Genomic DNA, 142,186 nt, shown 5'->3' on the forward strand with positions numbered 1-142,186 from the left:
TAGCTGGGATCATTGGTTGGCTGCTGAATGGCAAGAATCTACTACCTAAAATTCCATATCATTTTCAATCATGAGACCTATTAGTTGACAGAATCCATGGCATTTAGTAAGCATAGTATTGAGATTTGAGACTACGTCACTACAAAACAGAATGCTGGCTGCTAGGTTAAACTCATACTAGTTGGCTCGCTCTTTAAAACATGAAATAGTGGGTCTCAGATTCGAAGTTCAAACATATACATGCACACTTTTGCCTAGAATTATATTCGCACCTAAGCCATAAGGCAGCGGCTGCGAGTTTTCCAATTACATTTACAAAAAAAAATGTAAGGTATATATAATGTGAGCAAAATATATACCTTGGCTAGCGGAAAGGAAATTTCCAGGGTTAACTGGAAGGGGTTCAGGTTGAGGCTTTCTTCTACGACGATTGTGTCCCTCGAGACGTTTTCTACAGCTTCGTTTCCCCTCATCGAATTCTCCCAAAGAGTGAAACCTAAACAATGTGTAATGAAGTGAATCTTCATCAAAGACAACAAACAAATTTGCTGGGCTGATATTTTGGGATTTGGATTAATCATAGAAGCGAACCGAGTGCTAAGATCCACAGCAAACATTAATTTAGATTAGATAGATAGAAGTCTAGAACAACACGCCTCTATCCTCTTCATAAGAATCAAAACAATAAAGCTACATAACTCATTACCTGCTGCATTGTTGACAGAAGCGTTGTTCATGACCTCCAATGGTAACCCTTGGGGTCTTGGAATGCATCTCACAAACTTTATGACGTCGATGGTAATCCCTGCACTTACTAAGGTCTGCCTTACACCCATCAACCAAGCATGAAACCACCTGTCCTGCGCTGCCTGGAGTTCGTGCTCTTTTCGATGATCCAGCTGACGATAAAAATGGATCCATGAAGGAAGTTGTTTGATCTCTGCAGCTTTGTGACAACCCTTTCCCAGAGTCACCTAACCTTCCTAGTTTCAAATCCACCAAGCTCTCTTCTTTTGCCTTCTCTCTTTCTAAGCTATTGAAAGCAAAAATCGTGGCTAATCCTCCCTTCTCCAACTCTGCCAAGTTACAGTAAACCGTGTTTGGATTATAGCCCATAAAACTCCTCCTTTCCAGATCCTTTACTCCCAATTCTTATCCTCCTATGATTTGAGTAACATAATTAGTGATCAGAGAAAGGAAAAAATTCATTAACATAGTTCTTTAATATTTCTATGCCTCATAGACATGGAAAAGAAAGACGGAGTAGTCAGCCGGTAACTGCAGAAGTGATATCCCGGGCAAAGCCATCCAACCCACTACTCTTACTCCTAATAGTAAAATATAAAAGATATACTTGGCAGAGATAAAAGATACTTAGATAAAAGATACGAGTACTAGTGTTAAACAAGCTTAAACTCTATCAACATAACTCAAGTTATAACAGTCATATTCCAAGTGTGTGTCTCAATTTTTTATTTTTTATTTTGAGAAACCACTGAAGACAAGAGGAAGACCCTTAATGTTGCAAGTTGCATGCACCCAATACAAAAGTTTGGGACACACTGACAACTAGAACTTTAAAGCACATTAATCTTCACACTGAAATAAATCAACGCAGCCATAAATACTGCTTCTTTTTTTTATATCCAATCCAAAATCATCCGGAAAAAATCAGCTGAGGCATCACGATCAAATGGAAATAATTCAACCTATTTACGACACTTTTATGCTGGACCACTGGCAGCTTACTCATAAATGCCGAAAGGGTCGCTTCAAGCAGTAATTTTTTTCCTGAAGAATAGTAAGCAGTAACATTGGTCTTCCTCCAAATAATGGTTTGGCTTGTTTTCTAAATCCTTTTTGTCAACAAAAAATCATCTATTCAAAAGAGCCTTTAGTTCAGTGTGAAACCGACTCGAAATAGGCAGGTTGAAATACATGAGTTCATTTTTGACAAGAATACGAAAGATCAGAGAATAATGTAGTACGAGTAATACAGTTAAGAGTATTAGATACATAAATTCAACAACAGCTGAAAATTTTGCGAAAATAGGTACCTGTAGTCTCTGAGGAACAAGCTGTACAGTGTAACTTTCACAGCTAATACTTATGTAATAATGAAGTTATTAGGGCAATAAAGGGTGCAGTAAAGAAAAAAAAGATAAAAACTCACATAAAAGTGTAGCAGAACAAGGACACTGATCTGAGGTTCTTAGCCATCTCTTGTTTGTCATTAACTCCATTACTAAACCAATAATAAATCCAAAATGTAAATCTAATTTGAGTATAATTTTACAAGGCTACAGTGTGGATCAGACAGTGAGAAAGAGAGAGAAAGGAAAACCAAATGATGGGGGTAAGCAGTTATAGAGCTATAGGCTTTGTTTGAGGAGAAGGACTGTGTTAAAAGAGAGGGCAGTAAATTATTGGTACAATGCTTGGAAATTTGAGTAAGAATCTTGAAACAAATGCTTTGGATTCCTTTGCAGTAAATAGAAGTTTGATGTGAGTTAAAAATAATGTGTGTTTATTACAAAGACCTTAAGAAAGAGGGTCAGGCTTCCTTTTAAAGGGTAGTAGCCTTGCAGTAAGTAGCACAAGAAAGTTGGTAAATTTGTGAATTTGGAAATGAAAACCGAAAAAACGAGTGGAAGGGAGAGGGACAGAGTGTTGTTGCTTTCAACTTTTTGGAGTGAAAAAAGATAAGTACACAAGAGGAAAGGTATGGTATGTTATTACTTTATTGTGTTTACTGTTCAGTGTGTCTCACATTGGGTTCTGTCTCCTTCCTTGGGCTTCCTCCCCCCTTTCCCCCACATCTTCACTTTCAATTTAGTATTTGGACCTTCAAATTACCTTAATGCAAGTTTTGCAATAATACAATAGCCTTCTTCACTTCATTGGTTCAACCCGGGAAATCGTACAAATCTGAGACTTGGCTTCCGAACATCCTACTCAAGATAGTGTATCCTTGTTTAAGATACCTGTGCTTCAACAATATCATTAACATTAATCCAATGCTGCAAAGACTCCTGCAAATTGCGAGGTAAAGGAAGGGTTAGATGTATGAAACTTTACCCGTGCGCAACCAACACAAGGGTAAGAATAACAAGAGACAAAAAATATCAACTATGAATAAAGTATTGTTATAGAGTACTTATTATTGTTATTAGGCAAGAACTAGCTATATAAGAATAATATTGAAAGCTCAACTAACAAGTTCATTAACCACTATTTTCTTTAGCACTTCGAATTGTTCACTATAACTATATTCCTTTGATACAATACTTTTACACTTCATTTTCTGCGATAGTATAGGAGATTTTGGTCGTTCACATGCAAACCCTATAACTCTATAAGTCTTTAACATCTATAAGTCAATGATTAAGAGAAATACAAGGACGAACTTGGCTGCCAATATTGATTATTGTGGAGGTGAAAACAAAAGAATAAAAACACATAACATCAGTAACCTTGTGAGTTCAACTGAATATGGTCCCAAAGAAGACAATGACATATGAATATGAAGCAACCAGCAAGAGACGGACCTCGCATAAATTCAAAAGATCGTGACCAACATAGAAATCATGAACACATATCAGGAAGGAAGAAAATTGCAAACACTTTTAGTTGATGACAAGGATCTACCATCTATGTCGTTGAATTGCATGTTGTATGTTATGGTTAAGATATAATCGTAGATTTGATGAAAAAGAGATTTGTAAAGTGATGAACGCCAGAAATCATACTCCTATGCTTCCTAATATGATACGGACCCTTTACACTAAGACCAAGTATATGTATCAAACTATCAACTCAAGTAAAAGTCCTTGGTACTTGCCTAGTTGGTACACAAACACAACAATGATTGTATAACAAACATTGGAGTTCTTATTTATCAATCTCTCTACAGAAATGTATTAACTAACTTGTAGTATTTCCTAATGAGATGTCTCTAAATGCAACAGCAGCAAGGCTTAAACGTACACAAATTTGGTGAAAGTTTATAACGTTAAGACTGTTACAGGGCCCCTGAAAACGCAAAGGACATAGATGCATTTGGATGGTTGTTGGATTGTAGTAGTGAGACTTGTTGTGTTTGCCTTTTCTCGCCAACTGTATTCATTCATCTTACAAGTTACAAGGCAGGCACAGAGGTATTAAAAGCGCCATTGGAAGCTACTGGTGTTGAGCAATAACAAAAGGTCCACCTCATTAAGACATGATGTTCTATCATTCAATACTTAAAAAAGCATATGTGCATATCTTACAACATCTACATCATTCTAATAACTCCAAACCTTCACTTCCTTCCGCCTACGTCACCCAACTTTACCACTGGAGGTAAAGAGTCAAACATTGTTAATTATACTTGTGTTAACAGGCTTTATCAATCAAAATTAAAAGTCTTGTACTCTTGTGTAATTCGAGCTATGAATCTAACTAGTTCACTTCTAACAGCACATATTAGATTCCTACGACTTGTTTGGTTGGGGGATTTTCATGGAAATTAAGGGAGGGAGAGTAATTAGTAATGGATAAATTGCTTGTTTAGTTAGCATAAAAGGGTCTTTATGTAATTTCAGGTAACTAGGAACAGTCTTGTCATGACTCATGAAGATCATAATTGCGGGTTGGGTCACTCATTCTCACCACTCACCTCTAAGACAAAAACAACATCATTTATTCTTAATGGAGACAATTTTCCGAATGAGTCAAGATGAAAACTACAATGAGAACCGCATAAAAGAACATCTACCGTAGTGAGTTATTTTGCTTTATTCCACCATAATTTGTGATATACAAGTCATCATTGGTCAATCTATTTTTATTTTATATGAAAAATCAATATCCATAACTAATACTCCCTCCATTCAACTTCTATCACCCCACTCCTTCAATATATGCCATGCAATCATGTTGCACAACCGTCAATTTTTTGAGGAATGTTGTGTTCAGCAACATTAAGACGAACTAAACACGCAGAATAAAATTATATACGGAGTACTTATTGTATATATTATCTATAAATAAAGATAACTATTAATAGTTTTTAAGATTAATTTTTAAGAGTAAAAATAATAAAAGAGTTAGATGAGAAGTATTTTTGTTTTGTTATTAATTGAAAATTAACCAAATCTGAGATATAATAAGATAGAGTATGATAAGGAAGTTAATGGCTCGTGCTTGGAGATGGTTTGAGTAATAATTAAATATTACTTTGCGACATGAACAAAGTCATTGACTTTATAACCTATGTTGGACAATCATGTCCATTATCCAACTCGTTCGAATAAGTTTGAAAGTCCATGACTTTAACTTAACTCGTTCATATAAAACGATGAAATAAGTTAGTCTTATCCTAAATGATGAATCTATCCCCAAGCCACCACAAAGAAGAAGAAATAGTTTTCAAGTGATGTTAATTGTGTTGTACATAAACAGTATATTGATGGGCTACTCTCGTGGAATTGAAAGGACCATTCATGTGTTAATACAAATCAAGCCAATAAAAAAACTGTACACCACCAATTTGAAAATAAGAGCTGTAATATATCGATGGGCAACAGTTGGAACTTTGGAAGGATGGCAAATGGATCATTTCCTAATAAATTAGAACAGTAAAATATGCTGGTACAGTGTACAGCAGTACAGGTAAGGGCAAGCTTGATTTCTCTACGTCACGACTCACGTAGTAGTAAGTTAAAATTCTCCTGAACACTTCCAACCTTAAAAATAGATGCAAACTTCAGGCAGAGGACTGACCGTATGAGTAATTTCTGAACGGAAATGGTAGAGAAAAAAGCTTTTAAACATTTTACCGCACAAGGCCTTTTTTTTCCCTCGGAAAAAAAAGTGCCAGGAGCGGCACGTTCTAATTGTACTCTACTATTCCATGGAAAATTTTTAATGCCTTAAAGAGGTAAGACCATCCCCAAGCAAGGTCACGTCACCGATTTGGTCGTGACCTTGTTGGGTCACCTTAATGACACTTTAAATTAGGATTAATGGCATGATTTTGGTGACCTTGAAGTACTCAGGGTCAATTGGTGACCTTCAGTTGAGTTGGTGACCCGGTAGGTGACACTCTCCCATTGGCCGGAAACAAAAAAAGGACAACCGTCAAAACAAAGGGAAGGTGACCTTTGCTTGAGTATGGTGATCCGGTAGGTGATACTCTCTCATTGGCTGGAAAGTGGAAAATAATTGGGTTGCTGACCTAGGTCGTGACCTTTTGCTTGGGAGGGTGAAAATGGGTTAAGATAATTAAAGTATGATTAAGAGAAAAAATATTGGTGACCCGATTAACTCGTAATTAAAGTGTGGAGCTTAAACATTATGTCATGTTGTCATGCCATGACATCTTGTGTCATATATAAGGGTATATAACGTGTCGATGTGGAAGACAAACAAAAAAAAAAGCAAAATGAAGAAAATAATCTCTCTCAATAGGTATCATTACATTAAAAATAATTACGAGTAATTAACATTATCTAAAGTGATAGCATGAGTATAATTCAATCCGCCATATTGGCTTTAAAATGTTTTTTCCCTACAATAGAAACTCTTCAAATAATTTCATATGCTCTCCATGAAAAAATGAACTCTCTTGGTGTTAATGTGGACATGTGGTAGAGCAGATGAAAGCTAGTTCGCCATTAAAATGGACTCTCATAAGTGGAATATAAGAGCACAACTTTGTTTTGCAATTTTTTAAAATATGAACCAAAAAAAAATGGATCCAATAATTGAGGTAGAGAGTAAGTACATAATATTATTATTGTGAAGGTAAAATCAAAATTTGCTCCAAAAATGAGAAAACGTAAATGAAAAGCAAAATAAGTGTTCTCCAAATTTTACTAATGTACATGGCCTTTGCTTCAGTCAAGCTGGCAAACCTACACCGTTTTAGAAGCAAGAAGATGAAAAGATTAGTTTAAAGTTCCCCGACCTGTCGCCATCTTTGTTCACTTTTCATAACAGCACATGCATAATATAATGCAGTAGTTATGCATTCACCAGAAAGCCCCACCCTAATTTTCCAAGTACCTACTAGAAAGAAAGGAACAAAAATAGAAAAGCAACCCTCAACTTGATGTACCGTCCAGGAAAATGTCCAAGAATATTACTCCTCCGTATCATTATGCTAAGACCCATTTGGGTCAGGTTTAACATTTTATAATATGCATTATTTTAAGGGAGGTTGATAAATACTCCCTCATATTCTCTAACATCTTCCATATTTTACCAAGATCTCCCACTTTCTTTATTTGTCTATTATTTGTGGTTATAGTAATTTGTGACTCCGCATTCTCTCTCTTACTTTCATTTATATCTATAAGAGTTTGGTTGAATATGATTGTTATTGATGATTATATGAATGATTTGTACAGCATATATATGAGTTGGTCTTGCTTAAGACGGGTCGAATATTGAAACGGGTATTTACACTCACAAAACAAATAGAGGGGACAAGGTGGGGACACCCCCATGTGCCTCCCACTATCCTCCAAATGGGCATTTTGTCTCACAAAATGGTATCCGTCTACAATTTCAGACGGATACTGCCGGTCTTAAGTAAGAATTTGTGCATATATATATAAGGGAGAAGGGAGGTTAAATAAGGCTAATAGTAGGAGCCTTTACAATAAGAATATACGGAGTACATAATAAAATCTTTGATTGCTTGATTTTAGGGACTGATTGATTGCCTTGTATCTTGAGTGATTGATTTTTGTGATTTGCTAATATTTGCAGGAATATTGTAAATAATATCCACATATCACCATACCAATAAATTTTACCCAAAACTAATGTGGAAGATCATAGTGAATAAGAGGGAGTATCACTCTATTAAAATTGTACTTTGCAATAATAAAGATAATTAAAAAAAAAAAAAAAAAAGACGGGGGACATTGGTGGAGCTTGGAGGTGCTTGTGTCGGCAAATGTGGAAAAAATGACAAGAGAGTAAAGCCTTGTTCTTTTCGGCTGAAAGGAACTAAACTGAATTTAAAAGAATTTAACTGAGATGAACGGAGTTGTGCTGAATGGAACTCAGAGAGAGCTGAAATAAGAGTTAAGTTGAGTTGACTGAACGAAACTAAACTGAATTGAATAGAGCTAAATTAAAAGTAAAGTTAGCTCAAATTAAGATGAAAAGAACAAGCAAGGTCTTCTTTAGATACGAGAAAGAACATAGGAAAGGAGAAGGGAGAGGAAGGAGGAAAAAGAAAGGAAGGGAAGGAGGCCTTGGTGAAATGGTATGTGACTCTCTTCTGTGGAAACGGTAACTTGACATAATCGAGTTTTTATCGATATGCACATCAAAATCTAAAATAATACGTAAATAAGATGCAAAGTCTTGAAGAAGGTTTGCAAAGCCAGGACACGAAAAAAGTCCCACATTAAATTTAACCATTATAACAAAATTAGCGTACCAAAAACTTACATTTTGACGTGGACAATCCTACGATGCCCCTAGCCTTCCAATGTCATATTTGCAGAACAAGAACATGGATCCAAATGTTGTAAGATTCCTACATGTATCAATAAATTTTTGAACTTGATGAATACAAATAATGAAAGTAGATTATGAACACTGAAGTGGGGACCGTTGTACCACTCACTTCTAGAGTCATATGTAAAACTAGTAAGTATGTACTTGGATTATACAGTACATCCTAAGAAGCTGATTAGGTGCCGTCATTCTCATTGTTGCTTGCGTATTATAATCTTAAACTTTGATTAGTTCATAGATACAAAATGCGCCCACTAAGAACAATTGTAAAGTGTTCACCTAAAAAGATGATCAAGGAAAGTTATGCAAGTCTTGTTTATATAAGGCTTCATTTAAAGGCTACCTAGGCTTTTCAATCGAATCAATCATCTAAAACTTCCGGATTTCTATTTTCCGGTTCAATAAACAGATCAGTTTCATGACAGAATATCAACCCCTACAGCTTGAGAAATATGATTGAATATAGGAGTAAGGCCTTTAGAAACATGGCCACATGCAACCAGACACATGGTTAACTTGTTTTACATCTGCCTAGGAGATAGAATTTTTAAAGGCTGATCTAAGGGTCAGCGCGTTATGGTATCATTGTTGCAGGAGACCCAAAACTGCAATCGTCAGCTTATTGTGGTCGAACATTCATCAGAATTAAACCACCAACAGCTTCATGTATCTAGATTTCAGTTTTAAGCAAACCAATAACAATATGGCCTAAACCAATCAACCTTTTGTCAGCCATTCAACCACAGAGGCAAGCAGCAAAGAAATAGGTACTGGAGATATATATAAGAATTTGTAACCACGTGAGAGCAGAAGAAACATTTTAAAGCAACAAGTTTTTAAAATCGGAAGTTTAATCTACCAGGCAACAACAATACCTGTTTTGAAGGGATAAGCTGAAGACGACTTCTAAGTTTATGATTCGACCAGGCAAAACATATTTGCATCAATACAAGCAGCCGTCAAACAGTTGGAAAAAAGGCGTACATGAATCCTGCCTCCTTATTTGAGGTGACAATCTTGCTGCCTTAGGTAAAACATGCAAGTCAGTATTATAAAACAAAGTGTCTTTTGAAGAGAAATACAGATTCAGATAAATTGACAAGGAAGACAATAATAAAGTCCATGAAAACTTTATATCTAACCTTTCTGAAAAGGTGTCGCGCGCAGTGGGTGGGAAGAAATGAACTGACTGCTACTTGATCTAGATCCCTCAGTGGTTTTGCACACAACACATCAACAAACACCAAAGGAACCTGTATCATTTTGTCCTGAAACAATAATTTTGCATCTAATTACCTCAAATTCAGCACTGTAACAGCTGAGGAAGTGAGATCAAATCCAGTCAACAAAAATGAAACATCACGGAGCTCATTTCAGTCGATTCAAGTCAAAATAAGTGAAACAACATACTCGGTAATTCTTTTTTTTTTTCACCGGAGGTTACCAATATGAATTTATAATTAGTCTAGACTCGAATCCTTTGAGCTTAAGAGTGTGTTTGAATCCGAAAATCTGGATGGAAAGAGACGCAAGTTGAACGATGCTTGTTAGGGAATCTAGGGTTTAGGAGTGACGGCTATACACAAACAAAAACAACGGAAATCACTAAGAAATTAAATCACATCACATATTCTCATGTATATTAATCTTGAACAAAGTCGGGGGATTGGACATGATAAATCTAGAACAAATTCAATATAAAGTGAATTATATAGTTAATCAACAAATTAACCTAGATCGATCAAAATCTTGATAAATTATCACACGAATTGAGTGAGTAATTATCCACAGAGTCTTATCCACATAATAAATTTGAAATTGATAAAAACCTGGAAATAATGAAGGAGGATGAAGCTGCGGATAGGAGCCGGGAGAACCGAAACGATGTCGTTGGCGACAGCGATAAAATTTGATCAGAGATTATCAGGACGGCGATATATTTTGTGGAATTACAGTAGTTTTGAGAAGATGGCGGGAATTCATGAAGACTAGTTTGAAAGCCCGTACTTCGTACGCGTTAATGACCTTAATTATTTTAAAACTAAGTTTTAGAACTTTATCGAATAGGTGTTTCGAAGTTCAAATCCGGGTGTCACATAATAATTCTATAAAAAAATGAACGTACTTGATTCTAAGCATTAAGTAGCCTCTAAAACTTTGTTATCTCGAATTCTAACAAAAATTATTAAATACTAATCATTATAAGTGTAAGTCAATCGAGGCGCTTTGATAACCCTTAGCCCCTTATGATTAATATAAAGATAGGTGTTTCGAAATTCAAATCCGGGTGTCACATAATTCTAAAAAAAATGAAATATCCTAATCCCTTATGATCTCTTGATACGTACTCGATTCTAAGCATTAAGTAGCCTCTAAAGCTTTGTTAGCTCGAATTCTAGCGAAATTTATTAAGTACTAATCATCATAAGTGTAAGCCAATGGAGGCGCTTTGATAACTCTTATGATTAATACAAAGACATGTGTGAAATTAATGAATAGTTTACATTTGCTATATTTTGGTGAGGAGAATAAAGCAAATGTAAACTATTGACTCAGACAGAGGGAGTATTTATTTTTTTTGAACCATATACCTACCCTTCAAATATGGACAATTTACTTACACATGTCATTCTTATAAGTTAGGCCATGTTCTTTTGGACTGAAACTTATAGGATCTCGAATCGAATCGAACTTATAGGATCTCGAATCGAATCGAATTTATAGGATCGAATCGAACTTATAGGATCTCGAATCGATCTGAACTTATAGGATCTCGAATCGAATCGAACTTATAGGATCGAATCGAACTTATAGGATCGAATCGAATCGAACTTATAAGATCTCGAATCGAATCGAATCGAATCAACTTATAAAATCGAACTTTTTTCGAATCGAACTTATAGGAGCCGAACTTAACTTAATTTTATTTTATTTTATTTTATTTAACTTAACTATTACTATTACTATTACTATTATTACTATTACTATTACTATTACTATTGTTCCGGGTGTAAATCCAGAGCAGATGTTTGATACCACTCGTAGCTAGTTGAATGATGTCCTTGCTAGAATCCTTCCTGCGGTCTCCTGAAATGATGAACAAACTGAGGGCTCGGCTTTGGCCAAGCGTACTCACTCCGACGCTCAAGTCAGTAAACTTAGAGAGATAAGTTTCACATTACTTGGCTAAGAACGTATTGTAGAGAGATAAGGAAGATATTACCAAGTGAATAGTGGTTATTAGGTCAATTTCTGGATCCTTTCCTCAATGGAGGTTGAGGAGTATTTATAGGCATTCACCTTTTGTCACGTAGTGGCAGGGTGGCCAAGTGGCTATCGGTGAAAAGACCGTTGTACCCTCGGCCGATGGACCTGTGGCAGGCTCGCCGAGGGCCTTGGATATGAGTACGCGGATTTGTGTCCCGGCTGGCTAGTTGTCTGGCCGGGACCCAGGTGAGAGGCCGATGGGCTCCATCGGCTAGACTGTTTAAGTCGTTGACTTTGCTGTGGATACCCTTGACCTTGCTCAATATGTTGACTTGGTCAGCGGTGCAGAATATGCCCCATCAATTTGCCCCAGCGTAGTAGTCTATCCGTGGCATGGGCTCCGATGTATGTTGAGTGTATATTCTGCGCAAGTGTTATGCAAAAATTTTCTGCGTCGGCTTCTTCTGATCGTCGGCTTCTTCTGATGCATCGGCTTAATCATTCGTAGGCCTACTATATCCCCCCTCCACATGGATGCGTAAAGGGTATCCGATGTGGGAAAGAATGTGATGGTGAGACCGGACCGAGAGTCCGGTTATTTCGATTGCCCCGGCCGTGCTCCTGGCTTGGTCGATCATGTGGCCGACGGAGAGCGGTGCCTAGGAATTTGTTGTGGAAGATGAACAGCGAAGAGATGTGAAAGGGCGTGTTGAATACGCTTGGTAATCGTAGCATTGATTGACATTCAAACTGTTGCAACGATTGACATTCCGTGGTTGCATGTCGACACGTGTCCGCTTGGCGATTGGTTGACGCTTCATGGGGTGTGCCCTGATTGGTCCCTCTTTGTGGGCTTTTCCCTATAAATAGGGAAGTTTATTCCGTGATTTTGGCCATTACTTTCATTTCTTCAAATTTTTCGAAAATTTTCTCCCAAAATCTTCATCTTTCTAAACTTTCAGGGGCTTTGTTTTCTTCCAATCTTCGGTTTTCGATCCGGCGAGTGTATTTCTTCAAGGTAATCAAACAATTTTCTTCTATTTCGTTAGTGATTTGTTGTGAACATGTCTTCTGCGATCTTTGGGACCGGTGCTAGCCTGCGCCGGGGGTTCCTCGCGCGCCTTGACGAGGAGGGGATGCTAGAGGCCGTCCCGTTAAGACATTTGGGGCCCTAGGTCTCCTTCTCCGTAGGTTGATTCGCCCCTCGTGGAGGGGTTGGAGGATGAGGATGATCTTGATGTAGTTAATGATGATGGTGATGGGAGGGCTGCCGTTGATGGTGGAAGGGGCACATTGTCTCGGATCATGGTGAGGCTTGCACGACCGGCCTCGACCGTGTATTTACAAACAAATTCGCAAGTAGCTCCGGAGAGACTCTTTTCGGAGATCACTTCTTCTTTGGTGAGGGGTATGAAATTGTTATCCCTAAGGAGGGTCGGGCGGTCTTTGTCCTCCCCGGGTCATATAGGCGTGCATATTAGGCATCCGGAGTATGGGCTCCGGTTTCCTCGAACGAACATGTCATGGCCATCATCAAAGCTATGAACGTCGCCGTGGCCCAATTGCATCCGTTGGCTATGAGGACGATAATCAGCTTTGTATGGATCTGTCTCTTTAGGGATGAGGTCCCATCGATTAATTTGTTTCGTCGCCTCCATAGTCTTGGCCGTCGAAATCGGCAAAGTGGGGTGGTACGGCGTACGAGACGGAGCCAGGCTATGTCTCCGTGAACAAGCTTACCTCTTGCAAGGACTGGCAGGGACGATGGGTGTACGTCCGAGTCTTGGGAGGACTACCCGTTGCCTCGGTCTTTCGAGCCCCGTTTACTTACGGTGCGAGACCGGGAAGAGTATGAGAGACACGTCACCCAGGGTAGCAAGGTTAAGATGGACGCCTCGTTTGTCCCTCTTACCTCGGATGAGGAGCGGGCAATGCGGCTATTTGACGCTGAGGAGGGATGGCTGCCCCAGGCTCGGATTATTCTTGAGGATGAGTTGCTATCCGCGTCGGCCTCATCTGGCCCTGTTTGGGGTGAGTGGGGTCGGTGTGAGGCCCACCTTTGCTTGTTGTGCTCCTTTTTCAGAGCCTTGTTTTCCTTCTTTTATGTAACCCTTGTTTGATTTCTTGCAGATCGGTTTGGGCGGGATCTGGCTGAGAAGGACTTGAAGAGGCTGGGGCTTGATAAAGACGGGAAGGTTGTTACCCGGCATCCTACGGCTGATTCGAAAGATCGCAGGCTAGCCCCCAACGAAATCATGGAGAAACAGACGAGGGGGTTAGATCGGGAGACAGCCAAGTCACGGGTTCTTGGAGGCGTGCCGAAGAGATCGAAGAAGGCAGCGCCCAAATCAGCGGCGGTATCAACACCAACCCCTTCTTCGACCCCGGTGGTCCAGGTTGATCTTGTGGAGGTGATCAACATTACTGAGGGGGAGGTGGCGGTTGCGAAGGTCCACTCTCCGAAGAAGAGGAAAGATCCACCGCCTGCTTCCACCGTTGCCGGGGATGAACCTGTCTCTACCAGCCCTCAAAATAAGAGGGTCCGAACTGGTACGGATCTAACTTGTGGTTCGGATTTAGCCGGTTCGTTGGGCGTTCCTGATGACAGACTTTCCGATGTATCAATGCATGGTGACATGGATGCTCTGTGTAAATTTTTTGTAGATCCACCATCGGCAGCCGGCGTTCTCACTGAACGGCAAGCAGGGAAGCAGCCTGAGGAGGCGACTGAGAAGGCGGGCGACATGAATGTCACCGTTGACTCCACACCCCAAAAGGCTACTCCTTCCGAGCTCGTGGCGGAGGGTGAGAGAATATACAAGAGGTTGGGGAAATGGAGTCGTCTAGCCGCCTCCCTCATTATGGAGCAGGAAAAAGCCGCGGCCCAATCTGGGCCACTGATTGCAAAGCTCAAGCTTGATATCTCTGCTGCGAAAGGGGAAGCCGGGAAGGCTAAGCGCGATCTCGTTGCTGCCGAGCAGCGTGTGGAGGAGGTTGAGAAGCTGCTGAAGGCCGAGAGGGCCAAAGTTGAGGAGGCTGATGGTGCCACGGCCAAGATGATGGCGGAGCGGGACAGGTATAAGGAAACCTACGATGCTGTGGTTGCCAAGAGGAATGAGTGGGAGGATATGTTCCGGAAGCAGGCGGAGGTGCTCAGGGACACTCAGGCTATCCTTGCTCAAAAGGAGAAGGATATTGACATGCTTCAAGATGATCTCCTCCCCACGATGTGCGGTCAATTCCGGGACCAGGCCGAGGAGGCGGGTAAGGAGGTAATCAGAAAGCTCGTTGAGGCAGGCTCTGTCCCCGATGGCTTCCCGTGGGATAAGTATGACCAGCTCCTTGATGAGATGGCTGAGGCTGCGGAAGCAACGGCTGCTGAGAAGGAGGAGACGGCGAAGGCGGCTCAGATAGCGTTGGCCAAGGCGGCTTATGAGGCAAAGGAGGTCGGAAAGGAGGCTGAGAATGTCGGGCCTTCTTTCGAGCCGGCCACCGTGGACGCTGCTGCCTCTGATGGAGGGCAGCATCAGGCATAGGGAGGCGGGCGGTCGTCACCAGACTCACCTGGCGTCTCGGATAGCCTTAGCTGTTCGGGGGCCAACTATTGAGCCTTTCCTCCCTGCCATCTTTTGGCGCTTCAAATGATATGTTTGTAATCTTTTGCTTTTCTTTTCCCTTGTTTGTAAAAAAACTTTCCTGGTAGGTTGTGCTTAGGCTTGCCCCTATGGGGACGGCCGTCGTCTGTACTCTTCTCTTAACTCTTTTAACAAAGTTTATCTTTTTGGCCTTTGGCTTGGCCGAGGCATTGATCAACCACCTTTGTTTGTTCTTTTGCGTTATTAATTTAGTGCCTTCGTTTTTACCTTTGGTAAATTGATGCACGTCTCAACTGGGTAACGTCTTTTATGTACTGACCGATGCATCCCTGTCGCCTTTGGCCAATTGCCGAGGTGACTGGGGTTATGGCTCGACAGCGATTCTTCTAGCGTACCGGTCATTGTGTCCCCGTCGCTCTCGGCCAATTGCCAAGGTAACGGGGTCATGGCTCGGCAGCAATTCTTCTAGCGTACCGGTCATTGTGTCCCCGTCGCTCTCGGCCAATTGCCAAGGTAACGGGGTCATGGCTCGGCAGCAATTCTTCTAGCGTACCGGTCATTGTGTCCCCGTCGCTCTCGGCCAATTTGCCAAGGTAACGGGGTCATGGCTCGGCAGCAATTCTTCTAGCGTACCGGTCATTGTGTCCCCGTCGCTCTCGGCCAATTGCCAAGGTAACGGGGTCATGGCTCGGCAGCAATTCTTCTAGCGTACCGGTCATTGTGTCCCCGTCGCTCTCGGCCAATTGCCAAGGTAACGGGGTCATGGCTCGGCAGCAATTCTTCTAGCGTCACGGTCATTGTGTCCCCCGTCGCTCTCGGCCAATTGCCAAGGTAACGGGGTCATGGCTCAAAGCAATTCTTCTAGCGTACGGTCATTGTGTCCCGTCGCTCTCGGCCAATTGCCAAGGTAACGGGGTCATGGCTCTCAAGAAGCAATTCTTCTAGCGTGCACGGTCATTGTGTCCCCGTCGCTCTCGCCAATGCCAAGGTAACGGGGTCATGGCTCGGCGCAAAGCAATTCTTCTAGCGCACGGTCATTGTGTCCCCGTCGCTCTCGGCCAATTGCCAAGGTAACGGGGTCATGGCTCGGCAGCAATTCTTCTAGCGTACCGGTCATTGTGTCCCCGTCGCTCTCGGCCAATTGCCAAGGTAACGGGGTCATGGCTCGGCAGCAATTCTTCTAGCGTACCGGTCATTGTGTCCCCGTCGCTCTCGGCCAATTGCCAAGGTAACGGGGTCATGGCTCGGCAGCAATTCTTCTAGCGTACCGGTCATTGTGTCCCCGTCGCTCTCGGCCAATTGCCAAGGTAACGGGGTCATGGCTCGGCAGCAATTCTTCTTTTTGGGTGGCAACTATGGAGGGGACAACCACTTGGATGAAAAACTTGTTTGTTTCTTTATTTACGATTACGCGTTGGGGTGTCCACATTAGGTTTTGACACCTCCGCCGCTACACAAAGTACTTTCTCAAGTTGTCGGTGTTCCAATGGCTCATCAAAGGCACACCCTCCATGTCTGTCAGCCGGTATGTACCCGGCCTCATTTCTTCAACCACTTTGTAGGGACCCTCCCAGTTGGCCGTCAGTTTACCGTGAATATTCCCTTTGTTGGTGGCGGCCGACTTTCTTAGGACTAGATCTCCTATTTTTAAGTCCCTTTTGTGGACTCTTCGGTTGTAGGCTCTTCTCATACGGTTTTGGTACACTGCCAAGTTGAGGCGTGCTGTATCTCGGCTTTCTTCAACCAGATCTAGGGAGGCTTTGAGGCCTTCCTCATTTTCGTCCGGATTAAAGGTAGCCGTCCTGAATGTTGGCACTGTCGCTTCAATTGGTAGGACTGCTTCAGATCCGTAGACTAAGTGGAAGGGGGTGTACCCCGTTGCTTCTTTCTCGGTTGTCCGTAGGGACCACAGAACGCCGGGCAGCTCATCGGCCCATCTTCCTTTAAGGTCTTCCACCGTCTTCTTCAAACCGTTGAGGATTGTTTTATTGGCTGCCTCCGCCTGTCCGTTGCTCTGTGGGTGGCAGACGGAGGAGTATGCGTACTTGATGCCAAGCTCTTCTAACCAGTTCATTATCAGGTCACTCCAAAACTCTCGGCCGTGGTCGAATACCATGACTTGGGGCAATCCGAAACGGGTTATAACATTTTCCCAGATTACCTTTCGACGCCGGCCATTGTGGTCTTCGCAAGATCGCTGCTACGACTTCAACCCATTTGGTGAAGTAATCAACGGCGACGATTAAGAACTTCCTTCCACCGGAGGCCGTTGGAAATGGCCCTAGCATGTCCATGCCCCATTGTGCGAAAGGGAGGGGGCTAAGCACCGGTTGCAGGTCTCGGGAAGGAGCGTGTATCACCGGGGCATGCATCTGGCAGTTTACGCATTTCTTGGTCTTCGTTCGAGGTCTGAAGCATGGTGGTGAAGTAGCCGGCTCGGAGAGCTTTGTGGGCTAGCGTTCTTGCCCCCATGTGGTGTCCGCATATGCCCTCGTGAATCTCTGTCAGTATTAGCTCTGCGTCGGTTGGACCGACACATTTCAAGAGTGGTCTTATTACGGATCTTCTGTATAGTTCTCCTTCGAATACCAAGTATCTGACGGCGATTCTTTTGAGCTTAGCCGAGAGATTGCGGTTATCCGGCAACTCACTTGTGAGTTTGTATTTCATTATCGGAGTCATCCATGTCGTCTCGGCTTCTACGTCTCCCACCATGCCGATGGTCTCAGTGATGCTTTTCGCGTTCCTGATGTCTACCAGCACGGTTCGGCTGACGTTCTTGACGGTTGAGCTGGCAAGTTTTGAGAGAGCGTCGGCTCGGTTGTTTTCGGACCTGGGGACACATTGGATTTGGAAAGATTTCAATTTGGCTATGTCAGCTTTTACCCTTTCCAGGTATCTTACCATCCCGTCATCCCGAGCCTCAAACTCTCCTCTGATTTGGTTAGTAACCAAAAGTGAGTCTGTCTTCAACACAATGTGTTCGCTCCGTGGCTCGGCCATCTCGACTCCGGTTATCACCGCCGTATTCGGACTCGTTGTTCGAGGCCGAGAAGGTAAATTTCAAGGCGTACTCAAACTCATCTCCGTTTGGGCTGATGATAAGGATGCCGGCTCCCGAGCTGTTCGTCGTGGAGGAGCCGTCGGTGTAAACCTCCCATACGCCTGGGTCTGGCTCTTCTTGATATGTGCATTCGGCCAGGAAATCTGCAAGTGCTTGCCCCTTTATCGAAGGTCTTGGTTTGTACTGAATGCCGAAGCCAGAGAGTTCTACCGCCCATTTGATAAGCCTACCGGATTTTTCGAATTTCTCCAAAGCTTTTTCCAAAGGCTGGTCGGTTAGGACCGTCACGGGATGAGCGTCGAAGTAGGGCTTTAACTTTCTCGCGGCAATGACGACGGCGAAAGCTGCTTTCTCAATTAGCGGGTAATTTCTCTCGGCGGGCAGCAGTGTATGACTGACAAAATAGATTGGGTGCTGCTGTTTGTCTTCTTCCCTTGACGATCACGGCGCTGACCGTGGCCGAGGTAACTGCTATGTACAGGTATAGCGTCTCCCCTAGTATCGGCCTGGACAAAGTCGGGAGAGTCTGAAGATGAGCTTTTAGCTGTTTGAAAGCCGCGCTCTGTTCCTCCCCCCAGCTGAAGTTTTTATTTCCTTTCAACACTTTGAAGAATGGGGTGCTTTTGTCGGCTGATCGAGAGATGAAACGGGCGAGAGCCGCCATTCTCCCGGTCAGTATCATAACCTCTTTTCGATTCCTTGGTTCCGGCAGATTTAAGATTGCTTGGACTTTATCTGGATTGGCATCGATGCCTCTGGCACTGACGAGTACACCGAGGAATTTACCTGCTCGGACACCGAAATTGCACTTCATTGGGTTTAGCTTCATCTTGTATTTCCTTAGTGAACAAAATGTTTCCCGTAAATCGGCCAGGTGCTCGCCGTCGGACTTGCTTTTTACAATAGCGTCGTCGACGTAAGCCTCGATGTTTCGCCCTTTTTGACCTTGGAACACTTTGTCCACCAGTCTGGTGTATGTTGCACCGGCGTTTTTTAAACCGAAAGGCATCATTTTGTACATGTACGTGCCGTTCGCGGTGATGAATGCGCATTTAGGCATGTCTTCCTCATCCATGAATACCTGATGATATCCCGAGAAGGCGTCTAGCAGGCTCAGCATGGTGTAGCCTGCCGTGGTGTCGATTAAGCTATCTATCCGGGGCAAAGGGTAACAATCCTTGGGGCATGCTTTATTAAGGTTGGTAAAATCTACGCACATTCTCCATGCCCCCGATGACTTCTTCACCATTACGACGTTGGCTAACCACTCAGGATAAGTACAAGGCATGATAAAGCCCGCCTTAAGTAGTTTTTCCACCTCGACCTTGATGGCGTCATCTTTCTCGGCGGAGGAGTTTCTCATCCTTTGCTTGACAGGGCGAGCGGTGGGGAGTACGTTTAGTTTGTGAATGATTACTTCTCGGCTTACGCCTGGCATCTCGGCCGCTGAGTAGGCGAAGACGTCTTTGTTTTCTCTCAGCAGATCTAGGAGAGCGGCTTTGAACTTTGGTTCTAGGTCGACCCCGATAGTCACGGTGCGGCCTGGGTCAAGTTCTACTTCCTCGGTCTCCGCTCCCTCTACCATGCCGATGGTGGTATCCGCGTGTTCGCCATCCTGTCGTAAGGATGGGCTCTTCCCCTTTTCTGATTCCTTCGCCGTTTTGAAGGATTGCAGGCTGCACCCTCTGGCGGATTCTTGGATATTCACCACCTCATCATTCTCGTTTTTCGAGACGAGTTTATGTGCTTCCCCCTGGTCCGAGACATACATCACTGTCAAAGCCCGGATGGATATCACCGCGTCAGCCTCACTCAGGGTGTTTCGGCCTATGAGGACGTTGTAGGCGGACGAACCGTCAATGACCACGAATTCCGACGTAACGTTCCTGGCTGCACCTCGCTCCCCGAACATTACCGGCAGCCTGATTGACCCCAGGGGTACCATGCCGGCCCCAGAGAAACTGTACAACGGGCTGGTGCAGGGGGTCAAATCTTCAACCTTCAGACCGAGGCCAAGAAAGCACTCCCCGTACATAATATTTGTGTAGGCACCCGTGTCAATTAGGCACCTCTTCACCAAGTGGTTGGCTATGTCTAAGTGGACTGTAAGTGGATCGCTGTGAGGAGCGACGACTCCTTCATAATCCTTCTTCCCGATGGTCATGTCGGGGGTGTTGGTAGCGGGGGCCGCTAAGTTGGGCACAAAATTGATGGCTTGATATAGCTCATTCAGGTGTCGTTTGTACCTACGAGTGGGCTCGCCGTTATCGTTGCCCCCGATGACGACATAAATTACTTCTCTCCGTTCCGAGACGGGTTTCTTGTTCGATCCGCCGGCATCTGGTCTTCGGCCTCCGGCAATATACTTGCCTAGGCTCCCCACCCGGATCAGTTCCTCGATGGCATTTCTCAGATGTCGGCAATCGTTTGTTAGGTGGCCGGTGGAGCCGTGATACTCGCGATATTGGCTTGTGTCACGTCGCCCCTCGGCCTAGGGGCCTTTCCCACTTCGGCCTTCGTTTTTGCTCATGGCGAAGACCTGCGGCGGATACGACTAGGGGGTATGATCGTTGTCTGCTTTCGGTAGTATGGTGTCGAACTCCCACCGGCGCCCGCCGAGTTCTGCTTCCTGGTGGATTTATCAGACCGTGACTTGTTAGTGTCGCGGCGTCTCTCATCCGGGCTGTCATCCGCGGCTTTTCTTCTACGAGGTCTCGGCCTCGGCTGGGGCTGCCCATGTCTTGTGGTAATCTTCCACCTTGATGGCCTGGTCGGCCAACTTCCGTGCGGCGTCCATGCCCAGGCCCCCGTGCTTGATAAGCTCGTCTTTTAAACTTCCCTCTGGGAGGCCCTTCATCAGTGCGAACGCCGCCAGTTCGGGGTTGATCTCCCGAATCTGCTGTACCCTGTCCTCGAACCTCTTCACGTAGCCTCGTAGGGACTCGCCCTCCTCCTGTTTGATAGTTAGGAGGTCCGATGTTTCCACGGCCCTCCTTTTGTTACAAGAGTCTTTGGGCTAAGAAGGCGTCCTTTAGGTCGGCGAAACAAGATATCGAGCCGTCGGGAAGACCCTTGTACCAACTACGAGCCATCCCAAGCAGTCGTTGGGAAGACCGGCACCGGACTTCATCGGGCTGCTCCCACATCGACATGTGTGACTCAAAGGCTTCAACGTGGTCGGTTGGGTCACTATCTCCTTTGTAAGTGAGCGCCGGCAACTTCAGCTTGGGTGGCACGGCGGTGTCTAGGACGTAGTCACTGAGGGGCTGTTTGACCACGTGTCGAATGACGCGCGGCGACCGACTCCTCGCATTCCTAGTCCGGCCTCTCTCCTCGTAGCGGGAAGGACTCCTTCTCCGGCTTGGGCTTCTTCTCCGACTCTCCTGAGTCGGGCTTCGCTGGTTTCCCCGGGGTGTGCCTCGTCGGTGTTGCGACGGCGGTGTCCTCTCCCGAGTCCGGGAAGGACTTATGTTCACCACGACCACCCTGGGCTCCTCCGGCGTCTTGGTAGGGTCTGCTTCTCCCAGGGCTTCGTTCAAGTTTCTTGGAGTCACGCCCTTGGCAATTGGCCGAGAGCGACGGGGACACAATGACCGGTACGCTAGAAGAATTGCTGCCGAGCCATGACCCCGTTACCTTGGCAATTGGCCGAGAGCGACGGGGACACAATGACCGGTACGCTAGAAGAATTGCTGCCGAGCCATGACCCCGTTACCTTGGCAATTGGCCGAGAGCGACGGGGACACAATGCCGTGTACGCTAGAAGAATTCTTTGCCGAGCCATGACCCCGTTACCTTGGCAATTGGCCGAGAGCGACGGGGACACAATGACCGTTACGCTAGAAGAATTCTTCTTAGAGCCATGACCCCGTTACCTTGGCAATTGGCCGAGAGCGACGGGGACACAATGACCCGTACGCTAGAAGAATTCTTTGCCGAGCCATGACCCCGTTACCTTGGCAATTGGGCGAGAGCGACGGGGACACAATGACCGGTACGCTAGAAGAATTCTTCTGCCGAGCCATGACCCGTTACCTTGGCAATTGGCCGAGAGCGACGGGGACACAATGACCGTTACGCTAGAAGAATTGCTGCCGAGCCATGACCCGTTACCTTGGCAATTGGCCGAGAGCGACGGGGACACAATGACCGGCACGCTAGAAGAATTCTTTGCCGAGCCATGACCCCGTTACCTTGGCAATTGGCCGAGAGCGACGGGGACACAATGACCGGTACGCTAGAAGAATTCTTTGCCGAGCCATGACCCCGTTACCTTGGCAAATTGGCCGAGAGCGACGGGGACACAATGACCGGTACACTAGAAGAATTGCTGCCGAGCCATGACCCCGTTACCTTGGCAATTGGCCGAGAGCGACGGGGACACAATGACCGTTACGCTAGAAGAATTCTTTGCCGAGCCATGACCCCGTTACCTTGGCAATTGGCCGAGAGCGACGGGGACACAATGACCGTTACGCTAGAAGAATCATTTGTCGAGCCATAACCCCGATCACCTCGGCAATTGGCCAAAGGCGACGGGGATGCATCGGTCGATACATAAAAGACGTTACCCGGTTGAGACGTGCATCAATTTACCAAAGGTAAAAACGAAGGCACTAAATTAATAACGCAAAAGAACAAACAAAGGTGGTTGATCAATGCCTCGGCCAAGCCAAAGGCCAAAAAGATAAACTTTGTTAAAAGAGTTAAGAGAAAATCTGGACGACGGCCGTCCCCATAGGGGCAAGCCTAAGCACAACCTACCAGGAAAGTTTTTTTACAAACAAGGGAAAAGAAAAGCAAAAGATTACAAACATATCATTTGAAGCGCCAAAAGATGGCAGGGAGGAAAGGCTCAATAGTTGGCCCCGACAGCTAAGGCTATCCGAGACGCCGGTGAGTCGTGACGACGACCGCCCGCCTCCCTATGCCGATCGCCCTCCATCGAGAGGCAGCGGCGTCCACGGTGGCCGGCTCGAAAGAAGGCCCGACATTCTCGGCCTCCTTTCGGCCTCCTTTGCCTCATAAGCCGCCTTCGCCAACGCTATCCGAGCCGCCTTCGCCGTCTCCTCCTTCTCGCGGCCGTTGCTTCCGCAGCCTCGGCCATCTCATCAAGGAGCTGGTCATACTTATCCCACGGGAAGCCATCGGGGACAGAGCACCGCTCAACGAGCTTTACGATTACCTCCTTACCCGCCTCCTCGGCCTGGTCCCGGAATTGACCGCACATCGTGGGGAGGAGATCATCTTGAAGCATGTCAATATCCTTCTCCTTTTGAGCAAGGATAGCCTGAGTGTCCCTGAGCACCTCCGCCTGCTTCCGGAACATATCCTCCCACTCATTCCTCTTGGCAACCACAGCATCGTAGGTTTCCTTATACCTGTCCCGCTCCGCCATCATCTTGGCCGTGGCACCATCGCCTCCTCAACTTTGGCCCTCTCGGCCTTGGCGACTTCTCAACCTCCTCCACACGCTGCTCGGCAGCAACGAGATCGCGCTTAGCCTTCCCGGCTTCCCCTTTCGCAGCAGAGATATCAAGCTTGAGCTTTGCAATCAGTGGCCCAGATTGGGCCGCGGCTTTTTCCTGCTCCATAATGAGGGAGGCGGCTAGACGACTCCATTTCCCCAACCTCTTGTATATTCTCTCACCCTCCGCCACGAGCTCGGAAGGAGTAGCCTTTTGGGGTGTGGAGTCAACGGTGACATTCATGTCGCCCGCCTTCTCAGTCGCCTCCTCAGGCTGCTTCCCTGCTTGCCGTTCAGTGAGAACGCCGGCTGCCGATGGTGGATCTACAAAAAATTTACACAGAGCATCCATGTCACCATGCATTGATACATCGGAAAGTCTGTCATCAGGAACGCCCAACGAACCGGCTAAATCCGAACCACAAGTTAGATCCGTACCAGTTCGGACCCTCTTATTTTGAGGGCTGGTAGAGACAGGTTCATCCCCGGCAACGGTGGAAGCAGGCGGTGGATCTTTCCTCTTCTTCGGAGAGTGGACCTTCGCAACCGCCACCTCCCCCTCAGTAATGTTGATCACCTCCACAAGATCAACCTGGACCACCGGGGTCGAAGAAGGGGTTGGTGTTGATACCGCCGCTGATTTGGGCGCTGCCTTCTTCGATCTCTTCGGCACGCCTCCAAGAACCCGTGACTTGGCTGTCTCCCGATCTAACCCCCTCGTCTGTTTCTCCATGATTTCGTTGGGGGCTAGCCTGCGATCTTTCGAATCAGCCGTAGGATGCCGGGTAACAACCTTCCCGTCTTTATCAAGCCCCAGCCTCTTCAAGTCCTTCTCAGCCAGATCCCGCCCAAACCGATCTGCAAGAAATCAAACAAGGGTTACATAAAAGAAGGAAAACAAGGCTCTGAAAAAGGAGCACAACAAGCAAAGGTGGGCCTCACACCGACCCCACTCACCCCAGCTGAGGGCCGGTATGAGGCCGACGCGGCATAGCAGCTCATCCTGAAGAATAATCTGAGTCGGGGGCAGCCATCCCTCCTCAGCGTCAAATAGCCGCATTGCCCGCTCCTCATCCGAGGTAAGAGGGACAAACGAGGCGTCCATCTTAACCTTGCTACCCTGGGTGACGTGTCTCTCATACTCTTCCCGGGTCTCGCACCGTAAGTAAACGGGGCTCTGGAAAGACCGAGGCAACGGGTAGTCCTCCGGCACTCGGACGTACACCCATCGTCCCTGCCAGTCCTTGCAAGAGGTAAGCTTGTTCACGGAGACATAGCCTGGCTCCGTCTGTACGCTGTACCACCCCACTTTGCCAGATTTCGACGGCCGAAGACTATGGAGGCGACGAAACAAATTAACTGATGGGACCTCATCCCTAAAGAGACAGATCCATACAAAGCTGATTATCGTCCTCATAGCCAACGGATGCAATTGGGCCACGGCGACGTTCATAGCTTTGATGATGGCCATGACATGTTCGTTCAGAGGAAACCGGAGCCCATACTCCAGATGCCTAATATGCACGCCTATATGACCCGGGGGAGGACAGCAGACCGCCTGACCCTCCTTAGGGATAACAATTTCATACCCCTCACCAAAGAAGAAGTGATCTCCGAAAAGAGTCTCTCCGGAGCTACTTGCGAATTTGTTTGTAAATACACGGTCGAGGCCAGTCGTGCAAGCCTCACCATGATCCGAGACAGCCGTCCTTCCACCATCAACGGCAGCCCTCCCATCACCATCATCATTAACTACATCAGCATCATCCTCATCCTCCAACCCCTCCACGAGGGGCGAATCAGCTACGGGAGAAGGAGACCTAGGGCCCCAGTGTCTTAACGGGACGGCCTCTAGCATCCCCTCCTCGTCAAGGCGCGGCGAGGAACCCCCCGGCGCAGAAGCACTGGTCCCAGCATCAGCAGAAGACATGTTCACAACAAATCACTAACGAAATAGAAGAAAATTGTTTGATTACCTTGAAGAAATACACTCGCCGGATCGAAAACCGAAGATTGGAAGAAAACAAAGCCCCTGAAAGTTTAGAAAGATGAAGATTTTGGGAGAAAATTTTCGAAAAATTTGAAGAAATGAAAGTAATGGCCAAAATCACGGAATAAACTTCCCTATTTATAGGGAAAAGCCCACAAAGAGGGACCAATCAGGGCACAGCCCATGAAGCGTCAACCAATCAGCAAGCAGACACGTGTCAGACATGCAACCACGGAATGTCAATCGTTGCAACAGTTGAATGTCAATCAATGCTACAGTTACCAAGCGTATTCAACACGCCCTTTCACATCTCTTCGCCTGTTCATCTTCCACAACAAATTCCTAGGCACCTGCTCTCCGTCGGCCACATGATCGACCAAGCCAGGGAGCACCGGCCGGGGGCAATCAGAAATAACCGGCACTCTCAGTCCTGGTCTCAGCCGGCATCACATTCTTTCCCACATCGGATACCCTTTACGCATCCATGTGGAGGGGGGATATAGTAGGCCTACGAATGATTAAGCCGATGCATCAGAAGAAGCCGACGATCAGAAGAAGCCGACGCAGAAAATTTTTGCATAACACTTGCGCAGAATATACACTCAACATACATCGGAGCCCATGCCACGGCATAGACTACGCTGGGGGCAAATTGATGGGGCATATTCTGCACCGCTGACCAAGTCAACATATTGAGCAAGGTCAAGGGTATCCACAGCAAAGTCAACGACTTAAACAGTCTAGCCGATGGAGCCCATCGGCCTCTCACCTGGGTCCCGGCCAGACAACTAGCCAGCCGGGACACAAATCCGCGTACTCATATCCAAGGCCCTCGGCGAGCCTGCCACAGGTCCATCGGCCGAGGGTACAACGGTCTTTTCACCTGATAGCCACTTGGCCACCTGGCCACTACGTGACAAAAGGTGAATGCCTATAAATACTCCTCAACCTCCATTGAGGAAAGGATCCAGAAATTGACCTAATAACCACTATTCACTTGGTAATATCTTCCTTATCTCTCTACAATACGTTCTTAGCCAAGTAACAGCAACTTATCTCTCTAAGTTTACTGACTTGAGCGTCGGAGTGAGTACGCTTGGCCAAAGCCGAGCCCTCAGTTTGTTCATCATTTCAGGAGACCGCAGGAAGGATTCTAGCAAGGACATCATTCAACTAGCTACGAGTGGTATCAAACATCTGCTCTGGATTCGGGAGATCAACCCCGAACTGGCGGCGTTCGCACTGATGAAGGGCCTCCCAGAGGGAAGTTTAAAAGACGAGCTTATCAAGCACGGGGGCCTGGGCATGGACGCCGCACGGAAGTTGGCCGACCAGGCCATCAAGGTGGAAGATTACCACAAGACATGGGCAGGCCCCAGCGAGGCCGAGACCTCAGAGAAGAAAAGCCGCCGGGATGACAGCCCGGATGAGAGACGCCGCGACACTAACAAGTCACGGTCTGATAAATCCACCAGGAAGCAGAACTCGGCGGGCGCCGGTGGGAGTTCGACACCATACTACCGAAAGCAGTACAACGATCATACCCCCCTAGTCGTATCCGCCGCAGAAGTCTTCGCCATGAGCAAAAACGAAGGCCAGAAGTGGGAAAGGCCCCCTAGGCCGAGGGGCGACGGTGACACAAGCCAATACTGCGAGTATCACGGCTCCACCGGCCACCTAACAAACGATTGCCGACATCTGAGAAATGCCATCGAGGAACTGATCCGGGTGGGGAGCCTAGGCAAGTATATTGCCGGAGGCCGAAGACCAGATGCCGGCGGATCGAACAAGAAACCCGTCTCGGAACGGAGAGGAGTAATTTATGTCGTCATCGGGGGCAACGATAACGGCGAGCCCACTCGTAGGTACAAACGACACCTGAATGAGCTATATCAAGCCATCAATTTTGTGCCCAACTTAGCGGCCCCCGCTACCAACACCCCCGACATGACCATCGGGAAGAAGGATTATGAAGGAGTCGTCGCTCCTCACAGCGATCCACTTACAGTCCACTTAGACATAGCCAACCACTTGGTGAAGAGGTGCCTAATTGACACGGGTGCCTACACAAATATTATGTACGGGGAGTGCTTTCTTGGCCTCGGTCTGAAGGTTGAAGATTTGACCCCCTGCACCAGCCCGTTGTACAGTTTCTCTGGGGCCGGCATGGTACCCCTGGGGTCAATCAGGCTGCCGGTAATGTTCGGGGAGCGAGGTGCAGCCAGGAACGTTACGTCGGAATTCGTGGTCATTGACGGTTCGTCCGCCTACAACGTCCTCATAGGCCGAAACACCCTGAGTGAGGCTGACGCGGTGATATCCATCCGGGCTTTGACAGTGATGTATGTCTCGGACCAGGGGGAAGCACATAAACTCGTCTCGAAAAACGAGAATGATGAGGTGGTGAATATCCAAGAATCCGCCGAGAGGGTGCGCCTGCAATCCTTCAAAACGGCGAAGGAATCAGAAAAGGGGAAGAGCCCATCCTTACGACAGGATGGCGAACACGCGGATACCACCATCGGCATGGTAGAGGGAGCGGAGACCGAGGAAGTAGAACTTGACCCAGGCCGCACCGTGACTATCGGGGTCGACCTAGAACCAAAGTTCAAAGCCGCTCTCCTAGATCTGCTGAGAGAAAACAAAGACGTCTTCGCCTACTCAGCGGCCGAGATGCCAGGCGTAAGCCGAGAAGTAATCATTCACAAACTAAACGTACTCCCCACCGCTCGCCCTGTCAAGCAAAGGATGAGAAACTCCTCCGCCGAGAAAGATGACGCCATCAAGGTCGAGGTGGAAAAACTACTTAAGGCGGGCTTTATCATGCCTTGTACTTATCCTGAGTGGTTAGCCAACGTCGTAATGGTGAAGAAGTCATCGGGGGCATGGAGAATGTGCGTAGATTTTACCAACCTTAATAAAGCATGCCCCAAGGATTGTTACCCTTTGCCCCGGATAGATAGCTTAATCGACGCCACGGCAGGCTACACCATGCTGAGCCTGCTAGACGCCTTCTCGAGATATCATCAGGTATTCATGGATGAGGAAGACATGCCTAAATGCGCATTCATCACCGCGAACGGCACGTACATGTACAAAATGATGCCTTTCGGTTTAAAAAACGCCGGTGCAACATACACCAGACTGGTGGACAAAGTGTTCCAAGGTCAAAAAGGGCGAAACATCGAGGCTTACGTCGACGACGCTATTGTAAAAAGCAAGTCCGACGGCGAGCACCTGGCCGATTTACGGGAAACATTTTGTTCACTAAGGAAATACAAGATGAAGCTAAACCCAATGAAGTGCAATTTCGGTGTCCGAGCAGGTAAATTCCTCGGTGTACTCGTCAGTGCCAGAGGCATCGATGCCAATCCAGATAAAGTCCAAGCAATCTTAAATCTGCCGGAACCAAGGAATCGAAAAGAGGTTATGATACTGACCGGGAGAATGGCGGCTCTCGCCCGTTTCATCTCTCGATCAGCCGACAAAAGCACCCCATTCTTCAAAGTGTTGAAAGGAAATAAAAACTTCAGCTGGGGGGAGGAACAGAGCGCGGCTTTCAAACAGCTAAAAGCTCATCTTCAGACTCTCCCGACTTTGTCCAGGCCGATACTAGGGGAGACGCTATACCTGTACATAGCAGTTACCTCGGCCACGGTCAGCGCCGTGATCGTCAGGGAAGAAGACAAACAGCAGCACCCAATCTATTTTGTCAGTCATACACTGCTGCCCGCCGAGAGAAATTACCCGCTAATTGAGAAAGCAGCTTTCGCCGTCGTCATTGCCGCGAGAAAGTTAAAGCCCTACTTCGACGCTCATCCCGTGACGGTCCTAACCGACCAGCCTTTGGAAAAAGCTTTGGAGAAATTCGAAAAATCCGGTAGGCTTATCAAATGGGCGGTAGAACTCTCTGGCTTCGGCATTCAGTACAAACCAAGACCTTCGATAAAGGGGCAAGCACTTGCAGATTTCCTGGCCGAATGCACATATCAAGAAGAGCCAGACCCAGGCGTATGGGAGGTTTACACCGACGGCTCCTCCACGACGAACAGCTCGGGAGCCGGCATCCTTATCATCAGCCCAAACGGAGATGAGTTTGAGTACGCCTTGAAATTTACCTTCTCGGCCTCGAACAACGAGTCCGAATACGAAGCGGTGATAACCGGAGTCGAGATGGCAGAGCGCACGGAGCAGAACACATTGTGTTGAAGACGGACTCACTTTTGGTTACTAACCAAATCAGAGGAGAGTTTGAGGCTCGGGATGACGGGATGGTAAGATACCTGGAAAGGGTAAAAGCTGACATAGCCAAATTGAAATCTTTCCAAATCCAATGTGTCCCCAGGTCCGAAAACAACCGAGCCGACGCTCTCTCAAAACTTGCCAGCTCAACCGTCAAGAACGTCAGCCGAACCGTGCTGGTAGACATCAGGAACGCGAAAAGCATCACTGAGACCATCGGCATGGTGGGAGACGTAGAAGCCGAGACGACATGGATGACTCCGATAATGAAATACAAACTCACAAGTGAGTTGCCGGATAACCGCAATCTCTCGGCTAAGCTCAAAAGAATCGCCGTCAGATACTTGGTATTCGAAGGAGAACTATACAGAAGATCCGTAATAAGACCACTCTTGAAATGTGTCGGTCCAACCGACGCAGAGCTAATACTGACAGAGATTCACGAGGGCATATGCGGACACCACATGGGGGCAAGAACGCTAGCCCACAAAGCTCTCCGAGCCGGCTACTTCTGGCCCACCATGCTTCAGGACTCCAGAACGAAGACCAAGAAATGCGTAAACTGCCAGATGCATGCCCCGGTGATACACGCTCCTTCCCGAGACCTGCAACCGGTGCTTAGCCCCCTCCCTTTCGCACAATGGGGCATGGACATGCTAGGGCCATTTCCAACGGCCTCCGGTGGAAGGAAGTTCTTAATCGTCGCCGTTGATTACTTCACCAAATGGGTTGAAGTCGTAGCATGGATCCGCGAAGAGACCGGCGGCCGTCGAAAGGTAATGGGAAAATGTTATAACCCGTTTCGGATTGCCCCAAGTCATGGTATTCGACCACGGCCGAGAGTTTTGGAGTGACACGATAATGAATCGGTTAGAAGAGCTTGGCATCAAGTACGCATACTCCTCCGTCCGCCACCCACGAGCAACGACAAAGCGGAGGCGACCAATAAAACAATCCTCAACGGTTTGAAGAAGACGGTGGAAGACCTTAAAGGAAGATGGGCCGATGAGCTGCCGGCGTTCGTGGTCCCTACGGACAACCGAGAAAGAAGCAACGGGGTACACCCCCTTCCACTTAGTCTACGGATCTGAAGCAGTCCTACCAATTGAAGCGACAGTGCCAACATTCAGGACGGCTACCTTTAATCCGGACGAAAATGAGGAAGGCCTCAAAGCCTCCCTAGATCTGGTTGAAGAAAGCCGAGATACAGCACGCCTCAACTTGGCAGTGTACCAAAACCGTATGAGAAGAGCCTACAACCGAAGAGTCCACAAAAGGGACTTAAAAATAGGAGATCTAGTCCTAAGAAAGTCGGCCGCCACCAACAAAGGGAATATTCACGGTAAACTGACGGCCAACTGGGAGGGTCCCTACAAAGTGGTTGAAGAAATGAGGCCGGGTACATACCGGCTGACAGACATGGAGGGTGTGCCTTTGATGAGCCATTGGAACACCGACAACTTGAGAAAATACTTTGTGTAGCGGCGGAGGTGTCAAAACCTAATGTGGACACCCCAACGCGTAATCGTAAATAAAGAAACAAACAAGTTTTTCATCCAAGTGGTTGTCCCCTCCATAGTTGCCACCCAAAAAGAAGAATTGCTGCCGAGCCATGACCCCGTTACCTTGGCAATTGGCCGAGAGCGACGGGGACACAATGACCGGTACGCTAGAAGAATTGCTGCCGAGCCATGACCCGATTACCTTGGCAATTGGCCGAGAGCGACGGGGACACAATGACCGTGCACGCTAGAAGAATTGCTGCCGAGCCATGACCCCGTTACCTTGGCACTTGGCCGAGAGCGACGGGGACACAATGACCGATACGCTAGAAGAATTCTTTGCCGAGCCATGACCCCGTTACCTTGGCAATTGGCCGAGAGCGACGGGGACACAATGACCGGTACGCTAGAAGAATTGCCGCCGAGCCATGACCCGTTACCTTGGCAATTGGCCGAGAGCGACGGGGACACAATGACCGTTACGCTAGAAGAATTGCTGCCGAGCCATGACCCCGTTACCTTGGCAATTGGCCGAGAGCGACGGGGACACAATGACCGTTACGCTAGAAGAATTGCTGCCGAGCCATGACCCCGATTACCTTGGCAATTGGCCGAGAGCGACGGGGACACAATGACCGTTACGCTAGAAGAATTCTTTTGCCGAGCCATGACCCCGTTACCTTGGCAATTGGCGAGAGCGACGGGGACACAATGACCGTGACGCTAGAAGAATTGCTTTGCCGAGCCATGAATTACCTTGGCAATTGGCCGAGAGCGACGGGGACACAATGACCGGTACGCTAGAAGAATTGCTGCCGAGCCATGACCCCGTTACCTTGGCAATTGGCCGAGAGCGACGGGGACACAATGACCGGTACGCTAGAAGAATTGCTTTGCCGAGCCATGACCCGTTACCTTGGCAATTGGCCGAGAGCGACGGGGACACAATGACCGGTACGCTAGAAGAATTGCTGCCGAGCCATGACCCCGTTACCTTGGCAAATTGGCCGAGAGCGACGGGGACACAATGACCGGTACGCTAGAAGAATTGCTGCCGAGCCATAACCCCGTTACCTTGGCAATTGGCCGAGAGCGACGGGGACACAATGACCGGTACGCTAGAAGAATTGCTTCGAGCCATGACCCGTTACCTTGGCAATTGGCCGAGAGCGACGGGGACACAATGACCGTTACGCTAGAAGAATCATTTGTCGAGCCATAACCCTTGATCACCTCGGCAATTGGCCAAAGGCGACGGGGATGCATCGGTCAGTACATAAAAGACGTTACCCAGTTGAGACGTGCATCAATTTACCAAAGGTAAAAACGAAGGCACTAAATTAATAACGCAAAAGAACAAACAAAGGTGGTTGATCAATGCCTCGGCCAAGCCAAAGGCCAAAAAGATAAACTTTGTTAAAAGAGTTAAGAGAAGAGTACAGACGACGGCCGTCCCCATAGGGGCAAGCCTAAGCACAACCTACCAGGAAAGTTTTTTTACAAACAAGGGAAAAGAAAAGCAAAAGATTACAAACATATCATTTGAAGCGCCAAAAGATGGCAGGGAGGAAAGGCTCAATAGTTGGCCCCCGAACAGCTAAGGCTATCCGAGACGCCAGGTGAGTCTGGTGACGACCGCCCGCCTCCCTATGCCTGATGCTGCCCTCCATCAGAGGCAGCAGCGTCCACGGTGGCCGGCTCGAAAGAAGGCCCGACATTCTCAGCCTCCTTTCCGGCCTCCTTTGCCTCATAAGCCGCCTTGGCCAACGCTATCTGAGCCGCCTTCGCCGTCTCCTCCTTCTCAGCAGCCGTTGCTTCCGCAGCCTCAGCCATCTCATCAAGGAGCTGGTCATACTTATCCCACGGGAAGCCATCGGGGACAGAGCCTGCCTCAACGAGCTTTCTGATTACCTCCTTACCCGCCTCCTCGGCCTGGTCCCGGAATTGACCGCACATCGTGGGGAGGAGATCATCTTGAAGCATGTCAATATCCTTCTCCTTTTGAGCAAGGATAGCCTGAGTGTCCCTGAGCACCTCCGCCTGCTTCCGGAACATATCCTCCCACTCATTCCTCTTGGCAACCACAGCATCGTAGGTTTCCTTATACCTGTCCCGCTCCGCCATCATCTTGGCCGTGGCACCATCGCCTCCTCAACTTTGGCCCTCTCGGCCTTCGGCAGCTTCTCAACCTCCCTCCACACGCTGCTCGGCAAAGAACGAGATCGCGCTTAGCCTTCCGGCTTCCCCTTTCGCAGCAGAGATATCAAGCTTGAGCTTTGCAATCAGTGGCCCAGATTGGGCCGCGGCTTTTTCCTGCTCCATAATGAGGGAGGCGGCTAGACGACTCCATTTCCCCAACCTCTTGTATATTCTCTCACCCTCCGCCACGAGCTCGGAAGGAGTAGCCTTTTGGGGTGTGGAGTCAACGGTGACATTCATGTCGCCCGCCTTCTCAGTCGCCTCCTCAGGCTGCTTCCCTGCTTGCCGTTCAGTGAGAACGCCGGCTGCCGATGGTGGATCTACAAAAAATTTACACAGAGCATCCATGTCACCATGCATTGATACATCGGAAAGTCTGTCATCAGGAACGCCAACGAACCCGGCTAAATCCGAACCACAAGTTAGATCCGTACCGATTCGGACCCTCTTATTTTGAGGGCTGGTAGAGACAGGTTCATCCCCGGCAACGGTGGAAGCAGGCGGTGGATCTTTCCTCTTCTTCGGAGAGTGGACCTTCGCAACCGCCACCTCCCCCTCAGTAATGTTGATCACCTCCACAAGATCAACCTGGACCACCGGGGTCGAAGAAGGGGTTGGTGTTGATACCGCCGCTGATTTGGGCGCTGCCTTCTTCGATCTCTTCGGCACGCCTCCAAGAACCCGTGACTTGGCTGTCTCCCGATCTAACCCCCTCGTCTGTTTCTCCATGATTTCGTTGGGGGCTAGCCTGCGATCTTTCGAATCAGCCGTAGGATGCCGGGTAACAACCTTCCCGTCTTTATCAAGCCCCAGCCTCTTCAAGTCCTTCTCAGCTAGATCCCGCCCAAACCGATCTGCAAGAAATCAAACAAGGGTTACATAAAAGAAGGAAAACAAGGCTCTGAAAAAGGAGCACAACAAGCAAAGGTGGGCCTCACACCGACCCCACTCACCCAACCGAGGGCCGGGATGAGGCCGACGCGGCATAGCGGCTCATCCTCTCGAAGAATAATCTGAGTCGGGGGCAGCCATCCCTCCTCAGCGTCAAATAGCCGCATTGCCCGCTCCTCATCCGAGGTAAGAGGGACAAACGAGGCGTCCATCTTAACCTTGCTACCCTGGGTGACGTGTCTCTCATACTCTTCCCGGGTCTCGCACCGTAAGTAAACGGGGCTCTGGAAAGACCGAGGCAACGGGTAGTCCTCCCAAGACTCGGACGTACACCCATCGTCCCCGCCCGGTCCTTGCAAGAGGTAAGCTTGTTCACGGAGACATAGCTGGCTCCGTCGACACGCCGTACCACCCCACTTTGCCGATTTCGACGGCCGAAGACTATGGAGGCGACGAAACAAATTAACTGATGGGACCTCATCCCTAAAGAGACAGATCCATACAAAGCTGATTATCGTCCTCATAGCCAACGGATGCAATTGGGCCACGGCGACGTTCATAGCTTTGATGATGGCCATGACATGTTCGTTCAGAGGAAACCGGAGCCCATACTCCAGATGCCTAATATGCACGCCTATATGACCGGGGAGGACAACGAGACCGCCCGACCCTCCTTAGGGATAACAATTTCATACCCCTCACCAAAGAAGAAGTGATCTCCGAAAAGAGTCTCTCCGGAGCTACTTGCGAATTTGTTTGTAAATACACGGTCGAGGCCAGTCGTGCAAGCCTCACCATGATCCGAGACAGCCGTCCTTCCACCATCAACGGCAGCCCTCCCATCACCATCATCATTAACTACATCAGCATCATCCTCATCCTCCAACCCCTCCACGAGGGGCGAATCAGCTACGGGAGAAGGAGACCTAGGGCCCCAGTGTCTTAACGGGACGGCCTCTAGCATCCCCTCCTCGTCAAGGCGCGGCGAGGAACCCCCCGGCGCAGAAGCACTGGTCCCAGCATCAGCAGAAGACATGTTCACAACAAATCACTAACGAAATAGAAGAAAATTGTTTGATTACCTTGAAGAAATACACTCGCCGGATCGAAAACCGAAGATTGGAAGAAAACAAAGCCCCTGAAAGTTTAGAAAGATGAAGATTTTGGGAGAAAATTTTCGAAAAATTTGAAGAAATGAAAGTAATGGCCAAAATCACGGAATAAACTTCCCTATTTATAGGGAAAAGCCCACAAAGAGGGACCAATCAGGGCACAGCCCATGAAGCGTCAACCAATCAGCAAGCAGACACGTGTCAGACATGCAACCACGGAATGTCAATCGTTGCAACAGTTGAATGTCAATCAATGCTACAGTTACCAAGCGTATTCAACACGCCCTTTCACATCTCTTCGCCTGTTCATCTTCCACAACAAATTCCTAGGCACCTGCTCTCCGTCGGCCACATGATCGACCAAGCCAGGGAGCACCGGCCGGGGGCAATCAGAAATAACCGGCACTCTCAGTCCTGGTCTCAGCCGGCATCACATTCTTTCCCACATCGGATACCCTTTACGCATCCATGTGGAGGGGGGATATAGTAGGCCTACGAATGATTAAGCCGATGCATCAGAAGAAGCCGACGATCAGAAGAAGCCGACGCAGAAAATTTTTGCATAACACTTGCGCAGAATATACACTCAACATACATCGGAGCCCATGCCACGGCATAGACTACGCTGGGGGCAAATTGAGGGCATATTCGCACCCCGACCAAGTCAACATATTGAGCAAGGTCAAGGGTATCCACAGCAAAGTCAACGACTTAAACAGTCTAGCCGATGGAGCCCATCGGCCTCTCACCTGGGTCCCGGCCAGACAACTAGCCAGCCGGGACACAAATCCGCGTACTCATATCCAAGGCCCTCGGCGAGCCTGCCACAGGTCCATCGGCCGAGGGTACAACGGTCTTTTCACCTGATAGCCACTTGGCCACCTGGCCACTACGTGACAAAAGGTGAATGCCTATAAATACTCCTCAACCTCCATTGAGGAAAGGATCCAGAAATTGACCTAATAACCACTATTCACTTGGTAATATCTTCCTTATCTCTCTACAATACGTTCTTAGCCAAGTAACAAAGAACTTATCTCTCTAAGTTTACTGACTTGAGCGTCGGAGTGAGTACGCTTGGCCAAAGCCGAGCCCTCAGTTTGTTCATCATTTCAGGAGACCGCAGGAAGGATTCTAGCAAGGACATCATTCAACTAGCTACGAGTGGTATCAAACATCTGCTCTGGATTTACACCCGGAACAATTTACAAAGCTGATTATCGTCCTCATAGCCAACGGATGCAATTGGGCCACGGCGACGTTCATAGCTTTGATGATGGCCATGACATGTTCGTTCAGAGGAAACCGGAGCCCATACTCCAGATGCCTAATATGCACGCCTATATGACCCGGGGGAGGACAGCAGACCGCCTGACCCTCCTTAGGGATAACAATTTCATACCCCTCACCAAACAAATTCGCAAGTAGCTCCGGAGAGACTCTTTTAAGGCCCTCGGCGAGCCTGCCACAGGTCCATCGGCCGAGGGTACAACGGTCTTTTCACCTGATAGCCACTTGGCCACCTGGCCACTACGTGACAAAAGGTGAATGCCTATAAATACTCCTCAACCTCCATTGAGGAAAGGATCCAGAAATTGACCTAATAACCACTATTCACTTGGTAATATCTTCCTTATCTCTCTACAATACGTTCTTAGCCAAGTAACAGCAACTTATCTCTCTAAGTTTACTGACTTGAGCGTCGGAGTGAGTACGCTTGGCCAAAGCCGAGCCCTCAGTTTGTTCATCATTTCAGGAGACCGCAGGAAGGATTCTAGCAAGGACATCATTCAACTAGCTACGAGTGGTATCAAACATCTGCTCTGGATTTACACCCGGAACAACTATTATACTATTACTATTTACTACTCCCTCCTATTCTATATTTTCTTCCTTATTTCCTTATTCGGTTATTCGGGTTTTTCTCCCTATTTCCTTTTCTGGGATGATTTGTGTGGTACAAATTCAATAACATGTGGGGTAGTGTGTTATGTGTGGTCCAAATTCACTTTGTTATTTCTTGTGTAAAAATGAAAGGGAAAGAAAATATAGAATAGGAGGCATTATTATTATTATTATTATTATTATTATTATTATTATTATTATTATTATTATTATTATTATTATTATTATTATTATTATTATTATTACTTGTCAAGAGAGAACATTGATAAAAGAAAAATTAGTGTAAAACACAAGGTAAAATAATAAAAATTTTCCCCTTTATATGTATTGGTTTGTTCATACATTATACTACGATTACATTACGATAACAAATAAATCACATATTATATCTTTTTTTTCTAATCATTTATTTCCATATTATCATAATCTTCGTCACTTTCATCTTCACTACCACTCTCAACAACGGATCCATTACCTCGCTAAATGTTTTTGACTTTGTTTCGTACCTAATACATGGCCTTATTCCGCTTTTTATCAAACATGCCCAAATCTATTATGACGCTGAAATTATTAATGAGAACAGTGATTTTTTTTAAAATAATAATGTATGTATCGAATAATTTAATTAATGTCAAATGTTTTTATATCGGTCTTTAAAAATAATACTCCGTATATAGCTTTTCTGAACTAAATTTATAGGATCTGAATTTTTCTGAACTGAATTTATAGGATCTGAACCGAACTTATAGGATCTGAACTGAACTGAACTTATAGGTTCTAAACTGAACTTATTGGATCTGAACTGAACTGAACTTATAGGATCTGAACTAAACTGAACTGAACTTATAGGATCTGAAGTGAACTGAAATTAAGTGACTTTAAGTCCAAAATAACAGGGCCTTAGTCATTTTAAATTTTTTTGTTCAATTAATAAGACCGTCTTACATAATAATAATAATAATAATTAATCTTTTAATTATTGATACATAGTGTTCATTTTTATGTTCTTTCTTTCACAATGCACTTGTAATGTATACTCCTATGATCATCTTATTGATATCATTACACCGTAAAGGCGTAAAAGATAAATCCGTCTATGTTTTTGGCCAGTATAAGCAAACATACAATTTAGTGACAATAAAATTATAATTTGTTAAATTTTAATTGTAACCGTTAATAATAGAAACTCTTAAGAGTTCTCTTTCACAATAGTTAAGTGACTCAAAAGATTTGGGTTGATTCCCAAGTTTCAAGAACGGCTTCTATTTTTAATCATAAGATCGCCCTATCTTATGCATGCTAATCTTTCAATGTGGGACAAATCTCCTATTTATACGTAGTATATTCACAACACATCAATTATTTTTCAATGTGGGACAAATAACATACTAATAAATACACCATCTTTTTCACAACTAACTCGACATTCAACCTGAATCCCGAAATACGGACAATTGCTACTCATTATATCTAATAGTGGTTATATTTAATATTTAATAATGAGCAAATACTAACAAACTAATCTTATCCAGAGTCTAAAGTTTTTCGCACATATATAGGTAACATTTGTGCAATTTTATCTTATTGCTAACAAATTAATCTTATCTAGAGTCTAGTTTGAATGCTCGTGCGTTGGAACGGGGTAATTAACTTATTTATAATGTAAAAAACATGTTATAAGGGTTTAATGTTTACATTCTATATCTAAAACCTATCCTCTTCACCCCTTCACTTTTCCATCACCAACCATCAAACACCAAAAAATCACCACCACACCACCAATCTGCTGCAACCAAAACCAACATAAAAAATCACCACTGGCACCACATGAACTTTTTGCGAAAATTAACCAACACCAAAAATCACCATTGGCACCACCAATCTGCTACATTCCTCTATTGCTGTATACTCTCTTTTGAGGAATTTCTAAAGCGAGTTATCATCATTTTTCGATGATTTTGCTGGAATTAATGAAGGAGATGGAGACGTATACAACAATAAAGGAATGCAGTGTAACAAGCACCCACCCTACCAGCAGCACATATTTTGGCTAGAACACTAACCTAATTTCATCAAACCTAAATCAATCACCCCCAAAATTCAACAACCTTAAAATCCCCAAATTCAAATTCAAATGCAATTAACAAAATAACCCAGAAAAACTACTCGAATAACTTGAAATTCAACATTATTCAGAGAATTAGAAGTATCAAATGTGGCATTGAGCTTCTCTTTGAGACCATCGTATAAACAACCACCATGCTTTGAATATGATTAGTTTTATGGGAAGTGAGTTTAAGGGGCGATGATGACGATACTGGAGGTTGACACCATTTTTGGTGATGAGCTTGAATCTTGTGTAATGATAGTGATAATAGTTTGTGACTGAAAATTGACGCCTTTGATTTCTGGATTGATTTTTGAGTTTTGCATTGGTTGAGTAATGGAGGTGTAAAAGGTTGATGAAGGGTGAAGGTGGTTGGTAGTGTTGATGGCTTGAGGTGCTGGAGTGGTGGTGGGTGGTGGATTAGTTGGTGGTGATGAAGGAGAAGGAAGGAGGTCTAAAAAAATAAAAGAAAAGGGATGACCGGATGATTTACCTGATTTTGCAGGTTAAAAACGACATGAGTGCAATACGAGTAAATGAGTGCACTAACATGGTTTATTATGAGATTAAATGGAGTTGTTATTATTATGAGAAGATCACCAATAGTTTGGATTATTCTTATCAAATAACCCTTTATTATATGCTCAATAATTCCTCTATATTAATACTAAGGGGGCGTTTGGTTGGGGGTCTATGAGAAAGGGATAGGGAAACAAAGTTATTGATTTCCTTTGTTGGTGTTTGTTTGACACAAACAAAGAGAATGAAACTTCCTTCCTTACCCCTCAATCCATCTAATTCCTTGCCCCCACCCCCTCAAGGTATGAGATTTCATTACCCTTGTTACCCTTCAACCACCTTATTTACCTGTCACCACATTTGCGACTCCCACCACACCAGTTACCATCAAGACGCCATCACCACCACCACCACAGCCACCCCACATAAACCATCACCGCCACAACCACCATGACGCCACCACCGCCTTAACCTCCATGATGCCGCCACCACCACTATCACCACCACCAAAGCCACCCTACTAGCACCACCACCACCACGACACCACGTACCACCACCACCACCACCAAAACCACTACCACAACCACCCCCACAACCACCATGACGGCACCACCACCATCGCCGCCACCACCACCACCACAACCAACTATTATCACCGCCGCCACCAGCATCGCCACCACCATAACCACCCCACCATCACCACCACCCGCACACCAAAACAAACCACAACCCACCATACTTGATTTTCTTGATATAATCAAACAACTAGTTAAGTTTTCGGTAATCCCTTATCTTTCTCCCTCTTACCCTTTCTAATTTTCTTTTCCTTTTCCTTTCTCTAACCAAACGCCCCCAGAGAATAAGCCAATTTTAATATTTCCCCACCTAAATAACATTCACTTAGAATTGGGCTTCACTTTTGGGTGTCAAACTTTAAAATTAATGGGTTATAAAATTAGTCTTATTTTTTCACCCACCTACTTATTTTTCTAAATTGCAATATTTAAAAAAAATTCAAAAGTACTTTCATTTAAATTGTCAATGTTATTCGGGGTAAAGTGTTTTTTTTAAATCTTTTTAACGTCACTACACATTAACAATTTAGATCGTAATTAAACTAAAAATGCATTTAAATATTGTTCCGGGTATGAATTCCGAAGTAGGTTTGTTTACCACGCTAGCTTTGTCGAATAATGCCTCTTCTAGCCTTGATTGCTCTCCTCGGCTTTCTCCTGCAACAACGAGCAAACTGAGGGCTTGGCTTTGTGCCAAGCGTACTCACTCCGACGCTCAAGTCAGTGAACTTATTGTGATTAAGTAGTATGTTGCTTGATGACGTGTATTGTAGAGAGATGAGAGAGATAATACCAATTTAAGGGGTTCTTAGATTAGATTCTGGATCCTTTCCTCAATGAGGTTTGAGGAGTATTTATAGACTTTCACCTTTTGTCACGTAGTGGCCAAGTGGGCCAAGTGGCATAGCAGGTGGAAAGACCGATCTACCCTCGGCCGAGGGACCTATGGCGGCCGGCTAGCACGGGTGACTCCATGCCGAGGGTTCTTGGATATGAGTACGCGGGTATGTGCCCATTTGGTAGGTTGCCATCCGGGACCCATCTTGCGGGCAGCCGAAAGGTCGATCGGCCGGGATGTCTAAGTCATTGGCTTCTTTGTGGATATCTTTGACCTCGTTCGATATGTTGACTTGGTCGTGGGCGGAATATGCCCCATCAATTTGCCCCAGCCGTAGTACATCTATGCCGTGGTATGGGCTCCGATGTATGCTGAGTGTATATTCTGTGCAAGTGAAATTTTTCTGCCCCGGCTTTTTCTCCCTCGGCTTACTTCTGTACAGGCCGTACCGTATCCCAGTGAAAAACGATGAATGTAATTGCTAACATCTCTATACAATACGAAGTATGATCTAAAATACCGTGCATTGACACGGAATATACACTAGTTACTTTATTCACAAAACAAAAGATAATCTCTCTTTCTTTATTAAAAAAAAAATATTTTTTTTTTCTTTATTCAGAAAAGAGGAGTAATGTGGTAAACTTGATTCCGTAAAATATATGGAGGCATTGGCCGTTGAGAATTGGGAAATAGAGAAAATAGTGGAAGGCGGGATGAAAGAAAAAGGCAGGTTCCATTTCAAAATTGAGTCGGATGAAGATGAAGAAGCTGGTATTCCAAAATTGATGAATTAATGGGTAAGCAGTCGAATTCGCAATTAAACATGAATTTCAAGTTATTGATAATTTGTTTATTGTGTGGCTTATTTTTGCAATTAAATTGAGTAATTCTACATCTAACTAGTGAAATTTGTACCCCAATATTATTAGGCTAGTAAGTATGTAAGATAGGGTTTTGATTTTTGAATTGCCTTTATAATTCTCGTATGTCTCTTACATTCATTCATGTGTGGCAATCTGGATTATTTTACTCCGGCGAGTTTATAGTTTTAAACACGAATAATTTGAATGTGATAGTGACACAAACCCTTAGTGTTATATTACATTACATTGATTAAGTAAAGCTTAATGACATAAACGCAAACATAATAATAATAATAATAATAATAATAATCAAGGATATATGCTTATTTACTATACTATATTGCTTCTTTATGTATTCTCCTTAGCTGCCCACCTCTCTACAGCTCCAACACAAGATCTGCAGTGCACACATATATATCACATTATTTATAAACATAAATATGGTCACATTGTGTAACACCATTTAGTCATGTAGTTTGGTTTAGCGTTCGCAGTGATATTTTAAGGCAACACCTGGTTTGACAATAAATAATGCTAAGTATTTATGAAGAAATGAAATACTTACAATCTGCATCAGTTTTAATCCAGCACTCCCTGCTCCCATTTGAATCACTATCATCCTCCGAGAATTGTGATGAGCTAGAGAGGCTCTTGCTAAGTCGCATATGCCCAATGCAACAACTTCTCTTCGACACACTAGACATGCCATCGGGAAATGTATGCTTCTCCTTGTAATAGCACGCTTTGCAGGGTATCATCTCCTTATATCCATTCCTATCTGCCTTTTCTGCCTTTGCACTAGATGCTATTAAGTCTTCTGGATGGACTTTCCTCTGAAATTTATGCAGGATCTACATTCCAAACTTGTTATATTCATTACGTACAAAACAGACGAACTTCTAGAGTAAAGTTATTTTCTCTCGCCCCTTGAACAGAACAGAAAGAATAAAATGAAGTTGTTGCACAATGATTTTGGTCCTGCATATTGTGTTTATTTATGTTTCACAATGTTGTAATTCCTTTTGTGCGAGAACAAAATGAATATTTCATGACCATATCTGCTGGATTGCCTTATTGCTATCTTCTAATGTAGAGAAATGAAATTGGTGGATGGACTAGATATTGAATAGTAGATTAATGTGAGGACAACATATAACTTTCTTGCTGATTGCTTTGTTAGATTCTATAGAACACGGAAGTCACTAGTTTTTGAGCTGCCTATTCTATGTGAACAATACTTTAATCAAGTTTGTCCCTACTCTATGGACTTCAACTAGCATGTTAGTGGGGAGTGAACATAATAATGACATACCTTGAACAGTTTTGTCTCTGCGGCTTTGGATTCAGTAGTCCCTCGAGTTGCGCCAGATGAATTCTTAGAAGCTGCGCTGGCCATTTTCTTCTTCATTATTTTTTTCATCAGATTCATGGCTGTTTTTTCACTCTCTTTATCTACCCTCTTCTCCCCTCTTTTATATTTGGGTTCAGAAACGTCCTCTGCCTTGTGCTTCTCAAAAAGCTCACCCAATGATGTTCTATTCTCCTTTTTAGGTGCCACTACCGTCTCTGGCAATTCAACAGCTGACCCTAACAAGTACTCTTGTAGCGGACAGTTTGAATTTCCATTACCCGTGCTTTCTGAAATTTCCAGAGGCTTACCACTGAGAGTTATGGTGCTTGCGTGACTGATTCTGCCATTGCTGACATGGCTTGTTCTGCCATTGCTTACATGGCTTGTTCGGCTGGATGAATCTGTCCACCCATCATCCTTAGCTTCAGTTGCAAGCACCCTCTCTAGCTCATCATTGATGAGCCTCAATTCATTCTCTGTGACTTCAGTCTCTCCTTCAGCTAGCTTCTCGAAAGACATGGAAAATGTTGGGGTCTCGGGCTCTCTGATGCCTGTTTCTGCTCCAAGGGTACCAATTGCCAAGAATCCTTCAAAAAATTCCGAAAATTCAGCTGATGCCTTCTCTTCAAAGTCTGTCAACTTTGTTGTCTCAAAATTTGCAGATGAACTTCGTGCTTGGCCATCTCTGTGCACATGCCTCCAAGTTCCATTGGCATGGGCTTGCTTCTGATACAAGTGAGGATCCTCAAGCAATGGCTGCCCTGTTAAAGAAAGATTTCATCCCACAATGTGAAAGCTATGTATGCTATTTTGCACCCAGCCTTTGCTATGAAATTTCATCCCCTTTCAAGGTTAAGATACTAATTTCATTTCAAATTTAGTCCCCGATTGATTGTCAACTGATATAAGCTTTATCTGTTAATTTCTCCAAATATATGCAAAATATGATGTAAAATTCAGCATGCTTGAATCTTGATCTATCAAAACTGCTGTTTTCAAATTATTATTTTCAAAAAGCTGTATGTATCTTATATTTTAAGAAAATATCAGTCAAAATCAACATTATTTGACCATTAAAGTCAAACAAGTACAATATAAATGATATGGAGGGAACATATTTACTATGAAGAGTATGAACAAGGTAACTGTGAATTAGAAGTTGTGTATTTTCTGGCAATTGGTGTTGTCAAGTCAAATAATATTGGTTATTCTCTCTAGGATTGATCATGAGAGTCTGTATGATCTATACAAGCTGCGTGCACACAAATGGCCTGCAGCTTTCATTTAATTCCTATTACAAGTGAGTTATGCTATATATGATATGTGACCGATATTGTTGAATAACAAAGAGACTTTACCCATGGGGAATTCTCTTATTGTTTCAGTGTCTCCTTGCCTAAACTTACGATGCATCCACGTAAGTAACTGCACCACATAAACGAGAAACATCAGTTGATCGTTATTTGTAAATGTTGATTTACTTCTCTTTTGTTGAAAGATAGAGGGGCTTACCTTCATGGTGATGCCGTATCAATTTGCTACTGAAGAGGGTGAGAAAGAAGTAGGTTTTCTAATTGGTGTTGTTTTCTGATCAGGAGGCCTCGTATTTGAGATGATTCACTTGTCCAATGATTATCTATAACTTCCAAAACAAAAGACAGATAGAAGGACAATGAGAAGTGTACAAAAATCCTACTTGGTTTTCATTTGACTGGTGACTCATTCAGGCACTGGAGTTGGCTGCACAGGGCTTTGGGACCCTCAAGCTGTTGAACTTGAGAATACGCTGAAGCTTATATTCTACTGCATGTCATAAAAAAAAAACTACTGCAGTACATGTTTTTGAAGTATTCCAGCGTGATAAAGTTCAGAATGACTGTTACATAATATCATTTCCAACTTCCAGGTAATGTAATTTGCTTGTTTTTAATTGTATCTATCAATGAACTATAGTGAAGAATGGAATTATGTTTGAGCAATCAGTCATAGCAAGTAGGGTGTAATTGACACGGAAAATCATAGATTTATTGGTAGTCCCCGCTACCGAGCTACGGAGTATAATAAACCTAGGAAAAGAGAGGGGTTGGGAGTTATCAATCTCGTTTAGCAGTTAGAATCAGAGATCGGCATACTGCTTGTGAAGTTGTGATTCAAGTAATATTATTCTTTAATTTGTGTTTATCTCTATTGGTTTGTGGTGGATAATCTACATGCATAATCTCTCTATCATATGCGCTTAGATATTATATGTAGTTTTTAATTTTTTTTTTATCACCGGGGCTATCTAATTCGTTGCTACCAATCAGTTGTGGTCAAATTTTGTGTTATATCTTGTTTTCTATCCCTGAGTAAATTGAAATTTTATGTCGATACTGTAATTTTTTTTATTCTGCGGGAAAAATTATGATCTTTCATGGCAAGTACTCTTACATGCCTGCACATGATCCTTCCTAAGAGACTACATCTTAATTAGAATGTAAGAATAAGACACAAACTTGCATCCAAGCTTTTCCATACATGTTTCAAGATGGCCTATTTTCCACTGTCTTTCCTGCTCTCAGCCGACCTGCAGACGTACTATATGAGGTAAGTTGATGCCTTTAATGTGTAACTAATACAAACATACTGGACCTACGTTATAATGGTTACCGAATTCGCTCGGTGCCCTGCGAATCGCGAATTGCTAAAAGCGAATTCTATCATGTTGCTTACTAAAAATACATATAACACACATTCTAAGGGAGCGAATTGCGAATTGGTAAGGACGTATTCATAGCGAATTCGGTAACCATGCGTTATGCATCTCACTGCCTTTTTTTGGTTGGAATCTCACTGCAATTTGTTTTCTTAAACTTTCCATGTCATCTTGCTGAATTTCAACTGACTTAAACTATTAGGGCTCATTCCTAAATCCCAACCCACTATTATATTCTGAGAATTGGTGAATTATACTATTATTCTGTTGAAGAAATGTTTATGACATAAGGTTGCTTGTTTGTTTATAGAGCGCTTTATTTTATCGAAAATGATAATTACCAGCTACTTGTATGAAAATGGCTTTGTTGACATAATTGACAATTGTTTGGACAAAAAAAAGGGGACATTATTGACAATTTGACATCTCAACTAATGCAAATGGGAAGCCTTTGTGATTGTTGTCTAATATGAGATGCTCGACAATGAGATACTCTTTGCATGTAAATCCAGTGAGGTATAGTGTATTAGTGTGTGATGCTCTCTTGAAACTATGGATTAGTACAAGAGTGTACTATGGACTTATGGAGCTTATCTTGAAAGCTTATGACCATTCATTCAGTCGTTTGTGGTTTATGAACAACCCATGAGCGCAATAGATACTAACAGTCGACATTTTATTAGGTTAAACACGAGAGCCCATATACAAGTTGTGGAAGTATCACATCAAGTAACAGAGGTGCTACCCTTCCTATTGCCAATGTGTTGAGACATATTTTTTTGGCGGTGAATTTCTTTCCAGTTCATCTCCTTCAAATTACTTCTTACTCCGTATAAGTTACAAGTCTCAAGTTCTCTTATAAGACATGATTGATTATTTACTGGCCTTTGTGAAGCTTTTGAACATAAATCTTCCTTTGTTATGCTCATTGTACTCCATTATGTTCACATTGCAGGAATTACAAAATATCAGGAACTCGTAAATTTCAGAACATACAGAATAGGATAAATTTCGTTTACAGTGTTTGCTATCTTACAGAATTTAACTTCGCTGAACACTTTCGTGACATGGGCTATTGGGAGAACGAGGAATGATATGAATCAATAAATGAGCCTGGTGTATGCGTAGAACCTGCACAGGTATAAGTCAGGAATCTGTCTTCTTTCGGATAAACTTAGTAGCATGATATGATCGGTAATGTAAAACGTCTAACCAGATGAATGTTGCAATTATCAAAAAATTAAGTGTGATGTATCAATGGGTATCTTTGTGGGATAACATGATGTAGTTATAGACTTTAGTATTTGAAGTCGAATTTGAGGGAATTGACCAGATAATTCCGCAAAGGCGTGCCGCCCCTAAAACAGCTGGCAGCTGTAAGGTTTGTTCCTATAGATTTTCGGCTTGATAATGGGTTAGGCTTATGGTCTGACTTGGATTTGACCGAAATCTGATTGACCCCAGCAACTCCTTTTCTCATTATTCATCTTGCAATGCACAAAGTCGATATATGTATAAGTCGGGTAAATATATAGTTGGCTTTTCGCATTTGGATTCGCGTCTCTTGCTCTTCTGCTTTGTCTTTTTATAAGCATAATTGAACCAGTTGTTGTATCATTTCATTAACGAACATTAATAATTCTAGTGATAGAGGAAAATGTGTGTGTTTCAATTATTGTAGTGGGCAGAGCCACACACGTAAAAGTTGGGAGCAAGCAGAGGGAAAGTGGGAAGCGACCCTGTGATATGCTGTTTTATCATTATGGTACGTTCCTCTTTGTCCTCTTTTTAAAGGCTCTGTAGTAGTGTTTCTGCAAGTTAGATATTCAAAATTATGGGTCCCTGATTTAAGTAATATCTTTCTTTTATATTTTTATTTTATTTTTTATTGATCTTTACCGAGCTCTTTTGGTCACTGCTTCTCGGATGCATGTGTTTGTAGAGACGTGTTCTCCTAAGGGGTTAAGGGGTAAGTCCTAAATTACGTATATGCATTATTGCAAAGACATAAATGATGTAGATGTCACTTAGCTTTGTTGGATAAAGTTATGAGGGATGACATCCATGGTGTGGGCTCATATCACGTCAGCGTCTTTATTAGACGGAAAAAAACCGGGTATGATCTTGTATGACTGTAATATGTATGTTATGATTAGTGGTATTACATTAATTCAAGATTATGTATTTCTAAAAGTGATATCACTGATTTTGAAAACTGTCATTTTAGCTTGAAACCTTAGACATTGATCTCAATACTTGATAATAGACGATTTGAAAAGAGCTTATATTGCATTACTAATAATCAAGTACGGAGCCTCTAAGAGTTTCACTGTAATTAACTACCTTTATTGACCCAAACTCAGTCAGTGATACTGATGGCAATTCATCCGCATACATCCAACCCCTGTTCATCGGGGTTTGGGTTTAGAACTGAAGGACTTATTAAGGTGATAATATGATGAATGGGTGCTAATATGATAATTGTATAGTTGCATGCAGTCTATGTACTACTAGTAATTTTTTCATCCTTTCTTCTTTGTTGCGAGCGAGCACTGAAAAGCTATGAGCCCAAATAGAGTAATTCCTTCCCACTAGAGGAGACTTCAAGTTGGTGGTAAAGCTTAATTGTGATGCAGCATAACTACTACTACTGTATGAGTTTAGACATTTAGTTATTGGGCTTATTTTTCAACCAAAACAAGCCCTGGAATTTGGCCTTCTATGTCCATACTCCATACTCCATTACTTTTAAAATTTGGTTGTTGCATGTCTACAAAAACCCTTATGATTATGATCACCGAAGAATTCCTTAGAAATAATATGATTTGTTTTCAAGTTTCAAACATTTGAGTTATATAATATGTAGTTTAGTTTAGTTTTAAGGAATCTTCAACGTTTAGGATGTCATATTATCTCAATTTTTCATTTCATGTGAATTCTAAAATATTGTTTGATTACAACTTCACGTGTATATGAATTAGAATGACCTGCATATTACATACAGCAGTAGGCTAACTAAACTTGAGAATTGTACAAGTGACTTGAGAAGCTTGAGCTACTAATGCTGTCTGTACCGATGCAATAACATAATTAAGCAAAAACAGCAAAAGTTAATCTTGTAATTTACTAGAGTATTATTAATGTGATTCCTAATGTCCAAGAAAGAGATTATACAAAGTAGCTAGCTCATTAATTCAAGTACGTGTTTTTGTTTTCTGAATAAACAATGGTGGTAATAACTCTACTTTATTTGTTTTCATCAATTTAACCTTTTCTATTTATGATTCTCTGAAGGGAAAGTAGTCAAATATACAGTACCTAATTGTGAAACATGTGATACGTTTAAAGAGGGTCAAATGTTGTTTAGGAAATACAGTAGGATTGGAAAATGGTTGAGGCCTCCCTCACTTGTCTTAACCTGTATTGCTTAATATAAAGACCATTAATTGTAGAGTCGGAGTGTAATAATTGACTTTGTGTACTTTGGTTAAAGGGTTTGATAAAGGTAACGCCATCATTTATAGACTGGTTTTGGATTAATGATAAAAGCTAAAAGCCTGATTCACATCATTTATCTCTCTGTTCAAGCCTTGTCGCCCACAGTACAGTCAAACATTCTTCTTGCCAATTTAATATTTTCAAGAGTTTTATTTTCAGAAAAATGACGGATCTTAGCGTTAAGAAGCAGTAGGAGTGTGATGAGAAGTCGTGAGAATAATGATACTCCGTAAAATAGAGGGGTAGATGCGCATCTTATGGACGGACAGTCGAACACTCACACAAGCCCCACACCCCAACCACCTTTGGCGGCTTGCTCCTGTGAGAGACAATTTGATGGGTTTGGTTTGGTAAATGTAGGAATGGGGTTGTGGTAAATGTACAAGGGTTTTGTTATCAGAACAATACAAAATATTGAAGCTCATGTACTACTAGTAAGAAAGAGTCAACAGGTCCACAACTATAGTTTTGAAATGTAGGGAGTAGAATTGAGGAGAATGGAGTATAATAGAGTAAGGGTATGATTATTGGTAAGATTTTCCAAAGTCTTAATACTCTGCCAAATCAGTTTTCCAATAATTTTTATTATTTATTTATTGTTCAGACTTATCTCAGACATTATACATTATCAGTCAAACCCACCTCAGACTCTACTTTTTCACCTTTATTTGAGAAAATGTGGGGTTTAAGAAAAAAAGAACAAAAATAATATACACTTACCTTTATTTCATTGGATGTCTTCTTTTAATAGTGGGGTAGAGTCTTAAGTTGAGTCTTGGATTTCCAAGACTCAACTTAAGACTTTGTCAAGATTTTATTAAGACTATGATAGATTATTGGTAGTCTTGAGTGAGTCTTGTCTTAAGACTCACCAAAGCCTTGTCTCAAGAGTCAAGACTACCAATAATCTTACCCTAAGAGTAACAGGATTTATGGAAGCATGAAAATGACTCATTTACTTCCCTTATTGAACAGTATGAACACTTTCTCCAAACCCAAAAAAAAAAACAAGTTTTGAAAATAGCCAAGGAGGGACACCAACCACAATAGTACACCGTACTTGATATTAACAAACACCTTTGATTCCCTATAAATGGTGATTACTGATAATGACACCAAATGTAGACGTACCAATGGAACTAGCATATTACACTCTTATCCTTTTTTGGGTGCTATTCTTTTTCAATTTTCTACACCTAACTCAAAACATTACTACTACTACTACTAATCTAAGTAGACAGTAGTACACCCCTACTACATTTTTGCTTTTATTTTCGTCAAATTTGATTCCCGCCACACTACACCTTCCTTGATAAGCTGGAATCAAATTAAATTAAATTAATAAATGGCATGGGAATTTGCATTTTCCGTCCTTTCCTGTTTTATCCATAAACTATTTTATGGGACTCGAGAAAAGACGCTACACTACACTACACCTTTCTCATTTGCTTCTCCAACTATAAGCTCATTAGTGAAAGTATGACTCATTCACACAGGGTTGGTTTTCTAACTCGTTCAAAACTTGACGAGTAAATTGTTCATTCCCTTTCAACGATTCAATTTCTACTAGTCACAATTTCAAGCATACTCCCTTTTTACAAATGTAAAACGGGTAAACAAATAAATGAAACGAAAGGAGTATTTAATTAGGATATGATACCAAAGAAAATGGAAATGATGTCAAGTTAATTGAGAGACTATAAAATGTTGGCGAGTCTCCGTCTACATCCACCCTGACTGTGAGCGACGTTTAATCAATTATTGATGATGAGCCTTGGACATGATTGTTATTACTGAAATGCTTTGGTGAAAAGCATAAGAAGGTGTGGAGTGTGGAGTGTGGAGGTAGTAGATTGAATGGAATGAAGAGCTAATTTTCAAAGTAAAACTGGGTTTATCATTTATGAGGAATGGTGGATTAATCCAAATTGTTGAGGTAAAACACAGCATTTACAAAATCTGAAATGATACACAGTTGATAACTCTCTATTAATTAAGTTGCATACATAAAAAGAGTTGAATATTAATTACACAGGAGTAGCTCACGTCATTAAACACAGTACGACTCTCCATCATATGATTGGGTGAATTGAAGAAGTCGGAGTCTCCACAAAAACAATTTGAAAATAATCATCATCATCATCATAATAAAGTAGCAACACTGAGTGACGTAGCAACAAAATATGTATGACAATTTTCACATTTGATAGGAGTTGATGATACAACATTATACACGTCGTATCATATATAGCAATAAGCCAATAACACTACTATTTCATTCAATTTCATTTTTTCCCTTTAATATTATATATCCCAACAACACATGATATGATATTACCATTTACCACCACTCTACTCTACTAACCAGACCAGAGTAGCAATTAAGCATTATAATACTCGATTGATTGATTAACTAAAGGGAACAATAAAACTAAATAAGGGAAATACTACTTAGTACTTTAATTAATTAATTAACAATAACAATAGCAATACCAATTTTAACCAATTACCCTCCCTCCTAGATACTCTAAACAACCCCTTTTGTTTTTTAATTAATATTCAAACATTCGGACCCCAAAGGTTCCATAAACGAGAATTAAACAACCCAATCACGTCCGGAAGTACCTTTCTCGCCAACCCCTTGTGCTGCTGCTGCTGCTGCTGTTGAACTTGCTTTTCCTGGACTCCACTTTCTCTCTCCTCCTCCACCTCCACGTCATCACCACCACCCTTCACCGATGAAGATTCCCCATTTTCCGTCACCACAATCTCCGGCGAATCTTGATCAATAACACTCATGGTGACCACCTCGGGGGTAAAAAGAGAACAACTTGCGTCAGATTTCTTGAGTTTATGAGTATTCTTACGAGTTGACTTGGGAGTGAGTTTGTTAGAGATTTGTTGTTCCGACGCGGAAAGGTGTTCTTCGAAAGCTTCGATAGCTTGGTGAATAAGTTCCCTGTGAGGTGAAGAATCCCACCGAAACCAGTAACTCGTGTAACAATCGAAACAACCGCAGTCAAAACAAGGAACCTTGTGAGGTAACTTTTTACCGCTGTTGTTGTTGTTGTTGTTATCGGGGGTAACTTTCTTGTTCTTACGAGAAGAAGAAGAAGAAGAAGATGTGAAAAAGGGAGAGGAAGAGGAGAGAGAGTGAGTAATCATGTAAGCGAGAACTTCCTGGTCTTGAAGAGAGAGGATGGAGATGAGGGTAAGGATTGCTGCTGGAAGGAGTTTGTTGAGGGTTGATACGGTGTCGTTTGGGTTTGAGGATAAGGAAGAGGGAGAAGGATGGACCTTGCCTTTGTTCTTGCTCTTGTTAAGCTTCATTCTTGTTTTTGAAAGAGGAAAGTGAAAAACAAAATAATTAAAGGAAGAAAGGAAATTGTTTGATACGAGTGACCAGAAATGAGATATGGATGTGAGAGAAATAAAGTCTGAGGTAGGGTTTCAAACTTGGACGGCGTCGTTTTATTTTTTATTTTTCTACCCCCCAAAACCAAAACCAAATGCCACCCCTATCTCATCATTGGAATTTACCGCGCTCGGTAACAAAATACACGTACTAACTACGATTGTAATTTGTTGTTCGACTCGAATCTTCTCCACAAATTGTGAGTGCAAATCATCGTGTCAAGTGTTTTTCTCAATTTTAAGTGGCTTAATCTACTTTGGTTACAAAGATAATTATCATAGTTAATGTGACAAATCCGTGCTCACGCTACACGTGACATATAGCATTCAGTTACTTACCAATTGTGTTCACACACTCTATTTTATATACCCAATAACATTTACTGCTAAATCGTAACGGTCTTTTTACATCACAGATAGAATAAAAGTCGTGACTGAATTGCATTTTCAGTAATTTAGTCATACAAATAATCTTTTTAAGTGATTGATAAGCTCTCAAGTCGTTTGTTTGCCTTTAGAGTGAGTGGAGTGAAGAAAAAAAAGTTATCATCGAAAATGTGTGTAAAATACTGCCTTAAAACACATTTTGAGAGGGTTATATCTTATGGTTTATTTTTATCTATTTCCACACAAATATTGGACAATTTTTGTTACAATTTGTGACTGTCAAATATAGTATCAAGTGTTTTATTGACTGTCATAACACTCTATTTTTGAATTTATCTTAATCACCTAGAGAAATAAGCTGGGTTATCGTCGAAAAATGTGATTGATGCATACATAATCACGTGTTTGTGATTGATAAATCGAGAATTACGTGTTTGATTTTGAAGGTATTTCCCGGTATGATACGTTAAATATCTCTAACATTAATGGAGCTTGTCAGTTTCATAGTTTCATTTACTACATATTGATTTCATATTTGTAACGTATCTTTAAAACGTCACCCCCCCACTTGATTCTTTACATATTTAGTAACTTCTGAGGAGTATTTTTTTTTTTGAAGGGTCTGAGGAGTATTTTAATCACATGCGATAATTCAAATGAATCAAAGGAAATAACATGCATTTAACGTAACTAAACCATTAAAATAAACTAATACTCCATATTTATGACAATTATTATTGTAATCGTTTAGTTTTTTTTTTTTTTTGGTGCAAAAGAGGGGCAAAGCCCCGATACAAACACGAAATTAACTAGTAACTAGACGAGGTATAGCTACTCCTAATATGTCTTCACGAAGAATCGAACGGAGGCCGTCCGGAGGATGATCATAGTAGTTAACATTGGTGCTGGCCATTACTCCCTCGTTAGCGAGCCAATCAGCTGCTCTATTAGCTTCTCGGAATACATGATCCACTTTGACCACCCAACCTTCTAGCTTGATGAGAGTGATGCATTGTTGAACGATGGGACGTAAGCTATTACTCAAGAGTTGTTCATCATGAATGAAACTCACGCAAGTCTTGTTATCCATATGAACCGATAGTTTGCGAATTCCCAAGGCTCGAGCTCGTTCCAAACCCACCAAAAGGGCGCGCATCTCCGCCCTCATGGAGGTACAAAAGCCACCCGAAAAGTTGTAAGCACTTAGAAATTCACCCGTCTCATCGCGTAAAATGCCCCCGCATCCGGCAGGACCCGGGTTTCCCTTTGATGCACCATCCGTATTCAACAAAACCCATCCGTGGGGAGGCGTATTCCAGCGAATGAACCTCTCCTCGTGCACAGTACCCGGAATAGGTATAAAAATAGAGAATGGGTCAAAAGCTTTTCGTGTAGCCTCGAATTGATGTCGTAAGAACCGAATTGGTTCCACTGGGTTATCATCAGACCTTCCAAAAGCCACATTGTTTCGCCACCGCCATAACCACCAACAAGTTATCGCAAATTTCATAGACCAATCATGAGAAGCTAATGGGATGCCGTTACTAGCGTTTTTGGAAATCCAAGTTTTAAAAGGTAGGGTAAAGAAGGAAGGAGAAACGGCACACTCACCCAATAGGTCCCAAAGTTCTCTGGAATAAGGACAACGGCGAAGGAGATGATCGGTTGACTCATCTTCTTCGAAGCAGCGTGGACATACTGGATCATCATGAATTCCTCTACGGACCCGGTTATAATTGGTCATGAGACGACCGTGTGCAGCTAACCAAAGAAACATACGGACTCTTTGTTGGACCGGTAATTTCCATATGACATGCCATGCTATGGGCTCTGTCTCCGGACTCATGTCGGCTGTTTTGATGAGTGTTAAGGCAGATTTGATTGAGAATTTTCCGTTGGATGATGCGTTCCAGTAAAGCGAGTCCTCTAGATATGGTTCAGGCGAGAGGTAATATGATGCAATCTTGAGGAGGTCAGTTTGGGATAAATAATTAGAGAAGTTGTCCCATTTCCAGCCATAGCCCTCACTCCACATATCTGCCACGGTTGCTCCATGAATAGTCTCAGGGATAGGTGCTATTACCCGGTCAGACAGACATCCCGCATCTATCCATGAATGGTCCCAGAATAAAGTTTTCCGTCCATTCCCGACTGCTACCGTACTCCCACTGTTTATGATCTTTGCTTGTGATGTAATGCCGGCCCAAACATTAGACATATTCGGCTTGGGTTGAAACATATCGACATCACATCTCCCATTACAATACTTTGCGCGAATGACTCTAGCCCATAAAGCTCGAGGTTCAGTAAGAACCCTCCAACCCAATTTAGTGAGAAAAGCCGCGTTTGATTGTCGAGATGACCGAATACCAAGCCCGCCTAAAGACTTTGGCTTCTGTACTGTATCCCACGATAGAAGATGAATTTTTCTATGCTCTTCACTCCCTCCCCATAGAAACCTTCTTGTTTTTCGATCAAGAGAATCACAAATCGACCGCGGTAATTTAGCTGTCTGCATATTGTAGTTAGCTAGGGTAGACAAGGTTGATTGGACAAGAGTGTTTCGACCCGCTAATGATAGGTACTTCGTCTGCCACCCTGCGAGTCTCTTATTGACCTTCTCTTCCAGATTCGCAAAAGTGGCTTTGGTGACCCGGCCGTTTATGGTCGGCATCTCCAAATATGTCCCGAGGTCGGTTGTGTCTTCGAACCCGAGGATACTCTTAACTGCCTCCTTATCTGACGTGTCAGTATTTGTGGAGAAAATTTTTTTTGATTTTGTTACACTTACTTTTTTTCCCGATGCTTGGCAAAAATTGTCCAACACGTATTTAATTACCATTGCTTGATCAGCTCTTGCTTCGGCGAAAAGTACCATATCGTCTGCGAAAAAAAGGTTTGAAATACGAGGCCCATTCTTGCATATTGGTAATGGTAGCCAATCGTTGCCTCGCACTCGAACATCGATAGCCTGCTGTAACTTCTCGAGGCACATGACAAATAAATAAAAGGACAGCGGATCACCTTGACGGACTCCTCTTGTAGGCTTGAATATCTCAGTAGGCTCTCCATTCCATAGAATTTGCATAGTCGGAGACGTGACGCACTCCATCACCGTATCTATCATTAAGCCCGGAAATTGCATATCCTTCATTGTGTCTTCAATAAAACTCCATTTGAGACGATCATATGCTTTTTCCAAATCGATCTTGATTGCCATATACCCGGTTTTGCCTTTCTTCTTTCGCATTGTATGTATTGCTTCTTGAAAGATTACTATATTGTCCGATATTTGTCGACCCGGTACGAATCCGCTTTGATTTTCGGATATAAGCCATGGTAGGACTTTTTTAATCCTATTTGCTATAGTTTTGCTAATGATTTTGTAAGCTACGTTACATAGACTTATGGGCCGAAATTGTGAGATATGTTCGGGACCGCTAACCTTCGGAATTAGCACGATATGGGTATCATTTAAGCCTTCCGGAAAACCCTTGCCTTCCAATGCCTTCAAGACCATATCATATACATCATGCTGAACTATGGACCATTGTTTTTGATAAAATAGTGCTTGAAACTCGTCGGGTCCAGGTGCTTTGAGAGAGCCCATATTAAAGACGACATTATCGATTTCTGCCGGTGAGTAATATTTATTTAGCCATGCCCAATGCTCCTGGCTAAATTCTTGAAAAAGGTCGTAAGGGATATCTGCCGCTTCTGTATTAGTTATATCATCAGTGTATAACTTCTTATAAAACTCAACTACTAGCTGCTTGACATCTTCCCGGTTTTCGACCCACACCCCTTCATCATTCTTCAAAGAATTTATACGGTTCCTCCACCTACGGATTAAGGTGCTTACCTGAAAATACGAGGTATTTCGGTCTCCGTCCCGAATGAATTCCACCCTAGATTTTTGATACCAAAGGAGTTCTTCGCGTTCAAGGATATCGTCAAGTTCCTTTCTTAATCTCGCTTCTAATTTTATAAGATGAGATTGTCGACGGATCGCTAATTCTCTCTGGCAACCTCCTATGCGAGCTATCAGCTCGCGTTTTTTGCGAAATATGTTGCCAAAAACCTCTTCATTCCACTGCTGCAACTTATTTGACAGATCATTTAATTGGGTGACCAGACTGTTATTATTCGTCCAACTTGAAGCAATGAAGTCGGAGAAATTTTCATGCGTCATCCATGCCGCTTGAAAGCGAAATGGGCGTTGAACCGAGTTGATAGGAGCGAACCCATTAGGGGAAATAAGTAAGGGGCAGTGGTCCGATTGAAACGCAGGGAGATGTCGAACACTAGCGTCGCTAAACATAACACTCCATTCACTATTACATAGAGCTCTGTCTAGCCGAGCACTTTGACGCGTTTCCTCTGATTTCCCTCGAGCCCATGTATGTGCAGGCCCTGAGAACTCGACCTCGATTAGTTGACAGTTTTCTATCCAATTATTAAAAAGGTCACATCTTCGAGCCATATTAGAATCACCCCCGTGACGCTCAGCTAAATTCCGTGTCTCGTTATAATCTCCAGCTAGTAGCCAAGGGTGATTGTTTGTATGCGCAAAACGTTCCAACTCAGCCCAGAGTTCCGTACGGTTATTCGGGTTTGGGCTGGCGTAAACTGCCGAAAAAAACCAAGGAATCTCTCCATTACGTGACACTTCGATCGTTATGTACTGAGGATGTTCTTTGACTGGAACTACTGTCACGAATTCTGCTCTCCAGTATAGCCAAATGCCACCACTAAAACCATTCGCATCTACTCTAGAGTGACCGCTGTACCCTATGATTTTCTGCACTTTCTGAGCGTGTTCACCATTCATATGAGTTTCTACTAGGGCGAGAATCGCGGGTTTGTAAACTCTGACAACCTCTTTGAGGGCATTGATCTTATTTTTATTACCAGTCCCTTGTATATTCCACACCATACAGGTAATGGGGGACAAACTGGGTGTTAATGCGGGTATTCTATCCGACATATGGAACGGGGCATAATGTAGATGTGTTAGATACGATCGACTTACCATCGACAGAATTTGATTAATGTTCCATGGTATCGACATCTCCATTTGGAGTGTCGATGGGTCCTCCTGGATTGAGCTGAAGCTGATGTCCATCACTGGACTCTCCCGTACCATCACCGCCATATAAGGTGCGAGAGTCTCCTTCCACATCGATTTTGTGATAGTTTGTGTCGGTGGTATCATTTCGAACTGTGGGTGTTGAGGTAGATGACTGATTTGTGGTAGTTTGAGATCCAAGTATGGGATGTGAGGGTCCATGGTTTTCGATCGTTGTGGGAGCAGGGGAGGAATTTTTTTGAATTAACGTAACAGGGGAGGTAGTTTGGATGTTAATAGGGTTGGCTTGTGAGTTGGATTTTGGTAAGTTTGTGATATTTTGTAAAATATTAGAATTATTATTTTGCCCAATATTAGAATTATTTTTGGTTAGATTATTTTTGGGAGGATTTTTGGAAGTAGAGGAAGATTTTGAGGCTCTAATTATGGGACGGGATTGAGAAAGCATCTTGTTAGCCTGTTTATTGAAGGAAAGAATTCTTTGATTGATTACCGAATTATTTTCCGTAATCTTTTTGGAGCTGAATTGTATATTTTCCTTTTCCCCATTAGGAAATTGCAATCCCTGATTACTGTCGGAATTATTTAGAATATCAAACCGGGACCCCTGTTGAGCTTGATTATTGGCGTAATTGAATACCGTTTTGCTCGTGCTTGGGCCTGGGCCTGGATTCGTCTTAACCTGGTTGTTGGCTACCTTTCTTCTTGGGGGTTTGGTAACCATCATCCATGTTCCAAAATCATCTTTCTCCTCGGGCCTGAGTCCTGCTTCGAAGGAATTGTTAGGGACGGGATCACTCACCATAGCTTGTTGTGCATCCGTCTGTTGAATGTTTTCTGCTGCATTGTTTATTTCAGTCGTATGACATGATTCCGCATTATGACCTAATTTGCCACAATTGAAGCATATCATCTTTAGTCCCTCATATTGAATACAATAAATTTTACCATTTAGCCTGAATTTGGATAGTAGTGGTTTTGATATATCGACCTCAAGACTCATTCTCGTGAATTGTCCCCTTTCCGCTAAGGCAGTGTTCTTATCTATTCGAATTACTTCACCAATTTTCGACCCCACCTTCCTGAGAAATGCTTCATTGAAGTATTCGACAGGTAAGTTCGGAATACGTACCCTTAATTTTGTCCTCTGATGGAACAAAATTTGGTCGCCATTTTCGAATTGTCAGGTAATGGTCGTCTATCATCCATGGCCCTTGGGTGACTACATGCTCATAATCTTCTCTCGATGTAAAACGGGCTATGTAGTATGAACTGGTCAAATCAGTAAGGGTTAATTTCCCCTTGATTGACCATTTCGCTTGCAACTTTCTCATGAGCGAGAGATAACCTATGTTCTTGTCGAACATTTTTATTATTAAAGAACGTCTCCATGGCTTTCGTAAATGAGCCTTATCTTCCTTGGTGAGTGTGATGCGTGGACACACATTGCTATCCTCATCCGGTTCCATCTCCGCATCATCATCAGATTCGATTTCGATATCGTCCAAGGAAATATCATTCAAAGGATTTGTATACGAATCGAATCCTTGAACTGTTTCCTTGTACGAGAGGGTTGGCCCTCTATGAGTGGACTGGGAATGAGTTGAAGGATTGTTGATAATAGGCTGAGAGTTCCCTAGATTCATCGCTTGCGGTTGCTCGCTGATGAATTCGCTTAGATGCATAGTCTTTCTCTTTGAGTTTTTTGTGTTTGATGGAGGATCTGGGGGGTTGAGTTGAATGGGTGTATTCTCTGGTGGGAGGCCATTAGCAGAGGCCTCCATGGAGCAGAGGAGAACTTTATCTCTCTAGAACTTTATCTCTCTAGAATAGAAAATTACTCTAATGAATAATCTGGATGCTGTTTAATTTTAAAAACGTTTCAATAAATCTCCTTTGAAATGAACTACTAAGCTATTGCAACTCTAAACCATCATAATTGGTTCACTCAAGCATCATTGTAGAGCACAACTGTCAATCGGCTTAATATCTTAATACAGAAGACAAAATTCGATGGGAGTCAAATTTCAACTAATGTCCACATGACTAACAAATAGGTTAGAGGGATTGAGGGAGTATGTCTTAAAGATTAACACCCTATGTTATCATTAGGATTAAAATTAACTGCGAGATGTATTAGATAAGCGTAATCAGGGTAGATTGGTAGAAAAACATTAGAAGTTTACTTAACCACTTTCCCCGTGCTCTATCCCATCTAATCTTTTTAGTTTGACTTTTAGAGTAAAAGTTTAATGACCAAACTTTAAAGCTTTGACCATAAATAAATAATAAAATACGGAGTAATAAAAACTAACGCTTAATAACAACATATTTGCATTCCACAAATAAGATCCTACATCCTGTTGTACAGGAAGCATGGTACATCAGGCCCATATAATATAAACATCTTTAAACATGTAATTCTCTCTTTAACGACGCTCACAACAAACCCTTCTTTCTTTAATTCTCTCTTGAACGACACTCACAACAAACCTCCCTTTCCCCTAATTTCAATTCTAAAATGGTTGAAGGGAAGCAATTGGCGACATCATCGAGGAGAAAAAATGCATCGAACAATGTTTCGGTGACTCAGAAGCAATTTACATCGGTATCAAGAAGAAAAAATGCATCGAACAGTACTACTTTGAGGTAAACTTCTATACCAATCATAACCCTAATTTTGTGATTTAGGTCTATTATCGAAATTCAGTATATAATTGTCGACAAGAAAGACGTTTCCGAGCATTTATTTCCTATTTAATTCCAATATTTTGCGTTTTTACGATTTGATTTTGTTCGAAACCTAATTTTATTATTTCAGTTCCCAGACTATTTGATCATTTGCCGTTTTTTTTATTAGATTATAAATCATAATAACACCCATCATACTTAATTCATCACACGATAAACAATCCCTCAAGTCGAAACAGAAACATTCTCATAAAACACCCCATGTGTTGTGAAAACAAAGTATTACGAGCAGCACCTGTTCTTGACCATTTTCGTACCACCTCCAACCACCCTTGACCACCTCTCTGACTATATTCACAAAATTGGGAGTCCTACGATTCCAAAACACTAAAGAACACAAAAATTCGTCATCATTTGCTCCTTCAATTGTCTCAGCAAAGACCGCCGCACATAAGCATCCCAATTTCGAAAGTATCAATAGAATTATTTAGGAAATGAGGACAGTACGTACTACGTAACAATCAGAATGCATGCCCGTCATCAAAAAATCGAAGAACCCTAAAAATCCCAGAGGAAAAAACATATTTCGTATAAACATATTTCGTAACCTATAGTCTTGGAACTGTTTGCATTCATCGTATAAACATATTTCGTAACAATATATTTTGAAAGAAAAAAAAAAGTAAATATAGATAGGAAAAAATTGAGTGAAAGAATATAGGTTGGAAGGAGGATATTTGAAAACTAGGCCAGAATAGGGAGACGATCAGACGAGCGCATTGCACAGAGGAATGCAGACTGAATTTGAGTACTTTTAGTCTTGGAAAGAATCTTTTAAAATATGATGGGTAGGTTTAAATGGAGCACAATATCTCTCTTCAAAAAATCGAAGAACCCTAAAAATCCCAATTAAATCCCCCAAAAAATCCGCCTCACCCACCGCTTCACCTCTCTCGCCGGCGATCTTAACTACTCTTTTCAGGTCGCCGGCGAGCGCCCATTTCCTCCCTCGGTCTTTCGTTTTGCGATTTCCGGCTTCTGCTTTTAAGTTTCACGATCTTCTCCAGTTACTCTTCAAATCGACAGTAAAAGGAGTGACACAAACAAGGGAGTAGTCTTTGATACTGAACAAGACGAGAAAGGTATCATTTGTATACTACTTTTGTGTTGCTGTGTGGCTATTATCTTTGTTGTTGATTGGTGATCTCAAGCCTTTTACTTGTTTCGATGGGTTAAAACCTCAGTAGCTTTCTTCTTGTTTCTTTCTTTCTAGTTTTTCAATCTTATGAGGTATATGCTCTCTGGTCTCTAGTTCAGTCAAGCTTTTGATCTGGATTTCGTTTTGCGTTTTCCCTCTTTGGTTGCGTTAAGTCCAGCTTCTCCTGGGATATTCGCTCTTCAGTCTGCTCTGGTTTTGTTGTCCGTATAGCTAGGCTGTTTTCTGGCTTTCCAAGATGGATTATCAATTTCTTCTTCTTAATCTATGTGATTTGTTTGTTGTGGTGGATAATGGTGTCGATGATGATGACCTTGCTGTGTTGGTTATGGAATTGGGGGTTCCTTCTATCTCCAATGTTCATCTGGTGAAAGATAGGGGCAACTCTCTTTTCAGGGAAGGGAATTTCGTTTTGGCTGCTCGTCACTACACTCTTGCGCTTAAGCTTGTATGTTTTCTAGGCCTTCCACCCACGCATGACCAGCCCGTAGCCACTTCCCTCTGCCCCTCCCTTGTCCTTAATTTAGCAGCTTGTGAGTTAAAGCTGTCTCAGTATAATCGGGCAGTTTGTTACTGCACTTTCGTCTTATCTTTTGATCCGATGAATGTTAAGGCCTTATATCGTAGAGGCTTGTCTTTTAAGCATTTGAATCTTCTCAACGAAGCTCTTGATGACTTCGAACATGCTGTGAAATTTGACCCGCATAACAAAGATGTTAATCGGGAACTCCTTTCAGTGGGTGACCTTTTAGTTTTAAATGTTAATGGCAAACGAGTCGCTTATCCTTTTAACCCTCTTGGTTCAGTCAAGAAAGGTAAGAAACCTTTGCTAGCAAATGATGTGGTTAATAAGTTTCCAATCTCCGGTGATTTGGATGAAGCGTCTTGTAGTAGTGTTCCTTTGGTGTCAAATGATGTTTCTCCTTCTGTTGCTGCAATTACAACTTCTGATATTGTTATTGATTCCGAAATCCCTTTTGCGACTGGTTCTAGCATTAATATGAGCTCTGAAAACATAATTACTGCCACTGCTGGTTCTGACATTATTTTGAACTCTGAAAGCCTTAATGAGGCTTATCCGGCTTTGCCAGCTAAGGATGATGACTGTAATTCCTCCAATACGTTTACCTCAACACATGGAAAATACTCATTCTCCAACAAAAAGCATCCTAAAAATAATTTGCGTTTGTCGTCCGAAGATTATGAGAATTTGTTACTTAGGAAGAATCTCCTTTTTTTTTCCATCAACGATCATTGTCATCCTTGAAGGTTTGTCCCCTCGTCTCTTCAAATTTTATTTCGACGGGAACTCCCCATGAAGAAATTTAAAGGGAAGCAGCAGTTCCCATTCCTCATCCTTTACAAGAAGAATGCCATCAGCTTTCGCATTCGCATTTGGAGTCTGAGAGTGATCAGTTGGATCATGAGGAGTCTGTTTCGCATATTGCCAAGAAGAAACGGCTTTCGCATATTGCCAAGAAGAAACGGCTTTCGTCTGATTCATCTCTTGTTAACAAAGTATCCTTGGTTCAGTTTGAATTTGTTGCAGTCAAAGAGAACTCGGTCAAAGAGAACTCCAGCATGAAGTTTTGTTGCAAGGTGCAGCATTCCATTCGAAAGGGTCGAATGGTTAGGTCATGTACTTTTTCGAGGAAGAGATCGCGGGTTTCTGTTAACAATTTGCGTTTTTTTTGCAGGTATAGCAAGAATGCTAATGCTAATGATGTTGCAGTTAAAAGGTCTTAAAGGAAGGAGCCTGACTTGCTACAGTTCGAAGACTACTATCATCCGCCGTTTAAGAAATGTCGTATTTCAGTTTCAGTTAGTTTGGCTTGTAATTTTCGTTCGGTTTGTTCGGTTTCTAATAGTCCAGGGGTATCTAATTCCTCTTTGTTTGTATTGTAAATAGTTTGGTTTTGGTTGTAATCGTATACAGTGTAATCTGCTCTATATAGTTTTTATAAGATAGTACACGTTTGTCTAAAAAAAAAAATGGAGCACAATTTTAATATTTAAAGAGATTGTGAGAGGAAATGGAGAGAAAGGAAATGGAGAGGATCCATTTCCGTTTAAATGTTGTGTATTTTGTGTGCGGAGTGAAAAAATGAGTTTGCTTCTTCCATCATATGGGAATTAAGTTTGACCAAGATTGAAGTTGGATGAAATAGTAGTTTAGCAGTATTTTTCTGGGAGTTTGTTTCTTAATCGTCAACATCAGATTCGCTAAGCACTCTTCACACCGGGAACTCTCTATGTATTGCGTTAAAATATGTGGATAGGATATAGATGTATATGTAGATGTATAAAGAATACTGTTGGGTTTGTGCCTTGATTATGTTAGTCGCCGCTTCGAACGACTATGCGGGAGTCTCGCTGCTCGGAGCAGCGAGTCTGGGTCCAGGGGCAAAGCGCCCTGGTTTAGGGGTTCCGGGACGCAACGTGGTCCCCGAAGGGGGTCCGTGGACAACGCCCCCAAAAGAAAAACAATATCCGTATCTGTTATTGGGCTAGGTCTGTCTTGGACCTTTATTAGGCCATTCTATATTAGGTCTTAGAGAGTATTATATAAACTATCTAAGCCTCTACCTCGCAGTCGTGCTTGTCATACCGTCTGAATCTGTAGTCTGAAAACTACTCACATATCAATAAAACTCTCTCCTTTCTGCCATGTGGACGTAGCTAACACACCGTTAGTGAACTACTTAAATCTGTACGTTTGTTTCTTATTGTTCTTTCTTGCTTCTGTTATAACAAATACTACTTCGTACTTGCTACTATTAATAAGATGTGAAAAGCATTAATCCCGCGTCCTGCTTAGCCAAACCCAATTCTTGGACTACTCCAACGTCCAACTACAAATAAAAAAGGAAAGCACTTTAACAACTGACATATTACATATACATAAGGAAAGGGAAATCAGTCAGTCTTTTTGTCCACAGTATGTTGAGATGATGCATCTCTTCTGTCCTCAGACATCTTCATGCGAATCTCGTCTCTTTCGTTGTAGTATCTCTCAAACGCCTTTGGTAGAAACCGAGGGATGAGGAAACAGAATAGATTGATGGAAAAGTAGGCCATGTTTGCGACTGCCAATGTTCTGCCAAACCAAAACCATGCAACATCCTAATCCACATTTCAATTAGGCTCATGGAAACTCAAATAAATTGACATCATCATAAATACAGGGGAAAAAGCGATTTTTTTTCCAAAATGGGGTTTTCCCACAAACTAATTAACGAAATAGGTCGACTTTCAAAGTTATTACCCAAAATGGGTCCACGTCATCACCGAAGCTAGGCTCGTATTCAAGTCGCTTAGCCGGACAACGACCATATCCAAAGTGTCACTTTATGCCAACCAAACCTCATTATGCTACTTCAAGGAAAGTCGCATACCGAGTCAGCGATTTGGACTCAAATCGCCTTCCACCTCAGCGTTTTCATAGTCCACAATAAAAGCCTTAACTTGAACAAAATTTCACCCCTCAGAATCAAATCGCTCAGTGAGGGAGCGAATTGAAGTCAGGTCGCCTTCCCCCTAGGCGATTTGGCTGAGTTTGTTGAATGAGGGGGAAACAAAGGGGTGTTGAATATACGTTGCGAACAAAGTCGCTGTCCAGCTGAGCGGTTTGACTTTAAATCGTCTACCCGGTGAGCGACTTGGTTTCTTACCCAGCTTCGTTGAATCCTATGTGGACCCATTTTGGGTAATAACTTTGAAAGTCGACCTATTTCGTTAATTAGTTTGTGAGAAAACCCCATTTTGGGAAAAAAATCGGAAAAAGCAGTAAAAGTTGAAACAAATGACCCCATGATGAAATGAGTTACAACGGCTTACCTTAGCAGCGGCATTGAGAGGCAAAGTCTTGTTAACCCAGACGTGTTGCACCCAATCAAGGATAACAAAAATCCTCCGGACTGTATATATGAGAGGAACAAGCGCTCTCACTGGTGACGAAAATAACGAGACTCCACTAATAATGTTCTCTGTTAAAATCTGTAAGGAAAGCAGGAACAGATGAGGCGTGGCTGACCTCACTGCATGATCATCTCCCCTTGCGAACCCTCCCAACACATAGGCAAGGGGCAAGAACAGTCCGAGTGTGGTCCCCAAAATGACGTAGATCCGAAAGAAGCGTCCGGCTTGGTAAAGGTTGGGGCTAAGCATGGTAGCGTTGGGATGATGATGAGGTGGGAAGGAGAGCTTAGATAGGGCTAAGATGTATGCGGAGGCAAAGGCTGGAAAGATGAGATCAAGGAGAGGGACAAGGCCGGTAAGAGAGAAAACCATGATGAAAGCAACTAGTTGGAGCTCTATTACTCCCCAACCAGTAGGAGTAGGAGTGGCCTTTTGGTGTTGGTTTGTGTGAACAGGAGTAGTTGAGGCCAGCATTATATGTTTTCTACTCAGTTGGTTGGTTTTCCCAGATATGCTGCAAACATCAATTTATTCAACAACGAGGTCCATATCATAAAGTTCCAAATACATGTATTGTGATGTGAGGATACTCTCTCTATCTATCGAATAAAAGATTACGCGGCATACACGGAGACACTTACTTAATTTATACGAAGTACATGATAATTTTACAGTCACCACTCACCAGTGTAACAATAAAAGAAAACAACAACAACAAGAAGAAGAAATGCAACTTACAATTTGGAAAGATGATCAAGGATGGAAGCAGTTGACAAAGTGGGTAGTTTGCGTAAGTGAAGGGTATGATGATGGAAGTCCAAATTTTTGTAATTTGGTAGATAATCAACTGCCACGTGTAACTTTTTAAACACTGTTAATGTAGTCGTGGCAACCTCTAATGACACTGCATGCCCACCCAGCAGCATTCTGGGCTCTCCAATTCGCTCCATTTTAATACATTAGAGCATCCGCAAAGGTAAGGCTCCCCATATTTTCTCTTTCCTTTTCTTATTCGTCCACCTCATTTTCCACTAACTTTTCCATTTACCCTCCCCATTTCATAACTACATCTATGCAACAATAAGGTTCCCCAATTCACACACAAAAATTTGGGAACCTCCCCAAAAGTAACACAAATTGCCTTACTTTTCTTTTGGGGACCTTCCCTAATAACAGTGGAGCCCCAAATGTTGGGGAGGTTGGTGCAACAATGAGGAGCCCCATATGAGGAAAGAGAGTGTATATGGGGAGCTCAATTTCCACCTTTGCGGATGCTCTTAACCCGCCTTTTACACTATCAAAACCCTCGGCCCCTTTACTGAAACCCAACAAACAATCATATTTTCAAATTAAATCATAAAACCATCTTTTCAAAGTTTTAAGTATTTTAAAGTGTTTTTTGTCAAAAACTACCTTATATTTAGGTGTATTTGTAAAAATACTACCTTATATTATTTTTTTTTGTTTTCAACTACCTTTGTTTTCTTTATTTTTGGTCAATAACTACCTACGCTAAGAATCTAGCCATATTTGGTCTATTTTTCGGCTTTAACATATCTCACATGACTATTTTATGTTTTAATCTTACTAATGCCCGATTTTGGGAAGTCATAAAGTACTTACGCTAAACTTTAGTAGATGTTTGTAGTTATTATTGAAATGTGAAATTTATTAATTTTGCTTATCTGAAATTAAATTTTGGTTTGGACGCAGTTGATCATTGTTGTTTGATGTTAAGAAAGTCATGTGAGATAGGTTAATGTCACTAAATCGACCAAATCTCGCCATATTTTCAGCGTAGGTAGTTTTAGACCAAAAAATGAGAAAACAAAGGTAGTCTAAAACAAGAAAAATAATATAAGGTAGTTTTTTTACAAATACCCCTAAATATAAGGTAGTTTTTGACAAAAAACTCTATTTTAAATTTGATTAATGATAAATACAGTACGACTCTTACGGGGTGTTTGGTTGGCTCTCTTGGAATGAATTTGCTTTATTCCAATGTTTGGTTGGAGTGTTTTGGAATAAAGTTATAACTTCATTCCAATCCCTAGAATCTCATACCCAACTTTTCCCCCTTGGTATCAAACTTCATTCCTCCCTTCTACAATTTTAAGAAGATGAGCCAAACAAGTTTACGAGGGAATGGATTTAGAACCCCATATCATTATGGATTTATATTCCAATCCATTCCATTCCATGCTATTGAACCAAACGCCCTTAGTGATTTAGCCGCAAAATAATAAAAATATTGTGGAAAAACAGCGGTCAAGTTAAAAACAAGAAAAGAAGTCCAAATAAGTTTTTGCAAACGATCCAAGCCATAATGAGCTTCGACTCGACTTAGAGTTTGGTCAAGCTCAAATTGAGCTTATTTGGAGATTAGTTTGACTAAATCCAAGGCTGGGCTTGACTGATATTGGAGAAATCGTAAAGTGGACTCAATTTCTATGCCATACTAAACCACAAGTCCATTAGCACATACTAAAACTTAAAACGGTTTGTTTGACAATTGTTCAACTTATAAATTTATGACAGATTGATCCATGATAACCTTGATTGAAAATTTGTTAACGTCAAATTTGCGGTTATAACTCACCCTATGGCCTATACACACAAAAAAAGAAGCATACTATTCAATAGGTATTCATGTCACAGTCAAAAAAAAGAAATACAATAGCATGCAGGCCAAGTATTTAAGTTTTACATGATGGCACGTTTACAACAACGAGACTAGCAATCTTGAAACCGAATGAAATGACATGGCGAACACAAGAAACAACCAACCTTCCTTACTCTTTTCTGTTATTGTGAATATATGATAAATAAAGATAAAAGATGTTTATAAGCAAATGGAACCAAGCTCGCCCTATAGTTTAAGGACATAATGATTAGACTTTATCTTCAAACTCAAAATCACAAATTCCAAATCAATATATATAAAACCCCTTTTCTAACAAAATAGTAATAATAATAATAATAAGTCCAGTAGTTTGGTTTGACCATTTCAGGTTGCGCTGTGGACCAGATTGATAATAGAAAAATATGGAATCATAACAATAATAATAATAATAATAATACTAATAGTTGTTGAGGGAGGTGGTGGAGGATGAAGGGGGAAGATGATGGTAAGAGGTGCGGCCTCGAGGGCTACATGTTGAATGTGTAATAATATAATCATCATGACGGTCGGACTCCATTTGGAACAACACCTTTGAGAACATATCTGGGTCACACGGTAAGACTAGCGGGCCATCGCTGTGAAACCCGTATTCTGATTCGGCTTCTTCCAGTAGCAATTTGAATAATGGATGGCTTGTGCATTCTACCTTGATTATGAACCTCTCCCTTTCGGGTCCCACGTATACAGATAGACAGCCTTTGGGTGTTGAAAGCCCCACCTTACTACTACTCCTCGACAACGACAACTTCTTGGATAATGATCTCCCCCATTTATTACCTGATACTCCTCCTCCTCGTGGTGTTGTTGGTGTTCTTGGGTATAGAGTTGACCATGATTTGCTCTTGGCCATGTATGGACTTGCATTCGGCGGAGTAGTATTTGTATTTGTATTTGATGTATTTGTATTTGAAACACTGCCAAGTAATACTGATGATGATGATCTTTGGGTAGTTGGTTTAGTATGGTTGAATGACTTGCATTTTTCCCATGTTTTTCTCCATACACCTCCGCCGCTACCTAATTTCTTGTCTTCTCTCAACGCCCTAACCTCTTCCATTATATATTTATATATTTGATTAAATTAGGGAAACGAAATGAATGAAATTAAGTGTTATAAGAAGGGAGCTATATAAGGATAATATTCATGTGAATTATGAATCATAGGTGGTATATATATATATGTGGTATTGGGAACGATATTATTATTATTATTACGAGTATTATTTTGGAAAATAATATGAACCCAACACCTTAAAAGGAAGGACAAACAAAGTTGATATATATATATATATATAAGAGGGAGGGAGGGAGGGATGGTAGCTATATTTCCCCAGATATTGACATACAATGTTGAATGGTATAATAATACCCGAAGCTGAAGCAAGAGGGGATAATAATTAGTAATTAATAAATACTCCGTAGAAGAAAGAGTCTGATAATAATAATAATAATATAGAGATGCGAAGAAGAAGAGGTTTGTTGTGTTATTTGTAAAAGTGAAAGGGTGGAATTTTAACAAAGGGGGACGGGTTGGAGATGAAATAAAGGGGTAACTAACAATCCTTGTAGAAAGATTGTATGAATTTTAACCTAACCACCTCTATCATATTTATATCACAGACCATCCACTCATGCTCACATATATTATCTAATATAATATAATCTTTCTTATAATCTTTTATATTTATGTAGACGCTATTATGAGAATACGGAGTATATTCTACCACTCGTAAGTCGTATCAAATGGTAAGCAATATCAACTCATTATACTTTACAATAATAGGATTATTTTTTTGACAATCTTAGTATCAAATACAAGTATAGGTTTAGATATTATTTTTAGAAATTATATTATTCTTTTTCTCCTACCGAGGATATTGTATGAAACATATATATTCCTAATATATATTTTGATTAGATTGAGTAGTATAAAATAGGTTTCTAATTAAGACATATTATTGTATTGTATAATATACCATATTCATTCGGAAAGTGATACGGTTACACTCAATGTAAATCATCTTTTATACACTACCTGTAATAATATAGCAGAATCTTTATTTCACATTGAAGAGAAATTTGAGAGGGAGAATCTTAATTAATCAGTAGGTTGGAGGGAAAATATGGATTGAGAGGGAAAGTAAAAAAGCTTGTAGATAAAACTTTATTGGAATATTTATATTTTATTTGTGAATTATTACTTCATGTATTTTAATATTATAATTACTGGTTCTAATGGGGGTGCAGGGGTTCACCTGCATCCCCTTTGTTTTGAAATATATACTCCCTCCTATTCATTCATTTTGTCCCCTTCTATTTTGCACCAAAATTAAGAAAATGATTTTGGACCACACAAAACACTATATTCCACTCTACCCCACATGTAATTAAATTTGGACCACACAAAAGTTACCAAAAAAGGAAAGAGGGACAAAAATCCGACTAGCTTCGATAAGGAAAGAGGGACAAAATGAATGAATAGGAGGGAGTACAATTTAGTGTCAATAAGGTTCATTAAATGCTTAGTGGTGCAGTGGTTAGATACTTACTTTGTATTGGTTTGGTCGGGAAGTGATTTATCCAAGACACTAAATGGATTTGTCCAAGGCAATCAGTTGTCCAAGGCAATGACCATTTACACTAATTGTCTTGGACAAATCCATTTAGTGCCTTGGATAAATCACTTGCCGGTTTGGTCATGATTTTGAACCATATGGCTTAGATTTTTGCATTTTTATCTCATTTAGTAATAAATTGTGACTTTAATGTTATTTAATGCCTAATTGTAGTCTTTTATTTTCATAATTGTATTAATTATATATTCGTTCTATTATTTTTGTTGTTTTTTGGTAGTTTCATCAATTTTTATATAAAATTTATGTTAAGGAAATCAAGAGTTAAAGTTTTAGTTTTAGGCCCTGTTTGCTAAACAACGGATTAATTTCAGCATAAACAGATTGCAAAATCAGATTATAAATGACAGATTTTATTATAAGGTTTGACTAGCATATTATAATTAACAGAATTAATTTAATTTGAGTGTTTGGTAATTGTCAGATTACGATTATATTAGATTGTTAGTTTTCTTTATAAAATGGAGAAAAATTTCCTATTTTACAATATGCTAACCAATATGCTGGGGTAAGCATATTGTAAAACAGCATATTGACCCCAAATATGCTGCTTCAATATGCTGTTTACCAAGCACTAAAATTAGCATATTGATTGGTCAAACATACTAAAACCCTTGAATATGCTAAAAATTGGTCAATATGTCGTTTACCAAACAGCGCCTTAATGTCGTGACTTTTAAAATTTTAGTTCCAATCATCGAAATCATTGTTAAATTTTTGCACCCCTATGATCAAATCCTAGAACCGCCCCTGACTTAATTAATTAATACGGATTACTAATAAAACAAAAACGGGACAATGCTATTGATGGCACCACCACGTTAATACTACAACCATCAACCGTATTGTAACGCCATAACCACCGTCATCCAACTCCAGTCCAAACACTAGCCACCGCTCTGTACTCACGCTCCACCACCACCGAACCTAGCCATCGGTGAAAATATCATCTAATCAAAGCATGTTTTTACTAAAAAATTACCGACAATAATTTAGTGAAAATGTTATTTTAGCAATTTGTGAAAATCTTAATAAAAATAATTAGTGAATTTTTAAAGAAATGAAATCTTTTTAAATTATTTTGAATTTGAAATAATATCTAAATATTTGGATAGATTCTATGGAAGATAAAAAATATTCTATTATTGGCCACCTTTGCCATGTGTCAAAATATTACTTGTGGTGTATAGACGATTTTAAACCTCGAATGTAACCGTAGCCTTTTTGGGTAAATTGAGATGTTTTAGGAAATTATAATGTACGGAGTATATCCTAATAAACTATAGTAATATATTCCCTCCGATTTCCTTATTGGTCTATTATTTGTGGCTTTACCTTGCACGATTATTAAAACTAGAGTTTGAAACGCTTTTGACATAAATATTTGGAATGACAATATGCTGAAAATATAGTTTGGGAATCCAGGTGTCCATGATTAATAGTCAATGAGTAGAAAACAAATATAATGAGTTGATAACCCCCTAATTAAAAACATAAAATGCAGAAAGGCTTATACGAGGAGGGTGAAACTAATATAGTAATACTACTATCTACTAGTGAGTAATTAAATTAAGGAATTGAAGTTGCAAATAATTGAGAGTTGTTTAATTAATATGATACCGTCAGAATGAAATAAAAGAAGGGAGCATGATTGATTGTTAGTTCCTGAGGGAGGGACGGCTAAATGATTCAACAAAAACTAAGTCTAAAATTGTCATTATCAATGCCTCACTGATGATGCTGATGCTGATGATTACATATTACGCTGCTGTTTTACTTGTGTGCTCGTGTCTCCAAACCCAATCCTTCCAACTCTTTTGGTTGCTATCTTACTTACCTCTTTTTTAGTTTTAGTTTTTTAACATCTTCAAGATAAGTCAATTAGGCTATATAACTAACTAACTTTATATTACTTGTTTTTATATTACAAAATCCTATCCATTACCACCCTTATATGCCCACCTGTGCGCGTTAATGCTGTTAGGATACTCTCTCGCGGTTGCAAACACTAGAATCCGCATACGATTGAGGTGGAGAGATCACCTGAGATTCAAGGCAATTAATAATAACAGGAACAAGAAGATAGAGTCATAGAGCTAGATAAACAAGGGGTGATAAGTCTATTTGCAATCATCAAAATTGTGGGTTTCTTACATAAAAATGAAATACTCAACTTATACAGGAGGACAAGGGGATGGATAGGTAATTTCTTTCTAATAACATGGTGGTACTCCGTAAAAAAAACATGATTTAAGCCTTGTATATACAGTAACTAAATATGTGTATCATTTTGCCCTGTTCCGAATCAACAGAAGATAAAACGACTGTTTTTGACTTACCTGTAACAAAATTACCATGGAAAGCCAACAACTAATTGTATCTGCAAAACCCAACAAGAGAAACACCATCGCAAATATATAAAGTGAAACAACAACTGCTGAGGATTCACACCAAAGTTACCATGAAAAGCATATGCTGCTGTTCCTTCTTATTAACAAAATTACCATGGAAAGCACATACTGTTACATAAGGAGTTACTGTCACAACGCCACCCTACATTGTTATCTCGACATTTCCTCTAGCTGACAGTCCCTCAAAGTTCCAGAGCCCATGCCCTTCAAGTCATCAACCCAAGGATAAGTAAAAATGTTTCATCCTGCCTTCCGTATTCTCGCAAGTGGTAGGCGGGTAGCAGCTGTTTCGACTCCAGGAATAGTACATAAAACTCCCATGGAAAAGGAACAATCAACTTAGTTTCAAGAATTGTTCATACGGAAGTTCCAAGTTCCACTCCACATCGCCACATGCTGAAAGAACGCTTGTCACAATGTAATCATCCACTTCCATACCTTCCGCCTGCATCTGGTAAATGAGCTTGAGAGCATCCCGACAGTGTCCATTCCGAGCATACCCCACAATCATTGATCTCCAACTAACTAAGTTCCTCTCAGGCATGTTTGAGAACACCCGAAAAGCCTCGGAGACATAACCACATTTTGCATACATATTTATAAGAGCACTCCCCACATATACATTGTTCGAAAAGGCAGGGGATTTGTTGAGAGAAGAGTGTATTAGTTTTCCATGCTCGATAGCTTCTAAGCTTGCACAAGCTTTCAATATTGAGGAATATGTGAAAGGGTTAGGCTCCACGCCTTCCCCAAACATCTTTTTCAAAAAACCAAGAGCCTCAAACTCATGCCCAAGATGGGCACAACCGGAAATCATGGCCGTCCATGAGACGACGTCTCTCATAGGCATTCTTTGGAGAACCTTGGAAGCAAGGGTATACTCTCCACATTTGCAATAGAGCCATACAAGAGTGCTTCCTACATAGATGTTATTTTGTGCTGACATCTTCAAGACTTGTGCATGGACTTCTTTGCCCGTCATTAGAGCAGTTATAGAGCCACATGCTCGGAGGATGCTGACCATTGTGAAATTATTTGCTACAATTTTCCGTCTTTTCATAAGCCGGAAAAGATTTAACGCATCATATCCACGGCCGTTTCTTGCACAACCAGCAATGATTGAAGTCCATGTGACCGTGTTTCTCCTTTTCATCCTATCAAATACTTTCCTAGACTCCAGAATTTGGGCACAACTAGCATACATATCTACCAGGGAAGTGCCAATGTAAACATCGTTCCTGATGACTTTTTTGAGAGCAAGAACATGCAACTGTCTCCCAAATCTCAACGCCTTTTCTTCTGCACACGCCTTTAGAATGCTACAGACAGTGTGCTCATTGGGCAAATAGTCCTCCAATAGCATTTGTGAGAATAGTGAGAATGCCTTGTGTCCATAGCCTTGTTGAGAGCAACAAGTGATGAGTGTCGTCCAGCTAACTACATCCCGGTGTTTCATGGCATCAAAGACTTGGAAAGCACTCAAAAATTCGCCACATTGTGCATAAAAGTATAAAAGAGCACTATCTAGTATCAAATGATTGAATCCTGCTTTGATGATACAAGCATGAACCTGCCTCCCCAACTCATAATCCAACCTCTTACCACACAAATTTAAGAGACACACAAAAGTGGTCCCATTTGGTGTAATGTCCGTCTTCAAAAACTCATGAAAAAGGACAAGGGCTTGGTTTTGTAAACCAAACTTGAAATAAGCATTAAGCATTGCAGTCCAAGAAATAACATTTCTAGTTGTGTGAGGCATTCCATCAAACACCTTGCGGGCGTCCAGTAAGTCCCCAAAAGCCAAATAGGCATTGATCAAATTATTATAAAGGAAAACAAGAGAATATGTTTCATGAGACTTGAGAATAAAAGAGTGTATAAGCTTAACATGTTTGAGTCTAGTGGTTGACTGAAGCAAAGAAGCAAGGCGAGAAGAATCAAGAATGGGAGAAGTAGGAAGTGATGAGGTATGTTGAAGAATATGGGAATAACAAGTAGGATTTGTGGGAAAATGCAAGGATTTAGAAAGATTAGTGGGTCGGGATAGACATGAATAAGGAGGTCTGCATAAAAGTGATGGAGAAACAGATAATACAAGGGAATTATTATTATTATATGTATGTGTGTGAAGCAACATTTGATTTAGTAGAGTAACTAACTAACTAACTAATTAACAACCTTCAATTCAATTTCCCGCGAATGCAATCAGTATTCAATATTCAATATTCAATATTCAATTGGGTGAGTGATGATGTATTTGTGTTATTACTTTTACAATATCAAATGGTTGGACTGACTGATATCTTTGTCGTTACTCGTTACTCGTTAGACGTGGCCTTCCTGTTAACCGTCAACTTGTCAATCTTGTCATTTCTTCATTACTCCTATTTTAAAGCCTAACAACTAGACGTTTTTATTTGTTGATTTCTTCTATTAGCTTTCATTTAATAAGCACTACTACTACTACTACATCATCATCTATTCATCTGAACCGCTTAAATAAATAAAATTAAGAGGGGAGGAAATGAAGACGATCCAAATAAGAGCTGATTTAGTATAAATAATAATGAATTTTATCAATACTATAAACTCCACCCACAACTACATAGGGAGCACCACCATATTCACATTCACATTCACATTCACATTCACCCCTCTATTTATTATTTTGCTGAAACTTATTGGAAAATTGTTGGCTATATCTTTGCTTCAATTGTTCAATTATAATAGACTCAGTGTTTTTATATCAATTATCAAGTGTAGCTGTATGTATATAACAGTTGAGTCTCAATTATTCTCATGAGACCCGTAACAATAGTTAATACATTTATTTATACTTTTGGACCGCACAAAGTATGGTTCCTGGTTCTGGGTCTGAAACTTAGCGCAGTGAAGCTGTAAATGCAAAGATTAGTGTGGTTGGATTTGAGTGAAATTCGGGCAAGAGTGGATTTAAGAGCAGGAACATCGCAGGCATCAGTGGATGAGCTTCCTAATAAAGACGCCTGACACATGGACTGGATTGGAGGTCCGTCTATGCAGTCGACGCCATCAACTGAAGGTATTTCCAGCTTGTATACTCCCTTGTTGTCTGTACTTCTGTTCACTGATAATGTTACCATCTCTCTTGTCTTTGGTGAATTCACCTTCAACTTGCATTCAACGTGTACTTCAACACCTGTCATAACATTTACAATCAATCAATCTCTTATTATTATTATTATTATTATTAAATAAAAATATAAAAAGACATTATAAAGGGAAGTAGTAAGTAAGTAAGTAAGTAATAATACGAGGGATGAAGTAGCTGTAGGCGGAGAAAGCATTGTTGAGGCAGGTATCACAGTAAACAGTGCCAACAATAGAGAAGCGGGATGACAAGGGGAAAGTGGATTGAGGACGGAGAGGGATGAGGATGAGGTGAGCTAATGAAGTGATAAGGAAGAGATAGAATGGCAGCGCCAGCATATCCATGGCATAACAAAGATAGATAACATTGAGTAGTGCAGGACAAAGTAGTTAGTATTGGAGGCCTTTTATTCCATCAACTTCCACATCACATATGTAATCAATCCTATTGCTTTCTTTCTCCATTTTATCAGATCAGCCCGTGATTTTTAGATACAATTTAGACCACCCTTACCAGGCCCAAAAGATCAAGCTAAGGATACAGGATCATTTTGAGATTGTCATCTTATCATGATGGTCTCCTTTTATGTCAAATTAACACGTTTTAGCAACAAATACAACAACAACAACATTTACGTACAAATCTGTGGGCTATCACAACTCTAATACAGAGTATTTGATGCATTAGTGTGTGTACATCACTATGAATCCAACTTGCAAACTTTGATGGCATCACAAAACATTTAACCAACAAAACTCAAAGGGCAGAAGAAAAATGCAGAGATTTAAGTTTTCCTCCTAGCCATGGACAGATTCTGATTGCCTTCAAACAGTCCTTCGATGGTCGACTCTATATCTTCGGGTTGGAACTTTATATACTTTTCTGACTGTCTTCCTGGAGTAAAATGTTGTCCAAACCTGGCCATGAAAGACCGATAAGCCGGAATCATAACTGCTGAGATAGATACTCGGAGTTCAGATCGAAGCTGCTCATCACTCACTACCCAACTGCTCTGCGCTTTATGAATTTCTTCAAACATTTGGTTGAAATTCTTAAACCGCTCCTTGAGTACCGGTTTCTGAATCTTGCCTTTCACCTGCAATCCTTCTTGGTTCAGGCACTGCAGAACCCGGCTCCATGTCTCTCTCTGGTAGCTTTTATGATATCCTCTCAACTCCGAAGACCTCTTTCTACGACAACTATTTCCCACCATCTCATTAATTTCCGCCGATTCTTTGATCTTTTGCAGGATGTATCTTCCGTTGTTCATCAAGAATATGAACCTCAATGACGGATCTTTGTATAACTTGGACTTGGCCTCAAGGTTTGCGTCCAATAACTCCATGATACATATTAGTTCTGCGGCAAATGGTGTTTGTTTGGGGCCTGATTCTTCGTTTTGGTGTTCATTGTTGTTGTTGTTCTCTTTGTGCCCCGGGTCCCGCCTTGGCTCGAGCGCTTCTAAATGTTGTTCAGTGACGTGGTGGAGAGAGAATACTTGCTCGAGAGTCTCTTTAAAATCACAAGCGTACCTTAGGTAGTTCATGGTGTACCGGGTTAAAGGGTGGACTGCACCCCCCGGGACCGGGTTCCTTGCAACATCGTTTTTGATCGAGTTCTCCAGATCGCAAAAGATAGAAACCGCGGCTTCACCTAACCGACGCCTTACAGATGATAGCTCGGACCTTAGCTCATGAGCACATTTGTCGGAGCATAAACCATCTAAGGCGGCCATGAGCTCGGACAAAGTCTCGTAAATGTCAAGCACCTTGAAAAGCCTCTCTGCAGATCGCTTTGTCATTCCAATTGCCTCGGCAAAGTTAAGAAATAGAATGACAGCGGATCTTATTAGGTTGGAAAACATGGCCTCGCTGATTGAGGGGTGAGAGTCAGAGAAGACGGAATCACAAAGCCTCTTCTCCCCCGGCAACAGGACCTTGGCAGCATATTTGACAACTTTGATCCAGCTACCAATGTGGTCTTCTAAAGCCTCCCATTGCATCCTTTGTACCTCATCAATGCTTATCTTATCGAATCCATGTAAGTTCATCGCTTCCTTGAACGCGTTTCTTCTCAAGATGCTGTAAACTTGACAGCACTCTGTTTCATACCCAGCTGAAATCATAAGAGCAACAATTCTCCTCATGTTGGATATTTTGTCTTGGCTAATCCCCGGGTAGTTATTGGCCCCCTCTTCTTCTTCTTCTTCTTCTGAACCAGTGGCATCAGCCACATTGTTAGAAGAATGCTTTGCGGATTTAGGGTTCATAGCATCTTCTAGAATGATTCGAAGCTCCTCTTCCATGAAAGTCATGGCATGTTGGACAACTAGGGTTGTCAAGCTAAGGAAAGGGGTTGGCTTTTGGGTGGGAGAGAATTTGGTAAGGAGATTAGACAATTTTGATAGCCGGCTCACCATATTGACCAGCATGGTGTCTTGATCTACATCATCCCCAAAGTTCAAGGGAGAGTCGCCTGAGTCGTACTTCTCAATCTCCAACTGGACCATCTTGGCAAATTTCTCCACCGACTCAGGAATCTCAGGGAGATTGGAAACATCCACAATTGATGATAAATTTTCAAGTAGGCCATCTATCTCCTCAGAAACCTCTTTTAGAGTCGCCCCATTTTCTTGGTCCCTTCCATCGCTGTTTTCGGTTTTAACAGAAGAAGGGGTTCTGTGGGGAGGAGGAAGGCGGCGGTCTACATGAACACTGAAGCTAGAGGATTTATTAAGAAGGGCGGCTTTATCCGCCTTGGAGACACTCCGATCATTGAAGCTAATGGACTTGGTCGGACGAGGAGTCTTCCCCATCTTTTTGTCGATTTTTTAAATTTATTTTTTGTTAGTAAATCTCTGTTGTTGTGATGGGCAAAAAAAAACAGAGAATGAGAGAGAGGAGAGGAAAAGAAAGACGGAATAGAGGTGGATGAGGAGAAGAGAAGAAAAGAAAAGAAAAAAAGAAATGAATGGAAGGGATATTTGGTAATGTTTGGGCGTTAATTTTGGAGGGAAGGGCAGTTAGTTAATGGTTGACATTGTGTAGGGAGGAAAGTTAGGGAAAGGCATGGATGGATGGGAGTATGTGACTTCCACCACTTTTAGATTCCCTCTATCATTCTCGCTTCCATTATTTTGTTTACCAATTCTCTCTCTTTTTTTATTTTTTATTTTATTATCATTTGGCCCAATAAAATACAATACAGATTACCATGAGAAAGAGTGGGAATTATGAATTCTCAATAAAATGAAAAGCTGATTTATGAATTGTAGTTCAGGTTCCAATCTAAATTCATTACATAAGAGGATAATCAATTCAATGACCCTCACACGTCACTAAACAAGGATTACAAAAATATCATTTAAGCTTAACGGGAGAAGACACGAGTTTTTTTCCTTACAATGCTACACGCACTTTCGGCTAGACGTTAGAGACACAAAATAACCATCAACATTTCAATTGGAGAAGAAAAAAAGCAAGGAAATTTGAACATCTTAGTAAGACAACCAATAGAATTTAAAATTGGGTACCTGACTGAAAACCTCTTGAACAGATGAATTTAAAACAAGATGAATTGATATGCATACTGTAATTAGCGTTTGTTTTCAGCAACTTACCAGATTGAAGAAGCTCTTGAACAGATGCCAAGTCTGCAGGTATATAACATCTTGTCTCCAGGTCTCAGCATCGGGCATCTTAAGTTTATCTACAAGTATTGTATTCTTTCTGAAACAGGTATGCATGCTGGGCGAGGCTTTGCAGGCTATCTCCAATTTGCAAACTCTCTTCAAGCGCCACATTTTCTGCCCTCTCTAAAGCAATGTCGAAAATTCTTGGGTTAGGCTTTTCCACGCCTTCTAGACCAGACAATCTTCCAAAATGTCATTCAGAGCCTTGAGCCTGACATCATGATTGGAGTGATATGACTGCATGTCTGCCAAACTGTAGGATTGCTGGTACAATAATTAATAAGTAACCAACACAATTGAGAACAAACTGGTACGACAAAAAGCAAATTAGACCAGATATCAGAACAGTAGGACATAAAACCTTAGATGAGTGAACAGAACTACACTTGAAACATAGAGATGAGAATATGGAGGGTATATTTGAAAACAAGAAGCCCTTTGAATGCCTGTTCTAACACTTGAACCCACATTAGGTTCTGCTAACTACTACTACAAAGTCTAGTCCTCTGAAGCCCGATTTCAACTTACATGTCCAACAACTATTCTATATCTTCTCTCACTCTTGTTGTTTCTAATAACTTGTGCTCTTCAAATTACTACGGAGATGAATGCAAAGTTTGATTAAATAAGCATGCTCATCAATCAAGCATCAACCTAAATTAAGAGTGAAGTTAAGACACAGTACCCTATGTAAACGATCCAGCATTGAAGAATGAAGACTTGCAGCAGCTCTGAGTGTGTCCTATGCATTTGCCTGCAAAAGAAGTTTACAAACTCTCCCCCCTACGGAAAGGGAAAGTGACATTTGCCAAAATGACAAATACCAATTAGTGTCTTCCTTGTAACCGACCAACCTCACACATGTTCCTCAATCCCTAATTCACTATTGTAGCATATTCCCAAAAATATCCAGAATTTAAATGGAAAGCATTAAACTTTATAAAAAAGCATCACATTGTTCACCAAATCATTAATTGCTTATTATTTCACCACAATTACAACATTCAGGCTTTGGGGATATTACATGACCCAGAAACGACAAGGGGTCTTTACATCATACCTGAAATATAATATTGCATAATAAAATGAATCCAAATTTGGGATTTTAGACAGTAATAAAAGAATCTGGATTTAAATAAGTAAATGGAGAGGGCATACCTACTTAGAATAGTGAAAATTGAAGAAAGACGTACCAAGATGATCAAATTGAAGCAAGGATCTCAAGTATTGGTGTTGTAATGTCCCAAGTTTTAAAACGGGACTGATGCTCCGCTTTGAAAATGTTTGGAATTTTGACTTCTCCGCATCAAACCCAGTCCGACTACTTCTATTACAAGCTACCTCATTTTCTCATATACTTTGCCTTTCTCATCTTACCAGTATTATTTACCGACTACTTAAATGAATCGTCTTTCGTCTATATATAAATTCGATAATTCACTGAACTTGGCTGCCACTTTTACCTATGGAGTATATATCTAAATCTAAACCTCTTGGAGTCGCACGCAAGGCATTCCTCGGTGGTCTTTTTTTTTTTATGTTTTAGATGCAGCCGAAAAAATGTAAGTGCCACATACTATAATCTGCTATTACAAGGAAATTAAACATGCCAAGCCTCCATTATATGCTGTATTGTTTTACACTGATACAAATCTTTTTTTTCTTTCTTTCTTCCGGGAGATGTACACTCAGCCGTTTACAAGCATATGCCACATGCCCTGGCCTTCTTTATCGTCTTTTGCCTTTCATCTGGCAATCGTTCCAGAAAATTGAAAACAAAACTAAGGTGAAAAAACATGTGGGCGTTTGTTCCTCAACACCAGGCCTCTACACATTTTCACTACTTAAAAGAAAAAAACTCAAAAAAAAAAAAAAAAAAAAAAAAAAAAAAAAGTTGCAAACTACAATTCTACAATGACCTGCACTGAGCAGCAGTAGACTGTTTCGGCATACTTTACAATCAACCATGTGCAGCATCATTAGGACCTTGGCTTTGCCTTCTTCTCTCCCGCCAATTCTCACCCCACATTTTAGCCTCTGCCACTGCTCTTTCCCTCTCTGAATCTCGATTCAATATTTTGGTGGTCTCTTTGGGGGAATCGTCTTTCTCAGACCCACCTTCTGAATCCAATGTTTGCCGCCTCTTTACACGCAAATTTTCTCCCCACATTTTAGCCTCAGCAACTGCCCGTTCTCTATCTAAGTCCTTGTTCAGCATACGAGCTGTTTCTTTAGGAGACTCCTCTTTCTCTGAACCTTCCAACTCCCACTTACGCCCTGACCCAACCCCATCTTCACTCCGTCCTATTTTGCCCCCATTCTCGTCTTTGTTCCTCCTATCGTCTTTTGCAATGGGATCATATGCCTGGTTTGCCAGATAAGAGAGGGCAGTTACGACATCACCTATCAGAGGACGGGCTGCTCCATTTTCTTGAATGCACATTGATGCAATAGCCAATGCTTGGTATAGACCTCTTGTAGGAAACCGCCCTTGTAGCCGAGGATCTGCTAGTTTCAAAAATTTGCGCCGGTCATTGAAAAACGGACGTGCCTGCACACATTTTAGTTGGCATTCTCAACAAAAGGACAAAACATGTTGATGTTCCGGCGGTTTTATAAACAAACACACACCCTTATTTCAATATTTCATAAAAATGGGGGGGCAATGTGGCATAAATTGGGTTTGTGGTTATACAAGTATGACTTTTACTTGTAGAGGAGGTCTCACATTACCTGTCAGCTCTTAAAGACACATTTGACAAATTACAAGACAGACAAGATTAAAGAAGATGACGAAGTTGAGTGAAGAACAAGTAAATTACCCAAGCCACAAGATTCTGCTCTCCATGAGGACGGGTGCTGTCAATAGAACGACGTCCAGTAATCAACTCCAAGAAGACAACCCCGAAACTGTATACATCAGACTTAACAGTCAATTGGCCAGTCATAGCATATTCAGGGGCACAATAACCATATGTGCCCATGACCCTAGTAGAAACATGTGACTTGTCACCGGTAGGTCCTAGTTTGGCAAGGCCGAAATCGGAGAGCTTTGGATGAAAGGCTTCATCCAAGAGTATGTTGGATGACTTGAAGTCTCTATAAATAACGGGTGGGTTAGCTTTATCATGAAGATACTCCAAACCTTTAGCAGCGCCAGCCGCAATTTTCATGCGAGTATTCCAGTCAAGTGGTTCTCTATCAGGGGGAAGATCTACAAGCATCCATTCATGAGTGAGTTGAGGAGTGGACTAGGAATGATAGTGTTTAGAAGAGAAATGAGAAATAAGCAAGAGAATGAAAAGGGTAGGTACCAAGGAGATGATCTTCCAAAGATCCGAGGGACATATACTCATAGACAAGTAACCTCTGCTCACCATCAGCACAGTATCCAATGAGATTAACGAGATTGACATGATGCAAAAGGCTGAGCATTAGAACTTCAACAAGGAATTCTCTATTTCCCTGAAGACCATTTCTATCTAACTGTTTAACAGCAACAACCTGCACAAACATAACATAACATGTTAGCTTTATAAGTCTATTGAATAAATCTAATCTAATCTCATTGTATTGTATTTGTATTGTATTGTTTTATTTCTTGTTACCTGGCCTGTGTCCAATTGGCCTTTGTAGACACGCCCAAACCCCCCTTCACCAATGAAGCATTCTTCACGGAAGTTTCTGGTTGCAGCTGCTAGATCACGGAATGTGAATGTTTGTGCTGATATATTGGCATCCGGTAAATCCTTGGGTGCCGAACATTCTCGTCTTAGCCCCACATTATTTCTTGTTTTCAACCTATCAGCTCCTGATAACCCACATCATTTATTATGAGATTAAGATTGGATATTTATTTAGAATGGAAGACTGAATCTAACATGTTTTTTTTTAGTAATTATTAAAAGTAATCTAGTTTGAGATCCTAGTAAAATTGAGTAAAGAGGAGAGTAATTGGTTCAAGTTAGAATTGAGCAATATGGAATTGGAGTAGTAGAATGAAATCAGAAATACTCTATAAATTAATTAATTAAAAAGAAGAAAGAAAGCAACCAGAAGATAACTTAGAGATGTTGGAGTTGTTAGAAGGAAGAGCATCTTTCCGATCATCTTGCTCTCTCCTAATTGGGTTCAATCTTTCTTCTTCCTTTGATTCAAAACAGGAGAAGCACCCCATTTCTTCTTATTCTTCTTATTATTCTTCTACAATCTCTTAGGTTTTAACAAACACATGTATACAAATACAAATACAAATACAAATACAAATACAAATACAATACCCAGTATGAAAAAAATGAAATCAAATCTTGTAAAGTATATTTGTGCAGTTGAGGGAGGTCAAAAATAAGAAAAGCAGGAGGAAGAAGAAGAAGAAGAAGAATAACAAGGAAAAGTAGATGAGATGAGAATATGAGATGAGATGAGGAATATAGGATGTGAAACAAAAAAAAAAAAAAAAGCAAGGAAGGAAGGCAATTAAAGGATGAACCTAATAATCAAATGCCGCAGTAATTAATAAATAAATAAATAAATAAATACTAACGCACAATTAATGCTCTCTTTTGTCAACACACTACTCCTAGTAGTAAAAATAACAACACAAATGGGTGGGTTAGACCCGAATGAATTAATGAATGAGATGATCCAATCAAAGCAGTAGCACCGTGTGTATTCTGTCTTACTGACTCAATCACCGCCTTTCTTTACTTTCAACTTTCAAGTTTGACCACATGTCCACATTCATTCATTTATTTATGTCTTATTACTCCCACATTACGCGTACACCAACCACCTTCTACACTCTACGGGTTATCATTCACTCCAAATAATACAATTTTAACATTTTTCGATGCTCTTATTTCAATTATTTATTCAATTGGTCTCCCTTGTGACGGGTCACCATTTGTGGCGGATATTTTGTGAGTTAAAATGATAACAAAATGGGTTAGTGGAGAAAGGGGACCACATGAATAGTGTTGCAGAGAGAGAAAAAGTGGGTACTTTGTGAGGTAAAATGGTATCCGTCACTCCAGAGTGACGGATATGTGCCGTCACAAATGAGATTTTGTGTTATTTATTTACCTTTAAATAAAACACTCTTTTTTTTTGGTGCTCAAGAGGGGCAAAGCCCCGAGATAAAATATAAACTAAATAGCGACTAGACGTGGGAAAGCAACCCCCAACAAGTCTTCACGAAGAACTGACCGAAGACCATCCGGTGGATCATTGAGAATAGTAGCAGCCGTAGGAGCATGGACACTCACATTAGCTAACCAATCCGTTGCTCGATTAGCTTCCCTAAATACGTGCTTAGAAGAAATAAAACACTCTTAAGACAATAATCTACCATATAGTATAGTCTTAAGTTGAGTATTGAAAATACAAGAGTCTTAACCTTATCTTTTTGGGATGTTATTCACTAAATGGCTTCTATCAGTTATATTAATATATTTTTCCTTTTTATCTAAAATCTTTAAGTTTAGGTCTTGAGTTCGAGTGTCCGGTCAAATTCAGATCGGGTTAATTTTACCAGGTCTAAAAGATGACGTGGCAAAGTCATACCCACCCTTTAGATGCAAAATTAAAAATTGTAAAATGATCTCATGAATCATGTTGAATAGATAGATTATTTGCTTCCGCACTACATTTGGTGATTGGAAATTGTCAAAAAAAAAAAGAAAAGAATGGAGGAATACAAAAGCCTGAAAGTAGAGGAAATGGAAGAGAAATCATCAGTATACCGGGTGATCCTGAACCGGCCATCTCAACGCAACGCCTTATCTGCAGATTTCTTCCAAGAATTCCCCAAAGCAATCAGATGTCTGGATCAAAACCCTAACGTCAGTGTAATTATACTAACTGCTGCTGGAGATCACTTCTGCTCAGGCATAGACATCAACACCCTTTCCTCTATTAAATCTGAATCTGAATCTGAATCCTCAGACCGCGGGCGGGGTGGAGAGCGCCTCCGGAGACGGATACTTGAACTGCAGGAGGCTGTGACCGCGTTAGAGCAGTGTCGCAAACCGGTGATTGTGGGTATACATGGGGCCTGTGTTGGCGGTGGTATTGATCTCATCACTGCTTGTGACATTAGATACTCTACTTGTGATGCTTTTTTCTCTGTCAAGGAGGTTGATCTCGCCATCACTGCTGACTTGGGTACTCTCCAGAGGTTGCCTTCTATTGTTGGCTTCGGTAATGCTATGGACCTGGCTTTGACAGCCAGACGCTTTTCAGCTGCTGAGGCTAAGGATTTGGGCTTGCTTTCTCGAGTCTTTGACACCAAACTGGAATTGGATCAACATTTGGCCACTATTGCTCAGGGTATGCCATGCTTCTGATTATATATTATTAATATTTCATCTTCTTATTTTTTTTTATTTGTTGGGCAGAAATGGCAGCGAAATCTCCGTTAGCAGTGATGGGGACAAAGGCAGTGTTATTGAAAACAAGGGACATGAGTATGGAACAAGGATTGGACTATGTAGCTACTTGGAACTCTGCCATGCTCCTTTCTGACGATCTTAAAGAGGCCCTCTCCGCCTTCCTCCACAAACGTAAACCTATTTTTGCTAAGCTTTGATCTCTTTTTATACACCCTTTCCATTCCAGATTACTCTCGTCATCCCTTTTTGTAATTTGTATCACCAAAATAAGACTGCTCCAATGTCTTTCCTGTCTTTCACTTTGTATCATCATAAGCCTGCTTCTCAACTTGTTAGCAGCAAACAATAATAATTTCACAACTTCTCCATGCCATTGAATTTTCTTCCATTGAAACTCAGCTCTTATGGGATTCCAAATGGAATAATAGCAAGTACTCCGTATAAAACTACAATTTGTTTGGTGTTGCCAACTCCTCAAACTAATTAGTTCTACGTGTTTGGTGACTCTAGAATGCAGCTATATGTGAGTTCTGAATCTCGTATGCTTAGTATAGTTAGTAGATAACCAGTCTAGTTGGCGATAACCAACCCTGGCGCATGATCAAGGACACCCTTGTAGAAATAACTGATTAGTTGAATTAGAGTTAGCTGTCTCAATGCAAGTATCATGTCGCTTGAAGTTCAAGTCATAAACCCAGTACCATCTTTGTTAGTACGGATTTAGCGCCATGAAAGCCCAAATATCCAATCTAAACCCTGGTTGAGTTTGGGTCGTTCATATAGGCGTGTATATTCAAATCAACCTGTGATCAGCTATACAATGAGGCTGTACTTCTTGGGCTTTAGAAGCCCGCTATATCAGTAGATATAGCTTTTTCTGGACAATGCAATGACACAGATTGGTTGTAGTTCTGGTAGTGCTGCCAATCAGCAGTAATGTTGCATATATGCAATCCGGAAGACAATTTCTGCATATACTCGTACTAATTCTCCATATGACATTCGTGCAAAAATAATTTCTTTCACAATGTTCTTTTTCATTCACGTTTAATGGTCTCAGTTCAAAACTTTGGACTCTAAGCGTGTACCAACTACCCAGTATACAAATAAAAACAATTATGATATGATATTTTATGTATTGTTCTTATTAAAAGAAACAGTGCATCTTGCTTCAGACCATTGCTTTTGGTCTGAAATAAGACGGACAACATGTTATCATTTGACAGTAAAATGTTTGTATTTTTCTGATAACATGTTACCATTATTTTTCCCACTATTTTTAGGGTAAAAAGTGACACCTCTAGTGATAACATTTTGTAGATTCACTGCTTACATTTTATTAAAAAATGGCAACATTTTGTCTGTCTTATTTCAGACGGGAAAAGTGTCCGTCTGAAATAAGATTTTGCGTAAAAGAAATTGGACAAATTATGTTCTCAAAAAAATACTACGGTAGTAAAATATAAACGCAAATACAGTTATTATAAAGAAAGATCATTATGATACGATATTACAGCTCTTCAAATTTCAAGGGTCCTATAAAATCATTATGATCACTAAGAATTATGACCACTGATGGAGCTACAGACGCGGAAATAGAGAAAATAATAGACATTGCTAAGCGCTACTTGGACAATTAGGCAAATAAACACAAAATAGGCCAAATGGTAACAAGACTTGGGGCATGAGATAGAGAGGCATCTCGATGACAAAAAGGAAATTAATATCATAATTTCCGTGTGAGATGGAGCTATGGGTAATGATAGCCTGAAAGTTGTCTCTTCACATTCTCAAGTTAGTGAGGAATAGGATCATTGGATTTCATGGATAACTAACTATACATGGAGTGATGGAGCCTTAAATACAAAATGTACTTTCAATGGAGAGTGTCCATGATCATTGTTAAGGAGTAAAGAAACATGTATGGACCCTTAAATACAACATGTACTACAATGAGTCTGTTGTTAATGTAGACAATGAAGTAGAGTGGACAAGTATTTGGAAAAGGTAAAGAGGAAGGGAAGTGAAAAGCAATGGAATGGATTTAATGGGAAACTAGGAGGACATTGTTGGAATTAGGAGGGAGAAAGGGACAATAAAATTGGGGTGGAGGGAGTAGATATTATAAGCAATGGAGACATGTATTGGTTGAGGAAGGAATGAGGATAAGAGAGGTGTAATTCATGCATGGCATCTACATCTTTGCTGCGCATTCTCCCTCCCTCCCTCCCTCTTCATGTTATGTTATGTTATGTTTGAGGAAGGGAGTCAAGTGAGGGTATTACAAGCAACTAACCTAGTCAGGTATGTAACCGGCTAGCATAGCATAAAAAGCTAGCCGCAACCATCAACCATCAAGGAGCCCAACAGGATAACACATTAAAAATAACTGAGAAAAACAAAAATGAATGCCAAGGTATAAGCATCAAATGCCTTCCTTCATCTCCTGTGTCAAGTGTTGACCAAAAGAGATACACGAGTAGATATGCCTAATTGGTTAATAAAAGATCTAAGGCTGACCATTTATATATTGATCATCCAAGGAAATACAGAAAGTAATTGATACGGTGCGTGCGTGCGTGCGTGCTTCAAGCTTGATCTCCGGTTGAAGAATCTTGGTTAGACTGTCCAACGGTGGTGGCATTTACATCATTTGACCTTGAAGGTGCTGGGGCTGAACACGCTTTAAGCACAGCTTCATTCTACAAAATTAATTATTATTCAATACAATACAATTATATGATTCATAAAAACATTTACATTTACATTTACATTTACATTTACATTTGGGCATCAATCAAAACCCTAACACTTGCTAATAACCTAATTAGATTGCTGATTAAACTATTAAAATAAATAAATGGAATCACCTGCCAAACACGACGAAGGCGTTTCTTGGCGTTGGCTTTACGAGTTGTCGTGAGTTTAACGCGCTTCCAAAGGAGTCCACCTGAGTCGTGCTTTTTCACAATCTCCATTAATCTTGTTCCCCGAAATGCCCCAAACATCTTAGCTTCTCTATCTATCTATGCCGGCGTAGGAGTATTGTTTTGATTGATTTTTTGTGCTGCTGATTTCCTCTCTCTCCTTCGCCCTATTTTAACTTCCTTCTTATATAAAGCCCATCAACCCCACCCCCACTCCCACTCATGTCTGCTCTTTTTTGTTTTTTTTGGCCCATTACTTTTGCGTCTGTCCCCTCTTACTAGTTTTTACTAAAGCCCATAACATGCCAGTCTGCGTCGGCTTCTCAGTGTTAAAGGCTGATATAGGGATGGCAACGGGTTTGTTTTGCGTCGGCTTCACCTAGACTCGTAAAATTCACCCTGGATCCAGACTCCGCAAGGGTCTAAGATCAATAGACCCTTACCCAGTTCTGATGGGTTCGGGTCGGGTCCGAGTCTACCTCCAGGTCTAATCCTCACCAAGTAGAGCACTTCTTGAGTTTAAAATATTTGACTCTCGGTCTGTTTGTCTATAATTATTGGTAACAAACTCCAAAAACGGCAAATCTTTTTCTCAAACTAAACATCTCGTAAAGATGATAAATTTGAGTAAAAAAAAACACATCACTTTATGAACCCGTAGCAATGAGATATAGTTAATCAACGTTTTTTTGGTTAAAAACGTTTGACCAACCACAGCTCTTGCAACTACTTCATAAAGTGATAAAAAAAAAATTTTAAATCAAAGATGTCGGAAAGACTATCAATTTGAAAAAAAAGAGTCATCGCGTTCCAAATTCATGACTGAATTATACGCGATCAAAGTTTTTTAGCAGAAAAGGGGTACAAGGTACCAGGAAGGGAAAAAAAAAACATGAAGATGGAACTCAATACCCTATATTGAGTTCAACATATGAGCTTGTTGCAAGAGTCTAGACTTAGCTAGGAAAGCATTCAACATATGAGCTTGTTTGATATCAATTAAGGCTCGCCAAAACCAGCCACAGTGGCCACCCATCTTGTTCAGACAATAGAGTCGCAATTACTAACTAGTTCTACCAGTACATAACACTCCTACTAGGCTACTAGTCAAATAATGTTGAACTCTTGATTAATTGCATTCTCTTCCAGAATCGTATCGCACAAACCCTATCAGCTCTGGCCCTTCAAGTCTGGGATTATTCACAAAGCTGAACATCATCAAACAAACACATTTCTTGTGAGTCCAAGCATCCTATGATGATATAATTACAACGCTACTTAAAATGAAATTATCAATTGTCATCTCACCTGTCTTGAGTAAACTTGTACAAGGAACCAGACGTTGGGATTGTACCACACAGGTTATTGTTGGAGACATTACTGCGGCATCAAACATAAGGTGATGAGGACATGTTTTTTTCTAGTTATATAAAGAGGGAGGAGATATGAGTTAAAAAGAGGCACACAGGATCTTAAGGTTTTGAAGCTTAGTAAGGTCTCTGGGTATTCTTCCTGTGAATTTGTTGTCATTTAGTCGTCTGCAGATGAGAGGCATCGTCAGTAGTCAATAGAAAGCATAGTTATGTGGAAGTTAAGTATTGAAGAAAAGAAAGAGATGCTGACAAGAACTTAAGAGTGGAAAGGTTGGAGAGGGAAGAAGGAATTGGGCCAGTGAGATTGTTGTGGAAGAGATCTAAGCTCAATAAGCTCCTTAGCCCACCAAACTCCTCTGGTATTTGTCCCACAAAATTGTTGGTGTAGAGCTCTCTGTCAAACACAAATAAACAATAAAAATGTCTTATTAATTCCCCCTCTATAAAGCAAGATGGAGCCCCCAAAAGACATACTCATAGGTCATAGCATTATGCATTGACCACCACAAGATGATAGATCCCCCACTAAATGCACTTTCAAATATGATAACAGTAAAATTTAATATACCCATTTCATAGATGGTGCAAACAAGTATAATTCCATATTGATTTAGAAAAACTCAAAAGTATTATATTGATTTGGGGTAACCTACATGATCCTACCACAAGCAAGCTATAGGGTAAGAGCTAAACAAACAGTTGGCAAGGCAAGCAGTTAATAAGATGCTACCAAATCTGAGGTTATGATTGTCACAAGTTGGAGTTGAGAAGCAATAAGTTGTTTGCAGATGATACTAGATTTATAAATTAAATGAGTAACAACTAACAACAGTAGAGGAGGAGTTAATGCAAGAGTAAATTTAATAAAGTAGGGAATGAAGTATACTTACAAATATTGAAGGTGGTGAAGGTTTCCTAATTGCGGAACTAATTTACCAGATAGCTTTGCATTCCCTAGATCCCTATCATTTCATTTCATTGTTAATTACGTAATTTATAAGCCATAAAATAAAATAAAAATAAAAATAAAAATGAAAATGAAAAAAATGAGGACATACAGGCGGGTGACCCGGTTAAGATGGTCACAAGTGACATGGAACCAAGTGCAGGGGTTAACAAGAGTGGGATCCCAACTCTGCAATACATTCCCAGGGTCTCTAACTGCTCTTCTAAGGGCATAAAGTGCATCTCCTGTAAGTATTACTCATTAATTGTATGTATTCATGAAGGAATATCCAGTATTTATTAATTCAAGTCAATTAACATAGAATAGAATAGAATAGGGTATATATAGACAGACTATAGTAAGTAATTAGTACCTTCAAGGTTAGCAGAAGAAGCAGACAATAGAGAGAGGAAAGTGGTGAAACAAAACAAAGCATAGACGACGGCCATGCCTGATGCCTCCCTCAAATTAAACCTAACAAACAACTAACAAAATCCTGCTAACAACAACTAACACGCCTTGTCTGCCTACACGGTAGTCGGTAACTGTGTGTGTATGTGTGTTTGTGTGAGAGAGTGAAAGTGAAGTGAGAGAAAGACTGTGTGTGTATGTGCCAAACCAAGCCAGAATCTCTATTTGTCTCTACCCTCTACTTGGGCTTCTCATACGCTATCTATCACTTTATGGGCTCCTAATCTATTTTAATTCATCATCAATTTATACAACCCTCTACTTGGGCCTTTCCCATTCTATGTCCACAAATTACCTTTACTTTTAACATTGTCTCGTTTAAGTTGTTGCTTTTACTTGTTGCTTCCGATCAGAGTTGGCCATCAGCACGGGCTGACTCGACCCGGTCCGCCTTAGCCCGTTATTTTATGCAACTTGACCCGACCCGGTCCGGCCTTGCCCCGCCGTTTACCCGGGCCTGGCCCGGGTCCTAAAATTCCAGTCTGGCCTGCCCATGGCTCGTCATTTTAGCAAAAATAAATAAATTGGTAAGGCCCGCCAGCCCGTCTCGGGCCCTGGCCCGGGTTAAGCATATCTCAACCCGGTCCGGCCCGGCCAAGCACGCCCCTCACCCTGGCCTGGCCCGGGTCCGACTAGGAGAGTCCGGCCCCGCCCGAGTACAAGTCTACTTCCGATTAGTTTAATTCTCTATAAGTAACTCATTCTTTCTATTAGTTATTTGTTCTTTCGATTATAAGCTGAAAGTAACAATCTAAGAAATTTTATGAGGCATCTCGACATGAACTTGTTTCCATTATTGAATTGAAAGGTGGTAGTCGGACACCAACGCTTTTCACACATCGTGGGGTGCATACTTCTATGTGACGACGACGTGAATCATTAACATAAAAATGACAGCTATAAACATGTCCACATAACCAAGTGATTACTAGCGTGTTATGGTCCATTATTAGTGTATCATGGTAGCTACTAGCTAGCTAGCATCTCTCTCATATCAACCACTTTGTGTAAATAGAATTATAGACTAGGCAAATGGGCAAATGTCTACATTAGACAAACCGGTTATAAGACAAGTTATTATTGGTATAAAACGGACTAGAGAGGATTAATGTAGTTATTTAATTATGCGTATGAATGGAGGAACTATATATGGTGTGACCTAAATACCTAATTGAGTTTGACTAATGAAGCACAATAATGACAAATAAATTTACATACGACCTTAATAGTACTTATTAGGTTGGACTATGGAGGGGTAGGAATGTAGCATAAAAAATGAAATAGGGAGCGGTGTTGGCAATAGCATATATACATATATAAAGGCCTGAAATACGTTGGGGAGTGAGGTTATTGGTGTTAGAAAGAAAAGCGGAGAAGAGGGAGGCGTAGGGTATTGACAAAAAGAAATAGGGATGACAAGTAGAGAGACCCAGTAGAATCCACCACCGTATCCTCTCAAAAATCTACATCCTCACTCACCTCTACTCTCTCCCATTCAATTCAATCTATTTTATTTTATTAATTATTAATTAATTAATTAATTAATTGTTGGTTGGCGTATGGGGACGGTGACGGCGTCGTTGGAGAGATCACTCCAAAACTGCTCTCTAAATCAGACTCAAACCACTACCCGGATCCGGAGGGGCTCATCTTCATCGTCATCGGAATCTTCAGATATTGTAAATCATCAACAACAACAACAACAACAAGATGATGATAATGATAATGATAATGATGATTATGTTGGTGGTGCTGCTGCAAACGCATCATCGTCAGATGATAATTGTACGCTAATTCAATTAAACTCCCATATTTCTCTCCCTTACCATTGGGAGCAATGTCTCGATTTAAAGGTTCCTTTCTTCTTCTTTCATTTTTATTTCTTGTCTACTATTTATAATAAGTCATTTATGTAGAGAGTAAAGTAATATTATTGGTGCTTGTTTTGTAGTCCATTAATGCCCGCTGTATTTATTTCATTCTATTAATTTGTGTATTTATTATTTCTGTCTCTATTCTCCTCCTTCTTTCTTTCTTTCTTTACTTGCATTTAATGTCCATTGTATGGAGTATGTGTTTCTTCAAAACCCTACTTTATGTATGTGTTTCTTCAAAACGCATATGTAAATGTTGTGGGCTGCTGCTGCTGCTTTTTCACCAAATTTAACTAAATCTGAGCTATCTGTCTAATTGCTTGCCCTTTTATTTACTTGTTCGTATCACATACACATACACATACATATACATCAACTACAACAACGATGGATTAGTTAGTTACTTAAAAAGATAAACCTTATGTTTGTTTGTTTGTTTAAACACTACTCGTACTAATTAGTAATTACAGACAGGGGAGCTGTATTACATCAACTGGAGGACTGGAAAGAAAGTCAAAGAAGATCCACGAACAACAGCTACAGGCTACAACGGAGACTACGATTCCGATGAACAAGATGAAACTGATAATGATGAAGATGATGAAAGCGAGACTGAGAGATCCTCAACAGAATCATCTTGTTGGAGTAGCCAAGAAAGTTTCAGATCAACCAAAAACCGACTACAACAACAACTAAAACAAGCAGCCGTATTGGTGGTAGCAGGTTGCAAGACCTGCTTAATGTACCACATGGTGCCTAAGCATGTCGACCAATGTCCCAAATGTTGCGGACACCTTCTTCACTTTGCTGCCAATAACTCCTCTTAATTTAATTAGTAACATCAATCTTCTCTCTTTTTTTTCTTTTCATTTTACTTGTTCACTTGTTGGATGCCACAGATTTAATTAGCTTTGTTGGATTTAATATGGAAAGGGGGATGGATGGATGGATGGATGGGGAATGAAGCATAACTCTTTGGCTTTTGTCAAAGGGATTCTCATTTTAATTTGTCCCATCCTTTTCCTTTTCCTTTTCCTTTTCCTTTTTCCTTCTCCATCAACCATTTGCATGCATGGCCTCACTCTATATACTCTTTTTTTGTTGTTTCATTTCTGGGGGAATCCCATTTCCTCTCATTATTCTCCATCAACTATCAACACTATTTTACTCCTACCTTTCTTCCTGTGAAAACTTTTCTTAGCTTCTTCTTTGTTCGACGGGTTAACATTTAACAAGTTATTAGTGCTTTAAGACCACCTCTGGTTTTTTTTTTTTTTTTGGGTAGGACCGAATCCAAATCCAAATCCGTAATAGTTCTAAAAGGAAAAAAGAGGTTCGTGGGTGATTGCTACATTCTTATATATGTAGAACGTTGCTTTTCTTTTTATTTCATCTTTCTGTGTATATGTTCATTCTTCCGATCCTTTTAATGTTGCCTTAATTCGTTATTCTTGTTGTCTCCTTGCTTCTCCCTAGTATTCTACGGAATATGTAACTTGCCAACCTTGCAGTTGTTTATTCCTTGCCATCGTATATAAAATCCTTAACCATGGTCATAGTGTCAGTTGTTGTTCGATTCTGGGAGCTTTGTTTATGCCCTAGCCAGACTATTAATGCATTATCCAATTGTTAAAACTTCCTTAACTACTGTGCCGACATATGATATTATTCTTGTTCATGTCTATGTATGCAAATATGCTTCTTGAGAACAGCAATGTCATACTTAAATATTATTGTTCATGTCTATGTATGCAAAGATGCTTCTTGAGGACACCAATTGTTTGCTTATGACTACTTTATCAATTATCATCAAGATGTCAAGTGATGCTTAAAACTCGGTATTTCTTTTATACAAAATTATTATTCCCTCTTCGCATTTCATTAAAATATTACTCACATATAATAGAGAAATTCGAGTATAAATAATACTTGCTATACAATAATGTAATTCAGCTGGATGACGGTATCTCTCTTTTCCCAATTGGTAGTCTTATTCATATACGTTGAAAATTTGTGTGGGGGAAGTTTTGGATCCTAATTTATTGTAAAGCTATTGAAAAGGAGAAAAAAATGGGTATAGTAGTTAACTATGATTAATTTAAAAAGCAAAAAGAAAATAGTTAACGTAAAACACAAGGGGAAGCTGGAAGGAGGTGCACCTTAAACTTGTATTATGGAAGGATGTAGCATGAATGGATGATTAATTTGGTTGACCCTTAGTTTACGGGGGGGTTAGTTGACAAGAATCCTACAGCCATCATGATGAAAACAGTCCATCATTAATGTAGGTATATATGTGCAATCATTGAATAGCTCTTAATTAATTTAAGTTAATCATGCATGTTTGGTAATGTGTTGTATGTGTGTGGCAACATGTTATTAGTTTATGTTAGTAATTAATCAATAATAGGCAATTAAATTGCAGACAGTTTAGATGAAGAGGTAAATGTGTTGTTAGTGGTAGAAAGAAGAAGAGGAAGAGACAAAAGGGGAGGTGTCAAGTCTGTGAAAGCTGAACACTAAAATAGTCAGTGTATGTATGTGTAATTGTGTATAGCTAATGACTGTCCGCAGCAGAAAGATTCTTTACCAGTATTCTTTACCTACCCCCCCATCGGCCCATCTCTATGTTTTATGTCTGTCTATGTATGAGTCCACCATTGATCCATGTATCAATGCATCTGTGGTACCTTCCTTACTTACTAGTCTCTCTCTAATCTCTATGGTCCTTACTACTCCATAATCCATATGCTTTCCTGTTTCAAAATGACCTCTCATCACTCATCACCCCATCCTTCCTGCATCAGTCCTTTCATCTGTACTGCCTCCGTCTATGGTCCTTACTGCTCCTCTTTTTTAAACCGTCTTAATTTATTCTCAAAATAATGATTTAAAATTATTTAGGCACAAATGATTAGACTCTTACAAGTGAAACAGTCATCAGATATCAATTGGTCTCTTTAAAACGTAGGTTCTCTCTTTTAACATTTAAATGGGTTAAGTATCATCCTACTTAAGCATACAGACAATTTTTTTGTTTTTCTCAATACATTCTGTTTTTGTCCTATTCTTACCACTTAACCTGTTTTAAACTTAAACGAACCTCCATCTAAATAAGAAATTGTGAAACAAAAAAAAGTATACGTCTCCATTGAGAGTTTGAGAGCATCTGACGGAAAATGGGTTTGAAGAAAACAACGAATAACATAAAGAGTGCTTTTTCAGATGTCTGAAAACATCCCAGAAAAGAGAATCTGCTTTTTGATGTAGTCCCAGTCTTGCTCTTATCCTTGTTTTTCACCATTTCTCAACCCTTTTTCGTTATGTTCTCACACATCCTTGTTTTACTTTCCTACATTGCCTTTATTCTTTCTTGGTAATTCAAACGAGTTTGTAATCAAAAGAACATAAATTGTTTTCGTTCCACTCTAAAAGATTCTCCTCTGCACTAACCACCCCTAACCCCCAAATACTGTTCATTTCAGTATGTAGTCTCCCGTGTAAAACGTTAAGAGCAATTTCAATGGTTAAGCTTCAACTCTTGTTTGCAATTTTCTAAAGTTACAAAGTTAATAGTTCAATTATTGAAGTTGTCTACGCAGACTAGCTTAGTTAGTTTGAGCTAGTAGCTCTATGAAACTATTAGCTTAACTATATCCACAGAAAGCAGGCAACAAATAAGAAAACGGAAAATGCACTCGATATCCCTGAGATTTGACATTTTTCCCTAAATACCCAATTTTTTTATCCGAAAAATTTTAAGAGGACATAACTCGTGTTTACGAGTTCAGAAGGTGACAATTTCTTTTCAAATCGATCATCTTTCCGATAACTACCATTTGAAAAAAAATTGTTGTATTTGAATCTAATGGCTAGGAGTGGCCATATCTCTTGGTCACGACTCACGAGTTCTAAACTCGACAAATCTCCTTTTTCAAGTCGTAGTTCTCGGAAATATGACCAATTTGAGAAAAAAATAGTCACTTTCTGAGATCGCAAACACGAGTTATGACCTCTTAAAAAATTTCAGATAAAAAATTTCGGTATTTAGGCCAAAATGCCAAATTAATGGAATCCATAATTAATTTGGTATATCTACCGAATTTCGTTTTTTTTTATAAAATAACTTGGTTCTTCATTTCAAATTGGTTTGTTTACTTAAAAAACAATTTTTTTTTCAATGGTACAAACTTTTTTTTTAGGGTTCTTATTTACAAACCCTAAATAAGAACCTTTCATTGCAATTCCTCTTAGCCGTGTTGATGATAAGTTTGACAACCATACAAGGGAATGCGAAACTTTTCCTCATTCCTACATTGTCTTTCTCTTAAATTCTTCAAATAAAATTATGGATTCACTCCTAAATTTTTGTGTGAATAACAAATCGTAACTATTGATTTCAATTCATTCTTACTGGAAAATGTCTATCAGTTATATGATACACAATAGATTTTCGGGGAAACGATTTTCCAACAAATTTATTGGAAGATAAATTACAATCTGAAATAAAAATGATACTCCCTCTAATTTCATTTATTGTTCCTCTTTCCCTTTCCATCCATTTTTCTAATTGTTCCCTCTTTCCTTTTTTTGAACAACTTTGTGTGATCCAAAATCAATTTCATGTGGGTCATGTGTATTCTGTGGTCCAAATTGATTCCCTTAATTCTTATGGCAAAAAGAAAGGGGAACAATAAATGAAATTGAAGGGTTTACTAAACATAATAAAATAAGTACGTGTATAAAAAAAATTCACAACCTCACAAGTACACTTGTCATGAAAGCGTGTATCAAAATAAAAGGTATGGTTAGGGATGGAAATCACAAAATCTTATTGAAGACGGCGATATCCGTCACAAGCTTGTGACGGATACTATTTTTTCTCACAAAATATCAATGAGGGGTGAGTGGGGAAGCACATGGGGGTGCCCCACCTTGTTCCCACTCCCTTTTTGTGAGAGGTCTTCAGCTTGTGACGGGATTAGCCCGTCACAAGCAAGACTGTAATACTACGGTTTTATGAGTCTCTGGATACTCTATCGAGTGGGCCTTACTCTGTCGAGTAAGGGTGTTTTGATTTACGAAACAGTATTCTGTCTTTAGGGTACTCGATCGAGTAGCTTTGACACTGGATCGAGTACGTTAGTTACTCGATCGAGTAGCTCGGTTAACGGGTTATGTTTTGACGGGTTTTGTTAATAATGCGGATTAGTATATATATTATGTCGTCATCTTTATTAAACACTTTTATAAATCTTATACACTCTCATAAAGGAGCTTGAAACTACGTTATTCTCTTCATCCGCATTATTGGCAAATCCCGGAGCTTGAGAGGTCGGATTTCATTGTTCTTTGTGTCTTTGTGATCCTTGCGTCAATGGTAAGTCCTACATACCAATTTTATAGCATTTGGTTAAGATTGTTTAAACCCTAATTTATGGGATTGAAGATTTTATGATTAGTTGTGTATGTAGTAATTGTATGATTATGTGATAGGAGGAGGATTCGTAGAGGAAAAGTTTTGAGACAGCTGCTAAGATCGTCTGTTGTGTGTGTTTGCATTCCAGGTAGGGTTTCCCTACTCAGTATTAGTCACATGATGTGGATTGATGATTTGATTATGATTGTTGATAAGTATAATGTTGGTATTGTGACGGTTGTTGGATTTTATCATTATTGATTGTTGTTGATTGTATCTGTCTGTGATCTTCGGGGTGCGTCCCTGGCTGAGTGGAGTCACTTGCGGGAGTAGCTTCACGCCCATGATTCGCCTTCTGTGGAACCCGCCACAGAAGGGATGTGCACATTAATGGACTTGGGTTTATCGCTCGATGGAGATGAGCGGGGCTTAGGTGGGAACGGCTGCGGTCCCCCACTGGCGGTGTGGAGTACATTGCGATGGGTACTGCAGCGGGGCTACACACTTTAGTGTGTAGTCAGTGATGAGGAGTTGATTATGGAGTTTGGGTTGATGTGACGGTTGAGCTGTTTTGTTACTTGTCTTATTGTGATTGTATTGTGTGATTAGTATTGACCCCGTTTATTGTTTTAAAAAATGTGGTGATTCATTCGGGGATGGTGAGCAGTTGTTGAGCAGATTTGACTAGAGGCTTTTGGGCTAGCTGGGATGTGTCACCACGAGCTGATTAGAGTCTTCCGCTGTCACATTTAAGTTGTTTAGACATTTAGTTTTTGAGAACATGTATTGTACCTTTTGTCAGTTTGGATTTGGAATTGTAACCACTTTAAACAGTTTGACTATTTAAATTATGTTTCTTTATTGTCATTTTATTATCATTGCCTCGGGAAACCCAGATGGTGACGTTCTTATACCTGGGTGGTCCTGGTAAGGCACTCGGAGTATGAGGGTGTCACAAAGACGCTTTGGATGGAAATGGATCCTCTCCATTTCCTTTATCTCCATGTCCTCTCACAATCTTTTTAAATAACAATTTCCCCTTTCACCGTCATTTTCCTTTATCTTTATGCGTAAATTTAGAACCGTTAGATATTGTCCAAATGCGATCCCGACCATTGATAGGAACTTGCCTCTCCATTTCTTTTTAGGAAATGGAGAGAAAGTGGGCTCATTAGGGGTGGCAAGTGTGGCCCAAACCGTACCCGAATCGAACCGAAGGAGAAAATTCGATCCAAACTTACCTTTTAAAAATTCATAACCGATCCACTACTTAAAAATTCATATCCAAATCCAATATTGGAAAACTCGAACCACATCCAAACCCGATCCATTTATACCCGAACCCGACCCAATCAAATATTTTTCAAGTAGGCTTTATTAAGCTTGAAATTTCAATTTTTTACATATAAGATAAATTTTTTATATAGTAAATCAAGTTTCGAATTGGATTTTAGATTATATGGTGGATCTGGCATGGATTTTGGGTGGGTATGGATTTGAAAAAAGTATAATGGATCGGGTATGAATTTTAAAATTTTGGATATGGATCAGGTTTGGATATGATCCGTGATCCAATAATTAAGTGGATTAGGTTTGGATCTTGCAAAACCCGATTCAACCCGAACCATTGACATCCCTAGATATGGTTGATAATAAAAGTGTTTCACACATAGATAAAGGGGTACAATAACTCAAAAAAAAAAAGATAAAGGGGTACAGTCGTACAGAGAAATTGGTTTCTATTAACGCTTAATAAATCACAAATTGTTTTAGCAAAAGACTTACCTAATACTCCCTCCATACCAGACTAATGGTAACATGGTAAAAACTAAAAAAATGAGGTTTTTAAGAAAAGAGGGTAAAAGCAGGGGTAAAGAGGGAAAAAAAATAGATGGGGGTATGTAATTGTGGGTTTAATTATGGGTTGATAGGTGGGGTATGTAATGACATTTTGTGTAAATATCAAAAAGGTATAAGGATAACTTCGTAATGTTGTCGGCCAAATAAGGAATGTTACCATTGGTATGGTACGGCCGTATTAGGTAAGTGTTATCATTGGTCTGGTATGGAGGGAGTAGCATAAAGCCCAACTAAATAATTTAATAAACTTGAAAAAATAGTTAATTTTGATAATTACATATTTAAATATGTCAGTTTTCATAAAAAAATATCGAGTAATCAAAATAAAACCGAAATCTGAATATAAATTCATATTAATGATATTTCGGGCCTAGTTTCGGGAAAAAGAGTTGAGCCTAATACAAATAATGACGTTGAGTGATCCAAGCCCAAAGCAATAGATGCACTAATGGAGTAACAAGCATGAGCGTCTGAGAAGGAGGTTAAGGATCAGAAGTTGATCGGCCGCCACCCAGGGGCGGATCCAGGAATGAAAAGTACGTTGGGCTAGGCCGATGTTGGTGGTCGTAAGTCATGCAAAGTCGTAAGCTTGTGCGTACTTGTAATGTAATGTTGCAACCTTGACCGGTGATAAGACCATTTTTTTTAAGAATGATACAAATTGAAATTATCTTGTAAAAATATGAGTAAGTATTACAAAATATATACCCGTACTCGTATAAAATCTTTTACAATGCAATTCATATTTTTATTAATAAATACTGCGTATTCACATTTGGTAATGTCACGTTGCCCACGTAGTCAAATACAATTTAATTACACAAATTATAAAGTAAGACCGTCACATACTAAGAAAACTATTAATTTTAAGCTAATAAACGAGTGATGTTTTTATATAATGCGATTGTCTCATAGTATAAGATCGTCCCATACGTAACTACTGATTTAATTAAGGAGCACTAACAATTTACAATAAACGTATGTGATGGGGCATATTCTGCACCGCTGACCAAGTCAACATATTGAGCAAGGTCAAGGGTATCCACAGCAAAGTCAACGACTTAAACAGTCTAGCCGATGGAGCCCATCGGCTGTCACCTGGTCCCGGCCGGACAAGCGGCCAGCCGGGACACAAACCGCGTACTCATATCCAAGACCCTCGGCGAGCCTGCCACAGGTCCATCGGCCGAGGGTACAACGGTCTTTTCACCTGATAGCCACTTGGCCACCTGGCCACTACGTGACAAAAGGTGAATGCCTATAAATACTCCTCAACCTTCATTGAGGAAAGGATCCACAAATTGACCTAATAACCACTATTCATCTGGTAATATCTTCCTTATCTCTCTACAATACACTCTTAGCCAAGTAACAACAACTTACCTCTCTAAGTTTACTGACTTGAGCGTCGGAGTGAGTACGCTCGGCCAAAGCCGAGCCCTCAGTTTGTTCATCGTTTCAGGAAAGATCAAAGGAGAGTTCAAGCAAAGACATCCTTCTACGAGCTACGAGTGGTAACAAGTATCTGCTCTGGAATTACACCCGGAACAATTGGCGCCGTCTGTGGGGAGTTAACTAGAAGCTAGTCACATTCATTCCCAAACAACAAAAACAAAAACACAAGAAAAACCCACCCCAAAAGCTAAGAAGATGTCAAAACAGCAAGTAGTCGTGACCGACGAAACCGAGCTACCCCAGGATGATACATTTCACCATTCTGGAGTATTGCAACCCTCCACCGGCGGAGTAATCCAACCGGAATTCGGAATGCCGATAACACCGGACACACCGCCGCCCGTCAACCAGGTCACCATCATGGGACAGGTGGTTGACGTTGCAAAATCGAAGACACTCCTGGACCTGGTGGGAGTGCACCGGCTCACAGCACGCCGACACGAGCGACGGATGCCATCCAGGAGACCAGGGCCCAGGGCGTGACTCCAAGAAACTTGAACGAAGCACTGGGAGAAGCAGACCCTATCAAGACGCCGGAGGAGCCCAGAGTGGTCGTGGTGAACATAAGTCCTTCTCGCACCCGGGAGAGGACATCGCCACCGCAACACCGACGAGGCACACCGGGGGGGGGAACCAGTGAAGCCCGACTCAGGAGAGTCGGAGAAGAAGCCCAAGCCGGAGAAGGAGTCCTTCCCGCTACGAGGAGAGAAGCCGGACTAGGAGTGCGAGGAGTCGGTCGCCGCGTGTCATCCGACACGTGGTCAAGCAGCCCCTCAGTGATTATGTCCTCGACATCGCCGTGCCACCTAAGCTGAAGTTGCCGGCGCTCACATACAAAGGAGATAGTGACCCAACCGACCACGTTGAAGCCTTTGAATCTCACATGTCGGTATGGGAGCAACCCGATGAAGTCTGGTGCCGGGTCTTCCCGACGACTCTGCATGGGATGGCTCAGAGTTGGTACAAGGGGCTTCCTGACGGCTCGATATATTGTTTCGCCGACCTAAAGGACGCCTTCTTAGCCCAGTACTCTTGCAACAAAAGGAGGGCCGTGGAGACATCGGACCTCCTAACTATCAAACAGGAGGAGGGCGAGTCCCTACGAGGCTATGTGAAGAGGTTCGAGGACAGGGTACAGCAGATTCGGGAGATCAACCCCGAACTGGCGGCGTTCGCACTAATAAAGGGCCTCCCAAAGGGAAACTTAAAAGACGAGCTCATCAAGCACGGGGCACAGGCATGGACGCCGCACGGAAGATGGCCGACCAGGCCATCAAGGTGGAAGATTACCACAAGACCTTGGTAGGCCCCAGCGAGGCCGAGACCTCAGAGAAGAAAAGCCGCCGGGATGACAGCCCGGATGAGAGACGCCGCGACACTAACAGGTCGCGGTCTGATGAGAAACGCCGTGACAATAACAGGTCACGGTCCGATAGATCTGCCAGGAAGCAGGACAAGACCGGCGCCGGGGGGAGTTCGGGAATGTTTTACCAAAGGCATTACCATGATAAAACCCCTCTGGTCACATCGGCCGCCGAGGTCTTCGCCCTGAGCAGAAACGAGGGCCAGAAGTGGGAGCGGCCTCCCAAGCCCAAGGGAGACGGTGACGCGAACCAGTACTGCGAGTACCATGGTTGCGCCGGCCACCTCACTGACAACTGCCGGCACCTGAAGAACGCCATTGAAGAGCTAATCCGAAAGGGGTGCCTCGACAAGTATGTGGCCAAAGGCCAGAAGATTGACGCCAGCGGCTCGGATAAGAAATCCGTTTTTCAACGGATAGGAGTTATCCACGTAGTCATCGGAGGTAACGAGAACGATGGGTCGGCTCATGGGCACAAGCGGCACCTGAACGAGCTGTATCAGGCCATCAACTTTGTGCCCAACACAGCGACCCCCGCCTCTAGCATTCCCGATATGACTATTGGAGGGAAAGACTACGAGGGAATCATCGCCCCTCACACGGCGACGACCGGTAGTCAACTTGGACATATCCAACCACTGGTAAAGAGGTGTCCGATTGACACGGCGCCTACACAAACATCATGTTTAGGGAGTGCTTTAATGACCTCGGCCTTAGACTCAAGGACTTGAGCCCCGCACCCATCCACCGCATGCGGCTTCTCCGGGGTGGCCTGGTACCCCTGGGTTCAATTAAGCTCCCGGTGATGTTCGGCGAGGGGAATGCGGCCAAGAACGTTCTAGCCGAGTTCGTCGTCATCAACGGCTCATCCGCCTACAACGCCCTGATAGGCCGAGTTACTCTGAGCGATGCCGACGCAGTGATATCCATCCGGGCCCTGACACTAATGTATGTCTCGGACCGGGGGGAAGTGCATAAGCTCGTCTCCAAAGACGAGAAGGACGAGGTGGTCAACATCCAGATATCTGCCAGAGGATGCAACATGCAATCCCTCAAAGTGGCGAAGCAGTCGGAGAAGGGGAAAAGCTCATCCTCACAACCAAAGGGCGACCTTATGGATGCAACCGACTACGACGGGGAAGAGCGCCTCTAATGAGGCATTAGGAAACTAATAGACCTTGTATAGCGCCGGAGGTGCCCAAAACAGCTGTGGGCACCCCGACGCATGTTAATATCGAATGTAAAAACGACCAAGTCTTTCATCAAAATGTTCATTTTTCAGGCCAGACGCCATCAAAAGGCCGACGCCGTCTCATACTGTCGATTCGACAAGAGCGGCAGTCGTTGAAAGAAGGCCGACGCCGTCTCATACTGTCGATTCGACAAGAGCGGCAGTCGTTGAAAGAAGGCCGACGCGCCGTCTCATCTGTCGATTCGACAAGAGCGGCGATCGTTGAAAGAAGGCCGACGCGTCTCATCTGTCGATTCGACTAGAGCGGCGATCGTTGAAAGAAGGCCGACGCCGTCTCATCTGTCGATTCGACAAGAGCGGCGATCGTTGAAAGAAGGCCGACGCCGTCTCATCTGTCGATTCGACAAGAGCGGCGATCGTTGAAAGAAGGCCGACGCGCCGTCTCATCTGTCGATTCGACAAGAGCGGCGATCGTTGAAAGAAGGCCGACGCCGTCTCATCTGTCGATTCGACAAGAGCGCGATCGTTGAAAAAGGCCGACGCCGTCTCATCTGTCGATTCGACAAGAGCGGCGATCGTTGAAAGAAGCCGACGCCGTCTCATCTGTCGATTGGACAAGAGCGGCGATCGTCGTGAAAACGACGACGCCGACTCACCTGTCGATTGGACAAGAGCGGTGGTCTCCATGAAGAAATGTAGTCTTTGTGGCGATCACCCCAAATAGTAGACGCTTGGCGATCACTTAAAGTGGTAGACGCCGCGTAACACACTATCCGGACGCTTGACTCACACTTTGTCATAGACAAGAGCGGCGGTCCCCATTAAGAAATGTAGTCTTTGTGGCGATCACCCCAAATAGTAGACGCTTCGGCAGTCACTTAAAGTGGTAGACGCCGCGTAACACGCTATCCGGACGCCGACTCTTACTGTCGTACCGACAAGAGCGGCAGTCTCCATCAGAAAGCAGACACCGCGACAGTCGCGGCCAGCGCAGTTGGTAAACAAATGAAATGCCTTAAAAGCGTTAAAAACAGTTGAGATGTACACTCTAAACCGCCTCGGCCAAACCAAGTCGGAAACAAAAAGAGACGCTCAATTAATGACGTAAAAGGGCAACTCAGACAAAAACGAGAAAAGACCTCGGCCAAACCAGAGGCAAAGTAGAAACACTAAATACCATTGAAAACGCTCAAAAGAAATAAGGTAAAGACCTCGGCATGCCGAAGGCAAAGGAAGAACTCTTATTAATAATAACAGTTTACAGGTGGAAAGAATGGAGATGACGGCCGTCCCCGTTGGGATAAGCCTAAACACAACCTACCAAAGTTGTACAAAATACAAGAAAAGGAAAGCAAAAATTACAAGTATCATTTGAAGCGCCAAAAGATGGCAGGGAGGAAGGGCTTAACAGTTGGCTCCCGAGCAGCTGAAGCAGATCTGCTGTGAACTTGTTCTCATCAAGCAGCACATGGTAGTACGTGAGGAGCTGAGGCAGATCTGCTGTAAACTTGTTCTCATCAAGCAGCCCTATGCCTGTTGCTGCTTACCATCAGCAGCGGTAGCCGCATCCTCTTCAATGGGCAACCCAGCAGCTTTCCTAGCAGCCTCAGCTTTGGCCTCGGCGTCATCAGCCGCCCTCATTCTATCGGCTTCCTCCTTGGCCGCCTTAGCCTTCTCAGCGAGAGCAGCTCTCTCCGCGGCCGCCTCCTTCTCAATCTTCGCCCTCACCGCCTCCTGGGCCTTCTCCGCCATGGCTTTCTCCTTAGCCGCAAGCTTATCATCAAGCAGCTCGTTATATCTGTCCCACGGGAAGGAATCTTCAAGAGGGAAGAGCTCCTCAATCACTTCCCTGGCAGCTCCTTCGGCCAGGTCCCGGAATTCAGCGCACAGATTGGGGAGCATGACGGTTTGGAGCATCTCAATGTCCTCCTCCTTCTGCTTGATGACGGCCTCTTTGCTCCGGATAACCTCCGCCTGGGCCTCAAACAAGTCCCTGAACTCGTTCCTCTGCCGAAGAAAGAGGTCGGCGCGCCCCTGAACAAAGCTATACTTCTCCGACAGCTTCACAGCTTCGGCTGCCGCAGCCTCGGCCTTCGCTCTCTCAGCGAGGACCTCCTTTTCAGCGTCCTCCCTGAGTTTTCTCTCAGCCAAGAGCGCCTTCTCAGCATCTCCCCTAAGCGTCCGCTCATTGAGGAGATCCAGCTTTGCCGACACAGCCACCTGCTTAGTGACATTACGCTCATGAACGGCGCGAGCCACGGCCTTCTCCTGCTCCTTAAGACGAGCACCGGTGGCCACGTTCCACCTCGCCAGCTCCCTAATTAGCTTCGTGCCTTCCTCTATAAGCTGGGAGACGGAAGCCCTCTGGGATGAAGGAACGGTGGTAACAATTTGACCACCAACCCGCGGCTGGGAGGAGGAAGCCTTCTGGGATGAAGGGTTGACGGTGGTGCCTTGATCACCAACCTGCGCAGAGGTCCCCTCCACCTGCTGTCCAACGAGAGCAGAAGCCGGTTGCGGCTGGCCTACAAAAATTTAACAAAGACATCAGTATCAACGTGTATCGACATGTCAGGAAGCCTGTCGTCAGGAGCACCCAATGACGGCTAAATTTGAGCCACAGAATGAATAAGTACCGTGCTTGGCCTTCTTGGTTGGAGGAGGCATTTCTTTGCCAACGGTAGAGGCTGTCTCCTTCCTCTTTCGGATAAGGGGAGATTCCTCCGCATCGGAGTCCCCCTCAGAAGGAATATCAACGACCTCCACCGTCTCCTTCTTAGGTAGGGGGGTGGGAGGTGGAGCCGGCGTCGACGCCTTCGCCGCCGAAGACATTGTTTTCCGCGTCCGACGCACTACACCGCTAACGACCCTCGCCTGAGCCTCCTCCACGCTCAAGCCCTTCAGCCGTTGTTCCATAAGGTCACTCGGCGACTTCCTACGGTCGTGGGCTAGAGCCTTCGGATGCAAGTTAGCGACGGTCCCATCTTTGTGCAGCCCCATTCTCCGAAGAAGATCCTCAGACAAGTCCTTTCCAAAGTGGTCTGCGAAAGAAACAAAGCAAGAGTTAAGTAGAGGAAATAAACCGAAATTCGAGGAGCAAGAGCATTAAGAGCGGCGATAGGCCTCACACCGACCCCACTCACCCTGTGCTAGGGCCGGTATGAGGCCGACATGGCAGAGCGGCTCATCCTGAAGGATGATCTGCGTCGGGGGAATCCATTTTTTTGGCACCCCACTCTTGTCCACCTCAAAGAGCCTCGTTGCCAACCTCTCATCCTCTTGGAGATAGACGCTGCTGGCATCCATTTTGAGCTTCTTCCGGGAAACCCATCTATCGTGCTCCGCCTGAGTCTCACACCGCAAGTTAACTCGGTGCTGGAAAAAGCAGGGCAGCGGATAGTCATCCGGCACCTTAACGTACACCCATCGGCCTTGCCAGTCCTTGCAAGAAGAAAGTTTGTTAACAGAGACATAACCCGACTCCATCTCCACACTGTACCATCCGACGCGGCCAGAAAATGGTTTGAGATGATGAAGCCGGCGGAATAAATTCACCGTTGGGGCCTCTCCCTTGAAGAGACAGAGCCAGACAAAGCCGATTATGGTCCTCATAGCCAACGGGTGCAGTTGTGCAACGGCAACGTTCATGGCTCTAATAATGGCCATAACGTACCCATTCAGCGGAAACCGGAGCCCATACTCCAAATGCTGCATATATACGCCGGTATGGCCCGGTGGAGGGCAACACACGGCCTGACCCTCCTCAGGGATAACAATTTCGTATCCCCTACCAAAGAAAAAATGGCCCTCGAAAAATTTCTCGCCTGAACAACTGGCGAGCTTATGAGTCCAAGCACGGTCAAGACGCACCTTGCAGGCGTTGCCGTGATCCATAACGTACTGCCTCCCTTCATTACGGCGGGGCCTTTCCACTTCATCACCGAAATCATCACCAAAATCGCCATAGGAATCAGAGTCCTCCCATTCCTCAAGAATTTGAGGATCAACTTCAGGAGAGGGAGACCTAGGGCCCCCCGACGCAGGTTTACTAGGTCCAGCATCAGCAGAAGACATGTTCACAACAAATTACTAACAAGATAAAAGAAAATTTGTTTGATTACCTTGAAGAAATACACTCGCCGGATCGAAGACCGAAGATTTGAAGAAAAGAAAGCCCTTGAAAGTTTAGAGAGATGAAGATTTTGGGAGAAAATTTTCGAAAATTTGAAGAAATGAAAGTAATGGCCAAAATCACGGAATAAACTGCCCTATTTATAGGGAAAAGCCCACAAAGAAAGACCAATCAGGGCACAGCCCATGAAGCGTCAACCAATCAGCGAGCAGACACGTGTCAGACATGCAACCACGGAATGTCAATCGTTGCAACAGTTGAATGTCAATCAATGCTACAGTTACCAAGCGTATTCAACACGCCCATTCACATCTCTTCGCCTGTTCATCTCCCACAACAAATTCCTAGGCACCGCTCTCTCCGCCGCCACATGATCGACCAAGCCGGGAAGCACGGCCGGGGCAATCGAAATAACCTAAGCACTCTCAGCCCTGGTCTCGGCCGGCATCACATTATTTCCCACATCGGATACCCTTTACGCATCCATGTGGAGGGGGGATATGGTAGGCCTACGAATGATCAAGCCGATGCATCAGAAGAAGCCGACGCAGAAAATTTTTGCATAACACTTGCGCAGAATATACGCTCAACATACATCGGAGCCCATGCCACGGCATAGACTACGCTGGGGGCAAATTGATGGGGCATATTCTGCACCGCTGACCAAGTCAACATATTGAGCAAGGTCAAGGGTATCCACAAAGAAAGTCAACGACTTAAACAGTCTAGCCGATGGAGCCCATCGGCTGTCACCTGGTCCGGCCGGACAAGCGCCCCGGGACACAAATCCGCGTACTCATATCCAAGACCCTCGGCGAGCCTGCCACAGGTCCATCGGCCGAGGGTACAACGGTCTTTTCACCTGATAGCCACTTGGCCACCTGGCCACTACGTGACAAAAGGTGAATGCCTATAAATACTCCTCAACCTTCATTGAGGAAAGGATCCACAAATTGACCTAATAACCACTATTCATCTGGTAATATCTTCCTTATCTCTCTACAATACACTCTTAGCCAAGTAACAACAACTTACCTCTCTAAGTTTACTGACTTGAGCGTCGGAGTGAGTACGCTCGGCCAAAGCCGAGCCCTCAGTTTGTTCATCGTTTCAGGAAAGATCAAAGGAGAGTTCAAGCAAAGACATCCTTCTACGAGCTACGAGTGGTAACAAGTATCTGCTCTGGAATTACACCCGGAACAGTATGTAATGAACAATTAATATAATAGAAACATAAAGCGGTTAAAAAAGGAAAATGTGTTATGTAAATTTGTAATATATAAAGTTTTTGGAAAAAACAAAAAGTGATAAATACATAAATTTTAAAAGAAACAAAAATGTGCTGAGTGGGTTTCGAACCTGGGTTGTTCTACCCAACAACAACCAACCTTAGGTTAGTTTGCTTTTACCAGTTGGACTACTTAGCATGGGTGAATTTATAGTAATCTAATTGATTTTATCTCTGAAAAGTGGTTGGGCTGTAGCCCATATAGCCCTGTATGTGGATCCGCCCCTGCCGCCACCACCAAAATTCTTACCAACCCCAAAATATCTCCATGCGAACTCAATACACCTAAACCATTTGTCAGGTCTATTTTAGAGAGGTAACTAAAGACCACCTATATGGCTATATACGTGCAATTTTAAGAGCGCACTATATCGCGGGTGAGAATCGAACCCCTAATTTCAAGGTTGGGGCAAGAGAACTCTCGTCACTTAAGTTAACTCTTGTTCTCTGTCTATTTATCACGATGATGTAACTTGAATATCACAAATTTTCATTGAATACAGACACTTTTCGTCAAAATTTGAAAACGGGTCAAATATCGCTATTTTACAAATATGAATATTTTGATAACTTTTTATCTAAAAATGATTATATTTTCATCTTAAATGAATCATATTTTACTTTGTCTTTAGCTTGTGAGTGATTTGTCTTCCCCGAGACTTATCTATATAATAATATAAAAAGGCATCTTGAGCTTCCATTGAAGTGTCACGTGTCACACCTTAACTGCTTGCCACCTATCATATATAATATACCTCCATAAATTACATCAAAAATAAATTGCTAAACTTAAGTTTTGCACTATTAAGAGCATCCACAATGGTAAGCTAGTTACTACTAGCTTACCTATGCCACATAAGATTTTCAAGCTAGAATATTTTTAAGCTACAAACTACTACAATGGTAAGCTACTAGCTTAGTGTTGTGGCTTAAATGCATCATATGTCAACTACCTTCCGCAACACTCTTTTAATTAATACATTTACTTATTTTACCTAGAAAATAAAAATTAAAAATATTTAAGTGTTGTTTTAATTGGTAGATTTTTTCTTGTAGGCCCATTTGAGCTACTAGCTCCATGGAGCTACTAGCTCAATTTAAGCTAGTACATGTAAAGTGCTCCAATGGTTAAGCAAGTAGCTTGAAAACTTTTTTATTTGCAAACAAGTCCTTTTGCTTAACCGAGATGCTCTTAGGCTCCCAACCTCATTGATATTGTGTATTAACATGCCATTAAAAAAGAATTAAGACGCATTTATAAGGGTTGAATTTACGAAATCCTGACTATTCAAATTCTCTTTTCCATATATATTCCTCATTTTCTAATCCTAAATTTGGAGTTAATTTTCCTACTCCCCCAATTTTCTTGACACCTTTGTCCATGTCTAACTGTTTATGGATGTAGAAATGGTAAGTTCCATTTATTGGTTCCTTTTAATATTTATTTTACTTTGAATTTACTCATCTTTCTTAATAGACTCATGCTCATGATTATAGTTTGATCCAATCTCTTATTTGGTTGAGTCTGTTTCCTCTAAATATTGTAGTTTTCACACAAGGCGTATAATTATTGTGTATTTAGAGATGTGTATAGGTAATGAAATTGTTTTTTTATAGGCTATATATTGAGGAGAAGTTTGTTCATCCGAGTTTCGTTGAAGTTATAAGTGTTTGTTCAGTGATGATAATTGATCTAATAACTAGTTTTGTACCCGCGAAAATCGCGGACTTGTTTTATTTGTCCCATTTATTTGTTTTTGTTGACGTCCATGTTTAACTAAAATATAATTTTTTTTTTATCGCAAATAAGCTATAAATCAAATATTTGTAAATATTTTCTTCTTTTACATTATTTTTCATGATCATAGTAATACAGATAGAAGTTTAATTTGAATTTTATTTCCATATATTTTAATACATGTTAATATTATTCATGAATATTTTGTAGTCAACAATTTAATGTAGCTAATTTTATAACTATAAATGTTTGTTTAAATTTTTTACAAATTTGTTATTTTTATGTATGTATGATGTATGTCATAAATAATTAAGCTAAAAATGGCTGCGTCGTTAGGTCGATAAACAAAGCACTCCAAGATCGCGGTTACATATCTGATAGGTTTTTTTTAAGAATGTTAAATAGATACTATTAATTTAACTTTTCCTCAAAATCTATACTTTTTATCAAAAATATACATGTAAAATAGAGAATCTCGCCGATGATGAATGGTGATGCTTTGTAAGCCAACTAAAAGAGTAAAAAATATGATTTCGTTTTTCACATTTAGATCCAAACATGTAATCTCCACTTTTTAATAGCCTCGATCCTCACAATCAATAATCTGCAAATTGAGATAGTTAAAATTAAAATTAAATAAGCATCATCTTAATTACAAAACTAACTATACAACTTATTAATTAAACGTTAAAAATTTTAAAATCTTAAAAGATAGAAATATGGAGTACTTTTAAGAAGACTATGAACGTTTGAATCGCATGCACATATACACCTTATTTTTCACTTTTTCGCAAGTGTGCTAATTACAATATTTAAGATGGTTTTGAAATAAATCAAAAGTAACAATATGAGAAATTGTGAAACTTTATAATCCAAGTTATTGGATTTTTCATTTACCACATATAAGACCTTTTAGCTACTATCTTTATTACTAATGAGGAATTATATGGATAAATTTTACGATTTAAAATTTTAAATAATGAGAGTAAATTGTTAATTAATTTTTATAATTTAAATCATGATCGGTATTATGATTTCCATCAAAAAATATTAGTAAATCTTATGAAGAATTTTAATAAATAAGTTTGATGCAGCCTTAATATTAACCAATATAAAAATGACATGTGAATTAAAATTAGATGTTTTTAGTAGCCTTTTAACTATATTGTATTTTTTTTTTACAAAAACAGAGTTATAAAAAAAAATTTACTAAGATCCTCTAAATGCGAATTAAAAACTAAAAATGTTTTGTTTTTATATCAAGTGAGACAATTACGTACCAAATAAGTTTTAATATCATTAGAACATGGTTCAAGGACGGATATCAAGTTTTTGTTCAACTAAATCCTTCTTTTGCCTACACATTTCCCATGTAGTTTTTTTTAACACACTATGTTAATATTATGAGAAGACAAAGGAAGCATCAGCTACAAAAATAGAATAAGAAACAAATTTAACGATAATTCAATTAATCTTTTAAGAGGGTTTACATAAAGATAGTATAAAATAAATCTACCACAAAGCGATATTAGTGGATAAATTACAAAAAAATGTGCATTTTACAATAAGCTTATATAAATTACACAAACAAAACTCGTAGAACATACCTTATGTATAACGTAATGAACTGCACAATCCAACTTTGCAATAATAAGAAAATTGTACCATTCCATCTGCAAAAATAAATCAAGGTGAGAAATACAAATTGACATCAATAAAAGTTATTTAAACAATACCAAATAAAACACAAATCTTATGTATCATATAAATTTATTTTTTTCACAAATGCAAATGATTAATAAAAATTATATGCAATGAAAAGTTTCAATAACATATGAATATGCCAAAATGTTAGAAAAAGAGGGTAAAAAATAAAAGTGCTTATTTTAAAGACTTTACTTATATTAAAGTAGCATCAAATAAGGAGTTAAATTTTAGTGGGAGAAAGGAATCATCGTAAAAGGAAGAGCTAATGAGAAAATGAAGAGTTAGAGATGAATAAGCGGTCATAAATGTGATAATAAGTATTCTATCTTAATTCTATGAATGAATATTATTAATTAGTCACATATTATCAAATGAAAGTTTCTTAGTGATTTTACGCTGTCGCATGTCTTATACATATGCTCAAGGTAGCCTTTTTATATTATTGTATAGATATGACATGTAGATTATGATAGGTAATTTAGCATGCCTTTAAGTTAGATATATAGATTTTGTATTTAGATTATAGAGTTATTGATTTTACATACATAAATATGGAGCAAGGAGAAATGTAATGTAAAAGGTTTGCATGAGAGTGGTTTATAAATTATCTTATGAAATTAAAATAAGACATATAGTTGATGGTTGATAGTTTGGCTTACTTTTTAATTATATTTATAGGTTATTATTATTATTATTAAATCCACTTTGCATGAGAGTGATTTAAAAATTATCCTATGAAATTAAAATTATGTAAATTTAGTTTTTTACCATTAATTATGAGAGTAACTTTTAAATGTGAAATTGATAATTTTTTTTCATGTGTACTACTATGCTAGTAATTCCACGTGGACTATATTTTGCCACGTAATAATTAATTGTTGCCATGTCACATTTGTCTACGTGGCGTTTAATGTCTAGCCTTTTAATAATATTTATAGATTAAAAAGACTAATTTGCATAAATAATCCTACGTCTCTTTTGTTACCCCATATTGTCTGTTGGCATGAGCTCATTCAATGCTATTAGCCCGAATCTCATTTCTTCCTGAACAGGAGTGTAAATTATCAATATCAACGGATTTAGCAAGAATCTTGTTATTCACTTATTTGTTAACCCTAATTTCGCTGCAAATAAAATTATCCTATACTCTCTCCATCCCAATTTTATTGTACCCCTTATTAAAAAAATTATTCAAAATAATTATCCTCTTTCTAAATTAAGTAAGTATTTACACTACAGACACTCAATACTTCCCATTTTATTAGCTTTCCTTTAAACAATCCAAAATAGAAATTAGGACGATATAAATGGAATGTAAAGAATATTATGAATTATTCAGTTGTTAAGTAAGACTTGCATACTTGCACGTGTTAACAAATCAGTATCATTTAACTTTACAAAAATTATTTAGTAAACTACGTACAAATTACTCATTCACACCCATGACCTATCAATTGTTTGTGTGCTAATGGAGAAGCTAATTAAATTGATTAGTATGGAATTCTACATGGGACATCGCATTATGTACAATTAATCATTAATTGTACTCTCAAATTTAAAGATGGTAAGCATGTACAATTAATCATTAATCATATTCTCAAATTTAAAGACGGTAAGCATGTCGGGAATCAGTGGCGGACCCAGGAATTTAGTGTCGGGGGGGCACTAAAATTTTTTTGACGCGTTATTTACGCGTGTTTAAGACAATTTTTTTATATTTTGATTTTTTTTCCTAAATTAGCTACTCCCTCCGTCCCGGTCATTTGTTGTCCTATTCTATTTTGGGGTTCTCAGTTAATGATTGTCCTTTTTATTTTAAGAATGAACTTAATGAGTAATTTGATATTCCATCCTCAATTTGGTCAACTTGTTATCTTATAATTAGCCCATTTCTCTTTGTTTGATCTTTGTGCCAAAATTAAAGGACAACACTTGATCGAGACGACGAATGAAGTATTATATAAGTAAAAGAATGAAAAAAATAATTGGTCCTATAGATATGTTTTTTCAAAAAATAATGTTTTCTCTAAAATACTTTAAATTCTAAATATATGTTAAAATAATCTCTTTTTTTATAGAATATAATAGAATTTAATACTAAATTTAATAACAAATGTAGGTGGTTCAGTGGTTTAAGATTTGATAAGCCATCTAAAGGTCTGTGGTTCGAATCCTACATCAAACAATTTTTTCAATAGCAAATAAATTACATGGGCTAAGGCCCAAAAAAAAAAACAGAAACTTGTGTGTTGATAATAGGGTTCGAACCGCATATCCCCTAGACAATAGTCCACAGTACTACCAGCTATGCCATGGCAACTTCCTGTCTAGTTTAGATACTTAAAAATATTAATTTCTGAAATTTCATGGGGTGCACCTGCCCCCCGGGACCCCCCTGGGTCCGCCCCTGTCGGGAATTCAGACATGATATTTTAGGAAACCCCCACAATAGCAATCTGTAGTACCTGATTTTGTAACAGCATGGTTGTGGAACTGCGAACATGAAATCGGACACCGCTAAACGGACGATCATTGATCTACAATAATCAACAAAAACAAAAGATATAGATCGGTATATCTGGTTCATTATTTTTCATAACTGTTGACTAATAATTCAATTACGATTAGCAATAAAATGGTAAACGGAATTGAGAATTAATCACAAGAAGTTGACCAAAGCAATTCGAAGTAATTACTCCGTAAATCACTGTTTTAGAAAAATAACTACAATCAGAAGGCTGGAAAAAATTGGAATTGGAATACCTTTTATTTATTTGACAATGGCTTACGGGTTCAGTAATCAGTACGAAAGGCAATTTGTGTATTACGGACCACAGAGTACATATTTATAGAGCTCATTTATGTCAATCAACCTAGAAGCGTTAATATTAAAAAGTATTTGTATAGGATCTTAAAGAATGAAACGGCTGAAATCAATAATTTTGCATGTTTAATACTGCATTGAAGAAGTTGAGATTAATTTGGAATGAATTAGGCCATAAATTATCATAATGTCGTGTTGAATGAGTTAAGGGAAGCTGAAACAACTCTTTTCTTTCAGAGTTTGAAGCTGTTTCAATACTATTTCATGCCATATGACACGTGGAGCCTTCTAGGGATTGACGTGGCATTTTACAATCACACGTGGCTTTGTTGACGTGGACTTTATGAGCCATTTTAGCTTAGGCTTTTAATAGTATTTTATAGATGTACCACTATGTATTGTAGATTGCTGACGTAAACAAGTGAATGGCTTTTGCGGGACATCATTAAATCTTAGCCAACATATATTTGCTACAATATGTCTTCATGAATATCATTTCTTCCGGGCAAAACTGACAAAGCAAAACATACAATTTTTTTAATGCAATATTATTTTTTCCATTTTTAAAGAACTTCATGTGTCCCTTTAATATTATAGTATAGACCGCTTCTGCCTCTTGGCGTTCATGCGTTTTTGGCCCTGAGCTCATAAACTATCCCATCTCCTATCCCGCGAGACATTACTTTAAACAACAAAAGAAAAATGATGTCCATAACAAACCCCGTGATTTTCACGGGAGCCAGAACCAGTTGCTACTTAAAAATAGACTCCGTATGTAGATATTTATAGACATAGTATAGTTATTGGGTACTAATCCTTTGAAAAGGCCCAGAATGGGTGGGCCAAACAAAAAGAGAGAAATGTAAAAGTAGAGAGTCCCTGCTTGGTTGTAGAAGTAGGAAAGCGGATACAAGAAATAGGATGTAGGCGTATAGAAGACAGGTGTCCATGGTTGAAGCTGAGTAAGACGCACAAAAATCGGACAGCGAGACCGTGTAAAGGGAGGGAATATTTATTAATTAAACTTGAATGAATATATCCTTATTCCTTACGCTTACGGTGTGGGTTTGAATTTCCCTGAGTTATTTAGCAGATCTCTAATAAGATGAGTTACTCCCAAGTTTCGCACGTGGCCCATCAATCCTATCCTGATCAACCCCCGGCTCCTCGTACGTATTTGAATACTTATATCTTATTATTAAAATTCCAAATCATTTTGTTATTATTGTTGCAATAATGTTACGTTTTTGTTATTGTTGATTTTGATGATCATGTATGTGTTGCATGCATGTATGTGATGTTGTTGCGTCTAAAATAAAAGCGGGTGGAATGTTCCAGGCGCCGCCTCCACCGCCTCGGCCAGGGTTCGAACAGGGATATCAGGGCTACTTGAGTGAAGAGTATTTTCCACCAACCCACTACCACCACACCGCCCCAACCCTACCACCCTATTACTCTAATTATTATGACAATAACCCATCATGTTCGTCCTTTCTCAGGGCCTGGTATTATCATCTTTACATATATATTCTTCTCTATTCTTTTGTTAATCATACATACATAATTAAACTACATACCGTCTTTGTCGATCATGTGCAGTTTTGCAGGTCTATGCTGCTGTTATGTCATGGAAGAGTGCTGCCCTCGCTGGTGACTGCATGCATGCTCGCTCCCTCCCTCCTTATCTATCTATCTATCATCTATCCATGAATCCATCTCCATATATTAGATAATGCTACTCAACCACACACTCGCCTACCTTCCTTTGTATATCCCCTTGCGCAGTCACACATACATAAGGAGTACTCCGTATAACATAAGACTGTTTACAATGTTTTCTTTCTACACCTTTATTCCGATTCAACCCTGTACGTTTATAATGTACTTGTTGTTAGCCAGGTTGTACAATTGTACCGTCTATCTTAATCCATAATTAATCGAAAAATTAGGATGACTTAAGGAGCGGCCAAGGTAAGAAGAGGTCAATTGATGACCTCTTTCCTCAAATTGACGTCCTCTGTGACTCAATAGGCCGGTGTCCACATTTGATTGGTAGGAAAGTCGGAAAGTGAAAAAAATGATTTGATTGACGACTTAATTAGGTGGTGACCTTCTCGATGGGAGGTGGTAAATGACACTTGTTTGGAGATGTCATGTGGTTACTACCAAAATTAGGTATCGTTTGGTTTGCATGCAGGGAAGTTATTCCCATAAATTTTAAAAAACATGTAAAATTGACATTTTTTTTTGTGATATTGCTTAAATACGGTTTGGTTGGCATACGGAATTCAAATTCACGTGGGAGTTTGCAAATACTTAGGGAAAGTTAGGTAATTAAACTCTAAAAGATCGCAAATTCTTATTTCAAACGGGCTGTTTTTTGTCTGAAATAAGATGGATAAAATGTTGCCATTTTTTAATAGAATGTAACCATTTAATGACAAAATGTTATAATTAAAGTTGTCAATTTTTACACTGAAAACACTACTACAAAATAAGTCAAAGAAACCGGTTAAAAATAGCCTTAGAAACCGGTTTATAACCGGTCTCTAGCTCACAGGTGTCTTAGCTTAAGAGATCGGTTTCTTTGATTATTTCAAAGAGACCAGTTGTGTGCAAAAACCGATCTCTTTGATTATTTCAAAGAAACCAGTTGTGTGCAAAAACCGGTTTCTTTGATTATTTCAAAGAGACCAGTTCTTGGCCAAAACCAGTTTCTTTGATCTTATCTTTGAAACCAGTGACGAAACAAAACCGGTCTCTTAGATTTTTCTTTAAAACAAAAAAAAATACCATTCAATAAATTAAGACCTGGATAATTTAAATCAAAAATTAAAATTAGATTACATCATCGCCATAAACGTATAAAAATCAGTCAAGTCTCATAACTTTCTGAAATATGATACAAATTCATATGAATGGATCCACAATTATTAAAAAGAAAAAAACTAACAAAATAACAAGTCTATAAGTTAACATTGTCGTTAGATCTAATCTTCACCCAACTGGCCAACTTGGAGTCTTCAAACGAGTCGTCGCTGCCTTTGATGTTGTACGGAGAAAAAAAACAAGCAATTTTATATTGACCGGGATTCATCAAAGGAGTCGATGCTGGCATGGCATCGGTGCTATTAGTGCTGTACGATGAAAAAAACAAGCAGTACTATGTTAATACTAGATGAAGTTAACTTGTGAGCATAGTTCCACCAAGTTGTTGAGAATTATTTCCATGTAACTTATATATAGTGAACATACAGACGCAATGAAATATCAGTATATCCCTTCGACTTAGAATTTACACGTAGAGATACCACACTACCTTTACCGTTATGTTAAGTAACTAGGGATAGTATAAGTTCACTTGTTTTCACTAGAAATATAAAGGAGTCAATTATTTCGCAACTGCTGAAAACAAAAATGGGGACAATACAAATGAAATCGAGGAAGTAATGTTTAAGATAACTACCAATGTTGCGTGTAGTCTCTACATGTCCAGGTGAGTTAACTCTTGTTTTTCAAAAATTTCCATAGTTTAGTCTTGACAAGTAGTCTACAAGGGACATAGACTGTCAAGTATCCGAGAGAGATGCTTGAGTGAAAACAAAGAGTCAATGTCAGACTCGTCTATTTTTATAAAGAAATCTAATTATAATTGCTTGATAAGCGCACATCAAATCCATACAAGTGGAATTCACAACCAAACAGAAAAATGAAGAAGCACGTCCTATGATTACCAGATGAAGTTGGGGCCAATATCGGTAAGAGCCTTCTCCCATCCAGCATCCCACATCTGGGGACCCTCCAGAGCAATTGCGAACGGCGTGAGAAGTACAAGAGACAGGCAGTAAAAAGACGAAAGCCAAATTCAATATCATGGCACCCACAAAACCTAAAAGGAAAATCAGATAACAAAGCCAGTTTAAGAAGAACAATTGAAGAACATTCCAACTTTCAAACAGGAGCTACTGATACACGAAACGAAAAATCAGAAGTTACTATTAACATTTGGTAGGGATTAAACATAAAAATTGTTCACTATATATATGAGTGGTAGGGATTAACATCGACAAAAAACAACAGAGCGGATCGCACGAAGAAATTCCCATGTTACATAAAAATAACAAATAAATTATTTCGAACATGTGAGTGGTGACAGTAACACCAACCTTGCTAAGTTGTTCAGATCAATGCCAGCTAGCGTTAGATTCACTTCACGTTCTTTCTGAGGAGCAGCACTCTGAAATTGAAAAGGTTAGCATATACCATAACGTCTATTTTACTGCCTCTACTACAAGCTATTTCTAACATCTAACCAGCTTGCTAGTATAGCCTATAAGAGAGTGACTATGTCCCTATATTGTTAGAATCATTGGCACACAACTAGTAAATTTTTGAGCTCTAGGACCAAAGATCAAAACATGAAGGGAGGCTATACCGTGCAACACGTGAAGATGTATTTACACTTGAGGAACACACTCACAAGATCACTTCTAAAGAAGACCAGGATTTAAAAGTTAGAATAAACCATACTTTCTTCCACGATGTCCAATCAGTTCCTGGATTTAAACAGATTTAAACAATAAATGTCAATGACAATATAAATACACTCTGAGATGGCGGAACATTTTCATTCTCATACACTAATGGTTATAATGAGATGTCTATTGCACTGCTTGCATACCCAACATGTTCACTAGCATATAGGCCGGAGTAAATAACGATCACAACCTCAATGCCGATACAACAAATGGTCACTACTACTTACAAGTGCGTTCTGCAATGATCCCATCCTGAAATCTTCTAAGCTCGGCTTCCCTTCCCCAAATTTCATCTGTCAGCCTAAATTATGAAAAATAGTATAGAGCTTAGAGCACAAAAAACAAAGAGTGCTGCGGGCTACACATTTGAAAGCACGTGAAACTAACTATACTTTATGCTATGAAATTGGTAAAATTGAGTTTCAATAGATATTGGTAGTCTAGGTTACTTAAAGTAACAAGACAGAAAGACCTAGGAAGGACATAGGAGTAAGAACGAGGAGTCAAGGACTAGTATAGTAGTGCATGAATAACAAGGGAGGGAGATGGCATAAGGTCCATTGTACTGTATAGTGTCGGAGGTTGTCCCTTCGCTAAGGCAGTGCAAAGAGGCTAGGGATTAGATTAAGGAGGAATGCATTCACTCTGTAAGACTCTAGCAACGAAAGTCGTGAACTGCTATCAATCATATATAAAAATGTGAAGAAATGATGAACTCACAAGTTTATGTCTATCTACATTTCAATTAATTAATTAAAAACCAACTGCAACTAATGCTATCAACATTCATCTCATGAAACAACCTAATAATCTAATGCGTTTAATGGAGGAAACATAACTGTTCCGGGTGTAATTCCAGAGCAAGTATTGTTACCACCCGTGGCTTGTAGAATGACGTCTTTGCTTGAATCCTCCTCTCGGTCTCCTGAAACGATGAACAAACTGAGGGCTCGGCTTTGGACCGAGCGAACTCACTCCGACGCTCAAGTCAGTTAACTTAGAGAGATAAGTTGTTGCTTGGCTAAATGTATATTGTAGAGAGATAAGGAAGATATTACCAGATGAATAGTGATTCTTAGGTTAAATTCTGGATCCTTTCCTCAATGAGGGTTGAGGAGTATTTATAGACTTTCACCTTTTGTCACGTAGTGGCCAAGTGGCTAGCATGTGGAAAGACCGTTCTACCCTCGGCCGATAGACCTATGGCAGGCCGGCCGAGGGTCCTTGGATATGAGTACGCGGATATGTGCCCGGTGCAATTTGGTTGCCATGCCGAGACCAGTGACAGCCGATGGGCTGCATCGGCTATTTGTCTAAGTCGTTGACTTGCTGTGGATATATTTGACCTTGCTCAATGTGTTGACTTGGTCAGCGGTGCAGAATATGCCCCATCAATTTGCCCCCAGCGTAGTCTATGCCGTGGTATGGGCTCCGATGTATGTTGAGCGTATATTATGCGTAAGTATTTTGCAACATGTTTCTGCATCGGCTTCTTCTACTGCATCGGCTTCTTCTACTTCGGCCTGGTTCTTATTAGGCCGTACCATATCCCCCCTCCACATGGATGTGTAAAGGGCATCCGATGTGGAAAAGAAAGTGACGCTGGCCGAGACCAGGGTTGAGAGTGCCGGTTGTTTTTGATTGCCCCCGGCCGGTGCTACCTAGCTTGGTTGATCATGTGGCCGGCGGAGAGCAGATACCTAGGAATTTGTTGAGGAAAATGAATAGGCGAAGAGATGTGAATGGGCGTGTTGAAGACGCTTGGTCACTGTTGCATTGATTGACGTTCAACTGTTACAACGATTGACATTCCGTGGTTGCATGTCCGACACGTGTCTGTTTGCTGATTGGCTGACGCTTCATGGGCTGTGCCCTGATTGGTCCTTCTTCGTGGGCTTTCCCCTATAAATAGGGCAGTTATTCCGTGAAATTGGCCACCAATTTCATTCTCTCCAAAATTTTCTTCTCTCTAAACTTTCAAGGGCTTCTTTCTCTTCAAATCTTCAGAATTGTTACGTCGGCTAGTGCTTTTCTTCAAGGTAAACAAACAATTTTTCTCAATCTTTATTTTGTTAATTGTTGCTACCATGTCTACTGCTGACGCCGGGACTAGTACTTCTGCGCCGGGGGGTTCCCCGTCGCGTCTTGATGAGGAGGGGATACTAGACGCCATCCCAATAAGGTCTGGGGGCCCTAGGTCTCCTTCTCCCGAAGTTAATCCACAAATGTTGGAGGAATGGGAGGATGAGGATGATGATGCTGATGATGATGGTGATGAGAGGACTCCTTCTGATGGGGAGAGGCCGCATCTCCCGGATCACGGCGAGGCCTGTTCGACTAGTATTGACCACGCCTGGTTTGACAAATTCGCCCGTTGTTCCGGTGACACTCTTTTCGAGGGTCATTTCTCCTTCGGTGAGGGGTACAAAATTGTTATCCCCGAGGAGGGTCAGGCGGTCTGTTGCCCTCCCCCGGGTCATATCGGCGTATATATCAGGCACCTGGAGTATGGGCTCCGGTTTCCTTTGAATGAATACGTCATGGCCATCATCAAAGTCATGAACGTCGCTGTGGCCCAACTGCATCCGTTGGCCATGAGGACGATAGTCGGCTTTGTGTGGCTCTGTCTCTTTGGGGGGGAGACCCCAACAGTTAACTTATTCCGCCGACTTCATCATCTTCGGCCGTCAATCTCCGGTAAAGTGGGGTGGTACAGCGTGCAGACGGAGCCAGGCTACGTCTCCGTGTCCAAACTTACTTCTTGCAAGGACTGGCAACGGCGATGGGTGTATGTCCAAGTGCCGGAGGACTACCCATTGCCTCGGTCTTTCCAGAGCCCTGTTTACTTGCGGTGTGAGACCGGGGAGAGTATGAGGAATGTATCTCCCGGGGTAAGGTTAAGATGGACGCTTCGATGGTCCCTCTTACTGCGGATGAGAAGCGGGCGATGCAGCTGTTCGATGCTGAGAAGGGATGGCTGCCCCCGACTCAGATTATTCTTCAAGATGAGCTGCTTTGCCGCGTCGGCCTCATACCGGCCCTCAACCAGGGTGAGTGGGGTCGGTGTGAGGCCCATCATTGCCTGTTATGTTCCTGTTTCAGAGCTTTGTTTTACTTCTTTTATGTAACTTTTGTTTGATTTCTTGCAGACCGGTTTGGCCAGGATCTGTCTGAGAGGACCTTGAAGAGGTTAGGGCTTGATAAGGACGGGAAGGTCGTTCAACGGCATCCTACGGCTGACGCGCGTGATCGTAGACTGGCTCCCAACGAACTCATGGAGAAGCAGCTGAAGGCACTGGATCCGGCGGCGGCCCAAGCACGGGTTCTCGGAGGCGTGCCGAAGAGAACAAAGAAGGCAGCGTCCAGGTTGGCGACGACGTCTGTGCCAACTCCCTCTTCGACCCCAGCGGTTCAGAAGGAGCATGTGGAGGTCGTCGATATCTCTGGGGAGGTGGTGACCGTTGCGAGGGGCCCTCCTCCTCCAAAGAAGAGAAAAGAGCCACCGTCTGCTTCCACCGTTGCCGAGGAGAAGAATGACTCAGCCGGCCCTCCGTTCAAGAGGGTCCATACTGGTACGGATCTAACTTGCGGTTCGGATTTAGCTGGTTCGTTGGACATTCCTGATGGCAGACTTTCTGACGTGTCAATGCATGCTGACATGGATGCTCTATGTAAATTTTTTGTAGATCCACCGTCGGCAGTCGCCGTTCTCACTGAACGGCAATTAGGGAAGCAACCTGAGAAGGCTATTGAGAAGGCGGGTGATAGAAATGTCACCGTTGACTCCTCAGCTCAGAAGATTCCCCCCACCGAGCTTGTGGCAGAGGGTGCGAGAATATATAAGAGGCTGGCGAAGTGGACTCAACTAGCCGGCTCCCACATCATGGAGCAAGAAAAGGCCATGGCCCAAACTGGGCCAGTGATTGAACGGCTTAAACTTGATCTCTCCGCTGCAAAGGGGGAAGCCGGGAAGGCTAAGCTGGATCTCCTTGCTGCCAAGAAGCGTGTGGAGGAAGCTGAGAAGCTGCTAGTGGCCGAGAGGGCCAAAGTTGAGGATGCTGATGCCGCCACCGCCAGGTTGATGGAGGAGCGGGACAGGTATAAAGGCGCTTATGACGCCGTGGTTGCCAAAAGGGAAGAGTGGAAGGATATGTTCCATGCCCAGTCGGAGGCGCACAGGGACACAAGGGCTATCCTTGCTCAAAAGGAGAAGGATATTGAGATGCTTCAGAATGAGCTTATCCCTAAAATGTGCGCCCAATTCCGGGACCAGGCCGAGGAGGCGACCAGGGAGGCAATCAAGAAGCTCTTCCCCAACGGCTCCTTCCCGTGGGATAAATTTGACCAGCTTCTGGATGAGATGGCTGATGCTGCGGAAGCAGCGGCTGCGGAGAAGGCGGAGGCGGCGAAGGCGGCTCAGATAGCTGAGGCCAATGCGGCCTATGATGCCAAGGTGAAGGAGGCCCACGAGGAGGCTGAGAGGCTAAAGGCACTTGAAAATGTCGAGCCTTCTCCTGAGCCGGCCACCGAAGATGCTGCTGCTACCGATGGAGGGCAGCAACATGCATAGGGAGACGGGCGGTCGTCACCAGACTCACCCGGCATCTCGGATAGCTTTAGCTGCTCGGGGGCCAACTATTGAGCCTTTCCTCCCTGCCATCTTTTGGCGCTTCAAATGATATGCTTGTAATCTTTTGCTTTTCTTTTCCTTGTTTTTGTTGTAAAACTCTTGGTAGGTTGTGTTTAGGCTTATCCCTATGGGGACGGCCGTCATCTGTATTCTCCTTTCAATTATCTTCAATAAAGTTTGTCTTATTCTCCCTCGGCTTGGCCGGGGCTTTTTTGATCACCATACTTCACTTGTCTTGCGTTATTAATTGAGCGCTTTTTCGTTTTTACCTTTGGCCTGGCCGAGGCAGTTAGAATGCGTATCTCAACTGTGTTTAACGTCTTTTAAAACATGTTAGCATGTTGGTTGCCTCCTATTTCACTCTCGGTCTTGGCCGAGGCGTCAGATTTGCGTATCGCTCGTTGTGTCCCCGTCGCTCTCGGCTGTGGCCGAGGTAATCGGGGTTACGGCTCGATAGCGTTTCTTCTAGCGTATCGGTCGTTGTGTCCCCGTCGCTCTCGGCTTTGGCCGAGGTAATCGGGGTTACGGCTCGATAGCGTTTCTTCTTCTTGGGGTGACTGCCCGGTGGCAACCGTGGCGCCCACCTCGACATGACCACGGAGGGGATGAACACTTTGATGGAAAACTTGGATGATTCTTCATTAGGTAAAAACACGCGTTGGGGTGCCGACAATAGTTTTGGACACCTCCGCCGCTATACAAAGTATTTTCTTAGGTTGTCAGTGTTCCAGTGGCTCATCAAGGGCACACCCTCCATGTCTGTCAGCCGGTATGTACCCGGCCTCATCTCTTCAACCACTTTTTAGGGTCCTTCCCAGTTGGCCGTCAATTTACCATGAATATTTCCTTTGTTGGTGGCGGCCGACTTTATTAGGACTAGATCTCCTACTTTTAAGTCCCTCTTGTGGACTCTTCGGTTGTAGGCTCTTCTCATCCGGTTTTGGTATACTTCCAAGTTGAGGCGTGCTGTATCTCGGCTTTCTTCGACCAGGTCTAGGGAGGCTTTCAGGCCTTCCTCATTTTCAACCGGGTTAAAGGTAGCCGTTCTGAATGTTGGCACCGTCGCTTCAATTGGTAGGACTGCTTCGAACCCGTAGACTAAGTGGAAAGGAGTGTATCCCGTTGCTTCTTTCTCCGTGGTCGGAAGGGACCACAGGACGCCGGGTAGTTCATCGGCCCATCTTCCCTTAAGGTCTTCAACTGTCTTCTTCAAACCGTTGAGGATTGTTTTATTGGCTGCCTCCGCCTGCCCGTTGCTCTGTGGGTGGCAGACGGAGGAGTATGCAAACTTGACGCCAAGCTCTTCTAACCAGTTCATTATCAGGTCACTCCAAAACTCTCGGCCGTGGTCAAATACCATGACTTGGGGCAATCCAAAACGAGTTATAACATTTTCCCAGATTACCTTTCTGACGGCCGCTGTGGTCTTCGCCGGTACTGCTACAGCTTCAACCCATTTGGTGAAGTAATCAACGGCGACGATCAAGAACTTCCTTCCTCCGGAGGCCGTTGGAAACGGCCCTAGCATATCCATCCCCCACTGTGCGAAAGGAAGGGGGCTAAGCACCGGTTGTAGGTCCCGGGAAGGAGCGTGTATCACCGGGGCATGCATCTGACAGTTCGTGCACTTCTTGGTCTTTGCCCTGGAATCTTGAAGCATGGTGGGCCAGAAGTAGCCGGCTCGGAGAGCTTTGTGGGCTAGTGTTCTTGCCCCCATGTGGTGTCCACAGATGCCTTCGTGAATCTCTGTCAGTATCAGCTCTGCGTCGGCTGGACCGACACATTTCAAGAGTGGTCTTATTACGGACCTTCTGTACAGTTCCCCTTCGAACACCAGGTACCTGGCGGCGATCCTTTTTATCTTGGCCGAGAGATTGCGGTCCTCCGGCAACTCATTTGTAACTTTGTATTTCATTATCGGAGTCATCCACGTTGTCTTGGTCTCTATGTTGCCCACCATGCCGACAGTCTCAGTGATGCTCTTCGCATTCCTGATATCTACCAAAGACGGTTGGTGACATTCTTGATGGTTGAGCTGGCAAGTTTTGAGAGAGCGTCGGCCCGGTTGTTCTCAGATCTGGGAACGCATTGGATTTGGAAAGATTTCAATTTTGTTATGTCAGCTTTTACCCTTTCCAGGTATCTTACCATCCCGTCGTCCCGAGCCTCAAACTCTCCTCTGATTTGGTTAGTAACCAACAGTGAGTCTGTCTTTAACACAATGTGTTCTGCTCCGGCGGCTCTGGCCAGCTCAACTCCGGTTATCACCGCCTCGTATTCGGATTCGTTATTTGAGGCCGACAAAGTAAATTTCAAGGCGTACTCAAATTCGTCCCCGTTTGGGCTGATGATAAGGATGCCGGCCCCCGAGCTGTTCGTCGTGGAGGAGCCGTCGGTGTAAACCTCCCATACACCTGGGTTTGGTTCTTCTTGATATGTGCATTCGGCCAGGAAATCTGCAAGTGCCTGCCCCTTTATCGAAGGCCTTGGTTTGTACTGAATGCCGAAGCCAGAGAGTTCCACTGCCCATTTGATGAGCCTACCGGATTGTTCGAATTTTTCCAAAGCTTTCTCCAATGGCTAGTCGGTTAGGACCGTCACGGGATGTGCGTCGAAGTAGGGTTTTAACTTCCTTGCGGCAACGACGACGGCGAAAGCTGCTTTTTCAATTAGTGGGTAATTTCTCTCGGCGGTCAACAGCGTATGGCTGCCAAAGTAGATTGGGTGTTGCTGTTTGTCTTCTTCCCTGATGATCACGGCACTGACCGTGGCCGAGGTAACTGCTATGTACAGGTATAGCGTCTCCCCAAGTATCGGCCTGGACAGAGTTGGGAGAGTCTGAAGATGAGGTTTTAGTTGCTTGAAAGCTGTGCTCTGTTCCTCCCCCCAGCTGAAGTCTTTATTCCCCTTCAATACTTTGAAGAATGGGGTGCTCTTGTCGGCTGACCGAGAGATGAAACGGGCTAGAGCCGCCATTCTCCCGCTCAACATCATAACCTCTTTTCGATTCCTTGGCTCCGGCAGGTCTAGGATTGCTCGGACTTTGTCTGGATTGGCATCAATTCCCCTGGCGCTGACAAGTACGCCGAGGAACTTACCTGCCCGGACACCGAAGTTGCACTTCATTGGGTTGAGCTTCATCTTGTATTTCCTTAGTGAACAAAATGTCTCGTGTAAATCGGCCAAGTGCTCGCTGTCAGACTTGCTTTTTACAATAGCATCGTCGACGTAAGCCTCAATGTTTCGCCCTTTTTGATTTTGGAACACTTTGTCCACCAGTCTTGTGTACGTTGCACCGGCGTTCTTCAAACCAAACGGCATCATTTTGTACATGTAAGTGCCGTTAGCGGTGATGAATGCGCATTTAGGCATGTGTTCCTCGGCCATGAATACCTGGTGATACCCCGAGAAGGCGTCCAGCAGGCTCAGCATGGTGTAGCCTGCCGTGGCGTCAATTAAACTATCTATCCGGGGCAAGGGATAACAATCCTTGGGGCACGCTTTATTAAGATTGGTAAAATCTACGCACATCCTCCATGCCCCCGATGACTTCCTTACCATCACAACATTAGCTAACCACTCAGGATAAGTACAACGCATGATAAAGCCCGCCGCTAGTAATTTATCTACCTCGGCTTTGATGGCCTCATCTTTCTCGGCTGAGGAGTTCCTCATCCTTTGCTTGACAGAGCGAGCGGTGGGGAGTACGTTCAGCTTGTGAATAATTACCTCCCGGCTCACGCCTGGCATCTCGGCCGCTGAGTAGGCGAAGACGTCTTTGTTCTTCCTCAGCAGATGTAGGAGAGCGGCCCTGAATCCTGGTTCCAGGTTGATACCGATAGTTACGGTGCGCCCCGGGTCAACTTCTACCTCTTCGGTCTCAGCTCCTTCGACCATGCCGACGGAGTTATTCATGCGTTCGCCCCCCTGTTGCAAGGATGGCCTCTTCCCCTTCTCTGACTCCTTCGCCACTTTGAAGGATTGCATGTTGCACCCTCTGGCAGATACTTGGACATTGACTACCTCATCCCTCTCGTTCTTTGAGACGAGTTTATGCGCTTCCCCCCGGTCCGAGACATACATCAATGTCAGGGCCCGGATGGACATCACTGCGTCGGCCTCACTCAGAGTGACTCGGCCTATGAGGACGTTGTAGGCAGACGAACCGTCAATGACCACGAACTCAGACATAACGTTCTTGGCCGCACTTCCCTCGCCGAACATTACCGGCAACCTGATTGACCCCAGGGGTACCAGGCCGGCCCCAGAAAAGCTGTACAACGGGCTGGTGCAGGGGCTCAAGTCTTCAACCTTCAGACCGAGGCTAAGAAAGCATTCTCCGTACATAATGTTTGTGTAGGCGCCTGTGTCAATTAGGCACCTCTTCACCAAGTGGTTGGCTATGTCCAGGTGGACTGTAAGTGGGTCGCTGTGAGGAGCGACGACTCCCTCGTAGTCCTTCTTCCCAATGGTTATATCGGGGATGTTGGAAGCGGGGGTTGCTGTGTTGGGCACAAAGTTGATGGCCTGATATAGTTCATTCAGGTGTCGTTTGTGCCCATGAGCGGACCCACCGTTCTCGTTGCCCCCGATGACGACATGGATTACTCCTATCCGTTCAGAGACAGATTTGCTATTTGACCCGCCGGCATTTGCTTTATGGCCTCCGGCAACGTATTTCCCGAGGTTCCCCCTCCGGATCAGCTCTTCAATGGCATTTTTCAGATGTCGGCAGTCATTAGTTAAGTGGCCGGTGTGGCCGTGGTACTCACAGTACTGGCTCGTGTCACCGTCACTCCTCGGCCTAGGGGGCCTTTCCCACTTCTGACCCTCGTTTTTGCTCAGGGCGAAGACCTCGGCGGCCGATACGACCAGGGGGGTGTGATCATTGTACCGCTTTCGGTAGTACGTTCCCGAACTTCCCCCGGCGTCTGCCGAGTTCTGCTTCCTGGCAGACTTGTCAGATCGTGACCCATTAATGCCACGGCGTCTTTCATCCGGGTTGTCCTCCCGGTGGCTCTTCTTCTCTGAGTGCCCAGCCTCGCTGTGGTCTACCCAGGTCTTGTGATAGTCCTCTACCTTGATGGCTTGGTCGGCCATTTTCCTGGCGGCGTCCAAGCCCAGGCCTCCGTACTTGATGAGCTCATTTTTTAAGTCTCCCTTTGGGAGGCCTTTCATCAGTGCGAAGGCCGCCAGCTCGGGATTAATCTCCCGAATCTGCTGGACCTTGCCGTCGAACCTCTTCACATAGCTTCGTAGAGACTCGCCCCTCTCCTGTTTGATAGTTAGGAGATCCGACGTCTCCACGGCCCTTCTCTTATTGCAAGAGTATTGGGCTAAAAAGGCGTCCCTTAGGTCGGCGTAACAGTATACCGAGCCGTCGGGCAGCCCCTTGTACCAACTTTGAGCCATCCCATGCAAGGTCGTTGGGAAGACTCGGCACCAAACTTCACCGGGCTGTTCCCACACCGACATGTACGACTCAAAGGCCTCAGCATGGTCGGTGGGGTCGCTGTCCCCTTTGTATGTGAACGCCGGCAACTTCAGCTTAGTTGGTACGGCGGTTTCAAGGACATAGGCACTGAGGGGCTGTCGGACCACATGTCGAATGACACGCGGCGATCGACTACTCGCATTCCTAGTCCGGCTCCTCTCCTCGTAGCGGGAAGGACTCCTTCTCCGACTCGGGCTTCTTCTCCGACTCTGCTGAGTCGGACTTCTCTGGCTTCTCTGAGGCAGGCCTCGTCGGTGCTGCGGCGACGCTGTCCTCCCGTGAGTACGGGGAGGGCTCAGGTCCACCACTAGCACTCTGGGCTCCTCCGGCGTCTTGGCAGGGTCAGCTTCTCCTAGTGCTCCGTTCAAGTTTCTTGGAGTCACATTTTGGGCCCTGGTCTCCTGGACGGTTTCCGCCGCTCTTGTCGGCGTGTGTGTGAGCCGGCGTACTCCCATTAGGTCCAGGAGCATCTTCGATTTTTTCGCATCAACCACATGTCCCATGATGGTGACTGGTCGTGAGCGGCGGTGTGTGTCTGGTATTATTGGCATCCCGTACTCCGGTTGAATTACTTGGCCGGCGGAGGGTTGCACAACTCCAGATTTGTGGACGGTATCATCTTGGTAGAGTTCGGTTTCGTCAGTCACGAATGCCTCTTGTTGTTTCGACATCTTCTTAGCTTCTTGGGTGGGTTTTTGTGTTTGTTTTTTTTTTTTGTTTGGGAATGAATGTGACTAGCTTCTAGTGTCTCGTCCCCACAGACGGCGCCAATTGTTCCGGGTGTAATTCCAGAGCAAGTATTGTTACCACCCGTGGCTTGTAGAATGACGTCTTTGCTTGAATCCTCCTCTCGGTCTCCTGAAACGATGAACAAACTGAGGGCTCGGCTTTGGACCGAGCGAACTCACTCCGACGCTCAAGTCAGTTAACTTAGAGAGATAAGTTGTTGCTTGGCTAAATGTATATTGTAGAGAGATAAGGAAGATATTACCAGATGAATAGTGATTCTTAGGTTAAATTCTGGATCCTTTCCTCAATGAGGGTTGAGGAGTATTTATAGACTTTCACCTTTTGTCACGTAGTGGCCAAGTGGCTAGCAGGTGGAAATACCGTTCTACCCTCGGCCGATAGACCTATGGCAGGCCGGCCGAGGGTCCTTGGATATGAGTACGCGGATATGTGCCCCGGCTGGCTGGTTGCCATGCCGAGACCAGTGTGACAGCCGATGGGTCGATCGGCTAGGGTCGTTCTAAGTCGTTGACTTGCTGTGGATATATTTGACCTTGCTCAATGTGTTGACTTGGTCAGCGGTGCAGAATATGCCCCATCAATAACTTACAAACATAATTGAAAGAAACAAAATTCATGAACCAACAATGTCGAGATTGACCTCATTTCAAAATACGGACTGCAATCAACCACACACTATCCGAAATTCTCCAGTTCTACCATAATCAATAATCTCAAAAATCAAATTTCATACAGGTTGCAACACATTAGTGCCACAATACCTAATCAGCAATGTTTACTAATTTGATATGTCCATCTAATTCTCAACAACCCCATAAATGAACAAATTCGTGGAGCTGTTACAAAAATCGAATTAATTGGTTAGGTTGAGTATTTTACAAAATTGGAATTGTGCCTAATTATAGATCAAATTCACCTAATTCCAAATAAAATTAAACAAGAACTGCTAAAGATTTTAAGGAATCAATTGAAATCGAATAAAATTAATACCTACGATTGGCAATGGAGGGGCTGAAGATCTCGTCGCTGTTGTTGGAAGAACAATGACTCGGAAGTAGCATCGTGGTGATGACGGACTAGCAAGATTAAGAACTGATGACGTCGCAGCGGTTGTGGGTGGATGAGCGAGAAAATCGAGTGTGAGCAGTGATGCGAGATTGCGAACTGCGAAGTATCTAAGTTTATGTATGAGGGTAGTTCAGTGGTTAATAGAGAAACGCCTCCCATCCATTATATTAAAATATATATGACACCGGTTTGTTCTAAAAACGGTTTCTATATTAGTATAAGATACCGGTTTTGTTTATAAACCGGTTTCTTATACCAAAGAAACTAGTTAGAATTTTAACCGGTTTCTTATTTATGGTTCCTTTGGGGATTTTTGTAGTAGTGAAATGATGTGAAAAATAATGGTAACATGTTCTTAGAAAATAGCAACATTTTATTGTAAAATGGCAATATGTTGTCCGTCTTATTTCAGACGGAAAATAGCCCATCTGAAGCAAGACGCGCTGCCAAAAGATTATGGGAAGAAACAAAACCATGTGATTTTTGGGTAAATAACACACACTATTTTTCCAATTCATGAGAATTTGCAATTTACTCATTTTTAAAGGGACGCCTTAAAGTTGTTTTAGAGATCAGAGGATAACTGGAAGATTTATGGTGATTCGAAGTAGGTTAGATCAAATAGAATCGTCTTGTCTTTAAAGTTGTCCAATCGCATGGAAAAAGACGGGAGTGATAAGCCTCTTGAGGTCGAATAGAGTGATATTGTGAATGGGTAGTGATAAAAGCTATTATGTAAGGAGTCGTCGTTTGGTTGAATGTAGAAATTTTTATTGCCTATAAAGTGATAAATTACATAATTTTAGAATTCATGTGAATTAGAAAATGTTTTTTGGTTGCATATAGAAATTGTTCATATACGCCTTTGCACTTACCTAGGGAGACCTAGGTAAGCAACGTTCTCAATTATGGAGGAATTAGAATTCATGTGAATTGGGATAACAAAAATAGTCCCCCATTTTGTAATTCACATGAATTATACTTTCTGTGTTTTTTTAGTGGGTAACCAAACGACCCCTTGTATATCAATACTAAATAAATCAATTCTAAATTGAATTTTTTAACTCATTTTTTTCAAGGTAACGTTAGGTATTGGATTTTCTCGTCTTTAAGGAGTATCTAGCTTGGTTGTTTAGTAATGATAAAAACTATTAACACAGATTATGTACATTATGGTAATATTTGATTGATTTCTTTTTAATGGGGCGTTCGGCAAACGACAGATTGATATATTTTTAGCAAAGAGTCTTCAGCATGTTTGACTCATCAGTACGATATTTGGTATGTTTTTGATGGATAGCATATTGAAATAGTAGATTGGGGTGCAATTTGCTATTTTACAATATGCCGTTTCCTCCAACATATTCAATTAGTAAACTAGATAATATTTCAATTGACATTCTTACCCTTAAAAACATACTATATAAAACCAGTCTCGTTAGGTTTTCCTGAGGGTTTTCGCATTCATTAGCAGAAGTAGAGAGATATGGGGCTAAGCAGAGCACATAAATTAGTAAATTGGTAAGTCAAATACGGTTAAAAACCTTGAATATACTGAAAATTCATCAATCTACCGTTTATCAAACCCTCAATAAAAACACAGACTTAACCATATTGAATTATGGATAATTTGACAATTGAAGAGCATGAGCAATTCAATGGGAATGGCTAGAAAATACAAGGACACGATAGTATTGTAGTAATAGGAGACTGTTTCTACGTAGGGATCCCTTTGTTTTTTCCTCCGACTTGATCAAGAATCTGCATATATTTGTAAATGTCATATATAATCATATAATCTTATATGTCAACTATGTATATATTTCAACTCCAATATTTCAATTGAATTACATACTTTTCATATCACCAACAAATCTCAGATATCACTTTCGTTCTTATTTTTCTTGAACTTGGGCTTATATTTCATTTGTCAATCCATTATGTATGCTTTGCATGCAACCTACTACATGCTTAACGTATCTTAATCTTGATTTTGTTTCATTTTTATAATAGCTTGGAGCCTTTGACATTCAGCCGCCCCTTATCACAGTGTTTGACTTCTTAATTTTCCTCTTCCATTTCCAAATCATCATTTGATTACCGAGTAATTAATCATTTTCTTTTTGATTGGGTATAAGTTATAACTAAAACATCTTAGGAATCTGCGTGGAAATGTTCGCTTTTAAATTTGGAATCTCTAGTTACACGCCTAGCAACAGTACTATAGTGGTTTTGATTTTTTTTTTCTTTTATTATCGTGTCAAGTGTGTTTGTTTTACCTTAGAGGCTTAGGTAATGCTATAAATGAATGATTTGATTCGCCTTATCAAACCTTCGTAATAGATTCGGTCAAAATTTAGCTCGAGCTCATTCAAATGCAAGCTCAATAAGGGTTGGACTCGCATAGTCATTTTTAGTTTTTTTTGTACAATTTTAGTAACTAAAAATCATTAGTTAATTAAAAACGAGTATATGAAAAGAATTTAAATAATAAAGGGAAGTCGAGTTTCTTAGAGCCGGTGTCGAGCTTCATATTTTTGAGCTCGAGCCCAACCCAACCCACACATTTGGGATGTTTTTGGAGGCTCGGCCCGGCCATGATTACCTATAGATGATTTCAGTTTGATTGAGTGGGATTGGTGGGAGGTTGACCCGCTTCAAAGTTACGTGATTCACAAAATCCAAAGCTATAGACCTATAGTAGGGTTAAAGGTAAAGAAAGATGGGACTGAATGTCTGAATTAGATGGGTAGCAAATAGCAATCCCATCCAAAGCTTCAATGCTTGCTCTTGTAAATAGAAATTAAAATCCAAGCCCAGGAATGAAGGGGACGATTATAACGTCAATGGAGGAGACACGTCAGTAGTCAGTACATCAGAGACTAAACTCGTAGCTAATACTACCTCTACATCTTATTGTTTTACCCATTTACTTTATACACGGTCTCTTAGACGACGCTTTGACCGACATTTTAACCATTTATACATTATTTGTTTCGGTTAAAAATATTTTTTTTATGAAAGATTTTTTTATAGCCAATGTAACTATGTAAATATAGTGTTATAAATTATTACTGTATATTTTATTATCTAGTTATGGTCAAAGTTTCAATACTTTGACCTCCAAAAAGGTAAATGGGTATAACAATAAAATGTGGAGGGAGTACTACACAAAGGCATAACGGAGTACATGCCAAAAAAAAAAAAGGAAAAAAGAATATTAGTATACTCTATAATATATACTCCATATACCGTATTCAGTTCTGTATTAATTATTTATAATCATGACCACGTCGGAGAAGGTAGCTAGTATAAAGTAAATGGGGGTTGAGTCTCCACAAAGTCACAAAACATTTGTAATAAAAGTACTTGGTACGTGAGATAATAGAAAGCTAGCAAGAGGGGAAAAAAGGGAGAAAAAAAAAAAAAAAAAAAAAAAAGCAAGGTTGATTTGTGTTAGCAACAAATCGAATTGTCCACATACATAGATATACATCAATATAGTCCGTAAAAATATATTAGAGTAGTAGGGCTTAGAAAGCTTATAAGGGAGATCGATGGATCATTTGAATGAGGTAGGTAGGATGCATTACGTGCATATGCATAGGGTTGCTGGGTATGAAAAGGAATCAAAGGAAGATGCTAGCTGGGATAATGGGCCTAGTGGAATCACTACCAACAATAATAATAATGAGGATCTCAATCTCAAGTGTTTGATATTTGGAATAGGATCAAAATTAGGGATGAAGGATGAATTGGAAGAAGAAGAAGAAGAATCAAGAAGAAGAAGAAGAAGAAGCACAACAAGTGCTGAGGAGTCTTCTAGCAGCAGCAGTGGCACCACCAACTGGCTCCAACTAGGACTCCCTAACAACAACACCATTACAAGTACTAATCCACTTGACTTGATGCTGGACCTCAACCTCGGCATCCCCATTATCCACATCCCTTCCCCTTTGCCTTCCATTCTTTCTCCTCATCCTCCTACATGTACAATACATCACCCTCCCATCTGGTTTGAGCTTCTACCTTCTCTTCCACAGTACGTCTTTCTTTTTTCCATCTACCTATTCTCATCTTCCCTCTCACCTCAGGGGCCATTCTAGGATTTTAGTAGAGGGATTTGAAACCCTGACTAGGGGGAAGATCAAGATGAAACTCTTAACCACTACTCCACCTATATGTTATAATGATTCATATCTGGCATTAATAATATTTTTTTTACTAATTAGAGGCCCGCACCCCCACTAGAATCCCCTCGGTGCTGATTACGTATTTATCTTTTTTTTTCCCCTTTCATTTTATGTATGCAGATCAGTACAACCACATTTACCTCACCTATCCAAGAGTTTTCTCAGAATTAAGTAAGTACGACGACTATATATATATCTTTTTTCCTTGTCCTTCCGATCAATCTCTGTTTCTCTTTTTTCTTTTTGTAAATAAAAAAATTGAATGATTTCATCATGAGTTTAGTCATAGGGTATTATTATTTGATGAGTATGGTAGGTGATGAATTAGACGATAGAATGTTAAGAGCTGACGTACGTAGTGTTACACTGTCGTCCATTTGCGTAGAGATGCAAGAATGACGGTTGGCTTGGTTATGAAGTATTTGGCTAACAAACTTGGATTGCATACCGAATTACAGGTACGTCGTCGCACATCCTTCATTTCATTATATACTCTACTGGCTGCCACGCACGTACTCTAATCATGATTGCCCATGCCAAATCATTCAACTCCGCAACATGTATAAATGATTTCCATAATAATTAATGGTACGTACGTAGCTTACAAAGTTGTGTTTAAATGATCAAACTAATTGCGCAACATCGTCTTTGATCCATGTCTTCAACTAGGGATAATGTACGTATGTAGTTATATCATACCTATCTTCTTAATTATCTCCTGATGTTTCAACCAGTATATTTAAACCAACTACTCTATGTCTCTATAATTAGTTTTAGTACGTCTGTAAGAAATTCATAGCCAATAATGATGATCTTAAAAAATTAAGAATGATTAATCTTGTTGGCGGTCATGTCATGATGTACTACTTTATTACAAGAGAAATGCCATGATCATGCATATATATATATATATACCTAACAAATAGGGAGTAAATAATAATAGCTCTGACTTAGCTTAAAATGAGGTTTGCATACCATGAGGCCGGGTATGTAACTCATCATCTGCTCAACATTCCCTTTTTATTCCTTTCCGCTATTTTTTATAACCCCGCAAGTCAACAGTCATACGTCTTTTGGTTTGTAGTGTTTTCAAGTCACAACACATACTACGTATCCAACGACCAACTAATTTAAATTCTCCTTACCAATCAACATTTATTATTTAAGCTGCTGTATAACAAGATTAATTGTCATTTGTTAGGTTAGTTGTCGTCTTCAAAATATTCTAATTCTATAATTAATTATCAGGTCATAGCAAGTAGTGAGTATAATAATACGAGTACTACATATTCCGTATAATTTAAGTTGGATTTATATTACGGTTTTTCTAACCTATACGGCTATACCTACCGGGCATATGATAAAAAAACAAAAAAGGAAAGAATTAATTGATATTTTTATGGGAAATTGGAATATCCTATTACTATTACTTTTATTTACAATAAATACATTTATTTCTTTTCTTTTTTGTTTTCTTATTCTATGTCTAGTGGTTAGAAAAACCCTTTATATTATTACTCATAGGCTCATAGCTCACATAAAACATTTACATTGAAATGAAATGATGATACTCCGTATTATTAGTCAGTTAGTCTCATATTATTATTCTATCAATGTAATAATATTCATGTATGTATGTGAATTGATGCAGGTTGAGATAAGATGTAGAGGCCAAGTATTAGGGGCATCCTTAACGTTGCAGCATGTGAGAGACTATATTTGGAGTCCAAGCTATGCCCTCACTACTTTGCTTCCCAACTCCTCAACAACTCCTCATCTCATGCTTCTTCATTATTCTTCTTCTTCTACTTATCTACCATCCATCCAACGTATATATTGATCATTTTTAATCAATGAATTTAATTAAGTCATTTCCTTTTCTTTTTTTTATCCTTATTTAACCCAAATTTCTTCTGTCTTTTTCTTCCACTTCTATACAAGTGTAGGTAACCATCTCTATTCCATCCCACTATACTAAAAGAATAAGAAAAGTATAAATTTTTCTACCTAAATATTCTTAGCTAGAAATCCCGACTATGCAAAAAGAATAAGATCATGTTTAGTCTCATTTCTAAAAAAAGAGTTTTTGTTTTTCAAGTTTAATTTTTCAAAAGTAGAAGCATAAAATTGGTGTTTTTATGGGAAAAAATATGGAGTTTTAGTTTTTGGGAAGTTATTTTAGCTTTTAAAAAATGTAGTGTTTAGCCAAAAGGTGTGTTTACCTTCAAAAACACTTTTACAAGTTAGGTCAAACACACACTAAAGAAAATTATAAATTTTTCCGCCTAAATACTCTTAGCTAGAAATTGGGCCTACTTAGAAAATTATTTTAGATATATATTGGGCCTAATATATGATTCTCATGATTCTTTATTATGTTATTTTTCCATTATATGTATCTTAAATATCGTAAATATTATATTTAAAAACAATGCAGATTTTAATCATATTATTAAAGTGTGTCCTTTTCACTTTTTTTTTCTTTATATTTGTTAATTCGTATGTTGTAATAAAAATTACAAAAATAGCTATATGCTTCATCAGAAACTTTAATGCATAAAAATATGCACAAGTTTTTTGCTTAACTATCAATCTTATTTTTTTAATATAATGAAGAGTTAGGAACGATAAACACCTAAGAGAGGGAGGAGGTGAATTAGGTGTACCTTTTTTAAAAATTTGTTCTTAACTTAGTTAATTGATAACTTAAGTAAAGAGCCTTAAAGCACAAACCTTGAGAAACTTAATAGAATGTAAGTTCACAAGATGGTACAACCCTTTTCTGTCGCAGTATAGCTGACTGTGACACAGAACTTGATTAGATATAAACGAGAAATAGCAAAGTGAAAGAACGTAAAAGTAATGAACAAACAAACAACATTTAAATATTGGTTCAGCCTCTACTCCGAGGCCTACGTCCAACCGTTATTTTATTACTTGTTTAGAAATTTACTCAAACTTACTAAACCCCTTACAATGAAAATAACTCGTCAACCACTCCGGTTGCACTCAAACTTAAAGCTATCCCGCTTCAAGAGTTTATGTGTTCTATCTCAAGGTGTGCAGAATCTTTGAATCTCAAGAGTTCACTTGATGAACATGGAGATTACAATTAAGACTTAACACGAGAATCATGGAACAAATT

General features: G+C 41.6%; 13 protein-coding genes and 3 long non-coding RNA genes across 23 annotated transcripts in view; 4 read left to right on the forward strand and 12 right to left on the reverse strand.

The window, feature by feature from the left end:
- Positions 1-9,490, reverse strand: part of LOC141644409 (squamosa promoter-binding-like protein 13A) — a 10,162-nt gene extending 672 nt beyond the window's left edge. Inside the window, exons 1-6 of one of the 2 annotated variants that reach the window (XM_074453938.1) lie at positions 9,396-9,490; positions 8,452-8,539; positions 2,174-3,032; positions 707-1,160; positions 360-496; positions 1-45 (exon numbers count right to left, since the gene is read on the reverse strand). The exon at positions 1-45 is cut by the window's left edge and continues 672 nt beyond it. In XM_074453938.1, the coding sequence (XP_074310039.1) occupies positions 1-45; positions 360-496; positions 707-1,116 (592 nt within the window). In that variant the 5' untranslated portion in view covers positions 1,117-1,160; positions 2,174-3,032; positions 8,452-8,539; positions 9,396-9,490. Of the gene's footprint in view, positions 46-359; positions 497-706; positions 1,161-2,057; positions 2,149-2,173; positions 3,033-8,451; positions 8,540-9,395 lie in introns of those variants that run through there. The other variant, XM_074453939.1, reaches the window with a different exon arrangement.
- A 32,815-nt stretch (positions 9,491-42,305) lies between these two features.
- LOC141644412 (uncharacterized) lies at positions 42,306-50,696 on the forward strand. 7 transcript variants are annotated; one of them, XR_012544043.1, is made up of 5 exons: positions 42,306-42,534; positions 44,614-44,802; positions 45,170-45,251; positions 45,547-47,785; positions 48,328-49,491. It is a non-coding gene; the product is annotated as an uncharacterized LOC141644412 (long non-coding RNA). The 7 variants fall into 7 exon arrangements; XR_012544040.1 differs by lacking the exons at positions 44,614-44,802; positions 45,170-45,251 and adding an exon at positions 50,304-50,696 and having other exon boundaries at positions 48,328-48,411; XR_012544041.1 differs by having other exon boundaries at positions 44,614-45,251.
- LOC141644410 (protein LAZY 1) lies at positions 42,797-45,886 on the reverse strand. The gene is made up of 5 exons (XM_074453940.1): positions 45,464-45,886; positions 45,310-45,376; positions 43,913-44,712; positions 43,166-43,451; positions 42,797-42,997 (listed from the first exon to the last, which is right to left on the reverse strand). The coding sequence occupies exons 1-5, from the start codon at positions 45,467-45,469 to the stop codon at positions 42,978-42,980; spliced, it is 1,179 nt and encodes a 392-aa protein (XP_074310041.1). The 5' UTR covers positions 45,470-45,886; the 3' UTR covers positions 42,797-42,977.
- Positions 50,697-52,317: 1,621 nt separating the features above from the next.
- Positions 52,318-53,599, reverse strand: LOC141644415 (uncharacterized). The gene has a single exon (XM_074453947.1). It carries the CDS (start codon positions 53,472-53,474, stop codon positions 52,704-52,706), a length of 771 nt encoding a protein of 256 aa, XP_074310048.1. The 5' UTR covers positions 53,475-53,599; the 3' UTR covers positions 52,318-52,703.
- A 12,021-nt stretch (positions 53,600-65,620) lies between these two features.
- Positions 65,621-67,735, reverse strand: LOC141632735 (uncharacterized). The gene is made up of 2 exons (XM_074445252.1): positions 66,779-67,735; positions 65,621-66,064 (listed from the first exon to the last, which is right to left on the reverse strand). Exons 1-2 carry the CDS (start codon positions 67,331-67,333, stop codon positions 65,858-65,860), a joined length of 762 nt encoding a protein of 253 aa, XP_074301353.1. The 5' UTR covers positions 67,334-67,735; the 3' UTR covers positions 65,621-65,857.
- Positions 67,736-69,939: 2,204 nt separating this feature from the next.
- LOC141641962 (uncharacterized) lies at positions 69,940-70,599 on the reverse strand. The gene has a single exon (XM_074450601.1). It carries the CDS (start codon positions 70,597-70,599, stop codon positions 69,940-69,942), a length of 660 nt encoding a protein of 219 aa, XP_074306702.1.
- Positions 70,600-74,572: 3,973 nt separating this feature from the next.
- Positions 74,573-76,866, reverse strand: LOC141644417 (pentatricopeptide repeat-containing protein At4g18520, chloroplastic-like). Its single transcript, XM_074453949.1, has one exon. It carries the CDS (start codon positions 76,724-76,726, stop codon positions 74,921-74,923), a length of 1,806 nt encoding a protein of 601 aa, XP_074310050.1. The 5' UTR covers positions 76,727-76,866; the 3' UTR covers positions 74,573-74,920.
- A 1,491-nt stretch (positions 76,867-78,357) lies between these two features.
- LOC141644416 (exocyst complex component EXO70C1-like) lies at positions 78,358-81,303 on the reverse strand. The gene has a single exon (XM_074453948.1). It carries the CDS (start codon positions 80,532-80,534, stop codon positions 78,504-78,506), a length of 2,031 nt encoding a protein of 676 aa, XP_074310049.1. The 5' UTR covers positions 80,535-81,303; the 3' UTR covers positions 78,358-78,503.
- Positions 81,304-83,006: 1,703 nt separating this feature from the next.
- On the reverse strand, positions 83,007-86,116 carry LOC141644418 (serine/threonine-protein kinase PBS1). The gene is made up of 5 exons (XM_074453950.1): positions 85,464-86,116; positions 85,019-85,221; positions 84,725-84,914; positions 84,233-84,624; positions 83,007-83,961 (listed from the first exon to the last, which is right to left on the reverse strand). The coding sequence occupies exons 1-5, from the start codon at positions 85,585-85,587 to the stop codon at positions 83,371-83,373; spliced, it is 1,500 nt and encodes a 499-aa protein (XP_074310051.1). The 5' UTR covers positions 85,588-86,116; the 3' UTR covers positions 83,007-83,370.
- Positions 86,117-86,995: 879 nt separating this feature from the next.
- Positions 86,996-88,193, forward strand: LOC141644419 (delta(3,5)-Delta(2,4)-dienoyl-CoA isomerase, peroxisomal). Its single transcript, XM_074453951.1, has 2 exons — positions 86,996-87,737; positions 87,806-88,193. Exons 1-2 carry the CDS (start codon positions 87,095-87,097, stop codon positions 87,994-87,996), a joined length of 834 nt encoding a protein of 277 aa, XP_074310052.1. The 5' UTR covers positions 86,996-87,094; the 3' UTR covers positions 87,997-88,193.
- Positions 88,194-90,218: 2,025 nt separating this feature from the next.
- On the reverse strand, positions 90,219-90,889 carry LOC141644421 (uncharacterized). The gene is made up of 2 exons (XM_074453953.1): positions 90,670-90,889; positions 90,219-90,501 (listed from the first exon to the last, which is right to left on the reverse strand). Exons 1-2 carry the CDS (start codon positions 90,805-90,807, stop codon positions 90,388-90,390), a joined length of 252 nt encoding a protein of 83 aa, XP_074310054.1. The 5' UTR covers positions 90,808-90,889; the 3' UTR covers positions 90,219-90,387.
- Positions 90,890-91,666: 777 nt separating this feature from the next.
- Positions 91,667-93,717, reverse strand: LOC141644420 (leucine-rich repeat protein 1-like). Its single transcript, XM_074453952.1, has 7 exons — positions 93,419-93,717; positions 93,158-93,290; positions 92,990-93,061; positions 92,350-92,493; positions 92,193-92,264; positions 92,035-92,106; positions 91,667-91,934 (listed from the first exon to the last, which is right to left on the reverse strand). Exons 1-7 carry the CDS (start codon positions 93,492-93,494, stop codon positions 91,856-91,858), a joined length of 648 nt encoding a protein of 215 aa, XP_074310053.1. The 5' UTR covers positions 93,495-93,717; the 3' UTR covers positions 91,667-91,855.
- A 1,114-nt stretch (positions 93,718-94,831) lies between these two features.
- On the forward strand, positions 94,832-96,468 carry LOC141644422 (protein CURLY FLAG LEAF 1). Its single transcript, XM_074453954.1, has 2 exons — positions 94,832-95,369; positions 95,861-96,468. Exons 1-2 carry the CDS (start codon positions 95,076-95,078, stop codon positions 96,215-96,217), a joined length of 651 nt encoding a protein of 216 aa, XP_074310055.1. The 5' UTR covers positions 94,832-95,075; the 3' UTR covers positions 96,218-96,468.
- Positions 96,469-121,192: 24,724 nt separating this feature from the next.
- LOC141632742 (uncharacterized) lies at positions 121,193-122,662 on the reverse strand. Its single transcript, XR_012537820.1, has 3 exons — positions 122,535-122,662; positions 122,103-122,257; positions 121,193-121,505 (listed from the first exon to the last, which is right to left on the reverse strand). It is a non-coding gene; the product is annotated as an uncharacterized LOC141632742 (long non-coding RNA).
- A 147-nt stretch (positions 122,663-122,809) lies between these two features.
- Positions 122,810-134,968, reverse strand: LOC141644423 (uncharacterized). The gene is made up of 3 exons (XR_012544044.1): positions 134,771-134,968; positions 123,134-123,207; positions 122,810-122,924 (listed from the first exon to the last, which is right to left on the reverse strand). It is a non-coding gene; the product is annotated as an uncharacterized LOC141644423 (long non-coding RNA).
- A 3,200-nt stretch (positions 134,969-138,168) lies between these two features.
- On the forward strand, positions 138,169-141,421 carry LOC141632748 (uncharacterized). Its single transcript, XM_074445263.1, has 4 exons — positions 138,169-138,890; positions 139,162-139,212; positions 139,427-139,499; positions 140,693-141,421. The coding sequence occupies exons 1-4, from the start codon at positions 138,406-138,408 to the stop codon at positions 140,879-140,881; spliced, it is 798 nt and encodes a 265-aa protein (XP_074301364.1). The 5' UTR covers positions 138,169-138,405; the 3' UTR covers positions 140,882-141,421.
- The last annotated feature ends 765 nt before the right edge of the window (positions 141,422-142,186 follow it).

The sequence above is a fragment of the Silene latifolia genome, chromosome 2 (genome assembly GCF_048544455.1).
Source record: "Silene latifolia isolate original U9 population chromosome 2, ASM4854445v1, whole genome shotgun sequence".
In the NCBI taxonomy this organism is placed as follows: Eukaryota; Viridiplantae; Streptophyta; class Magnoliopsida; order Caryophyllales; family Caryophyllaceae; genus Silene; species Silene latifolia.

Bases quoted from the DNA above. Each gene is read 5' to 3' on its own strand.
- LOC141644410 (XM_074453940.1), bottom strand. The intron at 44,713-45,309 runs GTAAAGTCTCTT...TTTCTTTAACAG, and splicing joins AATAAGAGAATTCCCCATGG to GGCAGCCATTGCTTGAGGAT. The intron at 43,452-43,912 runs GTATGTCATTAT...TTTGGAATGTAG, and splicing joins CAGAGACAAAACTGTTCAAG to ATCCTGCATAAATTTCAGAG.
- LOC141644415 (XM_074453947.1), bottom strand. From the start codon at position 53,474: ATGAAGCTTAACAAGAGCAAGAACAAAGGCAAGGTCCATCCTTCTCCC.
- LOC141632735 (XM_074445252.1), bottom strand. From the start codon at position 67,333: ATGCTGGCCTCAACTACTCCTGTTCACACAAACCAACACCAAAAGGCC. The intron at 66,065-66,778 runs GTAAGCCGTTGT...AATGTGGATTAG, and splicing joins CTCTCAATGCCGCTGCTAAG to GATGTTGCATGGTTTTGGTT.
- LOC141641962 (XM_074450601.1), bottom strand. From the start codon at position 70,599: ATGGAAGAGGTTAGGGCGTTGAGAGAAGACAAGAAATTAGGTAGCGGC.
- LOC141644417 (XM_074453949.1), bottom strand. From the start codon at position 76,726: ATGTTGCTTCACACACATACATATAATAATAATAATTCCCTTGTATTA.
- LOC141644416 (XM_074453948.1), bottom strand. From the start codon at position 80,534: ATGGGGAAGACTCCTCGTCCGACCAAGTCCATTAGCTTCAATGATCGG.
- LOC141644418 (XM_074453950.1), bottom strand. From the start codon at position 85,587: ATGGGGTGCTTCTCCTGTTTTGAATCAAAGGAAGAAGAAAGATTGAAC. The intron at 85,222-85,463 runs GTTGCTTTCTTT...GTGGGTTATCAG, and splicing joins CATCTCTAAGTTATCTTCTG to GAGCTGATAGGTTGAAAACA. The intron at 84,915-85,018 runs GTAACAAGAAAT...ATGTTTGTGCAG, and splicing joins GCCAATTGGACACAGGCCAG to GTTGTTGCTGTTAAACAGTT.
- LOC141644419 (XM_074453951.1), top strand. From the start codon at position 87,095: ATGGAGGAATACAAAAGCCTGAAAGTAGAGGAAATGGAAGAGAAATCA. The intron at 87,738-87,805 runs GTATGCCATGCT...TTTGTTGGGCAG, and splicing joins TTTGGCCACTATTGCTCAGG to AAATGGCAGCGAAATCTCCG.
- LOC141644421 (XM_074453953.1), bottom strand. From the start codon at position 90,807: ATGTTTGGGGCATTTCGGGGAACAAGATTAATGGAGATTGTGAAAAAG. The intron at 90,502-90,669 runs GTGATTCCATTT...TTAATTTTGTAG, and splicing joins GCCTTCGTCGTGTTTGGCAG to AATGAAGCTGTGCTTAAAGC.
- LOC141644420 (XM_074453952.1), bottom strand. From the start codon at position 93,494: ATGGCCGTCGTCTATGCTTTGTTTTGTTTCACCACTTTCCTCTCTCTA. The intron at 92,494-92,989 runs GTAAGTATACTT...TGTGTTTGACAG, and splicing joins CTTCACCACCTTCAATATTT to AGAGCTCTACACCAACAATT. The intron at 92,265-92,349 runs GTCAGCATCTCT...TCTCATCTGCAG, and splicing joins CTTTCCACTCTTAAGTTCTT to ACGACTAAATGACAACAAAT.
- LOC141644422 (XM_074453954.1), top strand. From the start codon at position 95,076: ATGGGGACGGTGACGGCGTCGTTGGAGAGATCACTCCAAAACTGCTCT. The intron at 95,370-95,860 runs GTTCCTTTCTTC...TAGTAATTACAG, and splicing joins AGCAATGTCTCGATTTAAAG to ACAGGGGAGCTGTATTACAT.
- LOC141632748 (XM_074445263.1), top strand. From the start codon at position 138,406: ATGGATCATTTGAATGAGGTAGGTAGGATGCATTACGTGCATATGCAT. The intron at 139,213-139,426 runs GTAAGTACGACG...CCATTTGCGTAG, and splicing joins AAGAGTTTTCTCAGAATTAA to AGATGCAAGAATGACGGTTG. The intron at 139,500-140,692 runs GTACGTCGTCGC...GAATTGATGCAG, and splicing joins GATTGCATACCGAATTACAG to GTTGAGATAAGATGTAGAGG.